We start from the raw sequence: 113,532 nt of genomic DNA on the forward strand, positions 1-113,532 counted from the left end.
TTAGGAGTTTGGGCTTAGCAGATACAAACTACTATATATAAAGTAAACAACAGAGACCTATTGTATAGTACAGGGAACTATATTCAGTATCTTGGAATAAACTATAATAGAAAGGAATGTGAAAAAATATGTGTGTGTGTGTGTATATATGTATCTGAGTCACTTTGTTGCACACTGAAACTAACACATTATAATTCAATTATATTTCAATTAAAAATTTAGTAAGTTTTTAAAGAGAGTTTATGGGGACAGTTTTGGCATTTTAGGCCTAATAACACCTAGAGCGGAGAGATAAATTCTAAAGTAAATTCTTAATTTAGCACTTTTTATTTATTGGTTGGCTGTAAGAACGTAATACAAATATAGGCCTTTTATAGCTCCTTTCCTAAAGAATAGAAACAGATCTAATTCTTCTGGAGAGAATTTTTTTAAAGTGTGCTATGGTTTTATGTTTTTATGTATTCTATATAAAAGTATAACAAAAAGATTTAAATATACATTATTACATATCTGATATATGCAAAAACATCTTTAAACTTTAAACAAACAGTAACCTACTACAGTGGCAACCCACTCCAGTACCCTTGCCTGGAAAATCCCATGGACGGAGGAGCCTGGTAGGTTGCAGTCCATGGGGTCGCGAAGAGTCAGACATGACTGAGCGACTTTGCTTTCACTTTTCACTTTCATGCATTGGAGAAGGCAATGACAACCCACTCCAGATCTCTTGCCTGGAGAGTCCCAGGGATGGGAGCCTGGTGGGCTGCCGTCTATGGGGTCGCACAGAGTCAGACACGACTGAAGTGACTTAGTAGCAGTAGCAGCAACCTACTGATTGATTTTGCCTCGCCTATTCCTGCTTGAAACTTGCAAAGGAATTAAGATACCCAACCTAAGAGGCTTAATACGGATACTTAGTTGAAAGGAAAAAAAATACAGATGTGGTTGCTCTCTCTTGAGGAAACCCTGAATAATGATAATAGGTATCAGGAGGCTGGGTATCTCGAGTTACTCACGATCAAACCAAACAGCTCTATAGGGCTTAGTTCACTGATATATTGTGCTTATTTACACAGTATTGACACGAAAAGTCAGCAGAATCAATAAGCAAGAGAAATTATTCTCTGGCTTCAAAGTTTTGGAGTCATCCCTGAGCTATTTTAACTTCCATAAAGATGGCATCACTGCGGTAATGAAGTGCCCACACTGACACCTACTACCAACCTCCCACAGAAAACAGATCACCCTTCAGGATCTATCTTCACATCTGCACTGACGAAAGTTACCAGACTTCGGTTCTTTCCCCAAACCTAGGTTTCTAAAAGCATGTCTAAGAACTGTCCTTACTCTCAACGGCATTTTAACTATTCAATCTCTATTCAAGTGTAAATGAAGAAAACTCAGGACTTTTTAAGTCGGATTCTTTGAAAAACAGAGCACACTTCCTTTTGAACTTTACTAATGTGACTACTAGTCATAATGAATGAGGTTTCTATTGATCACCAATTCAACAGTAAAAACCAAGCAAGACAACAAGTCTAGTTGAAACGCTCACTTTATTGTTGACTGATTGAAATTTTTTGTTTAAGGTGCTGAAATACTGAGGTGCTAGTCAGGAACCTTGTTAGCATGTATCAGACCCTACTGACTAATTTACACAAAGATTTTATGTTACCTTTTGCCACTTTTCCAAGACAGTAATGATAGCTTTAGGTGATGGGTAGCAGGCATGTGAGTATAGCAGGAGATCCAGCTCCCCAATCTGTTGTATCAATATATAAAAAAAGTTTGGAAAGCTGATAAAGGCATTTCATTAATTAAGCCTTAAAACAACTGAAACCAAATCCATGTCAAGGTTCCTGCTTGACACATGTTCCTCAAAAGATATTATCTCTTTCAACATATATGAAGCCAAGAAAGGCACAGTTAAGGGAAGGAATATCACTTACTTAGTGATATTTTATTTATCAGCTTTTTCAACATGACAGAGAAAAGGCAAAGTTCCTTCATTTAGAAACTGGGTCTCCTCTTCACATACTCTACCAAAATACAGAATCTGACCAAAAGACGTAGGAGTCTCGATAATCCATTCATCTTTTAAACCTTGCTGATAAAGATGAACAAATGTTCATCACACAGACATGGACTAGTCTAATCAGATAGACCAAAGAGGTCACTTTTCAGGACCTATTTTCATATCTAAACTGAGTCACTGCAGACCAAAACAGAGCTCATCCTTTTCTAAAATACTACTATCTCTGTAACACTGCCAGGGTTTGACATCACTGGGAAGGCACAACGCAATTTAAAAAATGTATTGTTACACCCACCATGGCTGAAAGGGTATTTACGTCACATACCACTATGTGCCTTTCCTTTCTCATTCGTTTCATATTCCTAGGCTTCTCTTTTGATTCTGCAGTGCTTATAAGGAAAACTGAGGCAGAATCCAATAAGAAAGTTCTAGTCAACTGGAAACTTGAAAATCAGAAAGCTTCTTGCTGTCATTGGATGAGCAAGTGAGGGATCAACTACAGAAACTGGATATCCAAGATACCTCTCCTAAAAACCAGTCCCACAATTGTACTATTCGAATTTAGGATCCTAAAGAGGGGATGAGATAAAAATGTTAAGTCTATCCCACTATCCAAACTTCTCTCAGAAGCTTAAACCATACATAAACTGTTAAAGGTATAGCTTCTGTTAGATAACTACTAATCAGTTAGTCCCAGAATTTGCACACAGTATCTTTTACAGCTGAGAATTTATATTTACTGAATGTAAGTATAAACACTGTGTTAAATCTCTTAATGGTTTTGCTCACACATTGTACATTTCCCTTTAAAAATAAAAATATTACACAGGCATCCTTTATCCTTCTACCCACAATATTAATAAAAATATACAGCTTTAAAACTTTAAATCTACCAGCATTTATAAATACAATTAAACAAGTTAAAATACTTTTCTTTAGAAGATATATTAAACAAGTGATACATTAACAAAACCTTACCATTTATGATACTGTATTATTAAAATTAAAGAAAGATATGAAAATAGAAGAATGTTCCCATTAATAGAAAAGAATAAGGGGCTGTTAAGTGTGATGGATGGTCCAAGCCCGGATGCCTTGCTCTTGAAACAGAACGCTGGGTGAGGAAGTCAGAGCATTTCCTGGTTAATCATTTAGAAAATTAACTCTTCCCCGGAGTTTTTCTTCCCTGGAATTCCTGACCCATTTAGACCTGTGATCTTGGTGACCTCACATGCCTCTGCTTCTCACAGTCTTCTCTGAAAGGATCACACTGCGATTTGAAACAGACAGACTGAACTCCCCAGTGGAGCTGCACTGACTACTGCTTGAAAGCGGCAAGACGACAGGTCAGCACACCCACACACAGAGTCTTCTCCGGGACTGTACACGCAGCTGCTTTTCGATGCTTCTTGACTGTGACAGAAGGCCAGGACTTCTCAGGTGAAAGGGGTCTGGGCAGCAAACAAGCAAGCGAAAGGCTGCTCGATGTTCTGTGGTTTGTCAAGGTAAACAATCTGAACTGAACAGCTGTAGGAAATGTCAAATTCCAATTCTCAATTAACAAAATTCTCAATTAACAAAACAAAAATACTTTTTTTCTCCTTAACAGAACTGAAAAAATCCCAACAGTGTGTCACGTGCAAGGCTAGTCTGCCTCCAGCTACAGCTAGTGCACAATGTCACATTTGTCATCCAATCCTCACTCTTTTAATTCTTCCTCCTTTGGAAAGTGTTCCTGCTTGCAGGCAACATCCACCAGCAGATGAAGATCTAGAAAGAAAAATAAGGTTTGTTTACGCTGTTTCTCAAACTGTAGAGTTCGATAGACAAGTCTTTCAACAAGAAGAACAAGCTGCTATGTTTCACCTGTAGAATGGGCTCTAAAATTACATTATCTCATCAGGTTCTCAATTTTTAGGGCATTTCTGTACCTCTAAAGCACAGATGCAGCTCAGTCATTAACCCAAAGAGACTAACAAAGTTTAAAACGTCTCTCCTTTTAGTGATGTCACTAAGCCTTTTTTCATTTCAACTGACTTTTATTGTAAGTATAAAATTAAGAAAAAGTGTCAAAAAGATCAAAGTACAATAAACACACATATGAAAATTCATTTCTTCAATGTTATAAAAATAGGTTCCAGGATTATGAAGTAATGCCTTACAAAAAACAATGTTAAATTAAGTAAACACTACCTTTCCAAAGTTGATTGCCTCCATAAAATTTCCACCTATTGACTAATGTAGCTGATTCGCTTATAAAAGTGTCTATCTGAACTGTCTATAAAAAAAATAAAGTATACCCTTCGAGGAGGTCAAGAGACAAAAAGTAGGTTCATTAAGAATGGGAAGAAGTTAAATAGTGAGCTCTCAGCTCAGGTACTAGGTTCTGTAACAAAAAAAAGCTAAGGCCACGTATAGCGACAGAGTTAACTAATGTGGCTTCCGGGCTTCCCAGGCGGCTCAGTGGTAAAAAAGCCGCCTGCCAACGCAGGAGCAGCAGGAGACATAGGTTCCATCCCTGGGTCAGAAGATCCCTTGAAAAAACGAATAGCAACCCACTCCAGTATTCATGCCTGGAGAATCCCATGGACAGAGGAGAAACAGTTGGACACAACTAAGCAACTGAGCAAATGCGGGTTCTAGATTCAATCTAATTAGTTTACAACTTCTAGAATAGCATGGCTTCCCTTGTGGCTCAGCTGGTAAAGAATCCACCTGCAATGCAGGAAACCTGGGTTCGATCCCTGGGTTGTAAAGATCCCCAGGAAACAGGAAAGGCTACCCACTCCAGTTTTCTGACGTGGAGAATTTCATGGACCGTAGTCCATGGAGTTGCAAAGGGTCGGACACAACTGAGTGACTTTCACTCACTCATTCACTCAGAATAACATGACCTGGGAGCCTTTTTAAGGTTGATTTTTAAGCTTACAATCTTGTCCTAGTAGCATTTTAGAGTTAAACTAAACTACACAGAATGAATCCTTAATTTCCTACTAGACATACAGAGACTTCTGTTACGATATTTGTAAAACACAACTTCCGTGGGACTGATCAACAGCCTGAGCAGGAGAGATGAGAGACAATAATTCTACCACCACCTTTGAGAAAATCCAGAAGGCATTTGGAACAGTACTTAATTTTTGCCCTCTTCTGTAAAAGGAAGATCAATTACTAAAGAAAAGCACTAGCTCATCTGGTGAACAGGAGTACAACCTATCCATGAAGAACAAGCAATTTCGAAATTCACTGGCAATCTGGTGGTTAAGAGCTCCACGCTTCCACTGCAGGGGGCAGCGGTTCCATCCCTGGTTGGGGAACTAAGATCCTGCATGCTGTGCCTTGAAGCCAAAAAAAAAAAAAAACTAGTTAAAAAAAGAAAGTGTAAGTACAAGTCATTTGGTTGTGTCTGACTCTTTGCAACCCCATGGACTTTACATTCCATGGAATTCTCCAGGCCAGGATACTGGAGTGGGTAGCCTTTCCTTTCTCCAGGGGATTTTTCCAACCCAGGGATCGAACCCAGATCTCCTGCATTAAGAACAAGCAATTTATCCAGATAAGCATCTTGCAGAAGAACAGACATCAATTTATCACTTAAAACGGGCTTCTTGTATATCTCTGATCATGGCAGCATTCTTTACAATAGCCAAAAGGTGAAAGTAATCCAGGAGTCCATCAATGGATGAATGGGAAAACAAGTGTGGTAGATATATACTGGAGTATTATTTAGCCTTAAAAAGGAAGCAAATTATGACACATGCTACATGAATGAGTCTTCAACATGAATGATCTACAACATGAAATAGTCACAAAAGGACAAATAGTGTACAGTTCTACTCATATGAAGTAGTCAAATTCATAGAAATAAAAGTAGAATGGTGGTTGCCAGGGGCTGCAGGGAAGCATGTAATGGATCTGGAGTGTCAGTCTGGGAAGGCGAGAAAAGTTCTGGAGATGGGCGGTGGTGGTGGCGGTACAGAATGTGAATGACCTTAATGCCCCTGAATCGCACACTTAAAAACAGGTAGACAGGTAAATTTCATATTATATGTATTTTACCACAAAAATGGCTTCTTTACAGTCTAAATAACAGGGATAATGACTGCAGTTCGATCTTAATTTATAGAACATCTGTTTTTCAAGTAACTGAAATGCAGTTATATGGTCATCTAATTAATCCTGAGTAATAAAGAGATGACTCAAGGAACCTCTACACTAGATGATTACTAAAACCAGTGGTTTCTAGATCACGCTGCACCCTGGAATTACCTTGGGATCTTTAAAAAAAAAAAAATTGAGATCCAGGGCTTCTACCCCCATATATTCTGATTTAATTGGTACAAAGTGCAATCTAGGCATCAGAATTTTAAATAGCTGATCAAAGGATACAGAATGAGTAATATGTAAGTATGATCATTCTCTAAAAACTCCACATCAGAATGAGGAGGACAGGCCATGTAGTAATAGAAAATACTAAAACAAGACTTTGGAATATGAGCAGACCTAACTGCAGCCCTCTTTTGAAAGCAGAGTAGGAATTCTTGATAATGACAAAGGCTGCTGTTCAGGTGCCAAGTTGTGTCCAACTCTTTGCGACGCCATGGACTGCAGCAGGCCAGGCCCCCCTCTCCCTCACCATCTCCTGGAGTTTGCCCAAGTTCACGTCCACTGAATCGGTGACAAAGGGAAAGACTATAAACAAGGCCTAAGACTATAGAACAACTACAGACCTCTTATGGGGAAGTAGACTGAAGAACAGCAACAAATCCTCTTTTTTTCAGTGGACAACTGCCATTTATTAAAATCTTTATCCTACTGATAGGTTCAAATAATGGACACGAGCACATCACAGATAGGCATGTTTAAAGTAACAACAGCTCAGTGGATAACCAACGAGGCCCTACTGTGTAGCCCAGGGAACTGCACTCAGTGTTATATGTCAGCCTAGATGGGAGGGGAGTTTGGGGGAGAACGGATACATGTATAGGTATAGGTATGGCCGAGTCCCTTCGTGGCCTACCTGAAACTATCACAACATTGTTAATTGGCAATATCCAAAAATAAGTTTTTAAAAAATAAAGTAACAACAGCCGGTATGGCTCTATAATAGCCTCATAATGGGTTGTGTAGTGTGAGCAACAAACCCTCTTAGCCTTAATGACTGGGATTTGTTGTTGTTCAGTTGCTCAGTCATGTCTGACTCTGCGACCCCATGGACTGCAGCACGCCAGGCTTCCCTGTCCTTCACCACCTCCCAGAGCTTGCTCAAACTCACGTCCCTTGAGTCAGTGTTGCCATCCAACCATCTCATCCTCTGTCATCCCCTTCTCCTTCTGCCTTCAATCTTTCCCAGCATCAGGGTCTTTTCTAATGAGTCAGCTCTTTGCATCAGGTGGCCAAAGTATTGGAGCTTCAGCTTGAGCAGCAGTCCTTCCAATGCATATTCAGGATTGAATTCCTTTAGGATTGACCAGTTTGATCTCCTTGTAGTCCAAGGGACTCTCAAGAGTTTTCTCCAACACCACAGTTCAAAAGTATCAATTGTTCAATGCTCAGCCTTCTCACATCCAACTCTCATATCCATACATGACCATAGCTTTGACTAGACAGACCTTTGTTGTCAAAGAAAGGTCTCTGCTTTTTAATATGCTGTCTAGGTCTGTCATAGCTTTTCCTCCAAGGAGCAAGTATCTTTTAATTTCATGAATGCATCACCATCTGCAGTGATTTTGAAGCTCAAAAAAATAAAGTCTCTCACTGTTTCATTTCCCCGTCTTTTTGCCATGAAGTGATGGGACTGGATGCCATAATCTTCGCTTTCTGAATGTTGAGTTTTAAGCCAGTTTTTCACTCTCCTCTTTCACCTTCACCAAGGGCTCTTTAGTTCTTCTTTGCTTTCTGCCATAAGAGTGGTGTTATCTGCATACGTGAGGTTATTGATACTTCTCCCGGCAATCTTGATTCCAGCTCTGCTTCATCCAGCCCAGCATTGAGCATGATGCACTCTGCATACAAGTTAAATAAGCAGTGTGACAATATACAACCTTGATGTACTCCTTTCCCAGTTTGGAACCAGTCCATTGTTCCATGTCCAGTTCTAACTGTTGCTTCTTGATCTGCATGCAGGTTTTTCAGGAGGCAGGTAAGGTGCTCTGGTATTCCCATCTCTTCAAGAATGTCCATTGTGGTTGTGACCCACACAGTCGAAAGCTTTAGTGTAGTCAATGAAGCAGATGTTTTTCTGGAATTCTCTTGCTTTTTTGATGATCCGATGGATGTTGGCAATTTGATCTCTGGTTCCTCTGCTTTTTCTAAATCCAGCTTGAACATCTGGAAGTTTTCAGTCACATACTAAGGAAGCCTAGCTTGGAGAATTTTGAGCATTACTTTGCTAGCATGTGAAATTAGCACAATTGTGCGGTAGTCTGAACATTCTTTGGCCTTGCCTTTCTTTGGGATTGGAATGAAAACTGACCTTTTCCAGTTCTGTGGCCACTGCAGAGTTTTTCAAATTTGCTGGCACACAGTCCCCAATTTGGAGCTACCAAAGTCCCCAATTTGGCACATAGCTTCTAATAACAAGTATCTAAACCTGATAATTTTATTATTAAAGTGAGCTTCCTTCATTAACAAAGCTGCCAATCAAGGAATTAAGAGCATAGAGACCCATAAAAATGCAAAAAGACAGAAATTAGTCTGATGCTACTAGAGGTTTCTAGGACTTTATTCAGGAACCTTCTATACTCATCAGAGAAGTAAATATTTGAGAATCAAAGGAGCTGAGTTGATCTGAGAGCTAAAAGGCCTCCAGGGACAGGAGTATTGCATCTACTCATTTGGCAATTCTTTTTGACTGCACCTCACAGGATTTTAGTTCCCCTGCCAGGGATGGTACCCAGGCTCTCAGCAATGGAAGAACAGAGTCCTAACCACTGGACTGCCAGGGAATTCCCTGGAAATGCAAATTCCTACTAAGAGCACTCTCTAGGGTTGGGGGCTATTACCTTAATGAAATCTCATCCAGAATCCTGCAATAGCTGCAGGAAAATGAGAAGTCCTTTCTTCAGGAATGGACTGAACTTTGCTCTTAAACGTTCAATTTCCCTTAACTATGAAGTAACCTATCAAAACACAAGAGACTGTAGTTTCTACAACAAGACTAATCTCTGGGTGCATTTGGTTTAGGGTAATTTCATTGTTGAAGAAGGAAATGGCACCCCACTCCAGTACTCATGCCTGGAAAATCCCATGGATGGAGGAGTCTGGAAGGCTGCAGTCCATGGGGTCTCGAAGAGTCCGACAGGACTGAGCGACTTCACTTTCATGCACTGGAGAAGGAAATGGCAACCCACTCCAGTGTTCTTGCCTGGAGAATCCCAAGGACGGGGGAGCCTGGTGGGCTGCCGTCTATGGGATCACACAGAGTCATTGTAGAAACTGGAAGAGAATGATTGAGTCTAAGTTTCTGTACTTGATTTTTTTTTTTAATCTGAATGGTATTTTCTTAAGCCAACACGTGTTCAAAAGGCCTACACAAAGCATGGCAATGCCTGTCGTTAACAGCCTCCTCCTAACAAAAGGCACATCTACTGAAATCGGTATGATGGGTACCTCATCAACTTGAAGTCTGTTACTTGAAAAACAGAGTCAAAGAAAACTTAAAGTGTGAGAAGATAAATTTTCAAAACAGTTCAGTTACAGAAGGGTCTCAGATTCAGTCTCAGTTCAGTCTCAGATTAAGTTCTGAGATACAGGACACCACAGTTCAGTGGGCTATTGAGCATAACGACATCCTAACAGTTAATGTTGGCATCACAGAGCTTCAGAATTCAGGGCCAAACAAGTCTTCAGAGATGATTTTAATAAACTCTCTTATTTTTACCTTAAATAATGTGAGAGCTGGAACTTCACTGAGGGAAGATACTCTTAATGATACCGACAGTTGAAATTTAAGTGATACTTTAGAAATTTTACATTTAGTTCCTATCAAAAATACTTTGGAATTTAATATCTATTGAAATAAAAAATACTTAGTCATCTATGAGAACTAAATTGAACACTATAGTTCATTTTGAATGATCCCCACAAGTATCTACCGACTTTTTTTTTTTTGGAGGACGCTGAAACCCAGGAACAAACCAAGGACCCCTCTTAATTCTTAAGGGCTTCTCTGGCCATCACTGATCAGGGCTGTGAAAAAATTAGAAGCTAAGAATTAGGACTTTCTAATGCAGGGTACAATAGACTGAATGTTTATATCTCCTCAAAATTCTTGTATTGACATTAAAACCTAACCCCCAATGTGATGGTGTTAGAAAGCAGGACTTTGGGGAGGTGATTAAGTTCTGATGGTGGTGCTCTTATGAATGAGATTAGAGTCCTTTATAGAAGACCCAGAGCTCCTCTGCCCCTTCTGCCACGTGAGGACACAGCAAGAAGGCAGTCTACGAGCCAGGAAGCAAACTCTCAGCAGACACTGAATCTGTTGGCACCCTGATCTTGGACTTCCCAGCCTCTGAGACTGTGAGGACACACACACACACACACACACACACACACTTGGACTTCCCAGCCTCTGAGACTGTGAGGACACACACACACACACACACACACACACACACACTTGGACTTCCCAGCCTCTGAGACTGTGAGGACACACACACACACACACACACACACACACACACACACACACACACACACACTTGGACTTCCCAGCCTCTGAGACTGTGAGGACACACACACATACACACACACACACACACACACACACACACACTGTTATTTATAAGCCACCTGCTGTGTGTGTGCTCAGTCGTGTCCAACTCTTTGCAACCCCATGGCCTGTAGCCCGCCAGGTTCTTCTGTTCATGGGACTTTCCTGGCAAGAATTCTGGACTCGGCTGCCTTTTCCTACTCCAGGAGGATTTCCCAATCCATGGATTGAACGTGCGTCTCCTGCATCAACAGGTAGATTCTCTTCCACTGAGCCACCTGGGAATCCCTTATAAGCCATCTAGTCTATGGTATTTTTATTATAGCAGCAGAATGGAGTAAGACACGGAGTAGGCTACATGCTTAGCTTGCAGGCCATATAAAAACAAGTAGTGAGCTAGATTTGGTCCACAGGCTAGTTTACTGACTACTGCCCTAACAGCACACACTAGGGCTTTAATCCAGAGAACTTTAACCAAAACAGGAGAATATTTCATTGAATGGAGTATTATTATTCAGTTGTCAAAAATATCTTTTTCTCCAAAGAAGATCTACAAATGGCCAACAAGCACATGAAAAGATGCTTATCATCATCAATCATGAGGGAAATGGAATTAAAACTACAATAAGATAGATACCATTCCACATCTACTTAGGATGACTATAGTGATGATGAAAAATAACAAGTGTTAGGGAGGATGTGGAGAAATGAGGACTCTGGTACATTGCTACTGGGGATGTAAAATGGTTCAGCCATATGGAAAATAGTTTGGCAATTCCTCAATAATTAAACATAGAAATACCATCAACTCAGTTCAGTTCAGTCGCTCAGCTGTGTCCGACTTTGTGCCCCCATGGACTGCAACACACCAGGCTTCCCTGTCTATCATCAACTCCCAGAGTTTACTCAAACTCATGTCCATCGAGTTGGAGATGTCATCCAACCATCTCATTCCTCTGTTGCTCCCTTCTCCTCCTGCCTTCAATCTTTCCCAGCATCAGGGTCTTTACCAATGAGTCAGTTCTTCGCGTCAGGTGGCCAAAGTACTGGAGTTTCAGTTTCAGCATCAGTCCTTCCAATGTATATTCAGGACTGATTTCCTGTAGGATTGACTGGTTTGATCTCCTTGCAGACCAAGGGACTCTCAAGAGTCTTCTCCAACACCACAGTTCAAAAGCATCAATTTTTTGGCACTCAGCTTTCCTTATGGTCCAATTCTCACATCCATACACGACTACTGGAAAAATCATAGCTTTGACCAGACGGACCTTTGTTGGCAAATAAGGTCTCTGCTTTTTAATATGCTGTCTGGGTTGGTCATAGCTTTTCTTACAAGGAGCAAGCGTCTTTTAATTTCATGGCTGCAGTCACCATCTGCAGTGATTTTGGAGCCCAAGAAAATAAAGTCTGTCACCGCTTCCATTGTCTCCCCATCTATTTGCCAAGAAGTGATGGGACCAGATGCCATGATCTTCATTTTTTGAATGTTGAGTTTTAAGCCAGCTCTTTTACTCTCCTCTTTCACTTTCATCAAGAGGCTCTTTGCTTCTTCTTTGTTTTCTGCCATAAGGGTGCTGTCATCTGCGTATCTGAGGTTACTGATATTTCTCCCAGCAATCCTGATTCCATATGATCATAGAAATACCATATGATCCAGCAATTTCACTCCTAGGTATATCCCCAAAAGGATTGAAAGAAGATGCTCAAATATAGGTACAATGTTTATAGCAGCACTATTCACAATAAGCAAAAAGGAGAAAAAGCCCAAATGCCCATCAGGAGATGAATGGATAAAAAACTGTCATATATATACATATAATATATTAATAATATTGTTTAGCCATAAGAAGGAATGAAGTTCTGCTACACGTTACCTTGTTGATGAACTTTGAAAACATCATGCTAAGTAAAATAAACTATTAGGTTGGTGCAAAAATAATTGTCGTTTTGCACGGCTGAACTTTGTCTTTTGATATTGGGATACATTCTTAAATAAATGTGGTTATATTACACATCATTTTAATGCACATTTCTCACTTTATGTTTTTTTGCTAATGACATTGCTTGCTGTTTATTTTATATTCATTTTAGATTAATGATGTTAGACAAAAAGCAAATTTGAGCAATCTTTTTGTTTGAATCTAAAATGGGTAGTAAAGCAGCAGAGACAACCTGCAATCTCAACAATGCATTTGGCTCAGGAACTGCTAACACACATACAGTGCAGTGGTGGTTCGAGAAATTCTGCAGAGGAGATGAGTGCCTCGAAGTTGGGGAGCATAGTGGACAAGCCATTGGAGGTTGACAACGACCAACTGAGAGCTTTCATCAAAGCGGATGCTCTTACAATTATATGAGAAGTTGCCAAAGAAATCAGTGTCGACCATTCTACAGTCATCTGGCGTTTGAAGCAAACTGGAAAGGTGAAAAAGTTCACTAAGTAGGTGCTTCATAAGCTAACCAAAAATCAAAAATACGGTCATTTTGAAGTGTCGTCTTTTATTCTACCCAACAACAGTGAACCATTTTTCAATTGGATTATGACGTGTGATGCAAAGTGGATTTTATACGACAACTAGCAATGATCTGCTCAATGTCTGGACCAAGAAGACGCTCCAAAGCACTTCCCAAAGCCAAGCTAGCACCAAAAAAAAGGGTCATAGTCACTGTTTGGTGGTCTGCTGCTGCTCTGCTCCACTATAGCTTCCTGAATCCCAGTGAAATCATTACATCTGAGAATTATGCTCAGCAAATCAATGAGATGCACTGAAAACTGCAACGCCTGCAGCTGGCATTGGTCAACAGAAAGGGCCCAATTATTCTCGCCGACAATGCCCAACCACACGTTACACCACCAACACTTCCAAAGTTAAATTAATGGGGCTACAAAGTTTTGCCTCATCCACCATATTCACCTGACCTCTTGCCAGCCAACTACCACTTCAAGCATCTCAACAACATTTCCAGGGATAACGCTTCCACAACCAGCAGGAGGTAGAAAATATTTTCCAACAGTTCGTCGAATCCTGAAGCATGGATTTTTACACTCCAGGAATAAACAGTTTTATTCTTCAATGGCCAAAATGTGTTGATTATAATGGCTCCTGTTTTGATCAACAAAGATGTGTCTGAGCCTAGTTATAATGATTTAAAATTCATAGTCCAAAACCGCAATAACTTTTGTACCAACCTATCAGACACAAAAGGTCACATATCCTATGATTTCACTTACAGAAAATATTCAGAATAGGTAAATCCATAGAGACAGAACACAGACTGGCGGCTGCCCAGGGCTTCGGAGAGGAGGGGACGGAGCGTGGCTGCTTGACGCCTGGGGTGTTCTTTTGGAGTGATGCAAAGTCTCAGATCCAGACAGACAGTGCACCAACACTGTGAATGTCCCAAATGACACAGAACTTTTCACTTTAAAGTGGTTATTTTATGTTATGTGAATTTCCCCTGAAAATGTATACTTTCCTATCAGTTTGAAATGATGGGACAAAAAGGAGAGGAAAGCAGGAAATGGCTATAAAAAATAACTCATAACCAAACATATCTCAGTTTTCACTGTCAGAGCACAATAACGAGATGCAGAATGTTTACCTTTAGTAAGACACGTGCAGTTCTTAGTTCCCACAGAACAGAACTGCAGAGGACACTACCTTCGTATCCCTAGAGTCCCTAGCACTGTACTGACCCTAGGGAAGTTATTAAAAAGCACTCATTAAAAGCAACCTATGGGGTGACTGACTCCTCAGATGTTCAAAACTTATCTTTCGGTGGCTAATTAAAGACTTCATAGAGACAGAAAGTAAGATAGGTTTTCCAGGTGCTAGCGAGTGAGAAGAAAAACAAGAGTTGTTTAATAAGCAGAGTTTCGGTTTTACAAAATGAAGAGTTCTGGAGATGGATGGTGGAGATGACGCAGAACAGTATGAATGGACTGAACTATATACTTAAAAAATAGTTAAGATGTTGAACTTTGTTTTGTGTATTTTACCAGATTTTTTTTAAAGATCATTTGAATATGATATAAGCATATGAACAAGATCTAATGGTGCATAAACATTGAGTGCCACAGGCAATCCTGCAGGGGCTGGAGATGAACACAACAAAATTCTTGTCCTCATGGAACTTACCTTCAGGGAGAGAAAAATAATATAAAATGCCAAGTAGTGAAGAGCACTACAAAAGAAAAACGAAGATAAATACAGAATAGGGACTGAGGGAGGGCAGGATATGGGGAACAGGGTGCCTATTACAGACAGGATAGTCAAGAAGGTTCCTAAGATGAGCTGGCATTTGAGTCGAGACCTGAATGTAATGAAAAAGCCATGTGAATACCTGGGTAAAGAAAAATTTCGGGCAGAGAGAAGACCAAATGGGAAGGCAGGACCATGCTTGGTGTGTTCAGAGAATAGTGAAGAGACTGCTGTGGCTGGAACAGATGAGGGAGATAGAAGGTGGTAGGAGATAAAGTCAGAGCAGTTGCCAAAATCATAGTAAGAATTTTTAGATTTTCCTCTAAATGTGATAGAAAACCACCGGAAAAATTTAAGCAGGGAAATAATTTTAAGAGGATTACTCTGAATGCTGTGTGGAGAAAAAAAAAACAACAACAAAAAGCAAAAAACTGTAGAAGCACACAGTGGAAGAAGATTGATCAGGCAAGAGATGCAGCGGCTTGGACCACGGTGACAGCATGTAAAGGTAGTGAGTGGTCAGATTCTGGATCTACACTGAGACAGAGCTGACAGAATTTGCTGATGCATGGGATGTGAGCAAAGAGAGTCAAGGAAGACTTCAAGACTTTTGGTTGACTAGAGGTAGCTAGAAGTACTATTTCTTGAAATAAGTAAAACTGGGGAAAGGAGTTACAGTGTATTTGGGACAGTACTGGCCATACAAATGAAGAGACAGCATGGGAAAAAAAGGTATGCACCTTTGGAGTTCAGAGAAGACTGAGACTTGAGATATAAATCTAGGAGTCAGCACTATGAAGACAATAAAAGCAATGAGACTTGTTGATATAACCTAGGAACTGACTAGAGAGAGAAGAAAAGAGGTCCAAGAATTGAGCTCTGGGAGTCATCAATATTTAGAAGTGAGGGCAGACAAAGAAGATTTACTAAAATAAACCTCAGAGTGGCCAGTGAAGCTGAAGAAAATCCAGGAAGGGGTGATCTTCCAGAAGCCAACTGAAGGTTGAGGTTGTCGGTTCAATGCTGCCGAGGTACAGGGGACTGAGAACAGACCACTGCATTTGGCAACATGGCAGTAATAGAAAACTTTGATAAGAGCAGTTTCAGCTGCGTAGCAGGAATGAAAACCCGATTAGAAAATCCGGTTGAGATAAGGATATGCTTTCAAGGAGCTTCTCTCTAGGGGGAAGAGGAAAAAATGTAGTAGCTGGCTGAAAATATGAATGAAGGGAAAGGGACAGGAATTACTTTTAACACAGAACCTATGCGATGGCATGGTTGTATGCTAATGGGAATTATCTAATATAAAAGGTGAAACGTGATTACCAAAGAGTAAGGGGAGGAGAACTGTTCAGGGCTAAGTCTGTGAGCACACAAGAGGGGATTCTGTACACAAATGGAAGGATTGGCCTTTTCCCATCATAAAAGGAAGAAAGGCACAGTGCAGAGTTACACAAGTGCTAGACTGATAGATTTGTTGGTGGAGAGACACGAAAGCTCTCTTCTACCCGCTTCTATTTTCCCAGTAAAATAAGAAACAAGGTCAAAGCCGAGAATGAAAAGAGAGGAGTTGTGTTGGAAGTTGGAGCAGAGATGATATGATAAGAGTGGCTTTGGAAAATGGGGAGTGTACTGACTAGGGAAATATTCCAGGGCTGCCAGGAACACTAAGAGCTCTCATGAATTTAAAATGAGACTATTCATTTTGAAAAATATTTGACAGTAATAAACATCAGAATAATAAGTATTATGAAAATAACAATTTTGCTAAAATTCTATTGCTACCATGTATTTTCTATATATCAGGCACCAACCATACTAAGCCAGTTATATGTTTTATATAAACATATGTCTTATTATTATCCTCATTTACAGATGGAACTGAGACTCAGCAAACAAAATCCGGATTTTAATTTAGTTTTTTCCACTACCAGAAGCTTTCTTCCTGTTGACTGTATTGTACAGCCTCTGCTGCTGCTGCTGCTAAGTCACTTCAGTCGTGTCCGACTCTGTGTGACCCCATAGAGGGCAGCCCACCAGGCTCCCCTGTCCCTGGAATTCTCCAGGCAAGAACACTGGAGTGGGTTGCCATTTCCTTCTCCAATGCATGAAAGTGAAAAGTGAAAGGGAAGTCATTCAGTTGTGTCCAACTCTTCGAGACCCCATGGACTGCAGCCTACCAGGCTCCTCTGTCCATGGGATTTGCCAGGCAAGAGTACTGGAGTGGGGTGCCATAGCCTTCTCCGTGTACAGCCTCTAACAGTATGTAAATCTTACACTGAATGTGGTTAAAATCTTTTAATGCCATAGGACCTTATATGTACCAATGTTCTTACAGCCCAATTGTTTGTTAGACTAAGTTCTATCAAGGAAGAATAATTTGCAACTATTTCTCCTTACATTTGCTTTACAAAAGCTAATTCCTGGGAAGTTCCCTGGTGGTCCAGTGGCTAAGACTCCATGTTACCAAGGCAGGGGGCCTGCGTTTTACCCCTGGTCAGGGAACTAGGTCCCACGTGCTGCAACTAAAGATCTCACGTGACACAATGAAGACTGAGGGTCCTGCAGGTGGCAACTAAGACCCAACAGCCAATAAAGATATTTTTAAAATAAATATTTTTTTAAAAAGTCAACATTTTAGCATGGATGTTCTAGTTTAAGCATAAGTCATTTGCTCCCTGCCCCTAATAACATGAAGGTGTGATTAGATGTTATAATGATGTCAACATTTCACAACTCCTCTGTTTCACGGCAGGAAGCCAAGGTCAATTAAGACTCACCTATCAACACCACTGACCAAAGAATTGGGCTTTCCTGGGGAATGGAGGCAGGGTGGGGGTGGAGTGGGGGGTGAGGGGTGGGGATGTAAGAGTTTAAAAAAATAATATGCTAACTACCTTATCAGTTACACTGACAACCATAGTATGGAGGGAAAGAGAGGAAATTATTATTGTAACAGCAGGCACCAGAGTCCCTCTTGGGGAGGTAACTGTCTGTTGAAGAATGTATCTTGACAATATATCCTATTTTCGCTGGGAAAGATGAGGTCTCAAGGCCTCATTAGGAAACAGACACCTAACCTTCTCTGCCTATGACACAGAATTAAGGGCCTACTGACCTCACACACTGGTAAAGTAATGCTCAAAATTCTCCAAGCCAGGCTTCAGCAATATGCGAACCGTGAACTTCCAGATGTTCACGTTGGTTTTAGAAAAGGCAGAGGAACTAGAGATCAAATTGCCAACATCTGCTGGATCATGGAAAAAGCAAGAGAGTTCCAGAAAAACATCTATTTCTGCTTTATTGACTATGCCAAAGCCTTTGACTGTGTGGATCACAATAAACTGTAGAAAATTCTGAAACAGATGGGAATACCAGACCACCTGACCTGCCTCTTGAGAAATCTGTATGCAGGTCAGGAAGCAACAGTTAGAACTGGACATGGAACAACAGACTGGTTCCAAATAGGAAAAGGAGTACGTCAAGGCTGTATATTGTCACCCTGCTTATTTAACTTATATGCAGAATACATCATGAGAAACGCTGGGCTGGAAGAAGCACAAGCTGGAATCAAGATTGCCAGGAGAAATATCAATAACCTCAGATATGCAGATGACACCACCCTTATGGCAGAAAGTGAAGAGGAACTCAAAAGCCTCTTGATGAAAGTGAAAGAGGAGAGTGAAAAAGTTGGCTTAAAGCTCAACATTCAAAATATGAAGATCATGGCATCTGGTCCCATCATTTCATGGGAAATAGATGGGGAAACAGTGGAAACAGTGTCAGACTTTATTTTGGGGGGCTCCAAAATCACTGCAGATGGTGACTGCAGCCATGCAATTAAAAGACGCTTATTCCTTGGAAGGAAAGTTATGACCAACCTAGACAGCACATTCAAAAGCAGAGACTTTACTTTGCCAACAAAGGTCCGTCTAGTCAAGGCTATGGTTTTTCCTGTGGTCGTGTATGGATGTGAAAGTTGGACTGTGAAGAAGACTGAGCACCGAAGAATTGATGCTTTTGAACTGTGGTGTTAGAGAAGACTCTTGAGAGTCCCTTGGACTGCAAGGAGATCCAACCAGTCTATTCTAAAGGAGATCAGCCCTGGGTGTCCTTTGGAAGGACTGATGCTAAAGCTGAAACTCCAATACTTAGGCCACGTCATGCGAAGAGTTGACTCATTGGAAAAGACTCTAATACTGGGAGGGATTGGGGGCAGGAGGAGAAGGGGACGACAGAGGATGAGATGGCTGGATGGCATCACCGACTTGATGGACATGAGTCTGAGTGAATTCTGGGAGTTGGTGATGGACAGGGAGGCCTGGCGTGCTGCGATTCATAGGGTCACAGAGTCAGACATGACTGAGCGACTGAACTGAACTGAACTGACAGAACAGGGAAAAAAAAAAAATGGATATCAGAGAAGAGAAGCTATGGTGCCAGTAAGAGGATAACATGGCAGGAGTCCACATCGACTAGTGACAAGCAAAGATGAAAGACTGGTAAAGTAACTGAAGGTCTTTTAAAAAGAACAGTTAGCGTTCCATTTTAAATTATTTGCAATATTTTAAATGCAAACCTTTTCTACTCCACCAAATCACAAAAGTGTGCAACACATATGAATACCTTGTGTAACTGCTGGGGGTTGTGGGCAGAGCAGTGGTGGGCGGGGTAGGCGGTGGAGCCGGCAATCAAAGCTAGGGGGCTGACTCCACACGTGGTCCGGCAAGGAGCAAGTGGTGAGAAACTGATGAACTAAGAATTAAGCAAAAGTAGAAACTCAAAACTAAAAGCCATTGTAAGCCCTAGAAGTTCTCAGAAATCCTGAAAAAGAATTTTTGGTGTGGGATTTGACTCACTGAAAACGATTCTGATGCTGGGAGGGATTGGGGGCAGAAGAAGGGGACGACAGAGGATGAGATGGCTGGATGACATCACCAACTCGATGGACATGGGTTTGAGTGAACTCTGGGAGTTGGTGATGGACAGGGAGGCCTGGCGTGCTGCAATTTATGGGGTCGCAAAGAGTCGGACACGACTGAGCGACTGAACTGAACCGAACTGAGGGTTAGTTTGAGTGAATCATATCTAAATCTCAAAAGTCACATTAATATTTGGCATATAAAATTTTTTTTGCAGAACACTTTTTAAATTGGTTACTTCTATAATTTTGAGGCTTTTATATTCATACTATAAAGTATAAAGAAACTCTTTACAGTATTTAAACTATATTAACTTTTTTTCAATTTTAAAAAACTAGAAAAATACAAAAAGAGAGATTTCCCATAATCCCACCATTATGTATACTCATACACAAATTAAAAAGTAAAAAATACCTTTATACACCTCTAATTTTACTTCCTCAGAGGTAACCATTGTTACATATATCAGTTTTATTCATTTTCAGACTTTTTAATAAAATTTTACAGTATATATATTTCTTTTTCCCTTTCTAGAAAGCAGGTTGTACTAGACATGTTGTAGTGTAACTTGCTTCATTCACTTAACATACTGTGAACACTGTCTTTCCAAGTAATAACATATCAACCTACTTTATTTTGCTAAATGATTACATAGTATTTCATTACATGAATTTATCACAGTTTGTCTAGCTCTCCATTGTCAGGCATTTATGCTTTTTTCCAAATGTTTGTTACTATAAATAATACACTGTACTGAACTTTGTAAGAAAGATTCCTAGAAGTAAAATCTCTAAGTCAAAGCATATGATCATTTTAGTTATTTACAGACCATGCCAAACTGCCCTCCAAAAGGCTCTACAAATTTACATTCCAATTATCAAACAGTGTATCCTACCTCTTTGTCAAACCTGGATATTATCAACAGTTCAAGTTTTGTTCATCAGATTGGAAAAAAAAATGTTTTTGGTTGATTTCTCTCATTACTGATTTTGCTGAATTGGTTCAACATCCTTCTATACACTTACTGGTCATTTGTATCTCTTCAACTCAATTACACATTAATGTAACTTTATTTCTTTTTATTGGATTGCATTCTTCTATTTGTAGAAGCTTTTATGTATTATGAATACAATGTTTTATATTTTGTGTTGTAAATATTTTCTCAAAGTCCATGAAACAGAGACTTCTGATTGTCTCCTAATATTTATTCTTCTTTTAAAAAGGCAAATGACCCCCAGCTAAAGATCATATTTCCAAGCTCCCTTGCAGCCTGTTCAACCAGGTAACCAAGTGCTAGTCAAACTGATGTGGCATAGCCATGATTATGCTCATAAAAGAAAGGGATGTTTACAGCAATCTGCTGGCTGATGAGGGCAAAGTGATGAGCCATCTTTAACCATGTAACACCTGAGGGCCAGCAGAGAAGTGAAGCTGCCACATCACCTCTGGACAGCTTACTCTCAAGACTGTAACACGAGGAAGAAAATCAACTTCTGAATTGTTTAAGACACTGGTATTTTGCTTTTTACAGTAGCCTAATTCATATGTGGACTAATACAGAATTCGGAATCTATAAGTGAGGTGCTGCTTATAATTCAAATAAAAATATATGATTCTAGCTCAGCAGTCAGATGGCAGGTGGTTGAGACACAGTGGGCTAGAATGTTGGTGATCTCTGTAACCCATGTCAAAACATTTGGTAAAATCATTGCCTGTGACACCCTGGAAAGCAGACCACATGCCAATGGGCATGTAAGCAAAAGGGGAAAGGCTGAAAAAATTCACAATGTGTTGGCTGTTTCCTGACACATTCAGCAGAGCCCGGAAAGATAAACTCTAGCTAGAGGTAGCTGGCATGCAAGTGGAGATGCAAGAAAATATTCCTCTGCCTGTGGTTGGTCACCAACTGACTAGAGTTCAGTAACTTGAGGTGTGCTTTAATATCCCAACTTGAAACAGTAGTAAGAGGTACCTCTAAGCTTTTCTCAAGTACTTCTGACTATGACAAAAATCAGATTAAGAGTTTTATCTTTCCAATCAAACCCATCTTTTCAGATATCTCAATATAAAGTGCCATTAGGCTGAGGGAAAAGGATGGGCAAAGTGCAAACAGTAAATCAAATACCAGACTTTCAGGCTTAAAAACTACCTAGATGAGATGTCTAACACACATTTGGAACGACCAAAGAGAAACAAAAGTCTTCCAAGTTCTTTTGAAAAAATTAAAATGCCAGAGAAATAAAAAGCCTGGCCTGTTAAAATGTGTGATTGTTCAGCCTCTGAAGTAATCCTCAGACCCTTTAGGTCCACTCTAGCACCAACAGGCAACAAAAACTGGATTGCTTCAAAGACATGCATATTCCCCAGCACCACTTCAACATAATGACTTGTGTGTATCAATAATGTGTTCCTTTTGAGTGCTGAAAAGTATTCTATAGCATGCATATATTATAATTTGTCTATCTGGTCACTTTTTAATGGACATTTGTAGTAGTTTCTAGGGCTCTCTGTGTATGTGTGCTTAGTTGTTCAGGCCTGTCTGACTCTGCAACTCTATGGACTGTAGTCCGCCAGGCTCCTCTGTCCATGGAATTCTCCAGGCAAGAATAGTGCAGTGGGTTGCCACTTCCTTCTCCAGGGGATCCCCAACCCAGGGATTAAACCCAGGTCTCCTGCACTGCAGGCGAATTCTTTACCATCTGAGCCACCAGGGAAGTCCAAGGCTATTTAACTATTACAAATAAGTCATCATGTATATTTGTATAATAGTCTTTCTCCATCCATCATGGCTGGGTTGGGTGGCAGAAATATGTTTAACTTAATTTTTAAGAAACTGCCAAGCTATTTCTAAAAGTGGTACACTATTTTAAATTCCCAGTTCCAGATGCCTCATCAATACCTGGTATGGTCATGTTTTTTAAAAAATATAAGCTGTTCTAACTGGTGTGCTGTGGTATCTCACTGTAGTTTGTTTTTTTCTTTTTGTAATATTTATTTGACTGTGCCGGGTCTTAGTTGTGGCAAAATGGATCTTCAGTTTTCACTGCGGCATGCTGGATCTTTAGGGGTGGCATTCAAACTCTTAGTTGTGGTATATGAGATCTAGTTCCTTGACCAGGGATCAAACCTGGGCCCCCTGCAGTAGGAGCTTGGAGTCTTAGTCATTAGACTACCAGGGAAGTCTCTCTCATTGTTTTAATCTGACTTCTCTGATGATTAAACATCTATTCATGTGCTTACTGGTCATTTGTGTATCTTCTTTCGAAAAACATCTCCTCCTGTTGTCGCCTCACCTTAAGAGTTCTTTTCACATTCAAGATACTATCTTTGTTTTGATATATGTGTTGTCAATATTTTCTGCTAGTCTTTGGCCTGCCTTTTCATTTTCTGAAAGACATCTTTCAAACAGCAAAAGTTTTAAATCAATTTTTTCTTTATTGATCATATATTTCGTGTCCTAAGAAATTTTTGCCCAAAGGAGCAAAGCTTGTCTTTCTTTTTTCCCAAGAAGTTTTACAGCTGTTGGTTTTAAATTTAGGCCTGTAAAAGCATGTTTCCTTTTTTGTTCTTTTTTTTTTTTTAGTTAATTTTTGTGTGAGGTGTGAGGTATGCGTCAATGTTAATTTTGTTGGAAACACTTTCCTTTCTCCATTGCATTGCCTTAGCACCTTTGTTGAAAGTCAATTGACCACATAGGTGTGGATCTATTTCTGGACTTTCTATTTTGTTTCATTAATCTGATTGCCTCCCTTTTCACCAATACCAAACTATTTTGATTATTCTAGCTTTATGGTAAGTCCTCAGTTCAGTTCAGTTCAATCACTCAGTTGTGTCCGACCCTTTGCGACCCCATGGACTGCAACACACCAGGTTTCCCTGTCCATCACCAACTCCCAGAGCTTGCCCAAACTCATGTCCATCAAGTCAGAGATGTCATCCAACCATCTCATCCTCTACTGTCCCCTTCTCCTCCTGTCTTCAATCTTTCCCAGCATCAGGGTCTTTTCTAATGAGTCAATTCTTTGCATCAGGTGGCCAAAGTATTGGAGTTTCAGCTTCAACATCAGTCCTACCAATGAATACCCAGGACTGATCTCCTTTAGGATGGACTGGTTGGATCTCCTTGCAGTCCAAGGGACTCTCAAGAGTCTTCTCCAACACCACAGTTCAAAAGCATCAATTCTTTGGCACTCAGCTTTATAGTCCAACTCTCACATCCATACCTGACTACTGGAAAAACCATAGCTTTGACTAGATGGACCTTTGTCGGCAAAGTAATGTCTCTGCTTTTTAACACGCTGTCTAGGTTTTCCATAGCTTTTCTTCCAAGGAGTGTCTTTTAATGTCATGGCTGCAGTCAAAATCTGCAGTGATTTTGGAGTTCAAAAGAATAAAGTCTCTCACTGTTTCACCATCTACTTGCCATGAAGTGATGGGACCAGATGCCATAATCTTAGTTTCCTGAATGTTGAGTTTTAAGCCAATGTTTTCACTCTCCTCTTTCACTTTCATCAAGAGGCTCTTTAGTTCTTCTTCGCTTTCTGCCATAAGTGTGGTGTCATTTGCGTATCTGAAGTTATTGTTATTTCTTCCGGCAATCTTGATTCCAGCTTGTGCTTCATCCAGCCAGGCATCTCGCATGACATACTCTGCATATAAGTTAAATAATCAGGGTGACAATATACAGCCTAGATGTACTATTTGGAACCTGTCTGTTCTGTGTCCAGTTCTAACTGTTGCTTCTTGACCTGCATACAGATTTCTCATGAGGCAGGTAAGGTGGGCTGGTATTCCCATCTCTTTTAAGAATTTTCCACAGTTTGATGTGATCCACACAGTCAAAGGCTTTGGCATAGTCAATAAAGCAGAAGTAGATGTTTTTCCGGAACTCTCATGCTTTTTTGATCATCTTGATGGTAAGTCTGGTAAAGCCTCCTCCAACTTTCTATTTTTAAAACTTGCTTTGGTTAATCTGTGTCCTTAGAATTTTCTTTTAAATTTTAGAATCAGCTTGTCATTAAAGAAAAAATGTCTACTAGAATACTGATTAGGATTGCATTGAGTTTATAGGTCAATTTGGGGAGAACTGTCACTTTAACAATACTGGGTATTCTTAAATTCATGAACATGGCACATCTTTCTATTTAATTTATTATTTTTTATTAATTCCTTTCAGCAAAATTTGTAGCTTCTAGTGTCGAGGTCTTAGACATCTTTTGTTCAGTTTATACCTAGGTATCTTTTGATTTTGGCCCTATTGTAACTGTTTGATTTTTTTTTTAATTTCATTTTCCAATTGTGTGCTAATTTATAAAGAAGGAATTGTATCTGCATATTAACTATATGTCCTGCTAAGCAAGACATACCCTTGCTAATTCATTTATTTGTTCTAGTAGTTTTGCTACATTCCCCAGATTGTTAACATAAGTAACCATATCATCTGCGAATACGGTTCCGCTTCTCCCTCTCCCATCTTTACATCTTTCACTTCTTTTTATTGCCTATTGCAATGGCTGGGTCTACGGGTACAATACTGGACACAGGTGGTAAAAGTGGGCATCCTTGCCTTGTTCCCAATCTCAGAGGTGAACAGCTCAGTCTTTCACTATTGATCGTGATCCTCTCTATACATATTTTATAGATGTTTCTCTATCTATCAGTTTGAAAAAGTTTCCGCTATCCCTATGTTGTTGAGAGATTTACTAAAGTGTGCTGAAGTCTGTCAAGTGCTTTCCTTGCATCTACTGAAACTTTCATAGTTTTTCTCCTTTATTCTGTTAATATGATGAATAACACTGTTTAACATTTGAAATACAATCAAGTCTTGCATTCTTGAGACAAATTCTATTTGGTTTGTCCATCATTATTTTTACACATTGTTGGAGTCAATTTACTAATTTTGTTAATTATTTTTGCACATATACTCATGCGGATTATTAGTCTGTAATTTTTTTCTTGTGAGGAAAATATTTGGTAACCAACTTCTTTAAAAGATGTAGGGCTATTCATTGGGTCTTCTTGTGTGAATTCTGGCAAGTTGTATTTTTTAAGAAATGTGTCTATTCCATTTATGTAGCTGTGTTCATTGGCATAAGACTGTCCGTGGTATTCTCTTATTATCCTTCTACCATTCATAGATGGTGAGCTATCAGTCTCTTTTTCATTCTCAACAGTTATGGTTTGTGTTGCTTGTAATCTCAGGGGATCAGTCTAGCTGGGAGTTTGTCAAAACTGTCGATCTTTTCAAACAGCTAGTTTTACATTTGTTAGTCTTCTCAACTGTCTGTCTTCTGTATCACTGACTTCTACTTTTATTTATTTACTTTTGGCTGTGTTGTGTGGCTTGTGGGATCTTAGTTCTAGGGATCCTGGACTAGGGATCTAACCCACACCCTTGGAGGTAGAAAGCCCAAAGTTCTGAGTACTAACCACTGGACCACCAGGGAATTCCCGCTGCTTTTATTTTTAACATTTACTTTGGGTTTATTTTCCTCTTCTTTTTCTAGTTTCATATGGTAAAACCTCAGGTCATTGATTTTAGGTCTTACTTATTTTCTATTAGCCTTTAAAGCTGTATGTTTCATTCTAACACTGCTTTAGCTGTATCCCACAAACTCGGATATTGTATTTTGACTGTCACTCAGTTAAAAATGTTTTCTAATTTTTCTTGTGATTTTGTCTTTGACTCACAAATTATTTAGAAGTATGCTATTTTATTTCCAGATATTTGATCTTTTCCTAATTTGTTACTGATTTCTAATTTAATCTGTTGTATTCAGAAAATACACTTTGTATGACTTCAATTCTTTTAAATGTATTGAGACTTGTTTCATGGCCCAGTGAGTGACTTATCTGGTAAATGTACTATATGCACTTGAAGACAATGTATATATTCTGCAAGCACTGGATGCTCAGTGTTCCAAACATGCCAATTAGATCAAGGTGGTTACGTTGTTCATATCTTCTGTCTTTAACTGATATTTTGTCTGGTTATTCTACCAACTGCTCATATAAAAGTATTAAAATATCCTAGTACATTGAGGAATTGTCTGTTTCTTTAAATTTTGTTATTTTGTTTCATGTAGTTTGAAGCTCTGTTATTACACAAAACACATTTATAATTGATGTGTTGTTGTTTTTCAGTCACTTAGTTGAGTCCAGCTCTTTGTGACCCCATGGACTGCAGCACACCAGGCTTCTCTGTCCTTCACTATCTCCCAGAGTCTGCTCAAACTCATGTCCATCGAGTCGATGATGCCATCCAACCATCTCATCCTCTGTCATCCCCTTGTCCTCATGCCCTCAATCTTTTCCAGCAGTAGGGTCTTTTCCACTGAGTTGGCTCTTTGCATCAAAGTGTAGGAGTAAGGAGCATCAGTCCTTCCAGTGAATATTCAGGGTTCATTTCCTTTAGGATCAACTGGTTTGATCTCCTTGCAGTCCAAGGGACCCTCAAGAGTCTTCTCCGGCACCACAGTTTGAAAACATGAATTCTTCAGCAATCATCTGTATATGACTACTGGAAAAACTATAGCTTTGACAATACGGAGATTTGTCAGCAAAGTGATGCCTCTGCTTTTTAGTATACCGTCTAGTTTGTCATAGCTTTTCTTTCAAGGAGCAAGCGTCTTTTAATTTCATGGCTGCAGTCACTGTCCACAGTGATTTTGGAGCCCAAGAAAAGTCTGTCACTGTCTCCATTTTTCCCCCATCTATTTGACATGAGGTGATGGGACCAGATGCCATGATCTTAGTTTTTTGAATGTTGAGTTTTAAGCCAGCTTTTTCACTCTCCTCTTTCACCTTCATCAAGAGGCTCTTTATTTCCTCTTCACTTTCTGCTATTAGGTATCATGTGCATATCTAAGGCTACTGATATTTCTCCCAGCAATCTTAATTACAGCTTGGGATGCATCCAGGCTGGCATTTCGCATGATGTACTCTGCATGTAAGTTAAAAACCCAGGGTGACAACATACAGCCTTGATTTACTTCTTTCCCAATTTGGAACCAATCCATTGTTCCAAGTCCAGTTCTAACTACTGCTTCTTGACCTGCATACAGGTTTCTCAGGAGGCAGGTAAGGTGGTCTGATCTTCCCATCTCTTTAAGTATTTTCCACAGTTGGTTGTGATCCACACAGTCGAAGGCTTTAGCATAGTCAATGAAGCAGAAGATGTTTTTCTGGAATTCTCTTGCTTTTTCTACGATCCTGCGATGTTGGCAATTTGATCTCTCGTTCCTCTGCCTTTTCAAAATCCAGCTTGAACATCTGGAATTTCTTTGTTCATGTACTATTGAAGCCTTGGCTTGAAGGATTCAGACCATTACCTTGCTAGCATGTGAAATCAGTGCAAGAATGTGGTAGTTTGAACATTCTTTGTCATACCTCCCTGATAAACTGTTCATCATTATGAAGTGGCCCTCTTTTTAACACTCTAGGTCTCAAGGTCTGTTTTATCTGATATTTAAGAATAATCATACCAGCCACCTCATACTTTCTCTTTGCATGTTCTTTTTCTATCCACTTACTTTCAATACATGTCTCCTGTAGTCAGCTTACAGTAGGAGTTTCCCCTTTACTCTAGCAACTCTGCCTTTGACATTTTAAGACCATTTACATATATAATAGTTGTTTTTGGTTGAATCTGGGTCAACCACTTTATTACTTGTTTTCTCTTTTCCTTATTTTTCATTTCTTTCTTCCTCCTTTCCTGCCTTTTTTTTTTTTTTTTTTTGGATTGTTTTATTATGTTGGTGATTATCCCGGAAACTATAATATGTCTCCTTGTTTTCTTCTTCCTGAAGAACACCCTGCAGAACTTTCTTTAATGTTTATCTGCTGTGGTGCGTGCTCTCGATTTTGTGTTTATCTGAAAATGTCTTCGTTTTTGCCGTCATCATTGAAGAATGTTTTTCCTGGGTAGAGATTTCCAGGACTCCAGATTTCTTTCAGTATATTGAAAATATGATTCTACTCCTTTCTGGCTTCCATTGCTGTTGTTCAGAAATAAGCTGTTAGTCTAACTCAGGGCTTGGCAAATTACAACCTCTAGGTCAAACTGGGCCCAGCACCTGGTTTTTGTAAACAAAGTTTTACTGAAATATAGCCACAAGCATTCACTTATGTATTATCTATGACTGCTTTAGTGCTACAACAGCAGAACTGAATAGTTAAACAGAGATCATATGGTACTGGCATAAATACCGAAAAACAGACCAATGGACTGGAATAGAGACCTGAAATAAATCCTCACACATATGGTCAATCACCTTGAACAAGGATGCCAAAAACACTCAATGGGGAAAGGTCTCTGCAACAAATGTGCTGGGAAAACTGGATGTCCATATGCAAGAGAACCAAGGTGGAACCTTATCTTACATCGTCTACAAATACTAACTCAAAATGGATTAAAGACCTAAATATAAGACCTGAAACTATAAAACATCTGAAGGAAAACACAGTGGAAAAACTGTATGATACTGGGCTTGGCAATGGTTTCTTGGATACGACACCAAAAGCACAGGCAACAAAAGCAAAAACAGACACATGGGACAACGTCAAACTTAAAAATTTCTGTGCATCGAAGGACACAGTCAACAGAAGGACTGTGAGCAGAATATTAGCTAAATTAATGTGATCTTGAACAAGTTCCTTATCCTCTCCAAGCTTAAGTTTCCTGGTCTTTAAGTAGATGACAATACCGCTTTCATCAAGTTTGTAGTACGGCATAAAAATGAGTATGCAGTGAATATTCACTACTGCCCTTTTCTAAATTGCTTTAAAGTCTATGCCATCTTCAGTGGTAAGAAATCATCGTCTCTGATTACAGACTGGATCATATACTCAACTAAAAGCAACTGTGTAAGCTAAGTTTACCAAATAAAATGAGTGGTCCAGATAGTTTTTGGTCAGTAGGAAAAGAGCAAATAAGCCAAGATGGTGGTGGTCAGGCTCTCTCTCCTCATGCTCTCTCTCTCTCTCACCCCACGTTTTGTAAATAATGACTGTGTAACAACTGAGATCATTTATAGGGCTTCTCTTGTGGCTCAGATGGTAAAGAATCAGCCTGCAATGTGAGAGACCTGGGTTCGATCCCTGGGTTGGGAAGATCCCCTGGAGAAGGGAAAGGCTATCCACTCCAGTATTCTGGCCTGGAGAATTCCGTGGACTGTACAGTCCATGGGGTCGCAGAGAGTTGGATAACACTGAGCATGTGTGTCGTGAGGTACTTGCTTGGCCATGGGCTCCTTTTGTTCTGTAAGGGCTCCTTTTGTTCTGTAAGCATATATAAGTTCCACCTGGAAAGCCCTTGAGCGAGGTTATGTTATGTCTGCTGCTATGGCTGCTGTACCAGCCAGGAGAGAAGAAATAGCTGCAATTCCTACAGCTCCTTCAGTTTTCATCCAACCTCTTAGCTCACACCTTGCCTAACCTGCATTCAGCAAACGGTGCATACAGTATGAACAGGGAGACATGGTCTAAATGGCACTTTGCAGAAAGAACCTTGTGAGTCTAAACAATACCTCGATCATATTATTATTAGCTTACTTTTGGGGAAAATTCTCCAGAAGTTCCCAAGATTCTTCTGATTTTTATAGGTTAAAATGACTGACCTGATTGCTTAATTCACTGAATTGCACACCTCTGACATGCATATAATTTAATAATATTCACACTGTCTACTGAAGACTTTGATGACTTGGTTTTGGATCATATCATATAAGAAATATGTTTTATTAGATGTCACTATTTTCTTAAAAAAGATTCTGTCCATACCTCTAGAAAGAGCAACACCAACTGTACTAAAACAATCACCAACTCTGGGCTCCTACAAACCACAAGAAAAATCCCACTGATAGAGAGTCACACTTTATAATATGCTCAGGGCAATATCTTTAATGTCCATCTAATTTTTTCTTGCCACAATTTAAGAACATGCCATTCTGTACTATACTTTGCTAATAAAAGAGCAAGTACTTCTGTAATTACAAAGTCTTTGGCATCTGAAACAGTTATTAAATTGTCTTTCATCCTTGCATTCTCCTAGTTAAGTAATCCAAATTCTTTTGCTTTTACTTATTATGTTCTCTTTTCAAAAGCTCATATTTTTACATGCAATACTGAAATATAATTTGTACTTAACTTTACAGGGATAATTAAGAAAAAAGTTAAAATTACAGTTATATTAAACAGCAATGTGATAAGTATAATTATGAATAATAAATGAAGACCATTCAGAAATTAATTCCACACTATGATTCTACTGTGAGCATTCCAGGGCACAATCCTTACCAGGGGACTTTCCTTGCTGTGAGTTGCTTCTTCGCTCTCTATATCTGGCTGGAGTGGATAAACTCATGTCTTTACTAGGCTTGCTAGCAGGCCCCATTTCTGAAATAAGGAATCCCATTTGTTCTGAAGGCAAGATATTCTCAGGTGGACTGGTCTGGCATTTTATACTGGCATCCACCTAAAATATTAAACCCACTCATTATTCCAAATTTCCCCCAAATAGCTACTAAAAGTTAAGATACTTTATCAGAGGAGTTCTATTATAGAAAAATGATCCAACAAACATGATCTTTTTAATCCTTATGAATGACACTATCCAATTTTGCTAAGCTAATCTGAATCTTTGTTCGTAAGATGTATATTTCCCCATACAGAAACCACTGAAATGTCTATGGAGCTAAAATATTTACTTATGACCAGAGGAAGTATCACCATGAAGCTTCATTTTTTAAATGAAATTCACACATACAATTTATAACTAGTTAATACCACTATCTTTTCCCATTCTAACATCTCTTCCATCAGATTTCCCTTCTTGGTGATACTGGAATGGCCGTAGGTATGATCCTGTTGGATGATGTCAGAGGGGCTGTGAATACTTTATTCTACTAATTTTGTGGGGTTTTTTTTTGTCTTAATAAAGCTCTCAAAATTGTATAAGCTTCAGCCCGTATAAAATCTTGATCTGCCTTGCTTATGATACATAGATTTCTTTCTTGGAGTTCCTATGTTTTCTTCAGAATACCTAATCCCTTTGTCAAGTTGACCAATTTCAGAAATATTCTATTTATTAATGAATTTATTTTAAAATAAAACTATATAATGAAGTAGGGCTAGAAGATCAAAATACAGCTTTCAAGAGCTGTGATATCCAAATTTTTTTAAAGAAACTGTGTGAATGCAATTTTAAAATATGAAATCTGATATTTTGGATGTGACTATGAAGGAATAAAGACACATTTCATGGTCTTTTCACAGGCATATTTGAAACACAAAGGGCCTATCTTTGGTATACTGAATGTATATTATTATTTTAATACATAGTACTCTGGGTCTCAATGTTTGGGCTCAAAAAGGACAATGAGTTGATAGAAATCTTAAGACATTTGACCCTTAAGTTAGCCAGAAAAGAATGCATTAAAAAAAACTGCCCAGGGGACTTCACTCACTGTCCAGAGGTTAAGATTCCATGCTCGCACTCCTGAGGGCCCAGGTTCACTCCCTGGTTAGGGAACTAAAATCCCATGAGCCACATGGTGTGACCAAAATACCACACACAACTGCCAAAAAATTATCTTGTGAACCTCTAAAAATAAAGACATTTTCAACTCCATTAAAGAAAAAAATCCAAAATGAAAGATAAAAAATAAAAACTTAATCACAAAAGTGATTTTAATTTGGATATACTTTTATTTTTTAGAATGCGAGTTTATTCATTTTCTGGTCATAAACTAGCAATGATCAAGGATTAGTCTCTACCTTCAGAATATATCTCTCAAACCAGAGTCAGAATTCTGCTTAAGGAATGAGAATATTAGCAAGGAAATTCACACACAGTATGCTCTCAAGTCAAATTACAATTCAATAATGTTGTAAGAAAGTATGAAAATATTTCCAACCATCTCCTTACCTCCATGCTACAAATGGCCAGGAAAGTCCTGATGTTATCTATGAGATAAACCATCCATCTGAGAAGTGTAATTTAATCAGGCAGGCACACCTAGTCCATTCAAATTAAATTTGGAATCGAAACTCAAAGGATGTTTTTAACATGAAAATATTGATAAGTCTTATACCACAGTGCTCACTCAAACCATAACATAGTGAGAGCATGCCTGACAGTTAAGGTTACTTCTTTCTGAAATGCTTTGTGCAGAACCACTGGGACATGATCCTTCTGGAAAGCATAATGAACTCGTATTGAACCCAAACAGAACCAGGACAAAGTCCCCATTACAACAGTCCTTAGCAAGAAGCACCAGGTACCTCTGAACATTACTAGGAATTTTTCTTCGCCTCTTACCTGGTGTGTGCTGAATGGTAGCCCTTCCTGAACAAATACTACTGAAGATGGAGATGGATTATGACTTAGCTGTTCCTTCAGTTTGATGTGAGCTTGCTGGTTGATTGCAGACTCTTGCATTGTAGTATTTTCAACAGGCTGAGCTGGGTGGATGGTATAGATGTACTCAGGTGACTGTGGTAGAGAGCTGGTAATTGCCTGTTCTGTTCCGACCACAAAAGACGTAATATCTGAGCCTACAGGAGTAAGTGGCTCCAGCTGGCTAGCCTGGCTTATGGAAGATGGATTGCTGTTGTTTGAATTAGCTAGGATATGTTGGCCTCTATTAGACTGGGATGTTGAGCACTGATTCTCAACTGGCTCCACCTTGACCATCTCCAATTTAGGGGAGGAATGCAACTCATCTACTATCTGAAAAACAGCCTCTAGGTTTACTTCTGTCTTTTTATTTTCATCAGTAGCACTGCAAGGCCAATTAGAAGGCAGAAATTCAACTGGATAGGAAGACTGCATTGGAGGATTCTGGGAAAAGAGAAAATAGAATTCTTTGGATAGAAAATCAAATATGAGATTAAGGAAGAAAGCAAAAACATTTATGCTGATGAATGCTGAACATAAATTTAACTTGAAGTTCACTAAGAAAACTTGAATGCCAGTCAAGTTTTCGGCAGTGGTTCCTTTAACTCTACTGTTAGCATTAGCACACGAACTATTGTACGCCAACCACTATGCTAAGTTTTAACATTGGAATGGACCAATAATTCTCAGGGTTAAAGTACACAAAATCAAAAAAAAGCTACAGTATCCAAATACTTATTTGCTGATAAAATGTCTATGTGAAAAGTCTTTCGGAAAGGCTGACAGACAAAAACATACACTGTTTTAGGAATGTAGTAAGGAAGTAAACACAGGCTGCTCTCAAGTCCACCAACGCTTCAACGGATTCAGGGGGAGACACTGATATTCTGTCCCAAATAATCTGGGGGGAAAATGGATGGAATATCAAATGTCCCTTGTTGAGATTATTTTAATACTAAAACAACTGATTAAAACAGCTGTCACTTTTAGGCTGATATCTTTAAGATGTATTCTCTTATACACAGTACTATGCACAATTACATCTGATGAAAAACAACCTCAAGCTATGAACACAGAATTCTGAAGTAACGATTAAACAAAACATAATGAGTTGTTGCCAAATGCAGAGCTTTGCACAGAGTAGGTATTCAATAATTGTTTGTTGACTATATCAGGTTATAAACATAAGATACAGAAGAGTTACAATTGAATAAAATAGGTAGTGAGTCAATGTCTCCAAACACACTACAAAGATTGTATCAATAATTCGAAGGCCACTAATGCCAAAATGTAAATTTAAATGGCTTAAACATCAAGCTACTGTACTATAGCTATACACCATTTATTGAGTTCTTACTACGTGCCAGGCATACACAAAGTGCTTTCTCTACATTATTTCATTTAATCCTCATAAGAGGTCAATGAAATGTGATAATCTCCATTTCCAAATAGTGGAACTGAAGTTCAGAGAAACTTCATAATTTATTCAAAGTCACAATGAAATAACTAACAGAGCCAGGTTTCAAACCTAGGTTTGCCTGACTCCAGAATTCTTGCTCTTAACCATTACAATATACGGACCATTCATGCACAGTCACCACATCTACAGTCCAGCAAAACTTAACTGCAATTATTTCCAGAATGGCATCTGAAATACTTCCCTTTTTTCCATTTAAAAATTTTATGTCAGACTTCCCTGGTGATGCAGTAGGTAAGAATCCACCTGCCAATGCAGGGGACACGGGCTCTATCCCTGGTCCAGGAAGACTCCACACGTTGCAGGGCAACTAGAGCCCGCATGGCACGACTACAGAGCCCGAGCGCTGCAAGTCCTGAAGGCCAGGAGCGCGGAGCCTGTCGTCCGCAACAGGACAGAGCAGAGCGATGGGGAGCCCTGAGCCACAGGGAAGAGAAGCCCCCGCTCGTCACGGTAGAGGAAGTCAGCGCAAAGCAAGCAGTGAGGATGTGGCACACCCAGAAATAAGCAAACACGTAATTTAAAAAAGCTTTTTAAATTAAAAGTTTTGTCTACTTATCTCTGTTTTCCTACAATCAAAATGTATTGCCTTTGCAGTAAGAAAACGTCTTTAAAGATGTTTTAAATGACTTATTTAAAACATAAATATAATCAAAAAACACCAACAGAGTATCTCTAGTATGACCCAGGGGAGAGAATCCCTGATAAGATCATCTAATTTGTGAGACAGACATGTCTTTCCAGTGGAAATGAAACAGCTTGACTAACATGCTTGATGGTATCTGTCATTAAATATGTCCATCTAAGTCCCCTTGATTGGATTCTGTACTCTCCAAACAACAATCTCATATAATTTGACTTCCAATGTATATTTTCTAAATTAAAAAAAGGGAAAAAGGAATGCTCTTTTGAGTACTGGAATGCCACTAATAAGGTATTTTCTTAAGAGTGGAAACTATCATGATTACATGACATCAAAGGAAAACAATTCCAATCTCTAAGCAACTGCAACATAAAAATACAAATAGGATTTAATTTTATCCTAAAACTGGTAGTCTACAACATTTAGATCAAAGAAATTGCTTCCTAATAAATAATGAGAAAATGATTGAAGTGTGGTGTTTACAACACAGGGGCTTTCTCATTTTTTACATCATTTTCCCTTTCTCCTTAAAAAAAAAAAAAGTAATTATCTGTGCTATCTTGGAAAGATCTGTCATTTGGTGATTTATATACTTTTAGAGCTTACCTGGAAAAATGAATTATTTTACCACCGTAGTCAGTTTTACCACTGCTGACAGTTAGTTGAACAACACTGTTTCAACTAACTGTCAGCAATGATGAAAATGTTCTGTGTGCTATAAAATTCAGCAGCCCCTAGCCATACAAAACTATTAAGCATCTGAAATGTGGCTAGTGACTGAGGAATGATTTTTAAATTTTATTTAACTTTAATTAATTTCAGTTTAAATATCCTACATGTGGCTAGTGTGCCTAAGAGGAGGCCCAGAAGAGACAGTGTAGGCCTGGAAGAATCCTCAGACATTACTTACGTCAACTTTTTTTTTTTTTCCTTAGAATTGAGAAAAACTGAGGCCATAATCCACAGCTTACCTCTGGCTACTCATTAAGATAAAATTACAGGCTGAAACTGTGCGTGGTCAACTGGGCAACTGTACTGTCCCTGATGCAGAGACTGTCCGCGGCGCCCAGCCTCTTACCTGAAAGTAGCTGCAGTGTGCGTAGGAGGCGGCAGGGGGGGCGACACAGCTACTGAGCGCGTCCACGCGGGTGGGAGGCGAGCAGCACTGCAGCACAGCTGCAACAAAGCCAGACAGAGAGCTGTCAACCCACGTACGCCCCCGCGGCCTTCAAGGCGCGCCTCTCTTTCAACCTGGAGCAAAATCTCCCCCAGGTTTTCCTTTGTGGGTGCAATACATTTAGTCCAATGATGTGCCATTATTTGTTGAAAACAAACAGGAATAAAGCAATACTAAAAGTCACTTAAAAGGGTCATTTCTACTTTTATCAATGAATCCTTTAGCATCTAAGTATTTTGCTACATTTCTAATCAAACGTTTCTTCTTACTGAAAGTAGTAATTTCCTTTTATTGAAAATATCAGAACATATTCAAAATTCTAAAATAATTATTTCAATCATTTTAATAGTAAACATTTGGAGGAAGGTGTGTTTTTAAGTATAAAAGAAGTATAAAAACTCTCCAAACACTCCTACTGAATATACAATGCATCCAGTTAAATCTACGGAAAAAACTGTTTTATTCATTTAGCCAAGTGGTTAGGAATTCAGACCTAGAGCTAGACTGTCTGCCTTTGGAGCCTAGCTATATAAACCTGAGGCTTCCCTGGCGACTTCCCTGGTAAAGAACCTGCCTACCAACGCAGGAGATGCAGGTTCAATCCATGGATCAAGAAGACACCCTGGAGAAAGAAACAGCAACCCACTCCAGTATTCTTGCCTGGGAAATCCCAAGGACAGTGGAGCCTGGCGGGCTACAGTCCATAGGGTTGAAAAAGAGTCAGACACAACTTAGTGACTAAAGAACAAGAACATAAACTGGAGTAAGGTTAATCCCTTTGGGCTTCCATTTCTGTATCCTATTATTAATTGAACAGGAATAATAACAGTATCTACTAAGAACAACACTGGCATACAGTAAGCAATCAGTATACAAATTGCTAATGATTTTAGCTAAGGAAATACATTTTCCAAACTTCCTCTTTATATAGTTAGGATACCATGAAAAGATTGAATTCTTTGTACTGGTATAGTCTTACTTACAGTGAAGTTAAAGTCACTCAGCCGTGTCCGACTCTTTGTGACCCCATGGAATAGTCCACGGAATTCTCCAGGCCAGAATTCTGGAGTGGGTAGCCATTCCCTTCTCCAGGAGATCTTCAGGGATCTTCCCAACTCAGGGATCAAACCCAAGTCTCCCACACTCCAGGAGGATTCTTTACCAGCTGAGCCACCAGGGAAGCCCAAGAATACTGGAGTGGGTAGCATATCCCTTCTCCAGCAGATCTTTCCAACTCAGGAATCAAACTGGGGTCTCCTGCATTGCAGGCAATCCCTTTATCAGCTCAGCTACCAGGGAAGTCCCCATACTTACAGATGCAGCCTTAATAATTGGTTGAGTCTCCTCTTTTCCAGAGACAGAATCTCCAGAACGAATGAGAATCAGTTTTAACATCACACCTTTGGATTAAAGAGAGTATGACATTTACTGAGCACCTAACATATTCCAGGTACAGTCCAAGGTCCTTTACATGTATTGCCTCATTTAATCCAAACAACTGAATGAGATATTAACATTACTTTACAAAAATCAGGAAATTAAAGCTTAGGGATGTTAAACAATGTGCTGAAAGTTCACAAAGCTGATAGTGACAGAGGCAATCATCAAACTGCAAAGTACATGCTCTTTAATGTATCATGATATTTCCCTAATCTTTCTTCCTAAAATATAATACTTTAATTTTACTAGAACTCCACTTGTGGAATATTTTTAAGGTGTCTTATTTACAGGTGGCAACATTTTTGGTCCACATTTCTCATATTCTGAATATGCTAGTAAAATTACTAAATAATCTCATTCTGTAATCTTTGAGGTAAATTAGTCTAACAATTGCAAAAATTCATCAAAATGGTTCCCTTTTTATCCATTACTGACTATGGATTTTTAAAATGTCAAAAGTTTATAAAGGCATAAGAGAAATATTTTATTACATCATGTGCATTTTAAGGCATTAAATTTTACACATGGAAATAAAAGATTAAAATAATGGTTAGAATTCTAGTTCAGATAAGAAGATAAGGGTTGATGTTTTCTGAATTACATAATTTTAACAATTCCAGTGGTTTAAAAAGCCAGATATTACTAGGATGGCCACATAAAAGTCAAGCAGCTGTCACTTCCCATATCCTTGGAGATTATTCAAATACACAATTAAAATTTTTCGTATTGGAATTTTGTTTCCCAGAATATTTAAAAGCATAAATACCCTGGGAAATAAGTTAAATCCAAAAAGCTACGGAGGGGTTTGCGGAGTTTGCTGAAACTGAAAACAAATGGGATCTTTTTCCAGTTTTAACAGCTAAAGAAAACAGCCCCCTAGTGGCAGAAAGGACTCAGTCAGGGGCTGTAGATTTTCACCCATCGCGCACGTGTGTGTGCTCAGTCATGTTGGACTCTTTGTGAACCCATGGACTGCAGATCCTCAGGCTCCTCTGTCCATGGAATTTTCCAGGCAAGAATGCTGGAGTGAGTTGCCACTTCCTCCTCCAAGGGATCTTTCACCCATCAGGGCACCATAAAAGTGTTTTGTTACAAACAAATCAATGAAAGGTATTAGCTTTATTTTTCTGATAGTGCTATAATCAACCTGATGCCACTGTTCACACATTTTGAATAGCCGTTAAAGTATACCTTAAAATAAATTTCTTGAAAAAATAACATAGAATATACAACACTAAAATATAACATGCTAAGTCACTTCAGTCGTGTCCAAGTCTGTGCGAACCCACAGATGGCAGCCCACCAGGCTCTGCTGTCCCTGGGATTCTCCAGGCAAGAGTGCTGGAGTGGATTGCCATTGCCTTCTCCAATGCATGAAAGTGAAAAAAGAAAGTGAAGTCGCTCAGTCGTGTCCTACTCTTAGTGACCCCATGGACCGCAGCCTACCAGGCTCCTCCGTCCATGAGATTTTCCAGGCAAGAGTACTGGAGTGGGGTGCCATTGCCTTCTCTGAAAATATAACATATAAGTGACTATATTAATAAATAGTTGATAGCTGATTTGGTATCTAAGGAAACAGCAGAATAGTGACTGTCCTTTCAAGTGTCCAGTTACAAATGGAAAGTAGAAAGGTGCCTGCGTGAAGAAAGGGAGGTGAATAGGTAATCCAAAAAGACTCCTCAATGGCTAGTTCCTTACCAGCGCAGTCCTACTTCATACAGTCAACAAAAACAGAACAAAGCAAAGTATTAATGAGTTCATTGGATATGAAAATCTAGTATAAAAATACAACTGGTGTGCTTCATACATGACAAACTAATCTAGTGTGTATTAGGAAAGCACTGTGAAAGTACTAACACTTCTAAAACTGAGTTTATCACTATGAAGACACGTTCATCTCCATAAAGATCTTCAGTGTCTTTCTGAAGGCAGTGTTCATTTAAGGCACTGAATCGCATGTAGAATAAAAAGCTGGAAATGGTGAACAATTTCTATTTCATATATAAGAGTTGATGACATCTTTTATGGTAAAAATAAATCACTGAAAATTTATCTAAAGGTAAAAATTTTCACATCCACTATAGGTTAGGAAAACAAGTTCATATACTTTATCCAATGTAGGTAATTCATATTTATAATTAAAATGTTTTGGACTTGAAGCTACTCTGAAATAGTACAGTATCAACAGCGAAGAAATACTCAAAAGGAAAAATATCTTAATAGTAAAGTTAATTTCAAGGTAAGTTACTACAGCAACTAGAACCCCGACATCTCCTCATCTACAGTGAGGTAAAGAAATGGTATTCGAGTCTACAACCAAAAGAAGTGAAGGCAGGACATATAATTGTAGAACCAAGTTCAAAGCACCAATAGCCAAAAGGTGGAAGCAACCCAGTGTCTATCAACAGGTGAACTGACAAATAAAATGTGGTCCATATACATGGAAATTTCAGAAAATTACTCAGCATTTAAAGGAAGGAGATTTTGACTCATGCCACAATATCAATGACTCGGAATAAGTGAAAGATGCCAATCACAAAAGGACAAATACACGACTGCCCTCATATGAGGTTCCTAGAGTTATCAGATTCTTTAAGGCAGAAAGTAGAACAGCAGCCGCCACAAGATGGCGAGAGGGGAACGTGAAGTTAGTGTTTACTGGGTACAGAGTTTCAGCTGGGGAAAGACGAAAAAGTTCTAGAAAAGGATGGTGGTGATACTAGCACAACAATGCGAACGTATTTAATGCCACAGAGCTGTACACTTAAAAATGGCTAAAACGGTCAATCCTATATGTATTTTACCTCAATGAAAAGAAAATAAAATTGTGCTTTTGCTTAAAAATCCTCCTAGTGTATCTACGTCAAGTCCCTCTCTCCATAAGAACGAAATCAGACCTTTCCAGAGAAACTGACAATTCAGGCTCCCAGAGCATCAGAAAGTTCTTATAACTTCATATGCTATGCTTGTTTATGTACATTATATAGAATGAAAAGCCTAAAGATCAAATGTTTAAAATTTAATGTACTTCAAAACAGTAATAATCAACCTTCTTTGCCCAAGAGTCAGTTCAGAAAATTTTTAAAATAATGAAACACATGCACCTTCATGAGAAAGGCATATTCTTTTAAATCACTTCAGTCAGCCTTTAAAGTGTTAGTAGCTAGGCTCATTTGAAATACAGCTTTTAAAATATGTTATCCTTTATATGTAAATATAAAGTTTTTAAGTGTTTTAAATTTTGAAGTCTATTCAAATTCTATACATTAATTCATTTAATCCCAGACCCAAACTATTACTGCCACTTTTTGGAAAGGGAAATTGAAACCGAGTGACATGAAATAATCCACAGAATGTCACAATGTCCATCAGATGACTAACTGCAAAGCTGAGGCTAGAATTACTTCATTTACTCAATAAATATTTACTGAGAGCCCATTATAGCCAAGCACTACACCAGGTGCAGGGGGATACAGAAATGAATTAGACACAGCTGCAGACTGAATGTCCCACTCTAGCAGCTGGATGGAGTCTGTCTCTCTGCTCAAGCAGAGAGAGTCAACAGCCCAGGGTCAGTGCCCTGCCATCGGCAGAACAGAAGGCGAGGTCCCCCTGACCAGCATCTGTCACCTACCCTATCTGGAAGGGACTAACTCTGGGGAAGAGGTATATCAGGAAAGAGTCTCTCAGAAGAAAAACAAAACAAACAAAATGTCCTCTCTGTATTACAAGCAGGCCGGCGGCAGCAAGCAGAACATAATGGCTAAAAGAATGAACTCGAAAGAGTCTGGCCTAGATTTGTTTCCTAGCCCTGCCTGTGCTGAGCTGTGCTTCGGCTTCTAATCTATGAAACGGGGATAACTACATTCCCTATCTTATAAAGTTGTTTTGAGGATTAAATGAATTAATATTTGGAAAGCACTCAGCATAGTACCTGGTCACAGTGACTGCTACACAAATATTTGCTAAATAAAATACAAGACAAAGGGCAGCTACAAATCACCAATCACTGCTTTGAGCTTAAAACTTAACTTGGGAAAAAAGTCAAAGTTAACTTTGACTTTTACAACATGAGTCAAAGGAAAACAATTCCTCAATACAGGATTCCGTATATAAATATGAATATACTAGTATTCTTACGTATGTTCAAATACAGAATGAGCAAAACAAAAAGGTCTAAACAGTTTTTTTATAAAAAAGGGGAAATTAAATTATAGTAGCACCCTGAAAACAGCATTAGAGAAGAAAACTGAATTCAAGATAGGGCAAGACTAGAAAGAGCCCTCTAATGCTGGATCTATAACATTTTGTCTTTGAAGAAGCGGTTAAGAGTGGAAAAAATGTAAATAAGCTGGGCAAAGAAAACAGATGCTTCAAGAGAGGAAGGGCAAACGTAATAACTGAGGAGTCCATTTACGAGTTAGTCTTGAGAGCAGTTTTTTAGTCTCCAAGTTTGGCTTTACTAGAGAAATAATTTATGAAATATTACAAAATACAAATTTTACTGGTTATACCACATGAAGACCAGATCCAGGTTTATTTTCAATATAACTAATTTTTAAATGAAGTTGAGTATTGTTTTTTTTACTAAAATTTGATCCAAATCTCAAGTCATATAATTCACTTTGAAAGGATTAAAGTATGATCATTATTCCAAAATTAGTTACTTTATTATTAGGATTTGGAAAGCTGGATTGAGAGTGATTATTATCCTGCCTCTGAGAGTAGTATTTTACTCAACTTTGGTAAAGTCATTTGTAAAGCCCTTCACAAACAAGTATTCACTAAATATTGGTTAAACTGCTCACTACGTTTTGCGTCCTTCACCTAAGATTTGGAGGAATTAAGTACTTGTACAGTTATTTCTTTGGCATTTTTTTTCCCTTCCATAGCAGGTCTTTTGTATTGAACAATACAACTTTTTATTTCTATAGTACTTCAGAATGTTCAAAGCAATTTTGCCTACATTATATCATAGAACTACTCTATATATTAGAATTCATCATGAAATCATGAGATTTCTTTTTCTTATAACCTCAGAACCTTCACGGTAATTTCAATCATCCATATCAAAGAAGACAAAACAAAAATTCAGATAATACAAGATTCTATTTCATATGCACTCTATACTATCAAAACATCAGCAGCACTTGTTCTTTTAATGTGCCTCTTTTCTAGTCCTTATCTTGGACTCCTGGAGACAATTTTCAATGTAATTATCAAATTAATTAATTTATTTATAAATTTAAATCCAAGCTAACACAAAATATTTTTTAAATGACATAGATCCTAAATTGCAATAATTTAACAAATAGTACTTCTATAACGAATGAATAATATTAACTATTTATAGTATTTTCTAATAACATACAACTAGTTCTCATAAAATTTAGAACTAGGAGTTTCTAAGAGGATTGTTTGGAATTTGGAATACATTTTCCTGCAGAAACATCATCATACAGGCTAGTTTGGCTCCTAAGCCAAACTATAACCATCCGTACCTTAATGGCAGCACTAATAGTAATATGGAACCTAACCACCGTATCTAATATGTACATAGGAAAATTTCTCCAAAATCCCAAGTTAGAAGGCCAAGCACATTTCTCTCCCTGTTGTAGTCCTCCTAAATTTCAACTCCCCAGAAGTTTTTGAGTCTTTAGTAGTGTAAAGGAGGGGCATTTAAGGGAGATTAGGAAAAGAAAGAGAGACATTCATTGCTAAAAGGAAGAGAGACAGGGGTGTTGTCCAGTTGATGGGCTATAGAATGTAAAGCAAGTATAAGAAAAACACAGACTGTCTCTCTCTCATATATATCTATTCTATGCATTTATGGATTGCAGCCAAATTATAATTTAGATAGCAATGCCTAATTTATCAAAATATTGATTAAAAATCCCTCAGGAAAGATCTGACACTATTTGTTGCTATACATAAGATATATAACACAAATGTCATCTTCTAGCTTTCAAGATCACCCAGATATTTTTGTTCTTCAAAGAATTGGCTGAAAGTCCGAATAAAAGAGACTTAGACCTCCACTTTTTTTTATATATAAGGTTAAAAGATTTTTAAAATTTCTAATAGGCAAATAATTAAGTGCTATATCATCTTACTCCATATAATTTCTTCCCCTTATCCTTCTCCATCCACCAAAACAGTAGCAGCTCCAAAAATCTATAAAACTCAATCTAATTTAACCTCTGGTTTTATTACTTTAATATTACTGAACTTAAGTGCTTTGAGAAAATAAAGCAATCTCTTTTACTGTCTGTATTTAGGTAGAATGCAATGAGCCAATCAATAATAATTAAATATGGTTGCATATTACCAGCATTATTATAAATGGAACAGTTTCCAAATTTACAGCTTTTAAAAGACAACCAATCATTTAACCTCCTTATCTAATTTACATGCCTCCCACTTATTTTAGTTTTTCATTTCGTCCTGCTTGGGAAAAGTGGTCTAACAAAAATACCTCTGGAGACTGCTTCCAGCTGTACTTAATTAATATGCCTACATTCTTAATTCAAAAGGCAAAGGACTGCCCCCTTTTTTCTCTTCCTGGTCTTTTCTGAAAGCCTTGACCCTTGACTTTTTTCTATTGCCCCATTTCATCACTCTGTGTAAACAATAATGAAAATATATATTACCTCTATGGTGCTTCTGCAAAACAATAAATTGTTTTTAATTAAATGGTAACATTATCATTCTGCAAAAATGTATCCCTAAATGGATGGTCACTATCACATGGGTTCCCAATGAGTGGCCTGAGCTCTACTGGCAGGTCTTCCATGCCCTTGGCTGAGCTCTAGGTCAGCTGTCATTGTCAGCCTCTTCTCTCGGGCTACTCCCAGCTGTTCGCTGGCTGAGATTAACCCTGCAGGGATTGCACTGCCAAACCACACCATTACATTTTTATTAAAAGAATATAATTTAGTCTTAAGAGATGGTAAGTAGGCTCTTTTATTAAACTTCATTACTGAGATACTAAGATGATTTCATTATGAGGTAGTCTCACATATATAACTAAAAAATAAATAATATGTAATATAAGTATTTTTTCCTAAAAGAAAACCCACAAAAAACTACTACACCAAGAACAGTGTTATATCAAGATCTGGTGTACTGAGTCTTACCAGAACATATTTTGAGGATACCAAAGTTTCACTAAAAACATACACTTCAATGCTCCAACAATTTTCACAGCCTTTAAGAACATAATGAAATTTCACATATTGCTAAAAAAATGAGTACTCATGAGAAATCTTTGACATTTCCTAGGTGCACATTCCTAGTTTTGTTCAGACATACAAAAATACATTTTAAAAAATGTAAGTTCTCGTTATCAAGCACCTTAAAAGAAACCATTGAATTTGAATTTCTCATACCTGTTGGATAGTAGGCTTGGGAGTACTGCGCTGAGGGTGTGTAGTTACTATATTTTTGGGAGGAGCTGACCATTGTTTGAGGACCTTGCTGAACGTGTACAGATGTGGCACTGGGCTGCAGGGTATACGTAACCTCAGTCGGAAACCTCTGTAGTACAGGAAATGGAACCCCTTTATCTGAAAAAGTGGGAGACGTTTCCACTTGTCCTGGGTGCATTCCAAGAGAGTTCTGCCATGTTCTAGGAGGGATCGGGGTCCGATCTAAACCTTTCAGAGGAAAAGTACTGTGGTTGTGGGATGAAGTTGATACGTAGGAGTAAGGAGACAAACTATCTCGCCGGAACGACCGGTGAAACTGTCCTACGGCCACTGGTCCTGCATAAAAGAGGAAGAGAACATTTACTAATCTTATATTACACCACCAGACACAGTAAACCAAAAGTCACAAAACATACACTACTCTTCACGTGTGAATATGCTGAGTTTCCAGCCATTCTCAACACAACAGAAATTTATTGGTAAAAACAAGTTCAGAACACACAATATGAAATTACAAATATAATGCTGAAAAAATAATCATACAAATTTTGTTTGGTTGTCAATATGATTGTGATAAGAGACAAAGTGGCCAAACTCTAACATTAAACCAAAGGTTAAATGTCATCTTACCTTTCACTTCAACTGACTGACCCAGATTTTCCCAATCTGTAAACTACCAGTACTTCCTAGAAGTTTTAGAAATTCCATTTGGTCTTCTAAATCATTTAGGAATCTTAATAATAGGTACAAAAATAAGCACTCAACCATATTCATGAAAGATGTAAGTATGGAAAAAATAAAAATTATCACACAAAAAGAAATTTCATGTTCTTTGCTCCCTTTCAATTTTTAAACAAATTTTAATAACAATCTTTGCAGAAAAGTCAAGCTTAGAAACTCTGACTTGTTCATTCCTGAATCAAATATTTTCCATGGTCTCTTTTTCTTCAGAGTATCTCTAGTCCCTTCCTAGATATCAATGGCTCTCAAACATTGATTTACATTTGAATCACCTCGAGAGTCTGTTAAAAATCCACACACTCAGGACAAGAGATTCCTATATTTGCTTTTTCTTATCTTGCAAGGTAGAAAGGAATTAATCAGTGGCGATGAGGAAGAGAGAGAAAGAGCAATACTACATAATGAAGAAAAGGAAAATATAAAAGTTGCAAGCTGAACTTATTTTAAAGACTGTAGTTCTTGAAGATAAAGCTAGTCTAATTTATTCCTAGGAAGGATTTTACCTATTAAATTATGCGGTTCACAAAGCCTTTTCAATTTGTTTTTGTTGTATTAAGCTATATCTATATAAATAAAATATATATAAAAAATATACCTATAATCTATAAAACAGAGGGAAAGTCTAATTTACGTGCTACTCATCTGCTAAAGATGGCCCTTATATACCTACTTTTCCAAATATTTAAATATGTTATACATCTTTTGTTCTACTATTCCTATAATGTTTGATTTCTTCTAAAGAATGAAGCATTAGGAAGTGCTCATAACCTCTTCTGTTTTGGCGCTGCCTGATTCAAATTGATTTTGCTCAAATAAACTCTTAAAATTTAAAAAGAATAAATCATTAATGCCAAAAATAAGCAAATATAGGAGTTCGGGACAGACATGTACACACAAAATGGATAACCAACAAGGACCTATCCTGTAGCGCAGGGAACTCTGTTCAATGTTATGTGGCAATCTGGATGTAAAGGGAGTTTAGAGGCGAATGGATACATGTATCCATGGACGACTGAGTCTCTTTGCTGTTCACCTGAAACTGTCACAACATTGGTAACTGACTATACTCCAGTATAAAGTAAAAAGTTTAAAATAAGAAACAAAAAACAAACAAAAAAAGCTAATGGAGAAAAAAATCTAATGGACAAAAAAAGTCTCCTTCAGAAGACTGAATGTATTTAAATGATACACCTCTTAAAAATTACTTTAAAAATACAAAATAGTTTTTATGCTGATTAGCAAACACATGCATACACACTTTGAACTACCACTGACAATTCTTTGCTTTAAGACTTAAAGAAACATTTTTTGTTTGTGAGGTCCCAAACTGCCCATCACTTTTTTTTTTTTTTTTCTTGGATGCTAAAACTTTTTATTGCTAGAGTGTGGAATAGCTCTATTGTCAATAACAATAGATAATTAAAGAATACTCTACCCTGATTTCTCAAATTCTAATTTAGATCTGAATTAAAATACAATTCTACTTCTACTATGATAAATTCTGAGTGATGCCCAAATATTTACATATTTTATTTACTGCGAATATAAGGACATAGGACACAAATTAGAAGGACATTTGTTTTTTGTTTTTAATTAAGAACTAACACATGTTCAGCTCTTATTCTTCTGTTGGAGGTTACTTCGCAGGGTTCTAGTTTACCAACTTTATAGAACATCACCTACATGTCTCCAGGACATCTAAGATATATATTTGGCAAAGTTTAAATCCAGGATCCTAAAAATGTAAGGTAGGCTGAATTTCTGTTGTTCTTTCTATTCCATCTGTAAAAGTGAATCTGAACTAATCAGTCCCCAGGAGAGAACTTGCCTCCTTCCCAAAACTTGGTTCTTGAGAGTTAGTTTAGAAAGCTTTAACAAATATTATGAAATAAACTGCCAATAAAAACAAGATAACAATAGTGGAAAACAGGAAAAACACGTGACCCTCACATTTCTTATCAACTACAGAGGGGTGGCAGAGGATAAGACGGTTGGATGGCATCACCGACTCAATGGACATGAGTTTGAGCAAACTCCGGGAGACAGTGAAGGACAGGGAAGTCTGGCATGTGGCAGTCCATAGAGTCGCAAAGAGTCAGACACGCCTTACCGACTGAACAACATTCTCAGAAGGTGAACAGGACAACTGGCTCAAAGGACCTAGGTAAAAGAACCAGGTCCTAACACAGAGGATTCTACTGCAAAAGAGAAGTATTTAAATCAGAAGCTGCAGTAGAACACAGAATACAAAAAGGAAATGAAGGGGCAGTACAGTCAGGCATATAATCAAGAATTAAGCACAATAAAAATTAGTGAGCCAAAAGAGAGGAACCAAGGACCTAGAACATGGAAACAGAGCAAAAACAAAGTTGGACCTGTATTCTTAAACTTAGAATTACATTCCACCCAAATCAGTAACACAGTTTCCTAGTGAACCAAGTCTATGTGGTGGACAATCCACACCCGACATATTTTCTATACATACCAACAGGCAGAATGTATGAAATGTATGAAAACTAAGATAATGGAGGTATATATGAACTGTTGTATTAGCTATACCAAAAAAGTATGAATTAAATTTATGTTTTTCAACAGATAATCTTTAAAATGCTGGCCAACTGAACTATAAGTGAGGAAAATCAGATTCTACATAGCCCCTGTGCTTCTTCAACTGAAACGAACTCTATACTTAAACTACAACTGGAGAGGGCAGGGGAAAAAGAAATCAGAGAAGAGGAAAAAGTGAGCAAGAATTGGTCTCTATGTATGCATGTGTGTTTCCTTCTTTGAAGTAGTGATCCTGTTTTTCCCAAGAACACATTTTCAGTCTTTTCTCCTTATGCCCACCAGATACACAATCTGAAAAAACAAGTATCTAAATGAACGCCAAGGTACTGTACCCACTGTCTTTCTCCATTTGATTCCCCACCAAAATCAATGGACATCACGTGGAAGTAAGTGGCTTAGTATTCCTTTAGAATTCCTTTAGAACATTCCTATGCCACTGCTACTTTTCCAACTAGTTCCTAGAACTCTAACCTAATCCCTTATCTTCTAAACTCCACAGATACACAACCTAATCCATCTTCTAAATTCCAAATGAAGATTGCTCATTCCTAACCCTGGGCTTACATTAAACTGAACACAGTGTTACTTTTATTTGTATATTTAACATTTTCCCATAACTGAAAAGTGAGCCAGACACTTTTATGTTAAATCTCTGTTAACACCGATGAAAATGTCTCTATTACTCTCCTGGCTGAAGGTAAAGAATGAATTCTTATGATTATATCCCGTTGCTTTCTTGGTATGCTGCTGCACATCACCCACTCTTTAAATAAGGAGAGGGAATATTGCCACCCTCACCTTCCTGGAAGAAGGGGGAGGGTATTAGAAATCAAGTTGAAAATAATTTTAAAAGTCAAAGTAATTTTCTATCACAGAGAGTTTTTAAAGTTTGAGTAAACATAGACCTGCATGCAAAGATGGGCATAATAAAAGACAGAAATGGTATGGACCTAAGACAGCAGAAGATATTAAGAAGAAGTGACAAACACACACAGAAGAACTATACAAAAAAGATCTTAATGATACAGATAACCACGATGGTGTGATCACTCACCTAGAGCCAGACATCCCGGAGTCAAGTGGGCCTTAGGAAGCATCACTACAAACAAAGCTAGTGGAGGTGATGAAATTCCAGCTGAGCTGTTTCAAATCCTAAAAGATGATGCTGTGAAAGTGCTGCACTCAATATGCCAGCAAATTTGGAAAACTCAGCAGTGGCCACAGGACCAGAAAAGGTGTTTTCATTCAAATCCCTAAGAAAGGCAGTGCCAGAGAATGTACAACTACCGCACAGTTGTACTCATCTCACATGTCAGCAAAGTAATGCTCAAAATTCTCCAAGCTAGGCTTCAACACAATACGTGAACTGAGAGCTTCTAGATGTTCAAGCTGGTTTTAGAAAAGGCAGAGGAACCAAAGATCAAATTGCCAACAACCGCTAGATCATAGAAAAAGCAAGAGAATTTCAGAAAAACATCTACTTCTGTTTCATTGACTATGCTACAGCCTTCGACTGTGTGGATCACAACAAACTGTGGGAAATTCTTCAAGAGATGGGAATACCAGACCACCTGACCTGCCTCCTGAGAAACCTGTATGCAGGTCAAGAAGCAAGTTAGAACTGGACATGGAATAAATTGAGACTGGTTCCAAACTGGGAAAAGGGGTATGTCAAGGCTGTATATTGTCACCCTGCTTATTTAACTTCTATGCAGAGTACATCATGTGAAATGCTGGGATGGATGAAGCACAAGCTGGAATCAAGACTGCCAGGAGAAATATCAATAATTTCAGATATGCAGATGACACCACACTTACGGCAGAAAGCAAAGAGGAACTAAAGGGCCTCTTAATGAAAGTGAAAGAAAAGAGTGAAAAAGCTGGCTTAAAATTCAACATTCAGAAAACTAAGATCATGGCATCTGGTCCCATCACTTCCCTGCAAATAGAGAAGGAAACAATGAAAACAGTGACAGACTTTATTTTCTTGAGCTCCAAAATCACTGCAAATGGTGACTGCAGCCATGAAATTAAGAGACGCTTGCTCCTTGGAAGAAAAGCTATGACTAACCTAAACAGCATATTAAAAAGCAGAGACATTACTTTGCCAACAAAGATCCGTCTAGTCAAAGCTATGGTTTTTCCAGTTGTTATGTATCGATGTGAGAGTGGACCATAAAGAAGGCTGAATATTGAAGAATTGATGCTTTTGAACTATGGTGTTGGAGAAGACTCTTGAGAGTCCTTTGGAATGCAAGAAGATAAAACCAGTCAGTCCTACAGGAAATCAATCCTGAATATTTACTGGAAGGACTGATGCTGAATGAAGCTCCAATACTTTGGCCCACCTGATGCAAAGAGCTGACTCATTAGAAAAGACTGATGCTGGGAAAGACTGAAAGCAGAAGAGGATGACAGAGGACAAGATGGCTGGATGGCATCACCGACTCAATGAGCTTGAGCAAGCTCTGGGAGACGGTGAAGAACAGAGAAGCCTGGCGGGCTGCAGTCCATGGGGTCACGAAGAGTCGGACACCACTGAGCAACTGAACAGCAACAAAATACAGACTTACACGTAGAAACTTTTTCAAAACTGAAAGACTGAAGCCAACAGTGAAAAATTCCAAGGTTGTAAACATGAGCTTTCTAAAATCATTTTTAACTAAAATTGGACAGTTGTACACACACACACACACGTTTGGTTTTACCTGTGTCTAACCATAACACCTAAAATAAGGATTGGGTCTAATCAGCTACTATGAAAGAACTGTTTAGCCAATTCATTCTACCTATGAGCAATACCTGGTAAAAACAGGAAAACATATTACTATATTTTTGCTTTCAAGTTATATAAACAACGCCTACGGTTCCACACATTACTCCGGAACCTACAATATGATCACTGTGAGAACACTTCTTCCAAGATTTCTTAGATGGGTCAATGGGTGGAAGACAGCATGGCTCGTCAAGGACACCCACCCACCCACTCAAAGTACCTTGATCACCACTTTCCCTGGGCTGGCATAACTGTTCTACGTTCTCTCGGCTATGACTGTTCCTTCCCACCTTGACCTTTGCCATATCCTCACCCTGTATAGGAACTCTGTTCTGCTTCCTATCAGAACGCAGGAGCCAGTTCTATTTCTTCCAGACCCAGGGCTTCAACAAAGACCTACTTATTTTTAGGTGTTCGCTGTGAAAAGACCGGGTCTCGAGAAGATATATGGCGATAGAGGTTTGGAGCCCACGAGGGTTCCGAGAAGACTCAAGAAAGCCAGCCTAACGCGGAGGTCCCCGTGACGGCCAGTGGACACAGAAGGGCCTGACCGTCCATGGGCCCCGTCCAGGAGGTGCTGGCGGGAAGAGGGGCGATGCCGGTGCCGCGCCGACTTCTCGGCAAGCACGGCCGACGGCGGCTCCCGGGCGCTTCCCTGACGCCGCCAAGGAAATGCCCGCGGGCGTGGCGGTTGCCCCCTCGACGGCCGAGCGCCCTGCCGCTGGCCAAGGGCATAGGAGGAGGGGCAGGACTCACCCTGCGGCTCCGGCCGGGGCCCCGAGGGCGGCGGCGGCGGCTCCTGGTGCTGCAGCGGGGAGGTGGAGGCCGAGGCCGAGGCCGACGTGATGAGGAGCCTCTGGAAGCGGTTGGGCGGGCGGCAGGGCACCTCCAGGCCGGCCGCCAGCTTGGCCTTGTTGGCGCTGGTGAGCCTCTTGAGGTGCACAAGCAGCTGCGGCTGGTCGCGGCGGAAGTGCGGGCTGTGGAAGTGGTGGAGCGGCCCGTCGCCCGCCGGCCCGCCGCCCCCCGGCGCCGGCCCGGGCCCCGCCGCGCCCGGCCCGCCCAGCACCACCTTGCGGAAGCCGTAGAGGTTGAGCTGGCGGATGAAGCTGGTGAAGTTGGTGGTTTTGAAGAGCTCGGGCTCGGCCCCGGCGCCCCCGACGCCGCCGCCCCGCCGCCGCCGGCGCCCCCGGCCCCACCGCCCCCGGCCCCCGCCCCGGGCGGGCTGAGCAGCTCGGCCTCGAAGAGCGGCTGGTCGATGAGCAGCCCCTCACCGCGACCGTCCCAGCGGATCGAGCGGTACCGGGGGCTGTTCACCAGCCGCCACAGCTTGGCGGGGAAGTTGTTGGGGTTGATGGGGGTGGAGAGCAGCGCCTCCTCCATCACCCCGCCCGGGCCCTGGGCCTCGCCCCGCCGAGCCTGGCTCTCTCACCCCGTTCTCGATCTCCCCCCCACCCTTCGGCGGCCTTCGCTCCGCCCTGCCCCCTCCAACCAGCGCTCCGCCGCCGCCGACCCGGGGACCGTTGGTGCACGAGCCCTCTGCGGCGCCCGCCGGGGCGGCCAATGGGGCCTCGAGTTGCCGCTGCGCGGCCGCACTTGGCGCGAGCCGACCCGCCCCTTGAGCCCGGGCCACGTGCACCACAGAGAAGGCGCGCTCGCTGGGCGGCCTCCTGAGGGAGCCGGAGGCGCTGGGGCCCGGGGCCCGCGGGCCGGTGTCGCGTCCTGCAGAGAGATCCACCGGGGGTATCCGAGGCGGAATGCGGAGACCCGTGTACTTCACCGCATCAGGCAGCGGGGCTGTGGGGCTTTAGAATTCAGGAAGTGCGAAGTGGGTGTTAACAAATCCGGCCATTCTCAAAAACACATTCTATGCTCTTATTAGTCCTAACAGTTGAATTGCTTGTCTCTCCAAATTAAAATGGCGATGGTGGTATAGTACCCTGAGTGCACAAATTGAAAAGACTGGCATTTTATCTGTTCTGAAAAATACTCTCTTCAGCCAATGCTTTGCTCAAGACCATTTACCCAAGGTGGAATGAAAACAGAAGCCTATGAGGAGGGAACCGGGCAAAGATAAGTATAATCTTGTGTGCCTGATCAACCAGCTGGTGAACTTTTAGACAAAGAGAAATAAAGCTCACATCAGATGGGACCAAATTCAATGGGATCCATAAGGATAACGGCCTGTGTGATCAATAAATGACAATACAGCTGATAAAAAAGAGAGGGCCATTTTAAACATGGAAATAGCTGGGAGACAGAGGAGTAATGTTTCAGTTCTTTCTCAGGGTCAAAAGAAAAAATGAGTGTTTTCTTAGAAGTTAAAAATGAAGAAAAAGACCCAACAAAGCAGCACTAATATAGAGATTTTATTTAAATTGAATTGAGTTTTTACAGCACATTGCATGTTTGTCACAACGCAACTGCACAGTTTGGATTTTTGGCCACATCATGTCACTTACACCCACAAGAGCTCTGAAAGGAGTATTTGATGAATACATCTGAGCCAAGAGCCCAGAGTCTCTCTCCAAGGCCATGCAGTATGTTCACTGATGGGACAGTCCCTCAAAACAGCCATTCAAAGCAGACAGATACAGTCTCCTCAAATGTCACCAATCGAAGTGCAATGAAAGTCGAGTTAATTAAAAAGCCACTCACAACTGGCAGTAAATTGTAATGACTGAGAAAATGCTCATTTTACGTATTGGAGACAAGGAATAGTTTGTTACTTTTTCAATGAATTCAGGAATTTCCCAGACACAAAATCTCCATTATTCAACTCCATTTAAACGAAAAAAAGTTCTGCTAGACTGACCTAGATACACCAAAACTTTTTAGGTTACATCCATGGCAAGCATAAAAAGCACAGATGCTTCTCTGTAGGGCTGAAGAAAAGGTCAGGGCAAATAACAGTTCTTGTTCTAAATGCAGATCCTAGGTATTTTCAACGGAAAAAATTTTTTTCCAGGAAGCAACATGAACAAGTAGCAGTTAAGACAGCTACCATAGTTTTAAAACAGGCTGAGCCTAAGTGTAATTTACCTTTTCTACACCAGTGAATCAAGGAAAACGTATAAGGAAATCCTAGTGGTTTCATTGTAAGTCAAGGAGACTGTATCTGTCCTAAGCACTATACATGGCTAATATCACTGTATCTTTTGGTTAAGTGCCACTGGTACATATTAAGATGAAAACAAACAAACAAAAACAATGTTTGGTCCAAATGGACACGTTTTCTCTCCCAATTTTGGTATCAAGGCTTTATTCTCTTCTTCTGTTTGGGCTCCATTGTTAAGTGCACAGAAATAGACAGCAGCATTTGTACTGAAACCCTCACATACCAAACAGCGTATTCTAGGAGGTAAAAACCAAACGCTAAATTCTACCCTCAACGTGTCAAGTGTTCAGGATAAGAAGCAGTGTGACCCAGAGGAGGCAGCAGCCAAGGGAAAGACAACATGTGGGAAGTGGGCAATGGAACAAAGACCCCCCCCCAAAAAAAAACCATGGTTTTATTTTCATGCCAGGAGAGGATCAAGGTGTAGCTCCTGTGTTAGCACCAGGACAACTAGGAAAAGTCAGGTGCAAAGGGTAGGGCACAATCAGCAAATATTTCACAAGGATAATTTCTGCTTTTCCCTTCTCATTCTTCACAGTGCTTACCTCCAGAGCTGCCAATGAGTAACAAAGACTACTGCCTTCACAGCTCCAAATAACTGATGTCTGCCAGGACTGAACATAGCAGAGTTTTCCTCTGCTCCGGAAAAGGTCTGTCTCACTCCCTAAAACTGTCCCCCTAAACTGAATGTTCACTGAAGGTGGCTGATGAGCCAAGTGAAAAATACAGCAAAACCTCCACTAGCTGGACCAGTCTTTAAAACCAAACTCCACAGAAAGACAGAACTAATGCAACTAGAGGGAGTGCCTCTAAAGACTGAGCCTTCATGCACAGACACAGAGCACAGAGGTACAGGGTATAGTTCATTTCAAATAGGATAGGAATTCCTATCTTATATACTATAATCTGCTTTTTTCAAGGTGGAGGAGAGATGGATCTGGTTATCACTTGGAGTTTGGTTATACGTATGCCTCTCTATTGCTGTTTAGGGCACACATCACCAGGCAGTATCTATGAAATCATCATCTTGTGACCCCAGGAGAAAGAAACTGGAGTCACCAACTCAACGTTAAGCTTCCAGATTCTGGGTCTGGATCAGGACCATTACCCCCAAGGTGAGGGTCTCACTAGGAGAGGACTCCCGCCAGAGTGGAATTCCTCTGCCCCAGTCTCATGGTACCAAGGAGGATTTCTCAAGACTGTATCTTTGAGCTCTGTGATTTCATGAGCCACATCAAGGAACCTTCAAAAACTACACCTGAAGCATATCCTCCCTTCAAACCTGCTAAAACTGGACAGGTCTTCTCCTCTGGCATTCAACTGGAAGCTGTAGCAATGGGTTTCTTCAGATGTTGGCTCATGAGTTCCCTGGCCCGAGATACTTGGATATGTTCGTAACATGAGTTACAGACGAGAACTGGGTCATAGAGTTGTTGATCAGGAATGGGCAACTTCAGGTGACAGCAGCCAGCACAAAATACATTTCCACAATTTCTGCCAAAGCACAAAGAAGGAAGAGTTCATCAGAGATGCCCACATACTGAGAATGAATGATACTCTAAAAGGCCTTACGTGAGTAAATAAAAAGAAAAGTTGGGAAAAAACAAAACTAGTTCCTATAAAGGTATCTCCGTTATCAGATTAACTCAATTTAGTTCATATCTACGTCCCTCTCTATGGCTTTACAAGCCCTACTGAATCACACAAAACATGTTACCTGCAATGGTGTCTGCGTTTGGCCAACCAGAATTCACAGTCACAATTATAGCAATGTGATGCCATGTGGTCTGGAACCCAGCGAGTCACCTAACAGAGGGCAAAAGGAAAAATTCCAGCAACACTGCAGCAAGGAAAGCATCCTGGAAGAAAAGGACAAGGTCTAGGTGGCTACTACTTGCCTATAGAGAGTCAGCTCGGGGAGAACATGTCACTCGTCTCTGAAAATTATAAGAACTCCCTACCTTGCAGAAGGACCCGCCACGTATTTGCCTGGACATACCTCAGTCTCTTTCTTATCAACAGGTTCCCAGCTTGCTTCTGAAAGGCAGTCGTCACTGTGATCAGAGCCAAAATCTTCTGTATCACTGCCATCTGATTCCTTCAAACACGTCTAAAGAAAAAGCCAAGGCATTACCACCATCGCCTTCATCATCTCTTAACATTTATTGTTCACTATGTGTCTGTCAGGCACTAAGTACATCACATGCAGGAACTTATTTAATTCCTGACAATCTTATAAATGTATGCTATTATTATCTCCACTTTTACAAATAAGGAAATTAAGCCACAGAGAGAATTAAGAGCTGATAGCTAGTAAATGTGGGATTTGGACCTAGCATTCTGGCTTCAGACCCATGCTCTTAACCAACATGCTGCATCACAGTATAGAAAGAATATTTCTCCTGTTACATTCTAAACCAGGAGTTCGCAAGCTCTGGCCCACAGGCCAAACTGGCCCACTGCCTGCTTCTGTAAGTCAGGTTTCTCTGGAAGACAGCCACACTCAATTTATTAACACATGGTCATTACGGCTGCTTCTGCACTTTGACAGAAGAGCCTAGTAGCTGTAAAGAGACAATACGTCTCTCAGGGCCTAAATTATTTACAATCTGGCCCTTTACCAAACAAATCTGCTGACTCTTGTTCTAAACCATCACTCTAAACGGTGAAAAAGAAGTTGCTAGCCCTGACCATCCCACCAGCAGAGAACTGCACAGCAGGCAATTGGGAATGTTCTAGAGCCTCTTCCAAGAAGCTCCCTGAGGATTGCTGTGCCTCGTCGTCTCTCACCTGGCTTATTCCAAGAGGTCCTAACCAGCCTCCCTGGTTTTCAACTGCTTCATCCACTTGACACACTGGTGCTAGGGTAGTACTCTTTTTAGCACTCTATTTTTTTATTTTTGGAGGGGGGCAAGCCATGCCCTTAGTTTCCTGACCAGGGATGGAATCCAGGCCCCCTGCACTGGGAACTCAGAATCATAACCACTGGACCGCCAGGGAAGTCCCTCTGGGACAGTACTCTGATCCTATGATTCACTAGCCAAAACTTTTACTCCCCTGAAGGTAGAATCCACACAAAACGAGCTCTCAAGCTGAGCTTTCTAATCCCTTCCCACTTCCCAATCTCACCTCCCACCACACTACCAACTCCCTCCCTCACAGTCAAGGCGCAAGTGTGCACGCATGCACGCACATGTGCAAACACACACACCTCTTTATTCAAGCCACACCCCTAGAATACCTCCATGCTTCTGCAAATGGGATTCCTTTTTCACTGTCTTGTGTAGCTAAAAGTAACCCATCCTTCAGCACTTGGCTCAAGCACTATCTTCTTAGGAGAGCCTTCCCTGACCTTTGACTCCCCTAGGGCCCCGGTACCTGACGCTTCCGACCATCATGTCACTTAAGAACAGCGTTCTAATGGTGGGCTTGACTCTCCCAATAGACTGTGAGCTCCCTGAGGGCAGAGCAAGGTCTCTCATCCTACAGCCCACCCCTCTAACTCAGTGGCACACAGCAAGTACCCAGTGAACAGCTATGGGGTGGGTGAAAGGCTGGATGCGGGCAGGCCATGAGTACTTACAAAATCGTCCTCATAGTCCATGGGGGGCTCCGCTGGAGGGGCGCAGCAGTGGCGGATATCCAGCCTCATCTGAAGCTCACGCACCTGTCGACGGAGCTGCTCCACTTCCTGCTTGTACCCCGCTTCGATCTGCCGTAACCTGTGCTGGATCACATCCGTGGGGAAGGGGAGTCCGTCGTCGTCCAGGTAGAGAGGAGGCACTGGAGAAGGGCAGCTCAGGGGCATAGGCTTCATGCTGGGGACCTGCTTTGGCTGACCGGACAGCCACATCCGGTTGTTTTTTCCACCTGGACCAGTACAGTGTCCACTGGAATGACTAGAACAGACCGGCGACTTCACCCCTTCTCTCTGAGCCCACTGGCCCCCAAAGCAGGGCCCCGGTGCCCGCGTCTGCTTACTGCTCGCTTTCTTGCTACAACAGCCGTAGGAAAGCAGCCGTCGAGAGGTGGTCTCCCCACTAGGGAGTGAAGTCACCATCCCGTGGAAGCTGTCCCAGTTGGACCCTAAGAAAGAGAACTCACTAATCTGGCTCTGAGAAATTGGCTTTCGGGCCAATTCCAATGGCACTTTTCCCAAGCGGGGGTTCTCCAGCAACTGCCCGTTCCTATGATTCCCTCTCTTGCCTGTGTCTTCCTCCCTGTGAATTGTATCTAGCACAGAACTAGGCGGTTCCTGGTGGGCGACACTTGCTGCAGACCCCGGGGGGTCCTCGTTGAGAACGTCACCGCTGGGGTCTGGAGGAGTTTGGCAGGTAGCACTCGGTGGGTGGCAGAGGGTGCCCAGACCATGATCTGGGGCACGTCTGGAGGGCATGCCCAGCACAGAGTCCAGCTGGGCCTGATGGAGGGCACCTGGGAGGGGGTTCTGGGAGGACTCAGGAAAGTCACCGGTTCCTTCACGTTTGTCCGAGATGACTTTAGAGAGCGCGTGGATAGCTGCTTTTTCAGGACAGTGTTCAGGTGGCTCCTCTGTGCCATCCGAAGTCCTATCCAGCTCGTCCTGGGCAGGAGGGCCTGGAGCTGGGGCCTGAGTCTCTGCGAGGGCTTTGATCTCAGGCTCAGAAGTGCTGCTCTTCGTTTCCTGGGGCAATGTGGCACTGAGCAGTTTGTAACCTGGAGAACCGTTTCTGTGACTCTTAAAAGGTTTATTGCTCAAGTAGTCTTTCTGGCTACTGGGCAGCGAGGGAGGACCCGCCACCTCCCCTATAGCCTGCTGGGGACCTCCGGCCCCAGACTCCACGAAGGCAGTCTGCGATGCCTCGGGATTGCCATGCCAGGGCTCCAGGCCTGCTCTGGCCTCCTGACAGTGGTTATTCAGGTTGGGGTCACTGGATGTGCGTGTCAAGGGGCTGCTTGTGTCACAGGCAGAAAGAAGATCATCCATAGATCTCGTTTTAGGTAATCTGCAAAGACAACATACCACCTCCAGGTCAGGAACTGAAAGCTACCTCCAACAGACAGAATTGGGTCATCAAAACACTCAAAGCCAGAGTTCACAAGAAATAACATTTAAGATTACAAATAACCAATGTTCAAGTTTCCTTGGCAGTCCGGTGGTTAAGAATCTGCCTGTCAAGACGGGTCACAGGTTCGATCCCTCATCCAGGAAGAGCCCACATGCAGCAGGCAACTAAAGCCCGTGCACCACAACTACTGAGCCCGTCTGCCCAGAGCCTGTGCTCTGCAGCAAGACAAGCCCCTGCAGCAGTAAGAAGCCCCTCCGCAGCTGGAAAAGTAAAATACATAGATAGATCTTTAAAAAAAGATACAAACAGCCAATGCTCACTGCAAAACTCTGTTCTGGGGCTTCCCTGGCAGTGGTTAAGATGCTACACTTCCACTCCCGGAGGTGCAGGTTCGATCCGTGGTCTGGGAACTAAGATTCTGCATGCCACACAGCATGGCCACAATAAAGTAAAGAGTCTGCTCTGCAAAAGTGTAGGACTTGAACCCCCTCCTCAGGAACCCAACCCAGGGTCTGTCCTCAGTTTTCGTCAGTCTTTCCTCACAGTCTCCCCTGAATACTCAACCACTCCCATAACCTCAGCTGCCTTATAAGCTGATGCCTTCCAATCTACCCTTCCAGCCAGGAATACAACTCAGCCTCAAACCTTACATGCAACCACCCCTATTACACACAGCAAGACAGAAAGATGGTAGGTCCTGGAGTTGGATGATACCGGTTCTGACACTGATTAGATACATGACTACAAGTGAGCTATTTAACCTCTCAGACACTTGGTTTCTCTTCTCTATAAAATGACGATAAATTACCTTGCCGAGATGCTATGAGGATTCAAAGTATAGGCAACCAACCACAAACTTATTAAGGCTTCACTCATGACCTCATTTTTATAACCTTCCTTATTATAAATTATCCCTCCATCACAGCAGGGACCAGCATGGCTTTTTACAACCATTTAGTGGCAGCATACTCCTCTGAGGCCCAAGTCACCATGGAAACTTCCCCAGTATACAGTTCTAGAGACATTTGTGTACACCAAATGGGCAACCAACATTTTCAAGAATAACTGCCCTGAGCCTGGATGGGAGGGGAGTTTGGAGGAGAATGTATATGTATGGCTGGGTCCCTATGCTGTCCACCTGAAACTATCACAACAGTGTTAATCAGCTATACTCCAATATAAAATAAAACATTGAAGAAAAAAAAAAAGAATGACCACCCTAATTTTTAATACAATTCTATAAAGTGTTCAGAGCAACAAAACTGAGGCAAATTTGCCAAGAAACTGGAGAATTTGCTGGACTTTCTTTTTCAGAGGCCTCACTCAGCCAAGCCCACACTGAAAAATCCTTCAAACATAGTTACAATACAGCTGATTTTTTTTTTAAGTGTTTGGTTTTTTTAAAATTATTAGTACTTCTATAAAAGTACTCTTGTGTTTGATTTTACTCTGTGATCGATTTTGATTGCTGTGTGTCAGTGTGGTTAACAGATTCCAAGAAGGCAATAACAACATTATGATCATGGCCTCTGGAGTCCCATAGTCCAAGCTTGAATCTCAGCTTGGCAACTTTTTAGCTTTTTTCTTTATTTTTTATTATGAAACTTTCAAACACACAAAAGAAGAAAGTATGAAGAATTCCAATGTACTCTTTGGCCAGACTCGACAACAGCAACAGCCTGCTGTCCTCCACAGCTGAGTCCTGTGCGCACCAAAGGTCTAATTAACAATGAGGGGAGCAAGAACGACGTCTGAGGAGTTTGGAACCACGAGAGAACGTATCCAGCGAATGTGGTCGGGGACAGCTAAGTAGAGAGGACAGAATCTGAGCTGGGGATGGAAGAATGTGTTGGACTTGAATGGAAGAAGAGGAAAGAGAGCAGGATGTTTTTGATCTAGGGAAAGGTAGAACCGAAGGTGAGTCAGGTCAGCTGTGAGAGAAACCATTTCCTTTAAAACCTTTATCCATGAAATCCAACTCCACCTTGAACTGCCTACAGCACACCTCCTCTTTGTTGTCAAGATATTTCAGTCCCAACCTGCATGTATCTCTTCCATCTCTCCGCACTGACTCATCTTCTTAACTTTACAGTGTCTACGTGCAGGCGTGCTCAGTCACTCAGTCGTATCCGACTCTTTGTGATCCCATGACTGTAACCTGCCAGGCCCCTCTGTCCATGGAATTTTCCAGGCAAAAATACTGGAGTGGGTTGTCATTTCCATCTCCAGAGGATCTTCCTGACCCAGGGATCAAACCTGCATCTCCTGCGTTGCAGGCAGATTCTTTACCACCGAGCCACCTGGGAAGCCCCTCAGTTTCTACAGATGGTACTGATATCCTCCTGGTTTCTAAGCTCAGATACTTGGGACCTGACTTTGGTCTCTTAACTCTTCACTTCCACCTTCCAACATTCAGTCAGCAACACAGACTGCCAATGACTTCTCAACAACATCTGAATTTAATTCTGTCTTTTCCCTTCATATCTGAATTACAACAGTCCTGGCTGGCCTCCGTGCTTCCAACTACCCTGCTCACTGGTTAATTCTTGAAAAATCCCTTTTTCACCAGGTCACAATGACTTACTACTGACACCTGAATCAAAATAAATTCCTCAGTATAAAAGCCCTCAAGGAACTATCCTGTTTATTTCTTTCTATTCTTCAAAATACCCCTTCCCAGGGATTCTCTGCTGGTCCAGTGGTTCAGAATCCACCTTCCAGTGCTGTAGACTCGGGTTCGATCCCTGCTCAGGAAACTAAGATAAGATCGCACATGCCTCGGGGCAACTAAGCCTGTGCACTGCAACTACTGAGCCCACACCTCCACTAGAGAGAAGCCTGTGCGCTGCAACGAAGACCCTCCATGCTGAAACTAAGACCCAACACAGCCAAAGGCAAAGAAATAAGTATTTTTTTTTTAAATGCCGCTTTCCAATCCCTGCCAGCTCCAGCTCCAAAGAGGTGGTGCTTCTTTTTAAAAGAAATTCTCTCTCATGTATCCTATTCTTTTGGACCCCTCTCCACTAACCTTGTTACCAAGCTTATAACTTCCTTTATTCCATTCACTTGTTCATTTAAGCATTTACTAAAGCACCTATTATGTTCCAGGCCCTGAGCCAGGTACAAGGGACACTAAAAAGCCATGGTTCCTGGGACTTCCCTGGTGGTCCAGGGTCTAAGTACTGACAATGCTGGGGCCCTGGGTTCAAATCTGGTCAGGAAACTAGATCCCACATGCTGCAACTAAGACCAGGTGTAGGCAAATAAATAAATATAAAAATAAATAAGAAAATAAACTTAAACCAAAAAAAAGCCATGGTTCCTGCTTGGTCTTCCACAAAAACCTCTGCATCAACAGTCACCAAATGACCCGTTTCTTACTTCCCATTTCTCTAATGGCTTTGAACAAGACACATTCTATTTATTCACTTAGATGCTAACTTAGAACTGTCCTCCAGCTGTCCTACGCCTTATCTCACAGTTTTTAAAAAGTATCTTAAATAGATCAATATCTTCTATGTCTTTCACACAGCCTGTAAAACAGTAGGCAGCTTGTAGGTATTTAAGAAACATTTATTGATTTGAAAAATTAGATATTGATTTAAGGCAATGGTTGTTAAATGGGTCACAGAACATGCTGAGAATCTGATAAAAAGTTATGGCCCCTCTCCTGGAAAAGGAAACTTATGAACTGGTACCCAATTCTGCATAGTTCACGGAATAAGAATATCACAGAATTCCTGAAGCCTATCTATAGGCCCTTGACAATTGACTCAGTTCCAAAGATCTAAAATTTATAGCTTAGGAGGTTGGGGGTTTTGTTTTCCTTTATAATATTCAACCAATTATGTTAAATTATATTTTAAAAACTTTCCACCAATAAACAAAGATCAAAATTTGAAATGCACATATCCTTTGAACCCAGTATTTTCATTTCTAAGCATTTATCTGGCAGAAACACTAGCATAAATGCAAGGTACACGGTAACACTACTGTTTAAAAAAATGGTTTAGATGGTAAATATTGTGTGTGTGTGTGCGTGCACATGCGCTCAATCATATCTGATTCTGTGACCCCATGGACTGTGGCCCATCAGGCTCCTCTGTCCACAGAATTTTCCAGGCAAGAATACTGGAGTGGGTTGCCATTTCCTTCTCCAAGGGATCTTCCCCACCCAGGGATCGAACCCACGTCTCTTGCATCTCCTGCACTAGCAGGCAGGTTCTTTACTAGCTGAGCCACGGGGGAGGCAAATATTGTATGTATTGTACCAAAAAACTTTTTAAAGATATGTTAAGTAAAACACCCCCTATAATGATTAAAAAATGGAAATCACTTAAATGACCAATTGAAAATTGGTTATGTAAATTTCCATACACTCTACTTTTCGACTTATGCAGCCACTAAAAACAATAAAGCAGCTTTATATGTGCTATCATGGGTTGACATCCTGATGCACAGTGGAGAAAACAATTTTCAGAACAATGTGAAAAATACGGTCATTGTATTTTAAAAAATGTTTTTATATGAAAGTGTGGATATGTCTGTGTAGAGATAAACATCTGGGAGGCACCAAAGTGGCAACAGTGAACACCTGTGGGGACAAGGAGCAGGGAGGGAGGGCTGTCATTTTTTGACTTTTATATTGTTTGGCTTAAAAAAAAAAAGGAACAGATATTACTCTTATCATTTAACCAATCTCCATTCTACTTCCCCCGATAGTCAGCCAGAATGTAACTTTAATTTTTACGTCTCCCTTTAAATTCTGAGGGAGTGATGTGAAGGCCGTTCCCCCTCAGCAGACCCATTTCCCTGAGAGCCAGATGCTGCTGGGAGCTGTGGACATAGCAAAGGTTATTACTGAGATAGCACGCTCCGCAGCTCTTCTATCAGGTAATATAAATCAGGACCATTCCCACAGACCTTCCTGACACAGTCCTTTCAGTTCTGTTCTCCTCTCCCCTGGGTGTGTCACAAAGGGTGATGGCAGCATGGAAAAAAGGTAACCACTCTTATCTTAAGAAAGGGTCTTGAGAACACACGGAGTGCCCTCCAAGCTAGCTACCAGCCCTGAGCCAAGTTTTGCCTTCAAATGACTCGAGAAGTTACTTTAAAGTATTTCATAAAAGGAAGAAAACAGCATGTAGGCAAGGCACAAAGCAGCCAATGCCTTCGTAGAGGAGAGGGGAAAAGGAGCCCCTCTTACCTGTCCAGAGAGCGGCCGGAGAACTCCTGGCTCTGAGCCACCGGGGAGAGGTAGAGGTCCATGCTCTCCTCCCCAAGTGTGCACGGAGATGACACCGGCAGATACACAGCTGTCCAGAGGTGCAGCGCCCGGACGTGACACACGGGATGCAGGACCTAGGAAAGCAGCCCCGTACTCAGGTTCTGTGAGATGTCTCAGGTCCCCCTTCCTTCCCAAGCCTCTGGGTCCTTGTTCTTCCCGCTGCCTCGGGACAGCGCCCCCCAGGCCCCCAAGATGCACCTGGGGGATAAGGGTCGGGACTCACCATTTCTGAGCCAGGCGTGTAGAGGAAGTTGTGGAAGTTCTTGTTGCCGGCTCGCAGGAGGGCCCACACGGAGCAGGTCCGCTTGTAGATGTTACGCTTCTCCCGCTCACAGGGGTTGTTGGCCAGGAAGGTGCCGTAGAGGCAGGAGTACGTGTGCTGTACCAGCTTCACCTAGACAGCGGGACAGTTGGCACCGGGCCAGGCCGCCGGCCGCCAGCCCCTGCCCCAGCCTCAGACGCACCACTTACCAGGAAGGCCTCGTTAAACTCGAACAGGCAGGGAAACTGCTTGAGCAGCTGGTGGACGGAGTCGAGCCACTGCAGGAACACGGGGCACTGCTCGTTCTGGTCCTCTGCGTTCTCCTGGTGGCCACAGCGGTCTCCAAACTTGTGCCCAAAATCCAGCCAGTCAGATTCCACCAACACCTGGAAACCCTGCAACCAAGATGAGGTTTGAGCGGAGGGCCTCTCTGGGAAGGCCATGGTGCTCCCTGCCAGGGATGCCCAAAGCAGGGGGGCTGGCAGCTTCAGAGAACAACAGGCCCAAACCTGGAAGAGGACTCTGAGCTACCCATGTCCTCCGGGGAAAGATACCCAGGCAGACCCAGGGGGCTCAGTACCTCCCCAAACTCCCCTCCTCCAGCTCTTTCCCGCCCAACCCCTTAGTACCTCCAGTGTCCTGTAATAGGGGTCCAGGAGAATCTTGGCCAGCGCAACGATCTGCGGCGTGCGATCCCAGCCGTCTGAGCAGTGCACCAGAACGGGCCGGCCCTCCCGGTCCACGGTGTTCGCCACGAGCACCGCCGCCTTCAGCATCACCGACAGGTGCTGCAGCCACTTGGTGCTCTCCAGAGCTGACAACCAGCTACGCGAGAGCAGAGGTCACATCTGTCACTAAGGGGGCTGAAGCTGCAGCAGTCTCTCTGCCGGCCCCGGGCCCTACACCTTAACCAAGTCCCCTGCGAGAGCTGATGCCGAGAGGTCTAGCCCAGGGCCCTCCTGCCAAGAGACATCTAGCGAGATGGTGGGGAAGACAGAACCTATGGCCAGCGAGACACCCTGCCAATCAACAGAGGATCTGGGAAGCATCACACGTGCTTCCAGCCACTCTGCCTCCCAGTTCTCTGTGTTCTTGGAGGACAACGAATTCAAACAAAAGGAACCCAGTGTCCTGTAGCCCCGCCAAAGCATTGGCCGAGAAACGGAAGAAGCGTTCTTGGAACTGGCCCACTGCCCCCAGGCCCCGGAGTTTCCGGTACCTCACAACTCCCATCTCCCCACCGGATCTTCCCAGCATAAGAAGCACTGGGCAAGGGATGAAGCTGGAGGGCGGATAGAATCAGAGCTGGGCACACCTACTTGCTGGGATCCGGCATCTGGCTACACACAGCACGGAGGTACTGGAAGCTATTCCGGATGGCATGGATGTTGGCCATTCCCATGAACACGACCTCACAGTTGGGGTAGTACTCTGCACACACACAAGGAAAGCAAGAGCGTGAGGACATCCTGGAAACAGGCCTGCAGGACAGGAGTGGTCCCAGCGGGTGAAGCTCCCCTGGCAGGGCAGGCCGCTCCAGGCTGGAGCTCAGTGTAGCCTGGAAATCTAAATACCCTTTTATCTCTCAAGTGCCATATACTAATAGTGGGAACACCACCACAAATGACAATGATGCCTAAGTACGACTCCTAATGACAAGGGACAGTAAATCCTCAACAAACAGCAGCTGCTCTGTGCCAGGAACTTTTTATGTGTAACCTCTAATCGTCCAACAACTTTGTGAGGGATGTTCCATCCCCATTTTGCACATGGAAAAGAAAACTCAGAGATTAAGCAATTTCAGCACAGTCACAGCCAGTGAGCAGAGTCCTGATCCCAAGCCGGGTTTGTTTGGCTCCTTCTATGCACAGGCTGCCCCCGAGGCCCCACACCCAGGCTGGCTGCAGACGCGGGGGTAACAGCAATACCTTCGCACTCACAACCGCCACCCTTGGCCCTGTTGGCCACCGCCGCTGTGTAGGATCGGGCATCCAGGATCAGCAGCTTCTGGGGGGCAGCCGTGCTGCTCTCTACTCCAGAGCACGCCGTCAGGGAAGAGTCTGCATACACACAGGGCAAGGGGAAGACCCTGGGTCGGTCAGCGCCCAGGAGCACCCTGCCCGGGCCACTCCCTTTCACAAGACCCCTTACACCAGACCCCTCACACCACCACCCCTGCCTCCCAAAAGGCAGGAACCCAGGTGCCCTGTATGTTGTCTGCTTCTTCTCCCTCTTGCCCTGGGGTCTCCCTGGGAGCTCAGGAGGCCAAGGTGGGGGCCTGCTCCCCAGGGGGCAGCACCAGTCACACCTTACCGAAGTCAGTGTCACAGGCCTCGCTGGCCTCACTATTCCCGGTGCTGAGGGAGCCCCCACTGGTCCGTGGCCCTGGGTCCAGGGCACAGGCTTTAGCGATGGATGTGACCAAGTACTCGTCGTCAGCATTGCGCCAGCCCCACCAGCTGATCTCGGGCTGGCTGCAGCGGGCAATGGCAGCCCCGTTGCGCAGGTGTCTGACAAAACAGAGGAAACGATCACGCCCTCGGCGTTCACAGCCCCCAGAGGCCTGCCGCTGAGAGCCCAGGGGGCCAAGCTGAGATCTCCAAAGCCAGCGGGGACCACCCGATCATCCAGGCCACAAGAAGAGGAACCAAAAGCCCTCAACATCTCTTGAGGGCTTTACAGTGTACAAAGCATGGTCACATACATTTCTCAGATGCGCTGTGTATTCCCACGGTGACAGACTCATCACGTCTACACAGCCCCTGCTCCAGGTAGAAACCCCAGCAGGAGAACAAGCCTGAGCCCAGAGCATGAGCAGCTCCAAACCTCCTGGCTGCAACCTGCCTCGCAAATGTTTTCTGGTGTAGAACCAGGCAATGAAGTTTCAGTTTTGGGAGTCATAGCCAGTCTCTGTCGTGTATTCTTATGTTTTCTTTTTTAAAATAAAATTTTAAATTTTAAGATAAAAATGTAAAAATCATTCATAGCTCACAGACTAAACATATAATAGGCTATAGGCCGGTTTGGTTCACAGGCGACGGTTTACCAACCCGTTTTAATGCAATATTTCTCTCTCTCACACACACACACACGCGCGCACGCGCGTCCTCAAAAAAAAGCAAAGAAAAAAGACAAGTGAATAAATTTCCCAAAAGCCTCATCCTAAGGAGAAAACAACAACTAAGCAGTTTTTCTTATAAAATTATTTCACAGCCACTTCCTGAAGAGTGTCAATTCCCAGTTAAGCACACTACCGCAGACCTCCACCTCTGACTCTCCTCACTGCACCAAGAACGTCTCACTGATGCCTCAGTGCCCACTGCCTCACCTATACACAACCACAGGGATCCGCTTCCAGGAGCGGAAGGAAGCCACGTTCTCCAGCTCTTTATCTGTGATCCATACGGGAACCAGCAGCTTCTGAGGATAACTGGGACACAACCTGTGGAAAGACCAGAGGGGGTCATGGAGCTTGATTAGAGACCTGTAATCACAAGGTCCCCCAGGATGGCTCTGTGGGGAGAGGGACCAGGAGCTCCCCGCCCTCAGGGAGCCAGGAGCTATGCCCACCCTGCTCTACCCACCCGGGGAGGAGGTCTGGGTCCAGAATGGGGTTTGGGTTCCCCGCCCCGCAGCCCTCTCACTTGTAGTTGCTGTTGATGTGTGAGACCCTCCAGACATTCTGCAGGTCGAAACCCATCCTCGCCAGCTCGGCCTCCTGCCGACATCGTACGTGCTCACCTGCAACACAGCCCCGTGCCTATCAGCATCGAGGGCCCGGGGCCGAGAGGGAGGAGGAGCAGGAGGTAAGGAGTGAGTGCCGCTGGCCTCACCTGGCTGACACAGGTGGGTGTGCTGGTCCTCCTCAGTCAGCCCCAGGCACCAGGCATGGTAGGCAAAGGCAAAGAGGTCCTCGGGCTTGGCAGGTCTCGCTGTGGCCCGGCTTAGCCGCGACAGCCACTCTTGGCACTGCTTGAACGTGGAGAAGTGGCATCTGCCAGGCAAGAAGCCATGAAGTGAGGCAAGAGGCGAGCATGTGCAAGGGCCAGGAGGGCCAAAGACCCAGCCCCGGGAAGGTGTGGGGAGAGGAGACTGCAAAGCGGAAGATAAGGCCTGAGGACCCCGGGAGGACCAGGGACACTGGCCAACACCCAAGGGACGCTGTCATAGGGTGATAATTCTCTTCCCAAGAACTCCTGTTTCTGAGACTTAAGAATCCCCTCTAGTGGAGCCTGAAGTGAAGTGAAGTCGCTCAGTCATGTCTGACTCTTTGCGACCCGTGGACTGAAGCCCACCAAGCTCCTCCGTCCATGGGATTCTCCAGGCAAGAATACTGGAGTGGGTTGCCATTTCCCTGTTTCTCATATCAAATCCAAATGCTATGAAATCTGGCCCTGGGGGACTTCCCTGCCATCCAATGTAGGAGGTGTGGGTTTGATCCCTGGTCAGAGAGCGAAGATCCCACATGCTTCATGGCCCAAATGCAAAACATAAAAATGAAACCATATTGTAACAAAAATCAGCAAAGACTTTAAAAATAAAAAAAGTTTTAAAACTCTGATCCTGGACGTCTGCTACCCCTTGTATTATCGCCCACAACTCCCCAGCACAAGCCTTCTGTCTCAGGGAGGAAGTCCTGTCTCCTGGTGTTTTCACTCTGCTTAGTGGTCTCCTCTCAGCCTAGCCATGTCCTCCAGATACCCTGAAGACAGCTGCAGGCCCACCTCTTCCTTGAGGCCTTCCCAGCCTAAGCCATTCCACAGAGCCCTTCCTCTATTATTCTTAATGTGCTGGGAGTATTAAACAGTAAGTTCTCCCAGAGCCTGCTTGAGCTGGAGGGTTTTGCACAAAGGAGTGACATGGTCTGATTATAGAATCACTCTGGCTACTGCATACTGTAGTGAGAGTAGATGGAAGACCCTCTCCCACAGATTGTCTTCCTTCCACAACTAGACTTTAATCTCCCTGAAGGGAAGGGCAATGCGAATTTCTGTTCTGAATGCCAACAGTCCTAAGCACACAGCAGGCTCTAAACTGGGCGTCCTTTTCTTAAAAAATTAATTTTTACTGGCGTATAATTGATTTACAATGCTGTGTTAGTTTCAGGTGTACAGGAAAGTGAATCACTTATACACATACCCACTCTTTTTTAGATTCTATTCTCATATAGGTCACTACAGAGTATTTACTAGAGTTCCCTGTGCTGGAGAGTAGGTTCTTATCAGTCTTATTACCCTTTTAATAATCCTTGGAGTCATCCCTCTTTCTCTCATATCCAATCTGTCAGCAAATCCTGTCATCTCTACCTTCAAAATCTGACCACTTCTCACCATTTTGTTTGCTACCAACCTGGACCAGCCATCATGACCTCCCACCTGGAGTAACTACAACAGATTCTTAATTAGTCTCCCAGCTTATGCCCTAGCTTTTGCCCCCATCCTGCTTCCATCTCCTGTCAATACAGTAGCCAGAGTGATTCCATAATCAGACCACATCATTCCTTTGTGCAAAACCCTCCAGTGGTTTCTCCACTGCCCTCAAGTAAAAGCCAATCATTATGACAGCCTGACACTCTGCCAACCTCTCTGATCTTGTATCCCCCATCCTAACCCACGTGCACTCCACTCCAGCCATGCTAGCCTCCTTGCCATTGTGCCAGGATCCCGCCGGCTGTGTCAGGGCTTTTGCACGCGCTGGTCTTTCTGTCTGGCACACACTTCTCCCAAATACCCACAGGTCACTTTCTTCAGGTCTCAAACATCACCTTTTCATTGCATCCATTCTCTGATCATTTTGTTTAAAGCTACAACCTTCACCCCAAACAGTTCAGTTCAGTCGCCCAGTCGTGTCCGACTCTTTGTGACCCCATGAATCGCAGCACGCCAGGCCTCCCTATCCATCACCATCTCCCGGAGTTCACTCAGACTCATGTCCATCGTGTCGGTGATGCCATCCAGCCATCTCATCCTCGGTCGTCCCCTTTTCCTCCTGCCCCAATCCCTCCCAGCATCACAGTCTTTTCCAATGAGTCAACTCTTCGCATGAGGTGGCCAAAGTACTGGAGTTTCAGCTTTAGCATCATTCTTTCCAAAGAAATCCCAGGGCTGATCTCCTTCAGAATGGACTGGTTGGATCTCCTTGCAGTCCAAGGGACTCTCAAGAGTCTTCTCCAACACCACAGTTCAAAAGCATCAATTCTTTGGCGCTCAGCCTTCTTCACAGTCCAACTCTCACATCCATACATGACCACAGGAAAAACCATAGCCTTGACTAGAGAGACCTTAGTCGGCAAAGTAACGTCTCTGCTTTTGAATATACTATCTAGCTTGGTCATAACTTTTCTTCCAAGGAGTAAGCGTCTTTTAATTGCATGGCTGCAATCACCATCTGCAGTGATTTTGGAGCCCAAAAAAATAAAGTCTGACACTGTTTCCACTGTTTCCCCATCTATTTCCCATGAAGTGACGGGACCAGATGCCATGATCTTCGTTTTCTGAATGTTGAGCTTTAAGCCAACTTTTTCACTCTCCTCTTTCACTTTCATCAAGAGGCTTTTGAGTTCCTCTTCACTTTCTGCCATAAGGGTGGTGTCATCTGCATATTGCTATTTCTCCCGGCAATCTTGATTCCAGCTTGTGTTTCTTCCAGTCCAGCGTTTCTCATGATGTACTCAGCATATAAGTTAAATAAGCAGGGTGACAATATACAGCCTTGACGTACTCCTTTTCCTATTTGGAACCAGTCTGTTGTTCCATGTCCAGTTCTAACTGTTGCTTCCTGACCTGCATACAGATTTCTCAAGAGGCAGGTCAGGTGGTCTGGTATTCCCATCTCTTTCAGAATTTTCCACAGTTTATTGTGATCCACACAAAGGCTTTGGCATAGGCAATAAAGCAGAAATAGATGTTTTTCTGGAACTCTCTTGCTTTTTCCATGATCCAGCGATGTTGGCAATTTGATCTCTGGTTCCTCTGCCTTTTCTAAAACCAGCTTGAACATCAGGGAGTTCACGGTTCACATATTGCTGAAGCCTGGCTTGGAGAATTTTGAGCATTACTTTACTGGCGTGTGAGATGCATGCAATTGTGTGGTAGTTTGAGCATTCTTTGGCATTGCCTTTCTTTGGGATTGGAATGAAAACTGACCTTTGCCAGTCCTGTGGCCACTGCTGAGTTTTCCAAATTTGCTGGCATATTGAGTACAGCACTTTCACAGCATCATCTTTCAGGATTTGAAATAGCTCAACTGGAATTCCATCACCTCCACTAGCTTTGTTCGTAGTGATGCTTTCTAAGGCCCACTTGACTTCACATTCCAGGATGTCTGGCTCTAGATGAGTGATCACATCATCATGATTATCTGGGTCGTGAAGATCTTTTTTGTAGTTCTTCCGTGTATTCTTGCCACCTCTTAATATCTTCTGCTTCTGTTAGGTCCAGACCATTTCTGTCCTTTATGGAGCCCATCTTTGCATGAAATGTTCCCTTGGTATCTCTAATTTTCTTAAAGAGATCTCTAGTCTTTCCCATTCTGTTGTTTTCCTCTATTTCTTTGCACTGATTGCTGAAGAAGGCTTTCTTATCTCTTCTTGCTATTCTTTGGAACTCTGCATTCAGATGCTTATATCTTTCCTTTTCTCCTTCAGTTTTTGCCTCTCTTCTTTTCACAGCTATTCGTAAGGCTTCCCCAGACAGCCATTTTGGTTTTGGAGAATTCCATGGACTGTACAGTTCATGGGGTTGCAAAGAGTCAGACACAACTGACTGACTTTCACTACCATTCAATATATTCTGCCACTGCTGCTGTTTAGTCGCTTTGCGACTCCGTGGACTGTAGCCTAACAGCTTCCTTTGTCCATGGCATTTCCCAGGCAAGAATACTGGAGTGGGTTGCCATTTCCTTCTCCAGGGGATCTTCCCGACCCAGAGATAGAACCCACGTCTCCTTCTTGGCAGGTGGATTCTTTACCACTGAGCCACTTGGGATGGCAATGTATTTTACTTACTTAATATTTACTGCTCATATCTCCCCACTGGAATACAAGCTCTATGAGGGCAGAAAATTATGTCTATTTGTCCCCTGCTATATCCCTAGAGCTTAGAACAGCCTGGCATAAAGTGCTTAATAAATTCATAAACAAATGAGTCGAGAACAATGTGAGTGCTTTTTTTCTTTTTAAAAATTATTCATTTGGTCATGCTGGGTCTTAGTTGTGGCATCTGGGATCTAGTTCCCAGACCAGGGATCAAACCCAGGCTTCCTGCATGGAGAGCTCAGAATCTTAACCACTGGACCACCAAGAAAATCCCAACATGAGAACTCTGTGCCAGGTAACACCCTAGGTACTCTCGGGTGCATCATCTCATTTAACCCTTATGAAAACCCTGGCGGCATTATCCCCATTTCTTTAGTCAAGACACTGTGGGTCAGAAAATTGATTCTGCCAACTGAGACAGGGTTTTCACTGTTTCTTCCAAATGGGAAAGGGAAGGCAGTATTTTTCCCTTCTTGTTCCAGAGAAACCCTGTAGCAGGTGGTCTCAACAAGACTAAGGTAAGAGGACCTGAGCGAGACCCCGCCATTCTTACCTCACCACTTTGGAGTCCTTGCAGGCAATGTGCAACTGGAACATATCCCGGCTCTCCACGCTGTCAATCATCCGGAGCGGGACCTGCAGAGGCAGGGCAGACTGGTGCTCAGGTCCCCCTGCTCCATGTCACTCCTCACCCACCTCTGCCCAGAGGCTGATGTGGCAACAGAAGGAAGGAAACCGACATTTACAGACGGCCTGCTAAGGGCCTGGTAACTGTGCTGGGTCCTCCACATGTGACTCCAATTAAAAACCACCAGAAACCTCAAGGCAGGTGTTTGCACACCGTATTATTAAGGAGGAAACTGCACTTCAGCTGAGTGATTGATCAAGGTCACATAGTTGGTAAGTGGCACTCTTCCAATCAAGTCACTGTGCCCCTAGAAGGGCCAGCAACAGAATCAAGGAAAGAGAGAAGAGGGGGAGGAGAGTGAAAGAGGTAGACAGACAGACTTTCTGCTAGGAGACAGTAAGAAAAAGAAGGGAACGCCAGCTCTTGGGAGATACGACCAAATGGAGCACTGACAGTCCCACCCTGAATTTCACAGGGATTGTGGCTTGGGTGTGGGAGAACAAGACAGGAACTCACGTTGATGACAGAGTCCTTGAACTTGATATGCAGCCGGTAGTTGGAGATGGCAATGAGGGCATCAGCTGCGCGGCCCAGGAACTCCACTCCCTCACCCTGCAGCACTGTGAAGGGCACCTGCCAGGGGGCAGTGGGACCTCAGTCCAGAAATGAGTCACCCCTTCACTTCCCTCTCCAACCCTTGATTTGTAGGACCCCCTCTGGAAAAGCTGGGCCAAGGCAGGACAAGAGTCTTCTCCATGGTAACAGCACCAGGCAACAGCCATACAGAAAAGCTCTCGCCTTCCCTGGGGCCCAAGGCTCCACAACAGACTCACTCCCCTCCCTCCAGAGACCCAGGAGCAGGAAGCCAGAGCTCCCATACCAGATCCCCTTGGAGATATTTGGAGGTTGGGGAGGAAAGGAAGGGTGTTTCCTGAACCCGGCAGGGAGCTCTACCCACCTCGGGCCCCCAGCTCTTCCTTACCTGCAGATTCTCCTCCTCTTTCACTAGTTCCTTGGGGGGGAACAGATCCTTGGCTTGGATGTACTCCAGGCTGGGGGGCCCCTCCTCACCCTGTGGGGAAGGCCTCAACCCTAAGTCATCAGGCTCCACCTGGCCCATCAGGCCTCATTCTGCTCCCCTCCCCACAATAACCCCACATACACCCCTTAAAAAGGTTCTGGTCTCCAGAGGAGGGAAGAGAGGCCCGGCTTGCTGTGTGAGGAGTGAAGTGGAGGGGGAACTCAAGCCTCTTAAGCCTAAGAAAAGAGCAAAGTCCACACAGTCACTGGGAATCTGTGCTCCCCAAAGAGGGAATCTCCTGTAGAGCCCAAACTGCCCAAACGAAGGAGAGGAAATGAAGCAAAAGAAGGGCGAATTGGAAAGGTAGGACAGAAGTGGGAAATGGGAAGTGCTGCCCTGAGGAGTAGGAACCAGGTGTGCAAGCTGGTCACAAAGACAGGAGGGGATGCAGGCTGCCCAGGCCACTCCACTGAGGCTTCAATCTGGTGGGTGAAGGAGACAAAGAGGAGGGAAGCGTGGGATTCAGGCCCATGCCTCTAGAGGGCCTTCACGGATGCTTTCAAAAGGAGGATGTGTTTTGGAGTGGAGCTTCCTTTCCAGTTAGGCCCTCACTGCTAATAAGCACCCCCACCTGCCAAGCAACCTGCCCTGGCTGACGATCTGAAGGGAATTCCTGAGGAATCCCAGAGCAAGCAGAAGTAACTCCTTTCCCAGCCACCAGGGAGGGCAGGGAGAGGAGGGGATCAGGCGCCTGGGAGGAACCAGGAGACCCAAGGACAGAGAGAAGAAGCCTGGCAATCATGGGGGAGGGGATGTGGGGGGGGGGACGGTGAGGAGGGGAGGGGTGGGAACATCTGAGCGGACAGATGGGAGAAGCTGGGAAGGAGCATTAAGCCAAAGGGGGAGGAGGGGAGGGCGGGGAATGATGCAGAGGTACGGAGGCCCGCAGAGGCAGAGTGGCAGGGAAGATGGAGAAGAGAGGCTGTCTGGGGGACAGTCAAGGAGAAAAGACTGGCGCGTCAGGTGAGGGGTGGAATGGTGGAAGGGGGAGGGGACCGGAGCCAGGGAGACAGCTCAAACATCCTGCGCTCCCTGACCAGCCCCCTAACATCCCAGAAGGCCTACTGGCCACATCCCACACCTCCAAGCAAGGATGCGGCGGACGGGACCAAGACCGAGAGGCGGAGGTAAAGGAGGTACTCGCGCAGGGCGGGGCCTCAAGCTCTGCAGTCAAGGGCAGCGGCTTCGGGGCCAGGATGGGTCACTGAATTCCCATCCCCGGCCTTCGGCAATTCTCGGCACCCAAAGATGAAAGCAAGTCCCGTAAAGAAAAGGGGTAACATCCCCTCTCCCTGCCAGACAGGGCCCTTGGGAAGGAGGATGGGCTGAAATTCGGAATCTCGAGGGCCGGCCCTGGGCGGGGCTGCGGGTGCAGCCGGCGTCGGGGTCCGGTCCCCGCCCCCCCCCACCGCGCCCCGCAGGTGGAGCAGGCACTTACGAAGCAGCTGAGCATGGAGCAGGAAACGCGGGCGGTCAGGCTCATGGTCGCGGGCGGTCTGGGCCAGCGCACATGTCCCCGGAGCCGCTGCGCTGCCCGCCGGTCCCGGGCGCCCGCCGCATCCCGGCTGCGGAGCCGGCCAGGTGCAGCCGCGGCGGCCAGGAGGCGAGCGCGGGCGGCGGGGCTCGGCGCGGCTCCCGCGCGCCTCTCCCCTCGGCTCCACAATGGAGCGAGCCCAGCTCCGCCCTCGCTCACGAGCGCGGAAGGGAGGGGAACCCGGCGAGGGGAGCGCCCCGACCGCGCGGGGCGGAGGGCGGGGGCGGGACGCCCCGGGCCCCGCCCACAGCCCGGGCTCCTCCCTCCCCACCGCCCCTCCGCGGCCTAGGAGCGCGTCCTGGGGTGGGTAGGGGGCCGCTTCTGGGGTCCCTCAGGACCCGGGGCTGAGCGAGTGCGCCCCCAGCTCCCAAGCGGCGTGGAAGGAGACGGCGAGACCGCCTACATCTTTTCATTCCTCTTCTTCCCAAGTGAGCCACCCCACACCCTCCCAGTCCCCCCAAATCCTGCTGTGAGTCCCAAGATGGATCTCACCTCCCTCCATCGCGGGCCCTTTCCAGTTTCCAGGCTTCCTTCCTTTCCCTCCAAAACCACCACTCACCATTCCCCTGTCCATCGGTGTCTTCCAATCCCTGGACCTCACTAATCCCACTCCCCTTTTGCCCCTTAGAATGGACACAGGTCTAATGACAGTTGGGTCACTGCACACTCCTGAAAGGGAAATTCTCGGGGTTTTTTATTCTAAGGCCCCTGCCCAGCTCTAGTCCTTAAGCTCCACCTCTCCCCTTGTTTCACATCCTCTGTCTTAAGGATAAGAAAGTCCTAAGAAATTTCTTAGGCTAGAAAAGAGAGGAGCTGAAAGTATGAACCACAGAAACTATGCAAACACAAAACTCAAAACCTAAGGGTAGGGAAATGGAGGGAGTTGCATAGAGGGCCAGAGAATAAGGGCAGTGATAAGACGCTTGAAATGTCACCGAGAGTCACAGGAGGAACTGTTTGAAACCCTACACTCCCAGTGCCTGGTAGCTTTCAGAAACCAGGGCTTTTGTTTGGGTTTTGGTCTTCGGGGAAGGGAGAATAGGAGAAACCTGACACTTTATTAAGCATCTACTATGAGCCAGACATGTTTCAAACATTATCTGGCTAAAACCATTCAACTCTGAAAGAATTTCGTGAGATTTGAGGCTTACAGAGAAAGTCAGTTCACCTGAAGTATTTAAGTGGTGGTGCTAGGATTCAAAATTAGATCAGGCTGACTCCTTTCATGGTATCACAGAGAGAAAAAGGACAAGGGCTATCAGTGGGTGGGGGTCAGGATCAGCAGGCTTTCTGAGAAGAGACCAGAACAATACTATACACACCACACACCCACATGTCTATGGAAGGAAAAGAGCAAGTCTTCTCATCACCTGAATGCTTTGACCTGTCCTTAAGCACTGGGGACACGTGAAAGAACTAAAGAGATACAGCCAGAATCAGGGCCTGATCTGAACCCAGGCCTGCAGCTGTCCACTCCCTTCTCATCTCACTACTTCCTCCTCCTCCCCCCAGCTCTCAGGAATTCAGGGGTTCCTTGTATTTGAGGTGAAAAAATGGCAGTTACTGTTAGTAGAAAATGTATGGGATCATTATAACACACACACAGCCCCCAGTGAAATTCTGGGCACCTTGAGGGTGCTTCAGTCAGCTAGAGCAGCACTCTGGAGCTAGAGAAGCCCCACAGTTTTAGAGGGGTCACTCCTGATGTAGCACCCACAATACTTCAGGGACTCAGTAGGAACTACAAGGGTCTTGATATAAAGGAGGTCTAACTTTTCAGACCAAAGCAGAGAGCTTCACCCAAGGACCAGGAGGAGCAAGACAAGGGCCAATATGAAGAACTAAGGGAGACAGTGGTGGTGTGGGGAAAGCATGTCAGAGTACGTGCAGAAAAAGATTTCCAGAGGCCTCCGCTCCCAGTGCTGTGTATCAGCTGATGTTTTGCAACCTAAGAAGCCCTAATTTATCTCCAGGGCAGATGAACCTGTTTAGTTGCTGAACAGAGTCGCCTGGAGCTCAAGGTCCAGGAGGGGCGGGCAGCTTCATGGAGAAAGACACCAGGATTACAGAAAACACCGCAGTCTGAGCAAAGAGTACTCACCATTCTATCGTGGTGAGGGTCCTGGCTGCCTGCTTCTCACTGTAAGGAGACAGAGAAACATATGAGTCAAGAGCACGGAGCATCACCACAGTATCAACAAATGCCACAGAACTACTCCCGAACTTCCCCACAACTCTTATCTGCCTCCCTCACAGAGAACCCAGCCTCTCCACAAGTCAGTATGCCAGACAGAGGCAATGGGAGCTACATGCGGAGAAAGCAACAAGTGACTCTGCAGGGCATGAAGGCAGCCACAAAGTCCTGCAGCAGGACTCGAGTCCTGATTCCCAATCCCAGGAAGAGAATTAAAATGCTCCGAACCCCGTTCTTTGTGGGAAAGCAAAAGATCCGCCAGCTCTGTAGAGATAGAGGATGCCCAACCAGGGCTCACTTCTGGTCCTGGTGGAAACATGAATCCACAAGAGCACTCTGCCAGCCTCTGAGTCTGGGAGCAGCACCCACCTGACCTGTTTACTGGGGGCAGAGTCCAGAGCAGAGGCCAAGAGGGAGGGGACCACAACCTGTGATCAGAAGGCAGCAGGGCTGGACGTGTCCCTCTGAGGGCACTTGACACCAAATGAGGAGCAGGTTAGTGGGAGGAGGCCACACAACAGGGACAGAATCAGGCAAGTGCAGGCCTCAGAGTCAGTACCTGTCAAGTGGGCCCAAGCAACAGGAATGTCAGGATGGGCCTCCTTGGCCCACCTAGGGAGCCACTGAGGTAACCAGGCCCAGGTTTCACTGACAGTTTTCTTCATGCCTGCTATGCGAGCTCAGGGGGCAGTCCAGCAGTACCCCGAAGAAGGCTGTGTGGATATGTCTCCATCCGTGGCCCTCCCCGCCTCCATGGTCACAGCCCACCCTTCCTCATGGAGGCGGCAAGTCCGGGGTTGCTGCCTCACCGCCCACTGGCAAGCAGCCTCAGAGAAAGCGAGGGAGAGCGAGAAAAGGACAGGCCTGGGAGGCCCACGGTGTCCGGACCTCGGGAATCTGGTCACGGGGTGGGGGGGCGGGTCAGGCTGACAGGGGAGCCCAGGTGCCCAGGTTTTAGGGGCGGAGCCTAAAGATTCGGAGGCGGAGCCCCGAATGACAGAAGGCGGGGCTCACGAAAGCCGGTGGGGCCGGGGCGGGGCCGGGCAAGACGCGGTGGTTGCGGTTCGCAGACCGGCAGTGCACGGGGCACGGTGACTCACCCAGCCGGCGTCCGCCCGACCCTCCGGAGGCCGCGCTCTCGCCACTTCCGTCTCCCGCAGCCGCGGAGGCCACGCAGCTCCGACCCACCGCGGCGCCCCTCGGCCCAACCAATCCTACCTCCAGCCCGTGCCCGCCCTGGCCAATAGCCACGCCGAGTCCCGCCCTGCCCCCACCACGCAGCCGCCGCCCTCTCTCTTCGCGCCGCTCGTTGGTCCAGTGGGGCAGACGCCCTCCCAGCTTTTAGCCTATCGGCTTCCGGGAAACGGGGCTGCGGCTGGAGGGAGGAGGTGCGGCGCCGGGGTAGAGACGCAACCAATGGGAAATCACAGCGCGTCCCTGCGGTAGCCAATGGGAGAGCAGAAAAGGGGGGCTGCAGGCGAAGGCTCCAGGGACCGGAAGTGGGGGCGGCCCGTGGCCTCCCGGTAGCGCAGTGGAGGGCGGAGCCTCGTAGGGGCCCGGGCTTTACAGCCACTTCCGGTGACCAGCCCGCTTTAGGGGTACTTCTCGGAGAAGTCCCCGGAGGCACCTAAGCCTTATCCAGTTCTCCGTTTGGCTTCTCTGCGGTCGTGCGGCGCAAAGCCAGAAGGGAGAAAAAGATTCTGAATTCTGAGAGAGAAGGGGGACGATCTGGGCCTGAGGCTCCGTCTCGGTCTTCGACTGGTGGGGGTGAAGAGTCTCCTTTTCCGCACCCTGACGTCTTCCTCCAACCCTCCCTTTGCGTCGGCGAGCCCGCCCTGTTCGTGACCTGAATGAATGGTGCTTTCCGTTTTGAGAAGCTTTCTCACCTGAGAGATGGGGCTGAGACTGCCACGAGCTAGTTGCGACCCTCTGGTCTGTAAAGGGTGTGGGGAGTCGGACTCCCCTGAAGATCCAGCTCTTGGCGCCTCCCTTCCTCTGCCCAGGGGAGCCAGAGCGGGCAGCAGGGCGGAGGATGGCCGCTGGAGGTCGCCCTGGCCCCGAGATACTACCAACCCGACAGAAATGGAGAACAGTTGCTTCAGATTCCCAACCGACAGCTTAAGTTAGACTGGACCTGAATGCTTTAATATCAGGTCCCGGGGCCAAAATGTCTTCACTTCTCCTTTGCAAAGGACATTGGAGCTTTTACTCCGTATTTAGTAAGTCCCAGGAGAACTGGAACCTTACCTGTGTTCACTGTTAACTCTCAAGGTTTAAAATAAAGTCTGCAACCTAGCAGATACTTAATAAATATTTGTTAAATGAATATTTAATTCTTACAGGACGACGATTGTGCTTTTTCCATTCCCAGCACTTTCTATAGTGTTTGGTGATTACAGGGGTTTCAACGTGTGTTCAGTACTCTATCACAGGCTTCCTAGAGTGCAGAGTTTAATTCTGCATATCCCTTTCCCCAAAACAGAGGAAATATGAAGTTGGGAGGCTGCATGCAATTAATACCATGTTTTCTTGAGGGCAGATATCAATTCTAAAACGTCTATGGGAGTCTTAGTACTATATGTGGCAAAGATGATGGGCTCCAGATAACAGAGGCAGGACAGATACCGACAGGAAGACAGACTGGCCAGGCTGGATTCTGGGCAGGGACTGAACTCTTGTCATGGGAGGGGAAAGTTTTTCCCATTCTCCTGCCCCTGCTAGAAGCCAGAAACCAGCATCCTCCTCCAGCAACCTTTCAAAACTGGGTCCTAGGATCTTGGTTTCCATGAAACGGGAAAGATACAGACAGTGACACCGGAAGCCACCTACAGATTTGTTAAACTTTATTTCCTCTGAGTCTCTGGGGAGGCAGCAGGGATGTAAGGCGAAGTGGCAGTAGCTGCAGGGGCCTGAGCAGAGCTGGTGCTGGGAGGGGCCGACATAGGCAGGACGAAGAGGCGGCGTTTAAATATTCAGGGCTGAAAGTCAGCTAATGGGTCTCCTTCATCTGTCTCTGGATTTTGTGCAGCATCTCCTGCATCCGCCGCAGCTGGAACAGGCACACGCGTCAGAGTGGGGCCTCTCAAGAGTGCTACAGATTTAGGGAAGTGCCCTCCCCAGTCCCTTCAGTCAGGCCCTTGGTAGCCCTGGGGTGTGATGGGGTCCCTGGGTAGAACCACTAATCCACCAATCCAGGGTCCAGATGTGTCCCAGGGCCAGGGATATTCCTATTCCCAAACCAAGAGACTGAGGTTTATGATTAAATAGGGGTCCTCTCAGGCTGGCAACCCCTACCACCCCATACTACCCTCACCTCCTCATCTTTCTCTCGGATCAGCCTCTCAGTTTCTGGATCTGTCCCTGGTGGGACGGCAGGAAGGGGGAAGTCGGTACCACTCTCTAGAGTCAGTTTGCTGTAGGGAAGGGGGAAAGGAGGTTGGTAAGGCTAGGGGAAACCCAGTACCTGCTTGGACTGAGCCCAGAGCCTGTAGAACAAAGGAAGGGCTTGGTCTCAACCGCAGAGGCGCTTGGGACCCCACCCCTGCCAGCTCCATCCTGGTCTTTGGCCATACTTGCGATTCCGTTCTTTCACCACCAGGCGGGTCATGCTCTGGATGCACTGTGCCCGGTAGTTCTCATAATGTGTCTCCCGCGTCACGTCTTTCAGGTCCTGCATGTGAGTACGCACCAGCATTGTCCTCAGCTTCACAAAGTCGCAGTGCCCTGGGTTTTCCACTGCACAGCAAGGCTAGGGGTCAGCCAGGGGCATGGGTAGAGGAGACCCGTTGAGGGCAAGGAGATACCCTGGTCACAAGCTCAGAGCTTTACCTTCCACGATGCCCCAGGGGTAGAGCCGGCCCCGAACTCGACGCCCTCTGGCCTCTACCACAGTGTTGCTGCCAATGACAGCAAATGGGATGCTTTCCTGGAAGAAGTTAGGGGTGTCTCTCAACACCCCCATTCTCACCTGCTCCTTTGCGCCTGTATCTTCATCTTCCTCTGCTTCGTTCTAGGAAACCAGGGTCCTCTTCCACCCCAAGAGCCCCTCCCCGTTACATAGAATTCTATTCCGTCTTCCACCCAGAAGAAACAAGCTGGGAAAGGGATCCCTGGGGTGGCCCCACCTTTAGGGCCAGGTCCTGTGATTTGAAGTCCTCATCCTCATCAGAGTCACAGTCTGGGAACTGGTAGACCTTGATTCCAAAGTGCTCAATCTCCTCCCGGATCTGGCAAACACACGAGGGGCTCATGGTTCTGGGGGGACTCCAACTTTTCCAGAAGCCCACCTGCTCCCCTGCCCCCCCAGCTGCCCTCACTTTGCGTTTCTTGCGCTCCACTTCAGGGGGTGTCAGTGTGTCCGCCTTGGCCAAGATAGGCACGATGTTGACCCGCTGATGCAGGGCCTTCATGAATTCAACATCCAGAGGCCGGAGCCTGGGGAACGGGAACCTGTGACCACCTGCTAGTGGCAGCCCTGCCCCGGGTGCTCCTGGCCTGTCCCCTTGGCAGCACCTGGTGGGGCCAGGAGCCCCAGGCTCAGACCATACCCGTGGCCGAAGGGCGAGATGAAGTACAGGCAGCAGTGCACCCTGTTGTCTTGAATGTTCTTGCGGTTCAGGCCACTCTCATCTCGGAAATACTGCTCAAACTGCTGGTCGATGTATTCGGCCACAGGCTTCCAGCTGGGGCAGGGAACACAAGCAGAGAAGCTGTGCGAGTGAGGGCGGCCTAGGGAGCTCTGGGGCTACAAGGAGCCCACGCCCTGGGCAGTCTTTTCAAGACTTTGCTCTTCCCTGACTTGCTTTACCGCATCTTCAGGGAGGTACCTGGGTGGGTCACGGTACATCTCAAACATCCTAATAGAAAATCAGACTAGGCACATGGGCAGAGGTCATTAAACCCTTAGTGTGGTGAGAGGAAGAGAGCCCAGGTGACCAAACAAAGCAGTAAGACTAGCAAGATGCGGTGAAAACCAACTGGAGGCCAGGGCAGCCCTAAGTCAGGTTCACAGTTCAGCCTCAGGGCCTTTATTCGGGTGGGTCCAGCCTCTCCTCCACCTCTCCAAGCCCACTCCGTCCTTCAAAGCCATGTCCAAGAACCATCTCTTCCACAAAAGTTCCTGTGACTACACCAAGGCACACTGCTTTCCCTTCCCTTCACCACACATGAAGGTCATATACATATATGGTATATATCATCCATACGTATATTCAGTATATATATTCAAGAACCTCAGTTGTCAGGTCTCTTGCTCTGCTGTTACTGAGTTTTGTCCTGATAGATGCCCTGATAGGTAGACATTATATGTATCATTGTTCTCATCTTATACATGAAGAAGTTAAATCCAGAGCAGCTAAGAGACTTAATGCAGATCATTTTAGCCAGCAAATTCTCTACCCATCCAAGTGCCTGGGCTCTGACTCCCAGTTCAGTGTGTTTGCCACTACACTAACCCATTTACTAACCTGAGTTTTTGCCTGATTGACACACACGTCAGAGACCTGCCCCCTCTCCTCCCCCACTCCCACTGCCACTAGACTGTAAGCTTCCCAGTGACAAGGATTATTCATACTTGTTCTGTATCCCTTAAAATGTCCAGCATGGGCTGGACACCTAATCTGTGCTCAGTAAATTCCTGCTGGCTGACTAAATGGGCACATGTGCAGGTACACCGTAAACTGGGAGGTGCCAGGCGAGGGGAATTATTACTACAGTATGGAATGCCAGAGGAAGTAAGTAGACTGATTGAACGAGGAAGCGATACTTGCTAAAGCAGGAAACAGGCGTTGGTTGGGGCTAGAATTTCAAGGCAAGCCCAGCTGGCTGAGACATAGTCCTAGATTAGGAAGGGTGATGACATGGAGGCCGCCTTAGTCCAGCAGGAGTATGTACGGAGACCATGCACTACGTACTAGCCCAGCGCTATGGCAAGAACGTACGAAGTGGCCCTCCCCTCAAGGCTTCGATCACAAAGCTGAAGATGAACCAGCGTGCTGAGCCAAGGTCTCATGTTGTAATGATAAAGCATGTAAGGCGAGATCAGAGCACAGATCTCACCTGATCAGTCTGGGAGGCAACCATCCAGGGTCAGCTTCCTGGGCGTGTGACCTGTGCAGTCACAAGCGGGCCCTGCGCTCAGAGGGCCCATACCTGGTTTACTCTCTGCTGTAGCCATCTTGAAATTCTTTATCATTTTGAACAAGGGACCCCACACTTTTTTTTTTGCACTGATCCTGCAATTATCGTCTTTAAATTCGTGAGTGCAGTGTACACAGCCCTTTCCAGTTTTTAATGCACATTTACAGGCATCTTTCTGGGATGATCTATAGATCAATCGGTAGAGCCAGCATTTTTCAGCTGAAGAAATGGGAATGCAGTTATTTGCTCAAGATCACGCAGTTACTAAATGCTGAATCAGGCTCTGAATTCTCAGTTCAGAAGTCTCAGCGCCACCCTACCTAATGTTCTTAACAAAGGCACCACCACCTTTTCCCCCGTTTCTATCCCCGTTCTCCTCTCATCTACTCCCTTAGGTCTGACCACTATCTAAGCATCTTTCTAGTTCATGAAAAAAAAAAATGTCAGGGATGACTGGGGAGGTGGGGAGGTGTTGTTTAGTCACTAAGTCGTGTCCGACTGTTTTGAGAACCCATAGACTTAGCCCGCCAGGCTCCGCTGTCCATGGGATTTCCAGGCAAGAAATACTGGAGTGGGTTGCCATCCCCACCCAGAGATCGAACCCGCATCTCCTGAACTGGCAGGTAGATTCTTTACCACTGAGACACCAGGGAAGCTTGACGGAGGGGTGGGGAGTGGCGAGTAGCCACTTTTCTTTTGGCAGGTAGCCCAGAGGGTGCTTGGAGTTTACGCGCAGTTCCCCCCACACTTTCCCTTTGCCTCTTCTTTCTCACCTTCCCCCACCCCTCCAGGCACTCCCACCCCTTTAAGAACTTGCTTGTAGCACCTAAAACGTTGCTGGTGAAAGGAGTAGATGGAGGGAGGGGGGCCGTTATTGAGCACCTGCTCTATGTCAGGTCCTTTGCTACATGTTTTCACATGTTTGATTCTTGAGGCTCCTCCCTCAAAAGAAGGGGTGCCCTCACCCCTATTCTAGAACTGTAGGTCAGAGTCAAAGGAACACTAGAAGTCAGCTATACCAAGGCTGTCCCTCTCACTTGACAGAGGAGACAGCGGTCCAGTAAGGGGCAGGGGCACACTCAAGGGCACACAGCCCTGCGTCCTGACATCGGGGGTGTGTCTGCACCGCTGTGTGTGCGTAGGGAATGGGCGGGCTGGGCGCAGGGTCTGTGCTTGGTCAGACCTACCACTCTGTGTTGTTGACGGCGTCCCCAAAACCTGGTGTGTCCACAATGGTGAGCCGCAGCTTCACGCCCTTCTCTTCTATGTCCACGGCGTGCTTAGTGATCTCCACCGTCTGCATGATACGCTCTGGAGAAGGGGGAAACTGAGGCCAGGGCCGGGGCAAGGACCTGCCCACTGGGAGGACATGGCCCATCCCAACCAGCCCTGCTGCCCAGGCTGCCTCACCCTCCCTGCCCCCTCCCCGCCCCCTGGGGCTGCCGGGGGCCTGTCTGTTCTCTGGGAACCAGCGAAGAGCACATTTCCCAACACAGGAAATGCCGGTGGCTGTTGGCTCCGGCCCCAGCCTCTTCTCTGCTCCGGCCTCTTTTCTCGGATTCCTGGAATCCTTTGCGGGGTCAGAGAGGATTCTGGCCCCTGCCCTGCTTCAGCACCCAAGTCTTTAGGGAGCTGGCTGGTGGGCTGCCAGCCTGGACAGCCCTCCGGAGAGACACGGCAGGCTCTCTAGGAAGCCACAGCTTCTTGCATCCCCCAGACCCCGAGTGAGCTCCATTTCTCAGGTCAGCTCTGCCCGCCTGTCCTCACGCTCCTTCCCTTACCTTCTGCACTGAGGAGCTTCCGGTCCCGGTACAGATCTGTGAGGAAGAGGCTGTTGACCAGCGTGGACTTTCCCAGGCCCGACTCTCCTGACGGGGGAGACAGGACAGAGGCACCAAGTCACAGCGGTCACCAAGAGGCCACCCCACTGGGCAGAGTGTGTGGGGGACCTTCTTGCTTATCTCATTGGGAAGAGACTAACCCAAACACAGCACAACTGGAAGCAAGCAGAGATGAGAGCTCATCCAGCCAGTGAGGCCCAGAGAGGATAAGGGATTCCTCAGGATCACACAGCAAAAAGCAAATGTTAGGAACCTGAGGGTTAAGGGTTCTCTGGACCTTGTCACTGACCCCTCCCCCACAACACATAGGATAAGGACTTTGGATAGGATACGGATTTGGGGCCACCTACAGCTTCTGGCTCTTCTGCAAAAAGGCACAGCCACTTGCTGCTTTCTCCTGCCCTGGCCATCCCCCAGTGGCTCAGACAGTAAAGAAGCCGCCTGCAATGCAGGAGACCTGGGTTCCATCCCTGGGTCGGGAAGATCCCCTGGAGAAGGAAATGGCAACCCATTCCAATGTTCTTGCCCAGAGAATCCCATGGACAGAGAAGCCTAGCGAGTTACAGTCCATGGGGTCACAAAGAGTCGGACACGACTGAGCAACTAACACCCATACTCCCCCCCACACACAGACCATCCCCAGCTGAAACGCCCCTTGCCCAGCTCTGCCCGGCCCCTGCTCTACCTGCCACCATGAGGGTAAAGTCAAAGCCTTTCTTCACAGACTTCCGGTGGACTTGATTGGGGAGGGTCGCAAAGCCCACGTACTCCTTGTCATCCTAGAAGATGACGAGAAAGCAGAGTGCATTACGGCAGAGGCAGAAGGACCCCGGGACCCAACGCCAGCCTTCTCCCCGCCTCTTGGGTCTTTGCCCAGCCTTCCAGGATCACTGCCACACTCCTCTGAGGCCCCAGGTGGGGCCACCAGCTGGGCTCCTGTCCCTGCTGACACTGTCGGGTTCCAATGCATGGGGGGCGCGGGGGTGACCCCACAGAGCTGGGGCCAACACAGGACAGAACACATCTCCAGCCACGTGTGGATGCACACACACACACATACACATACACACACACACACACACACACACACACACACACACTTCTGGGGCTCCCTCAGCTCCCTCCCCAGGTCCTCCTGCATCAGCCCACGGCACAGACGGGGCTGGAGGCTCTACCTCGGAGGAGTCATAGGGATCGAGCTTGCCCCACGGGCTGCGGGGCCGGGCTGAGGGGCTGAGGGGGGCTGAGGCAGAGAAGTACTGCTGGCTGTCAGAGGGCTGGGGCCACGAGGGGGATTTGAACTCCAGGTCATCCTGGCAGAGGTCTGAAGCCTGGGGCCTCGGCTCCTGGATTTGGGGCCTGGGCACCAAGGTCTTGGCCTCTGGTGGGTGGTACGTCTCGCTTCCTGGGAAATCCGTCACGAACTTGTTCAGTTCTGCGTCATCCGCGTCCTCCAGAAAGCGCTTGATCTGAGGGGCAGGGGCGGGGTGGGGTAGGCGGGTCGGTGGCAGGAAGGGAAGAAGGAAGGAGCAAGACAAGAGAAGGCGAGAGGGAGAGAGGAAAGCACGTGTGGTTAGAAGGGAAAGGAGCTGCACAGGCGGCCAAGCCAGAGGAAGCGCTCGCCACCCTCCCCTGCTCACAGGCCTCCCAGCCCAAGGGTCCGGGACAGCAGGAGAGACCCCAGGGAGCAGCGGCAGCCCCCGGCGCCCCAGCAGCCGCTCTGGGGACCCAGCAGCTCCGGTCTCCTTGCTCCCTCGCTACAGGGTGCTGGTCGAAGCTGCCCCTCCACGCCAGGGCCAGGACTGCCCTAGAGGCCAGGAAGCCAGGCCGAATGAGCGGAGCAGACAGAGGCATTAGAGCGGAGAGAACGTGGCTCAGGACGGAAGGAGGGTGCAGACCGTCAGGACGGGTAGGGGCGGGAGGCGGGAGGGAGCCCGGGCGGGGAGAAAGGAGCCTCCAGCCCCGGGCGACTCAGGAGCCAGCAGGGGGCTCCTCACCTCCGGCCGCTGCAGCCCTGAGCTCCGGGACCCGGAGCCGACTCTCCCGGAGGTGTTCACTCCGGGAGCGCAGAGCAGCTGACCTGAGCCCCTTGATTCCACACCCTGAGCCTGGGTTCCAGGGGCGAAGGGGAAACGTGCCAGGCATGCTCGCGAGGGACCGAGTGAGGGAGGGTGGGAGGACACTGCAGAAAGCCCCCAGCCGTGAGGGCTGTAGAGGCGGAGGCACCCCTGGCTGCGCCCTGCCCCCTGCCCCGAGCTAGGCTTCAGCTGGCAGTACCGGAAGGGGTCTGGCCTCAACAGTGAAGCACACGGAGGGTGGGCAGACGGTGGCTGGCTCCTCTGCGGAGACCTGTTCCCCCACCATCTCCAGCTGGGAAGACAGGCCACGTCCCCCTTACTCTGACCCTCAGTTCTAGACCCTGAAGCTTCCTCTCTCCTTTGGGGGCCGGCCCCCTTCGTGGAGTGCCTGGCGGTGCTGGGCTCAGCTCTGCCTTACAATACCCACGTGCCATCCCCAGACAATGGACAAGGGCTGGCTTCACAGGCTGACTCACCCCCTGGGAATCGGCCAAGCTAGTGGGGGCTACCCCAGACCACTGTGGAGTCCCAGACAGGGGAGATAAGACAGCCACCGTCTTCAGCAGGTTCCTGGCTACAGTGGGAAGAACGGAGGAATGCAGTCCTATGCATTGCCAGCTTTCTGCAGAGGGAAGGGACTAGAAGGGGGCTAGAGGGGAAAGCCGCCTAAGAGCTACTTCTGGGCTATAGCCTTTCAAGTGCCCCTGCCAGCTTAGAGCCACAGTCTCCAGGGCTTGCCTGGACAGGAAACGGGGCGCTTAGCCTGAAACTGGAACCAGTGTGTGGGGGCCAAGTGGCCAAAAGAGGCTGTCCTGAGGCAGGCCTGACCCAGCTGGCCTTTCCTCACCCAGAGTATCTTTGGGGGCCGGTGGGGTGACCATTCATTCCGGTTTATGTTTGCTGTTCTAGCAGAACTGCCCCTTTCTACTCTTAAAAGTGTTCCAGCTCAGACGATTATACAGCAACGGGGAAGGGATGGGGGTGGGAGGTGGGTGGAGTGTGTGTGACAGGTCTTGTTTTCTGGCAGCCCAGGAGTCTGGGGAATTTGGGGAAATCCTGTACCTCTGCACAACCCCACAAGAACCCAGAAGTCTGTCTGGGGGGCAGACTGAGGGTGGGAGGGAGGGGACATTCTCCGCCTGGTTTCACCAGGAGCACTGAGCCAGAGGGGCAGCAGCGAAGGGAGGAGGGAAGGCCCTGACGGAGACCCCCAGCCTCCTGCAAACCTTCCAGGAGAGCCGCCAGCACCACTCTTCCTCCAGCGGGCACGGGAGGGACCCACAGGAGCTCCAACCAAGGGGTCAGGACCCCAGGGACCTCATCGGCCCCCAGCTCTGCCACGGAGCCAATCCTTCTCTGCCTTTGAGCCCCGATCCAGCCAACACAAGGGAGAAGACGAGGCAGGTCCACCCTTTCCCAGATCTGCCTTACCCCAGCTTCAGCCCTCTCCTCGGGGACAGAACTGCCTTGCCGTCCCAGGACACGGTCCATGTCCCACGCTTCAGACTCCCTGTCAGCAAGCTCTAGGTCTAATTTTATCTGCCAGGCAAAGTTCCTCACACACAGAAACAGCCTGGTCTTGATGCTCTTGTAACCCGGCGTCCTGACTTGCTCCTCTCCCTTTCTCTCTGACCCCCCTGTCTCTGTCAGGGGCCAAAAAAGCCTGTGGAATGTGCTTCCCCACCCCCTCCCCCCTCCCTTCCCTTGGCTCCCACCCTCCAAGGACAGCTCAGCTGCAGCGGGACCGCTGCTTTCCTCTGCAGTCCCATCCTCCTCTGATTGGCTCCCTGGTGATGCCTGCCCGCTGCCTGCCCTGGTGGGCACAGCACCAGCTTCCCAAGTCCATCTGCAGGCTCCTGATCCACTTGGCTTCTCTTGTTAACCCCCAAGGATGCCGAGGCCTGTCAGGGGGTTGAGCCCTGTCCCCAAGGTGACCTGGTCCAGGAGACTTCATCCCCAAAGGATTCTGACCTCTCTCTTTCACCTTAACTTCAAGCAGTACTGAAGTAGGGTGGGGTGTCCTACAGCCCCCTGCGTGTAGGTTCTTATGGGAATGGACCCACTTTTCTTCCCAGTGTCGCTGTGGGTTCCTCCCAGCAGAGAACTGCACTACCTTCAGAAATCGCCTTCAGAGATTTCCCTGTGGAGGGCCCCAGGTGCAGCGGGGCCTTTGCCACACAGACGCCTTCCATCCTGGGATACCTGCCCTCTCAACTCAGCCAAATCCCTTCCATCCCCCCATCAGTCTCAGGGAGTCAGCTGCTAACACTTGGTCTCTGTGGGGCATGACCTCGGGTGAAGGAGAGGCTGGCATCCCAGAGGCTTCCAAGTTACCGACCAGGCGGGAGACGCGTAAAGAGGGACCTGGCTGGGAGTGAGCGCATGGAGCACCTGACTGGCATACAGCAGGCCAGTGTTTCTGGTTTGGCTAGAACCACCCTTTGTGATTCTGAACAGTGTCTTAATTTCAGGGCCTTAATGTCCAAATGTGAGTGGCCCTTCCCTGTCCCAGGAAGGCTGAGGAAAGCAAGCACTCCCAGATGACAGGTACACCTCAAGCTGCTTTGAACCTGGAGAGAGGAGGGACAGCTCAGGTCACAGGATGATTATTAACATGAGCCGGTCATTCTTTCTGTATGCCAATTAAGCCCTGCTGGGGGGCTCCCAGGCTGGGGAGCTCTCCCCACTGATCTCCCAAGCACCTGGGTCCCTCATCTCCTTTCACAAAGAGACCCTCACAGACAAGTTTGGCTTGTCACGAACCTGTCAGCCTAAGGACCGGGCTGGCTTGAGGCCAGGGGCCTGAGGCCGAGGACTCTGGTCGTGACAGGGTGTCTTTAATTACAGAGGAACAGGCCAATTACAACTCGGCCAAGTTGAAGCCCCAAGACCTCAGTTGAACTGAACTTAATGTGTGGCAGAAAAAGCCTTCCTTGGCCCTTGCCCTAGGGACACTTGGCACTACGAACAATCAGAGCTCCCCTCGGCTCCCATCCCGGTACCATCAGTTGTCTGTCCCCACGTGGGGAGAAGGATGCGGGCAGAGATAAAGGCAGGCACCACTTGGTCTCTCCCAGGAACCCCCCTAGGGGAAGGTCACAGTGTCACCCAGACTTCCTGGCCAAGACTTGGGCCTCAGCCTGGACACAGCTTGACAGAGGAGAGACCAAAAGGTTGGCCTGTCTAGACCTGGAAGCTCCTGATTCCACAGGGCCCGAGGAGCTCCTTTCTGGAGGCTGCCCACAGCCAACATCCTGCCCCACAGGCTGGCAACAGATCCCCTGCTCCTGTAAACAGCCTGTGCCTCCCACACAGAGGCCAAAGGCGAGGGGGCTTCCAGACCGGGAGCAGAAGCTGGCACAAGGCCCGAAGGCCCTGACACCCAGCACAGAGTGTTTGTGGCAGGCTCTGGCCTTGAGGGCAGGACAAGAGCTGGCACCCTCACAGTCAAACTTCAACACTTCCTACCTGGGGGGTCTCCGGAGAGGTGGGCTGCTTCTCCACCCATGGCAGGCAGGTGGCAGGAATGAGTTCCCTCCACCCCTCATCACTGCAGAGGGACCTGGTTTGGGGAGGGGGGCGGGGGGGACAGGTAGGATGCTGCAAGAGGAAGATTCCCTAGGGTCCCTGTCTCAGGAGCAGAGGGATGTGGGGTGTGGGTGGCCGCCCTCTCTCAGAGGTCCCTGGGCAGAGGGTGCTGTTTGAAGGGCCTAGGAGCGGCCCCTTGCCAGGCGGTGGGGAGGAGGGCCCAAGCGTCTCACCAGCCCTCTCGGGGAGACAGGCAGTGTTTGTGAGCCTCCTGTGCATTTTCCAAAGGAAGTTGCTGCTGGTCCCTGAGCCCTGGCTAGGTGGGGGTGAGGAAGGGTCACCCAGATAACAGCTGACCCAGGCAAGGGCGGGGACCCTCAACTCCGCCTCTGCCGGACTCGCTCGCCCCAGCCCACCTGCGCGTCTCGACCGGCGCCTTCTCCCCACCCTGCACGAACCCATCCCTTCGTCCAAGAACCGGGCAGCACCCCGGGGCCGGGGCCCACTCCGTGTCTGCTCGGATCAGAAGGAGAAACTTGGGAGCAGCGACGCAGTGTCGTCCGCCACCCGCGCCTGCCCGTGCCCGCCGCGGGCGACAGCGCCTCCAGCCCCGCGCAGCCGGGGCTGCAGCGCCGCGGGTCTCGGCGAAGCTGCCCGGGAGCGGCGGGCCCTGCGCGCCCGGCCCTGCCCCGCGCCCGCCCGCCTTACCATGGCTGCAGCCCGGGCCGGGCCGGCTCCGCCTGGACAGCGCCCGAGCGACCCGCGGCCGGAGCTGCGCGCCGACCTCGCCGCACCGCCGGCCCCCTCCCGCCACCCCGAGAGCGGACAGCCTGGGGGCGGGGCCCGCGGCGGGGGCGGGGCGGGGCGGGGCGGCCCCGGGGCGGGGCCTGCACCTCCGCGGCGCGCGAGCCCGCGCGGGCTGAGCCGGGGGCCGCCGGCCTGAGTGTGGGCCTTGCAGCTCGCGACCCCCGGAGGCAGGGTGCGGCGAGGCGATCAGGCAGGGCTTCGCTGGTCATCTGGCTCTCCCTGAGCCCCTCAAGAGTGGCCTGCCCAGGCGGCGCGGCACTGCGGGGGCTTGAGCCGGTCCCCAAAGAAAAAGGAAGGGCCCACCTGGCACCGCCTAGAAAAGCCTTTGGAAGGAGAGGGGAGTTTGCCCCATGGGTTGGAGAGAAACAGTTACCCCGGAGAGTCCACAAGGTTTGTGGGAATTGTACAGATCGTCCATACCCTCTGTATACCTCCTAAAGTGGACGTCAGAGACTCCCCACCTCCAGCCAAGCTGTGAAGGAGAGGCAGGAGGTTCCCTTCGTGCAGGACCCTAGATTAAAGATTAAAGAGGATTTGCTGCATAAACTATCCTGGGATCATCTGCTGGAAGAGTGGAAGGGAGAGGCCGAATGGCCTTTCTGGGCAGTGAAGCCTTGCCTGGGGCTGTGGAAGGTGCAGGGGGCCTCAGGAGAGGCCAGGCTGGGCAAGCAGGTGAGATGCTGTGGAGACAGATGCCCCAGCAGCTTTAGAAGCATTAGTGGCGCAGGAGGGTGAGCAGCAGCTCAGAGAAAGTAGATGCTTGGGGCGGGGAGTTGGTGGGGATTTCCTGAGCTAATACGGATCTGAGCTGGTCAGGCTTCTGTAGAAGTTTCCAGAAGCATGCCCCTCTGTGACATCTAAGAGTCCCCCTCCAGGACAGACTGAGAGGCCCCAGTACATTCTGGACAAAACTAAGGCCATGGCATCCCATTCCAGTACTCTTGCCTAGAAAATCCCATGGACAGAGGAGCCTGGTAGGCTGCAGTCCATGGGGTCGCGAAGAGTTGGACATGACTGAGCGACTTCACTTTCACTTTTCACTTTCATGCATTGGAGAAGGAAATGGCAACCCACTCCAGTGATCTTGCCTGGAAAATTCCAGGGACGGGGGAGCCTGGTGGGCTGCCATCTCTGGGGTTGCACAGGGTCGACAAGACTGAAGCGACTTAGCAGCAGCAGCAGCAAGGCCACGCATGGCCCCCTCTATTGGTAGGAGTGCCAGAGGCCTGCCTACACTCTTTGGATCTGATCCACGGCCTGGTGGTCTTGGTTGGGATCCGTCAAACTCAGCTGGGTACCCCGGATGAGATCAGATTCGGAATACATGGGGCTGCCATTAAATATCTGGCAGCGGTGGAAGGGAGGAAAGAAGGGGTGTCATTCCTTAAAGAAGTCAGGGCATTCAGGAGCCAGCAAGTCAAAGAGAAAACTTTTTATCTGGGTAACCTCACTTCACCTCTCTAGGCTCACTTCCCATACCTCAAAATGGGGGAATTAAACTAAGCTAGAGACCAGCAGATTGGCTCCAATGAGAGGCAACCTCTGACAATATAGCAGGTTCCTGGAAAAGGTCCAGGGTAGATCAGGAGATATGAAGCTCTACTCAGGAAAACAAACACATAAAGGAGTTCCTTTCGAGAGAAACCAGTGTCTTTTGGAAGTCTGCAGAAACAGCAGCACTTGCTGCCGTTGGACCCAAATGTCAAATTCGGGCTGCACAAAGCCCCTCTGTTGGGATCTAGCTGCAGCCACTAGTTCTCATGTCCACACTCCTCATAGGAAACCTCTCGGGTATTTCAGCCCTCGAGGCCTGGGCTGGGGGTGCTGGGGCCAAAGGAGAAAGCCTACATCGAGGAGGACAGGCCCCGTCACAGAGCCTTGTTTTTCACAATCATAATGTGCCTCCTCCCCCCAGTTCTGGCTGCTGTCCAAGCACAGACACAACTCAGCTAGCAGCTCATCCTCTGCTGCAGCTGGAACCCCAGGCTTTGCTCTGGTACTGGCTGCCCAGACCCCAAAGAGCCCCGTTTCATGAGACATGTTGGTGCCCGCTTGCTTGGAGGGAAGCGAAGCCCCAGGAGAGACTGGGGACCATGAAACTCATCCCTAAGCCAAGAATCTTGGGGACCTGATGGTCACAGGCCCAGCATGAGGCATGGGCTGGGCAAAACTAAAAGTCTAAGACAGACTTTGGGTCACTCTACCTACACAACTCCACACGCTCACGCTGCTGAAATTCAGGAGTCTCCGTGAGAACTTGGCCTGGGAATAAGTCCCTGAGATAATTGCCAAAATTATCTCCATGTCTGCAATTCCCTTCCCTTCCCTGTGTTTCTGAAAGAGAGGACTGTTCTACCCTCAACACCAACTCTCATGTTCTATGTCGGGACAGGTGGAGTTGGACACTTGGAAGCAGGGCTGAGATACAGCAGCCCTCACATGAGTCACTGACCACTGAGCGCTCGGCACCACCCCCAGCCAGCAGGTAGCCTGGCCAACCTTGCCTCAGTACCCTCAGCTCTTGGGACTCTGGCTCTCTCTCCCTCTTGAAATTCAACATCCCAGGAGTTCCCTGGCGGCCTAGTGGTTCGGATTCCATGCTTTCACTGCTGGGGCCTGGGTTCAACCCCTGTTGGGGAACTGAGATCCCACAAGCCATGCAGGCAGGAAAAAAGAAAAAGAAATCCAATATCCCACCAGGCATTGACGTCCTTGACTAGAGTAACATTTCTTGGATACTGCTGGAGTGAGGTATTCAAACCAAGTGTCTGGAGATTAGACACTTGTCTCGCACAGGGGGTAACTCTTCTGGGAAACTTGTATCTGCAAAAACAGCACCAGCCTGCTGTCCTGGGCTCCTTCCACTTAGGCCAGGCCAATGTGGTCTGTATGGAAACCTCCTAGCCCCGCCTCCACTGGATCTTTGCTGCCCAACCCTGGGTGAAGGGTGTACAGCCCAGAGATGTCAAACAGGGATGCTGTACTTGGGCCAAGGCAGGGCCCAGGTTCAAAGCCAAGATTAAAGAGTAATTACCACCAGAAATCAGGATTTCAGATCTGCCTGACTAGCAAAGACCACTTTAGTCTCTCGGTAGCAGTTTCCTTTAAGCGGTGCAAGAGCTAATAGTACCCGTGCCCCAGAGGTGCTGAGTCAGTGATAATTTAAGTCAGCGAGCCCTGGCGGAGCCGAAGGTCTATCTATCTCTGGGTTGTATCTTTCAAGGAAACCTTAGCCAGTCTGTACATCAAGGTCTGCACAGAGAGGCAAGAAACCAAAACACCCTGAGCCCCACTCCTCCTCTCATTGTTCCCCAGTGTTTCATGATCCTGGGACAGGCGTGAGATGTAGGCGGCAAGGTCAGGGAACATGGTGTTTCCTGGCACCTGCTGAATGGCTGCAGCAAGGGACAGGAGCCAGCCAGAGAGCCCTTCCAACATTCTCTGTGGAGCAGGGCAGGGCATAGGAGGCCCAGGGGTGGAAGGGACCTACACGCCTCCTAATGCTGCTACCCACTGTGTGTCTGACACCCTCTAAGGCCCCCTTCCCTTGACCTTCCAGCCTCTGCTTAAATATCTTCCCTGGTCAAACCCTCACTGACTCTTAACAACTGCCCTTCAATCTTTGGGTGGTGAATTACCAAGGTCTTCATTACCGAGCCAAAATCTGCCTCCTCCTGGTCGTTCCCCTCCAAGTGCCTCCGTGCTAGAAGCTTTGCTGACTCATTGCCCTGGACTTTGTCCTTTGATATTCAGTTCCTTTCAAGAGACCCATCTGTATGCTTTTCTCTCCAGGTCAACCACAAGCCCCTCAAGGACGGGAGAATGTTTTCTATTTTAACCTCTACTCATTTCCACTCAGCATATGTCATGTGATGTTTGTCTAGGTGACCAGGCCTCTGCCCCCAAGAGATGTCTGATCAATATGGATGGACTGAGAGGATCCACTGATTAGTTTCCACTCTGATTTTGGAGACAGACAAGCCCCAAGGCTCTGGGCTTTGCTGACCCGTAGCCTGCCCTTTAATCTGGCAGTTTCCCAGCTCACACCCACCTCCCAGCCTCTTGGTTCAAATGCAGAGACACAGATCTTACCCCTACTACAACCTTTGCTCTCACAGTTCTTGATATGTAAAGGTGCTGCTGAAATATCACCAGTTATCTTCCAGGAATATGTGACTACAGAAAAAGGGGTTATATACCACATAACCCTTGAGGCAAGATGCTCCCCAGAGACTGAGCAAGCTCTGAGCTTTGGTGTCCTCATCTCTGAAACAGGGAGAGAAAGTCTACCTAAGTTTGCTATGAAGAGTTACTAAGACAACACACGTAGTGTTGGGAGAATCACTAAAATGAATGGTGGCTACTATCTCAGCTAACACCAAAATTATCAACACCACACCAGCAACTGTCAACTGTGACTATTTCAAATGCCTTCGCTCCAAAGAATTAGGCGCGTGCTTGTGTAATGGGTGTAGAGGGATGGGAGAAAAGCCTTCAAGTGACACTGGAATGACCACACTGCCACCAACTGCAGAGTCAGCTTCTCCAGTTAGCCAACACTCTATCTCTAGAGAACAGGTCTTGGTTTCAGACTTACTGAACTGAGTTCCCCAAAACAGCCACTGCTGAGATCCTGGGAGTGAGATGATTTTGCCAGCGGTAGGTGTGCCGAAGAAAGGGCTTTGGTTGGCCCAGCGCCCCCGCCCAGGGTAGGAGTCAGCATGCCCCTCAAGAACTGCCTCCATCCTGTCCCCCTCTTCTAGGCTGCCCTCAGCCCCCAAGGGGCAGCTGTCTCTTGCTTCTCCCCCACCGACAGCAGCTGGGCCAAAGGCAGCTGAGCAGAGGCGGGGAAGGGGCATGGTCACTTCTGCCGCTCAGGGCAGCCTTCCTCTGGCTGAACAGCTGTCAGATGGCTTCTGCATTACTGACTTGCTTCCGCATCCAAGTGGGCATCTGAAGCGAAGCTCCCTAGTCAGCTGGGCTCCACTGCCTCTCATCTTCCTTGAAAAACCCACCATTTCAAACACCACCAAAACATTCCAAGAGAAATGTGTGATGTTGGAGACGGGTTCCAGGCAGGGAACCAAGTAGCTCTGGAAAGGCACTAGCAAGTCCAAAATGGATGCAGCAGATTTTTCCCTATGTGTGCTCATTCTGGGCGGAACTGTAAAAACGAAAGGGCTTTGCCATCAAGCTGGGGAAGAAGGCAGAGCATCTTCCTGCCCTCACTTTGTAGGCAGAGGAAGTGATCTGCCTGCGTCTCCCACAGGAGGTGGAGCACCACCCCCCTGCCCTGTGCTGCCAGAGGCGCTCACTGAGGTGCCACACCACCTGTCCTAGGGCGACCCACTGTCCAGGTTTGCTCAGCACTCAGGGACCTCCCAGGATGCAGCACTTTCAGTGTGAAAGTCAGGAACGGCCAGGGCAAACCCTGGGAGTTGGTCAACCTAGCCTGTCCCCAGAATAGCGAGTCTGGGCCGGAGGTCACCACCCTCCCACCCTGCTCTCGATTTGGCTGCCCGTGGTAGCTGCAATGAACAGGGTAACATCTGACAGGAAAAGCAGCGGGGTGGTGAGGGTCAGGCTGCCATAAAAAGCCTCCCAAGGTGTCCTGCCCCATTTTCAGCAGCTCTGCTCTATCCTCTCAACAACTCCCTTTCCTCTCAACTCTGAGCCTCTGTACCCAGCAAGAGAAAATGAGGCGAGCAAAAAGATGGTTCTGGGGCTCCTTCCAGAGGATTCCGCTAACGCCCCCGGGGAACACAGAGCCTCCTGTGCCGCTCTACCTGAGCAAAGCTTCCTTGCGGCTCCAGAGCCGATGGGAGGCTAGCCATCCCATCCCCAAGGCCAAATGACACGGCTCCCTAAAGATACTTAAGTCTACCGTAGGGAACCCTGAAACAGCCTCCTCTGGTTCCTGGCCTGTTTTCCAGAGTTGATTCCTCGCCTGACGGATGGATGTGGCAGGGAGTAAACCCCCTTATCCCCTGACAGCCTGAGAAGGGACATCCAAGGGCAAGTCAGTTAGCTGCCTCAAGGACACAGGCTCTTGGGACCAGGGCAGCCTCTCCCAACAAGAACTGCTTTATTCCAGGGAATTCCCCCAGGGTTGTGTGAGAAGACAGCCCCCACTGACCCCAGAGGCACCCTCAGGACCTTCCTGTTGAGCTGCTGCTAGTGCTGATACAAAAAAAAAAAAACCCTCAGGAATGTTTCTCTTAGTCCAGCATAACCTCCTCCAGGAAGAAAAGTCTCTATCCCTAAAGTCCCGATCCAAGGATGAGAAGCATCCGTCTGTCCTGCTCCTTAGATAAAAGCTTTGAGGGACTTCCTGGGAGGAGACTGACATGGAGAGACAGAGATAGGCGGAATCACGCTCTGTCCCCAGCTATGGACCCTGGAGGGTTCATGAAGCTCAACAACAGGCTGCCGTCCACGAGCTCGGCGCCGTGGTGGGGCCACCAGAGACTTCCTGCCGGGAGCGGAATCTGGAACAGACTCCACAGTCCGCCCGGCTTCTGAAGGAGAGGGGCCGGAGGACACCAGCTCCCCAGAGTCTCCACCCCAGGACCACGCCGCTGGGGGACAGTCTGAGGCCGGCCTCGGTCATGCGTGTCCTGCGAGGAGAGTATCAGGCCCACCTCCGTGTCACCCTCTTCCAGAGTCCGGAGAAGACCGGCAGGCCCTGATGCCGGCCGGAAAGCCTTCTCTTGCTGGCTTCTGGGGACAGCTCTGCTGCTGAGCAGGGCTGTAGAGCTGCAATTATGGAGACAGGATAAGAGCTATTTTGGGAAGGAGCCATCGTGCTGCCAAGGCTTTTGACTTCCTAAACTAAAACAAGATGCACAAAGAAGAGGGTGAGGGTGGAGACAGACAGGGAGGGACTTGCTCTGTCAGAAGCATCCTATCCAGAATAAGGGGAAACATAACCCCTTCTCAGAGGTATAGATTTGCATCAAGGAGGGATCAAGAGGCTGGCTGTTAAGCTCTCTGAACCCTGGCTATGGGAAAGAGTGGGTAACCTGACCACCTCTCCCCCCGAATTCCCTGCTGACTCCCTCTCACCTAAGACCCCCCAAGAGCACTTCCTCAGGCTGTTGCATTTCTTTGGACATTTGAGCACAGATGATTTTGTATTGTTGCTGAAATATTTCCTGTCCATGTCTCATCTCCCCATCCAGACAGTCAGCCAAAGAACGTGTGTGTTGTGTGGCTTCGACGGTTTCCCCAACAGTGCCTAGCAGAGCGCTAAGCTTCTGATAAAAATTGCTGATGGAAGGAAGGGAGGGAGAAAGGTAGGAGAGAGAGAAGGAGTACTGTCTTGCATGGAGATAATCTAAAAGAAGCCGCTCCCACCCAGAGCTGAGCTCAGGGTAGAGGGCCAGATAAGCAGCATGGCAGAGGGGGTGGCAGCCCCATTCCTGGCACCTCCCCTGCAGCCGTGCCGTTATCGGAGTTCAGGCTGTTCTGCCCCGCAATTTTATATACACACACATCTCATTTGTTCTCCATCTGCAGTCAACTGTCCATCCTGGCCTAGTCCACGAACGGGATCCATTACAGGCCATGCTGGGCTTCGGATAAGGGAGAGATAAGGCAAGAGAAAGAATAAAGGCAAGAGAGCTTGGACTATCTTATCAAACATGGGTCTAGAAGGATGAAAGTACTTAGAGGAACAACACGGCTGTGAAATCAGGACACTCTTTGCCAAATTCAGGACACGGGGCTGCCGAGAGCAGAGATCACCTTGTCCCTTTCCAAGTTAAGGACTCAAATAGTGTGTAACCCAGAAAAGCAGCCCCTTTGTGGAGAGCCCTAGGCCAGAGAGGGGACAGCCAAGTGGGGATGGATCCAACCTATGGCTCCCCAGTCTTCCCACAAAGAACGTGGTAGGATTTGTCATTTGCCAAAAGTCTCTACTCTTTCTCTCCAGGGTTGCAGCAAGCTCTGGTGCCTTCGTGTGAATGTCTCTCTGGAGATGCCACCCCATAGGTGCCCAGGTTGGCAAGTGGAACACAGGCTGGATTTCAGCCCCTGCCTCTCTGCCAGGTACCCACGTGCAGAGCACAACCTGCCCAACCACAGGGAGCACCTCTGTCTGTCTCCTTTCATATCTGCTTCCATGAAAGGGTGAGAGGGGGGACTTGGATCAGGGGGAGCACAGGAAGACTAGAAGTAACTTCCCAGGGGCGTTCTTACCTCCTCATCTGTCATAATGGAGAGAGTAGAAGCCAGGCATTCCCAGGGGGCAGCAAATGGAATTCAGAGAGTGCCAACAGGAGGGGAAAAAGAGAATTTTACTAAAGACGTCCAGTGGACTTGGGCATAACCTGGCCCAAATTCCTTCCTAGTCCAAAGTGGCCCAAATAAAAACAGCTAGCATGTGTTTCCAGGCACAGTGATCACTATGCTTTACATGTAATAGCTTAGCAAGTCCTTGCAAGAACCTTCAAAGGAAGCCAATAATAGATGGGGGAACTAATGACTGGAAAGGTAAAATGACTTACCCAAGGTCACAGTCAGAAAATAGAGAGACCAGGGCTCACACCCAGTAATATAGCTCAAGTCCTTATTCTAAAAACCTCTCCTTTGTGGAGCTTTGCTCCCTCTGAGGGCAGAGCTGCCGGTGGGGACTGGGACTGCATCCCAGGGCTCTCCCCTCTCTAGAAATGTCTTCATCCAGAGCCCTGGCCTCCCTCACGCTCGCAGGCTGGAGTGTGTTGTCCACAACACTTGAAGCAGGAATTCCTTGGCACTAAGACACTCTGTATTAAGATTGACCCCGGCCTTCCCTCCCACCAGAGAGGTCAAGAGCACAAAATGAATAGGGGGTGGGCTCAGCTCCTGGGGGTTCTCCAGCTGGCTGAAGACCCACTGATGTTCTTAAAGGCTTTTGCCTAGACATCCCTGGAGATCCTGCTTCGCCCACAGCCAATAAGTACTTCCCTGGTCCTGGGGTGGGGGTCTTGAGGAGGGTTCTGAGGAAGCAGAGACGCACACGAGGAGACCCCTCAAGCTGCATTAGTTTGGAGTTAGTCCTGAGTAAGACCGTGATCAGGCAGTTTCTGTTAGTGGAGCTTTTGACATTTGCTTTTTAATCACACGATAGGTTAAGACCAGCTTGTCTGAAAGGCCATGGGCTTACATCATTCTCCATTCCCAACGTGACTACTTCCTATCAAAAGGAGACTCTTGAAAATGATAAGAGATTCCAAGTCCCAAAGGAATGACTCTAACGGTAGGATTTTAGGCAAGGTAAAGAGCTCCTCTGCCTCTGGGGTCAGAGCCCCGGCAGGCAGGCACCGTGCTCACAGACCTAGCTCTGGGATTCAGAGGCCGCCCTCCCACCTGTCCTCCTGCCCCCAGCCCCCAAGAGCGGACCCATGGGAGGGAAAAGCACAGACCTTTTAGCCACCAGAAGACACGATTGTACATTTCCTCAGAGACATCTGAAAGTAACAGAGATTGTTGCTTTTTTTCTCTCTCTGTGGGATGCGCCCCCTGCCCCTCACTACTTCACGGCTCCCTTCCTAGCTCTACTTTTCTCCACCCAAAGCTGCCCTCAGCCCTTGGCGCTCTCCCCAAGAAGCTCCTCCGACCTAAGACCAAATGCCGTGTTCCCGCTCTGCTGACCCCCATTCTCCCCACCCTCCCTCGTGCCCCCTCTCGGAAGCCTAAGTCCCAGCTCATTTACGCCCCACCTTCTCCACTTGGTTGCCAGAATATTTACCTGAGGACCTTTATTCTCTTTACCAGCCCTCACCCAGCTCAGTTCCTCAGTCTCTGTCCCTGGGAATTAGCTTCCCACCCTGCAGACCACTCTCTACTACCTTCCATTGAAAGGTTAAGCAGCGTTGCCTGGAAGAGTCAATGCCTGACGCCGGCCCAAGCATCGTCATCAGCGTCATTAGCTTGGAGCTCAGAGAAGCTGGTGGGGAAGGAAGGGAGCAATGGGCTCAAGGATGGGTTTAGTTTTGGCACTGGCGGAAGGGCAGCTCTGAGGCCCAGAAAGAGGAGGGGGGACTTTCTCCCACCCCAGCGTCCCACCTCACTAAATCGGGGCTGTACCTGGGCAGTCTGCTTCTGAACATACCCATGAAGAAAACACTAAACCTTTGAGTGGGATGTCTGGAGGTGTGCTTGGGGGCCTGTGGCACTTCCCTCAATGGTGACTGGCTCGGAGACTCCTTTGGTGATGATAGTGGTGATGGACTTGCCTTCTCTCTCTGGAACATCAGATCCTCACAGAAAGGGCTGGTTTCCATTTCAAAAAAAGGCAGTGAAGGGTCTGGGGGAGGAGGGGACTTGGGCTCGAAATCAGGTGTTGTCAGCTGCCTGTTGGGCATTTCATCTTCAGGGCTGAGTAAGGCCCACCATGTGGAGTCTGGCCCATATCTTGGTAAGCACCGAGGGGGCAAGGGCCGAGGGGTCAGTTCCAGCTCTACATGGTCAGAGTGCTTTCTAGAAGAGGGCTCTGGAGGCCTAAGTGTGGGTCGTGGGAACTCGTAGATACTGTCTGAGGGTTTTGTAGTATATTGCTTATATTCGGGCTCCAGAGTGACAAAGACAGAGGATTTGCAGGGGCTCTCAGACGTTCTGCAGGAAGCTAACTGTGCCCCGCGGGAGATGGTGACCCTGCGGCCACCCTCACTCTCTCCGCGTGTTGAGGGCTTCATGCTGGGCTCCACTTCTGATGGTATTAAAACCTTTGGGGAGACCTTGATTTCGTTGTACACAGAGGGCCTGTGGCCAGGCTCAGGCTCAGGGCGCATAGAAGCCTTGTGTCCACTGTTCAAATCTTTAAGGACAGAGAGTGTGAGGGATGATTCCAAGTTCACACTTCTACGCAAGGCCTTAGGTTCTGCATAAATTGAGTTCTGACGGCCCATTTCAGATTCTGGCCCAGGAATTCTTCTCTGGGTTGACCGAGAGTCTGGATAGATGCGGTTGCCGCCACGTTCTGGGCTAGGGGGTCTCCTTGGAGATCTGATATCCCCAGCAGTCACACTCTTTAGAATGGGCTCAGTTTGGACTGCTTCATCCTTTGGGCAAATCAAAGGCCTCCGGGGAACTCTGACCCCTTGTGGGTATTGGACCTTGGAGGGTGGCTCGTCTTCTACGAGTAAGAAGTCATCCTTCTGGTCGACAAAACTCAACCGGCGAGAAGATTTGGTCTCTGGAATTAACGAGAAACGATTACTGATGTCACGCCCTGGCCTGATCTCAACCCCTCTTCTAGTTGCTTCCTCTCTGGACGGACTGACATTCCGCTGCATCTGACCGGTGTAGAGCGTCGACTCGCCCTGAGTCAGCTTTCGAGGAGGAGAGGCCCGGCGGGATGCATCAGTTCTGGGTCGGGTCTCGGTTCGAGGGTTGGGTGCTCCAGAGTGGCCGGGCCCTGACTGAGGGGAGCTAGAGCGAAAGTAGTCCGATGATAAATGGACAGCAGTGGTGTGCCCAGCTTCTGATCTTCGATGGCCTATCGGCATCGTGGAGCCTGGGCCACTCCGCTGGTTTGAGGAGACAAGGTACCCCTGTCCCCGCTGAGGGGTCATGCTAGCAACCTCGGCCCCTTTCTGTGTTGAAACTGCTACCCTGGACCCAGTTTTATTTGTCTTGACCACATGATATGTTGTGCCTCTTTGCGTAGAGCCCATATTTTACCGGCTGGCTTGTATTCAGGGTCCTAACAAAGCCTGAATATTTATCCTCAGTTTTAAAAGCTGCTGTTCTTGCACTCCCACAAAAGTGGCTGTTGTTCTCCAAGTGTCTCTACTAGTCCCCTTAGCTACCTGCCTGGTGATGTCATAAAGGAAGGAGCCTCCTATTAAATATTCTGGCATACAGACACAGTTCTTCAGACTATCAAGCAGAAACAGCAACTGTGGATTGTCTTTCGTGTTGACACCACCAAAGCTTTGACCAAGTTCTTAGCAAAACCAGATTTCCTGGTGTAGAAGGAAGGCTCTAGATCCTCCCTTACTCTCCCCAGGTTCTAGGAACTCTCAGAGACTCATCCAGAGAGAAGGAACCAGTTTGAATATCCTACTAAGGCAGGGCTCCTCAAATCAATCCTACTGCGTTAGCCCCAATTTTAATAAGATGCAAGGTACAAAACTGTCCCAATTTGGTTTGGAGCTGCACTGAATATAAGTCACAAAATAGAATCCCACCTTCCTACAGATTTTGTGGGTGGTTTGGTTGGCCATGAGGTGAAAATCCAGGTTGCTCAAATCATAACTTCTCACACGTTCTTGGCCCAGGAGTGCGTGTAGGATTGTAGGAGTCAGTCATTGGTTTCAATCACAAATGGCTATTTGTGTACCTTGGACACGTTACTTGACTCGCCTGAGACTTGGCTTCTTCATCCAGAAACCACTGCTTGGTAGATGGATGTCACACAATAAATGGTACTTTCTCACAAGCCCTTCCTCTCAGCTATCCTGATCAGCTAGACTCCAGTCCTTTCTTCATTTGAAGAAGGACTTTCCACCTTGGATGACCATTTATTCATTCATACTTATTTCTGGTGGCCCTGAGCCTTCGCTGCTACCTGTGGGCTTTCTCTAGCTGCAGTGACTTGTGGCTACGCTCACTGTGGTGGCTTCTCTTGTTGGGGAGCGCAGTCTTCAGTAGTTGCGGTGCATGGGCTCAGCTGCTCTACGGCATGTGGGACCTTCCTGGAACAGGGCTCAAACTCGTGTCCCCTCCACTGGCAGGTGGATTCTTAGTCACCAGGGAAGTCCTTGGATGATCATTTTGGATGAGAGAGAAACACAGTCATCTTTCTCTCCCTTTCACATGCTGGTTCTCTCTCTCCCTCTCTGAGACAGACCCCATGGTATCCAGCATTTCACTGTTGACTCTGAAGGGTCATGACAGTTATTGGATGTTTAGGATCACAGTTTCTGGATCTTTATATTCAGAAATGATTAGAGACATAAAGTCAAAATTTAAAAAAAAAATTTTTTTTCCATGCTGTGGGTCTTGCAGGATCTAAGGGATTGAACCCAGGCAGTGGCATTGAAAGCACCAAATCCTAATCACTGGACCACCAGGGAATTCCCCAAACAAAAAAACGTTTTTACATATCAGGTATCTCAATAGATTGAGAAACTTTGAGCTAGTCACACAGGTCTCAAGAATATAAAATTCTGGTCCTCAAGCCTGCCAGGCCCCTGGCAGTCGGGACCCAAGGGACTGCTTGGCCTTCTCTCGCTCCTGAGTCCCAGGTCCTTCTCTCACTTCTGGTCCCTGCTGTCTGCCTGTGCCCGACTCAGGGAGGAGCTCCACCGGAGTGAGACACCACGCTCTGCCCCGGTGCCTGCTTCCGTGGTTGAAGTGATGCCACCAAGAAATGGGAGATACAAACGCCTGTTCCACTTCCAAAAGGCAAGGTTCTGTATGACATAGAAGGAGAACAATGGGTACTGAGCAAGATGACTGGCTCTGGGGAATTTGGTTTGATATATTTAGCTTTTCCCACAAAAAAAACTGGGCTTCCCAGGTGGCTCAGTGTGTAAAGAATCCACCTGCAATGCAGGAGACATCAGTTTGATCCCTGGCTTGGGAAAAGCCCCTGGAGGAGGGCACGGCAACCCACTCCAGTATTCTTGCCTGGAGAATCCCATGGACAGAGGAGCCTGGCAGGCTATGGTCCATAGGGTCTCAAAGAGTCAGACACAATCGAAGCGACTGAGCATGTATGCACAAGTAAACCAGATAAAGACTGGATATACATAATAAAAGCAGAATATCAAGAAAATGGCTATTATCAGAATTTAAATTTTTTTCAAAGAGCTCCCTCAAAAATACTATCAAAAGGTGGATAGAACCCAAACTACATCCTTATTTAGGAATTCCTCTGTTTTACAGATCTAGTATTACAGAATTCAAGGGAAGAAGTTACAGATTTATGGTAATGGAAAGACTGTGCTCTGTGCTTAGTCACTCAGTCGTGTCCGACTCTTTACAACCCTATGGACTATAGCCCCCCAGGCTCCTCTGTCCATGGGATTCTCCAGGCAAGAATACTGGAGTGGGTAGCCATGCCCTCCTCCAGGGGAAGTGGACTCATAGAAGATCTCAGACTAAAATGGTACTTTAAAAAAGGCAACTGTCTTGCAGCTAGGTATCCAAATGTTGGATGTACTGGAAAATATACATGAAAATGAATATGCTCACGGTGATACAAAAGCAGTGACTCTACTTCTGGGTTACAGAAATCCAGATAAGGTTTATCTTACAGATTATGGCTTTTCCTACAGGTATTGTCCCACTGAGAACCACAAACAGTATCTGGAAAATCCTAATAAAGGCCATAATGGGACTTAAGAGTTTATCAGCTTGGATGCTCACAAAGGAACAGGTGAAATAGCCTAGTACTTGGCATATACTCATAACTCACCATATGATGAATATGAGGAAAAGCCAAACTATCAGTGCTCAAGAAAATTCTGAACCCAAGTGGAATGAACACCTTTAAGGTCACTGGAATTTTTCCACTAGAGGAGAGGGTGTAACTGCATACTCTAAACAGTCAAAAAATTGATTCATGAAAGGCTGCCCAAAGCAAGTTAATCAAATGCAAAATAGGTTAATGGAAAAAAGTCCACAGTGAGAGAAGTGCTGAGTCCTATGCAACATGGAAAAAAGAGCAAAAGAGGAGAAGCTGATTGGACTGCTTAACAATGAAACAGCTCAGGAAAGAGAAAAATATGGTGAGTCTCAAGAACTGTTGAAGTAAAAGGTTCTCCAAAAAATCCAGCTGTATACAATTCCCAAACTCATTTTATGAACCCTATCAAGAGCTTACCAGTCCAGATGTATTCAATCAGTCAAGTTCTCCATTTTGATATACATACACTTTTTTTAAACATTTTGTGTTGGGGTATAGCTGATGAACAATGTTGTGATAGTTTCAGGTGGACAGCAAAGGGATTTAGCCACACATGTGCATGTATCCATTCTCCCCCAAACTTCCCTCCCTTCCAGGCTGCCACATAACATCAAGCAGAGTTCCATGGGTACACATACACTTCTGCAACTGGTGTGGAAGTCACAGAATTAGAAATTTCTAAAGAATTTTGCCTTACAATTTCCCCATTTATTCTTAATGAAGAGACAAAGGCAGATGTGTATTATTATCGCTTCTTAATTCTTTTTCTTTTGATATTACTGTCCTTTGTATTTTCTCTTTAGATACCAAATAAAATACTTTTGAAGTGAAGTGAAAGTTGCTCAGTCGTGTCCAACCCCATGGACTATATAGTCCTTGGAATTCTCCAGGCCAGAATACTGGAGCGGTTACCCTTTCCCTTCTCCAGGGGATCTTCCCAACCCAGGGATCAAACACAAGTCTCCTGCATTGCACACAGATTATTTACCAGCTGAGCCACAAGGGAACCCAAGAAAACTGGAGTAGGTAGCTTGTCCCTCCTCCAGGGGATCTTCCCGATCCAGGAATTGAACCAGGGTCTCCTGCATTGCAGGCAGACTCCCTACCAACTGAGCTATCAGGGAAGCCCCAAATACGTTATATATATAAAATGCTTGGTTAGCCATTATATATCTTGTTTTATAGAAAAGGATAGAAGTGTAAGGGTATTTACAAGTCAGCCATCTTGAGGCCACTAAGGGTAAACCAGATTGAAGTGAAGATAGCTTATTGATTATGCTTACTTTGATATCTTGTCATATCATAAAATTGAGACTGGTTGACTTGAATAAAGCTTTCTCATGAAATTTTACTTTAAATATGATGGTTTACTTGTTTGTCTAGGGAGATTATACTTCTCTTTGCACGTTTAGAATTTGAATTTCCCTATCAACATGTAACATTGTGTGCTACCACTTTTCTGATCTTACCAAAATCAGCTTGGTTGTTTGAACAATTTTTTGCATTTTCTTAATGTTGGAGAAATAAATATTTTCCTTTCGGTGTTCAATTTAGGTACAAGTGAGGATAAAGGGTGATTTTAGCAAAAATGTTGCAAGATACAACACAGAATCTTGACACTTTCCTCATCACAAAATGTTTGCTTCTATTAGCCTGAGACACAGAAGGGTTTTTTGAGGGTGACCCCCACTTCTCTTGCTCTCCCTACTGGCAGTATGAAGATAAAAGGCGATGACAGGTGTAAACGCTATAGTATACCCTTTTATTTTGAATGAAGACATGTAGTGAGCTCAGGGATGGCCACTTGGTTAAGTGGTTCTGGGACAGCCAGTCTCTGAGATGGTTCCAGGGATCCTCACCTCCCAGCATTCATGCTTTTTTACAGCAGCCCCTCCCCGTTCTGAACCAGGGCTTTCCCTGTGTGACTGGTAGAATATAACAGAAATGGTGATAAGTGGTTGCTGAGACTAGATCGTAATGACATTGTAACTTTTGCACTGGTATCTTGGATTTTCCCTTCTATGGCTTGCCCCTTTGCTCTGTGGACAGTGAAATTTTACGTTTTCATTAAGTCCAACATGGCTATTTTTTCTTTTGTTGCCAGTGCCTTTGGTGTCATTACCAAAAAATCATCGCCAAATCCAATGTCATAAAGCTTTTACCCTGTATTTTTATCTAAGAGTTTTGTTTTCGGTTTTACATTTAGGCCCTTGATCCATTTTATGTTGGTTTTTGTACATGGTGGGACTTCCTTGGTGGTCCAGTGGTTAAGAATCCACCTGCCAATGTAGGAATCACAGGTTCTGTCCCTGGTCTAGGAAGATTACACACGCCATGAGGCAACTAAGCCCACGCGCCACAACTAGTAAAGCCTGCACACCTGGAGCCCGTGTTCCACAACGAGAAACCCCACTCGCCGCAACCAGAGAAAGCCTGTGCACAGCAATGAAGACCCAGCACAACCAAAAATAAAAGTAAATGAATAAAACTAAAACCTTTTTGTATATGGTGTTAGATAAGGGTCCAATTTCATTCTTTTCTAGTTTTCTCAGCAGCATTTGTTGAAAAGACTATCCTTCCCCCATGGTCCTGGCCCCCTTTGTCAACAATTATTTGACCATATATAGGAGGGTTAATTTATGGGCTCTCTAGTCTCTTTCATTGATCTGTATGTCCTGATTACTGTAACTTTGTAAGTTTTGAAATCAGGAAGTATGAGTATTCTAGTTTTGTTCTCTCGCAAGATTGTTTGGACTACTCGGGGTCCACTAGGATTTCATATGAATTATAGGACTGAGATTTTGCATTTAATCTGTAGATCCTTTGGATAGTATTATTTTAACAATATTATTCTTCCCTTACATGAACATGGTATGTGTTTCAATTTATTTGTCTTCTTTAATTTCTTTCAGCAATTTTTTGTAGTACATAGGTTTCACAGTACAAGCATTTTACCTTCTAGGTCAAGCTAATTCCCAAGTAGTTTATTCTTTTTGATGCTGTTATAAATGGAATTGTTTTTATAATTCTCCTTTTAGATGGTTCATTGTTCATGTATGGAAATACAATTCATTTTTGTATGTTGCCTTTTCATCCTGCTACTTAGCTGAATTCATTGATTAGTTCTAACAGATTTTGTGGACTCTTTAGGGTTTTCCACTTACAAGCCCATGTCATCTTCAGAGATAATTTTAATCCTTCCTTTTCAGTTTGGACGTGCTTTATTTTTCTTGCCCAATTGCTCTGGCTAGAACTTCCAAAATTATGAACAGAAGTGGTAAAAGCAAGAATCTGTCTCTTGTTCCAGATCTTTGAGGAAAAGCTTTCAGTCTTCCCATACTAGAGGATGATGCTAGTCATGGGATTTTCATATATGGTTTTTACTATATTGAGGCAGTTTCCTTCTATTCCTAGTTTATTGACTGTTGAATTTTGTCAAATGTTTTTTCTGTCTCAGTTGAGAGAGTCACGTGGCTTTTTCCTTCACCATATTGCTATGGCATGTTACCTTTCTGTTTTGGGCTGTGCCGGGTCTTCACTGCTGCGTGCGGGCTTTATCTAGTTGTGGGGAGCTGGAGCTACCTTCCAGTTGCAGTGCAACGCCTTCTCTTTGCGGTGGCTTCTCTTGTCATGGAGAACAGGCTCTAGGGTGTGTGGGCTTCAGTAGTTGTGGTGCTTGAGATCAGCAGTTGTAGCTCGAAGGCTCCAGAGCACAGGCTGTTGCCCCGTGGTATGTGGGAGCTTCCCAGACCAGGGATCAACCGGTGTGCCTTTCGTTGCAAGCCGGATTCTTAACTACTAAACCACCAGGGAAGCTCTACACTGATTTTTAAAACATCCTCACATTCCCGGAATAAATCCTAGTTGGTAATGGTGTATAGCATTTTCAATATGCTAAATTCTATCTGCTAGGATTTTGTTGAGGATTTCTCCACCAATGTTCATAAAGGATATTGGTTTCTATTTTCTTGTAGTGTCTTTGTCTGGCTTTGGTGTCAGGGTAAAGCTGGCCTCAGAATGAGTTAGGAAGTGCCTCCTACTCTTCAGTTTTTTGGAAAAGTTTGAGAAGGATTGATATTGGTTCTTCTTTAAATTTTTGGTAGAGGACTTTCCTGGTGGTTCAGTGGTTAAAACTCTGCACTCCCAATGCAGGCGCATGGCTTCAATCCCTGGTCAAGGAACTAAGGATCCCACACACCACATGGTGAGGCCAAAAAAAAATTTGGTAGAGTTCACCAGTGAAGCCTTTAGGTCCAGGACTTGTCTTTGTTGGGAGATTTCTGAATATTGATTCAATCTCCGTAAATTTTAAGTCTATTCAGACTTTCTATTTCATTGTGATTTAATCTTGCTGGGTTTTATGTTACGAGGAATATGTCCATTCATCTAGGTTATCCAATTTGTTGCATATAATTGTTCGTAGTATTCTCTTATAATCCTTTTCCTTTCTGTAGAATCAGTAGCAGTTGAGACTTTCAGCAATTTGAGACTTCTTTTTTTCCTTAGTCCACCTAGCTAAAGGTTTGTCAATTTTATTGCTCTTTTTGAAGAACCAACTTTTTGTTTCAATGGTTTTCTCTGTTTTCTATTCTCTATATCACTTATCTCTGGTCTAATCTTCATTGTTTCCTTTCTTCTGCTAGTTTTGGGTTAAGTTTGTTCTTCTTTTTCTAGTTTCTTAAGTTATAAAGTTACATATTTAACTTGAGATTATTCTTTTTAATGTAAACATTTATAGCTATAATTTTCTCACTGTTAGCACAGTTTTTTTCTGCATCTCTTAAGTTTTGGTGTGTTATATTTTAATGCATCTTATAGTATTTTCTAATTTCTTGTGATTTCTTCTTTGATCCATTGGTTGTTTCAATGTATTATTTAATTTCCACAAGTTTGTGAGTTTTTCAGTCTCCCTTTAGTTATTAATTTCTAACTTCATCCCAATGTAGTTAAAAAAGATACTTCATATATCCATCTTTTAAAATTTATTTTTAAAGGGACTTCCCTGGTGTTCCAGCTGCTAAGAATCTGCCCTACAATCCAGGGAATGTGGGTTCAATCCCTGGTCAGATAACTAAGATCCCATGTACCACAGGGCAACTAAGCCTGCACACCACAACTAGAAAGCCTGCCTGCTCCAGTTTCCTATCTCTTTACTGATATTTCCTTTTGTTCACACATCATTTTCATGACTTTCTGTACACTTTAGTTCTTTGAGCTTCTTCAAAAGTCATTTATTTTTCAAAAGTCATTTTAAAGTCTCTGTCTAGTATATCAGCCATCAGGTACTTTTCAGGCACAGTTTCTGTTAATTTCTTTCTTTCCTTTGAATAGGTCATACTTTCTTTTTTATTTTTTTGGCATGCTTTGTGATTTTTTTGTCTTTTTTTTTTTTTTACTGGAAATTTGAACCTAATAATGTTATAACACTGGAAATCACTTTTAACCAGGGTCTATAACCCCCTAATCAATCTCCAGCTTTCTAGCACTCTCCCCACAACTTACTTTGCTCAGCCACACTGACCTTTTGCTGCTCCATCATAATGCTTCCTGTAGGGGAGCATTTGCTTCTCTTTGCAGTTGCTTTTCTCTTTGCTGGAATGCTCATCTCTCAGGCTTCTTCTCTTCATCCCAGTTGAAGTTCAAAGGTCACTCCTCAGAGCAGCCTTCCCTTGAATATCTTTTCTAATGTTGTGTCCCCCTGTGCCGTCATTATCCCTTTACTTATTTTCTTCATAGCACTTATCACTATCAAAAGTATCTATTTATTCGTTTAATGACTGTAGGCTCAAGTAGAGTGGGGTTTCTGCTTTGTTCACTATTTATCCAGCACCTAGAATGGTGCCTGGCACAGAGGAGTCACTCAAAAATTATTTGTTGAATGTGGGACTGGATGCAGTAGGCCAATCGAGGAGGCTGTTGCAATGGCCTAAGTGAGAGTTACTAGTGGTCAGAAGAGGGTAGCAACAGCAGAGACACAAAGAAATGGGTAAAATGGACATGTGTTTTGGGGGTTGAAACAAAAGAAACCTTTTTTTTCC

The 113,532-nt window shown here is 45.6% G+C and overlaps 4 protein-coding genes and 1 pseudogene across 15 annotated transcripts; 1 reads left to right on the forward strand and 4 right to left on the reverse strand.

Moving 5' to 3' along the window:
• Window positions 1,544-52,900, reverse strand: HSF5 (heat shock transcription factor 5). The gene is given in 7 exon segments (XM_018064237.1): window positions 1,544-3,805; window positions 31,171-31,348; window positions 33,194-33,715; window positions 36,470-36,567; window positions 45,397-45,771; window positions 52,277-52,690; window positions 52,693-52,900. Coding segments are annotated over 7 exon segments (1,866 nt in total). The 3' UTR covers window positions 1,544-3,734.
• Window positions 53,867-79,993, reverse strand: MTMR4 (myotubularin related protein 4). 4 transcript variants are annotated; one of them, XM_018064121.1, is made up of 19 exons: window positions 79,805-79,993; window positions 78,612-78,650; window positions 74,878-74,967; window positions 74,412-74,528; window positions 73,821-73,903; window positions 69,066-69,226; window positions 68,877-68,973; window positions 68,561-68,674; window positions 67,546-67,742; window positions 67,161-67,292; window positions 66,552-66,663; window positions 65,862-66,057; window positions 65,442-65,627; window positions 65,194-65,364; window positions 64,890-65,044; window positions 58,219-59,620; window positions 56,635-56,745; window positions 56,353-56,441; window positions 53,867-56,129 (listed from the first exon to the last, which is right to left on the reverse strand). In XM_018064121.1, the coding sequence occupies exons 2-19, from the start codon at window positions 78,612-78,614 to the stop codon at window positions 55,952-55,954; spliced, it is 3,594 nt and encodes a 1,197-aa protein (XP_017919610.1). In that variant the 5' UTR covers window positions 78,615-78,650; window positions 79,805-79,993; the 3' UTR covers window positions 53,867-55,951. The 4 variants fall into 4 exon arrangements, with proteins under 4 accessions (XP_017919610.1, XP_017919611.1, XP_017919612.1 ...); XM_018064122.1 differs by lacking the exon at window positions 79,805-79,993 and adding an exon at window positions 79,264-79,605; XM_018064123.1 differs by lacking the exon at window positions 79,805-79,993 and adding an exon at window positions 78,933-79,079.
• On the reverse strand, window positions 81,529-93,123 carry SEPT4 (septin 4). 9 transcript variants are annotated; one of them, XM_018064125.1, is made up of 12 exons: window positions 90,193-92,026; window positions 87,859-88,152; window positions 87,369-87,462; window positions 86,624-86,710; window positions 86,030-86,153; window positions 83,252-83,386; window positions 83,021-83,138; window positions 82,829-82,930; window positions 82,533-82,629; window positions 82,277-82,439; window positions 82,018-82,117; window positions 81,529-81,753 (listed from the first exon to the last, which is right to left on the reverse strand). In XM_018064125.1, the coding sequence occupies exons 1-12, from the start codon at window positions 90,250-90,252 to the stop codon at window positions 81,694-81,696; spliced, it is 1,434 nt and encodes a 477-aa protein (XP_017919614.1). In that variant the 5' UTR covers window positions 90,253-92,026; the 3' UTR covers window positions 81,529-81,693. The 9 variants fall into 9 exon arrangements, with proteins under 9 accessions (XP_017919614.1, XP_017919615.1, XP_017919618.1 ...); XM_018064126.1 differs by lacking the exon at window positions 90,193-92,026 and adding an exon at window positions 92,998-93,119 and having other exon boundaries at window positions 81,531-81,753; XM_018064129.1 differs by lacking the exon at window positions 90,193-92,026 and adding an exon at window positions 92,998-93,109 and having other exon boundaries at window positions 81,531-81,753; window positions 88,109-88,152.
• C19H17orf47 (chromosome 19 C17orf47 homolog) lies at window positions 94,327-104,753 on the reverse strand. The gene is made up of 3 exons (XM_013971785.1): window positions 103,190-104,753; window positions 102,445-102,545; window positions 94,327-94,440 (listed from the first exon to the last, which is right to left on the reverse strand). Exons 1-3 carry the CDS (start codon window positions 104,751-104,753, stop codon window positions 94,327-94,329), a joined length of 1,779 nt encoding a protein of 592 aa, XP_013827239.1.
• Window positions 106,441-107,478, forward strand: LOC102188625 (annotated as a pseudogene).

This window comes from Capra hircus, chromosome 19, assembly GCF_001704415.2.
Source record: "Capra hircus breed San Clemente chromosome 19, ASM170441v1, whole genome shotgun sequence".
In the NCBI taxonomy this organism is placed as follows: Eukaryota; Metazoa; Chordata; class Mammalia; order Artiodactyla; family Bovidae; genus Capra; species Capra hircus.

What these genes read in the sequence shown, in the direction of transcription:
- MTMR4 (XM_018064120.1), bottom strand. Translation starts at nt 76,459, where the DNA reads ATGAGCCTGACCGCCCGCGTTTCCTGCTCCATGCTCAGCTGCTTC. An exon ending in CCTATTACAGGACACTGGAG is followed by an intron (nt 65,628 to 65,861) that starts GTACTAAGGGGT and finishes TCTTGGTTGCAG; the next exon opens with GGTTTCCAGGTGTTGGTGGA. An exon ending in TTGATAAGAAAGAGACTGAG is followed by an intron (nt 56,442 to 56,634) that starts GTATGTCCAGGC and finishes GCCCTCTGTTAG; the next exon opens with GTGACTCGCTGGGTTCCAGA.
- SEPT4 (XM_018064124.1), bottom strand. Translation starts at nt 89,047, where the DNA reads ATGGTGGGGGAACAGGTCTCCGCAGAGGAGCCAGCCACCGTCTGCCCA. An exon ending in CTTTACCCTCATGGTGGCAG is followed by an intron (nt 86,711 to 87,368) that starts GTAGAGCAGGGG and finishes CTCCCCCGTCAG; the next exon opens with GAGAGTCGGGCCTGGGAAAG. An exon ending in CCCCTGGGGCATCGTGGAAG is followed by an intron (nt 82,440 to 82,532) that starts GTAAAGCTCTGA and finishes CTTGCTGTGCAG; the next exon opens with TGGAAAACCCAGGGCACTGC.
- C19H17orf47 (XM_013971785.1), bottom strand. Translation starts at nt 104,753, where the DNA reads ATGGGCTCTACGCAAAGAGGCACAACATATCATGTGGTCAAGACAAAT. An exon ending in GTTTAGTGTTTTCTTCATGG is followed by an intron (nt 102,546 to 103,189) that starts GTATGTTCAGAA and finishes TGTTACTTTCAG; the next exon opens with ATGTCTCTGAGGAAATGTAC. An exon ending in GGCTGGGGGCAGGAGGACAG is followed by an intron (nt 94,441 to 102,444) that starts GTGGGAGGGCGG and finishes CACCGCTGCCAG; the next exon opens with ATATTTAATGGCAGCCCCAT.